The sequence below is a fragment of the Aethalodelphis obliquidens genome, unplaced genomic scaffold (assembly GCF_003676395.1).
Source record: "Aethalodelphis obliquidens isolate GAN/ISIS:26980383/991018 unplaced genomic scaffold, ASM367639v1 scaffold31, whole genome shotgun sequence".
NCBI lineage: Eukaryota > Metazoa > Chordata > Mammalia > Artiodactyla > Delphinidae > Aethalodelphis > Aethalodelphis obliquidens.
The window spans coordinates 7,904,516-8,026,411 of record NW_020837975.1 but is presented as its reverse complement, the minus strand read 5'-3'; the positions used below and the strand labels follow the sequence as shown (position 1 = coordinate 8,026,411).

General features: G+C 38.8%; 1 protein-coding gene, 1 long non-coding RNA gene, 1 other non-coding gene and 1 pseudogene across 14 annotated transcripts; 2 read left to right on the top strand and 2 right to left on the bottom strand.

Annotated features, from left to right (window-relative positions):
* The first annotated feature begins 2,724 nt into the window (after window positions 1-2,724).
* FKBP5 (FKBP prolyl isomerase 5) lies at window positions 2,725-101,546 on the top strand. Of its 12 annotated transcripts, XM_027126748.1 has the most exons (15): window positions 2,734-2,852; window positions 3,224-3,642; window positions 8,234-8,338; window positions 19,404-19,540; window positions 25,331-25,361; window positions 43,970-44,095; window positions 51,398-51,542; window positions 65,500-65,642; window positions 66,603-66,717; window positions 81,927-82,083; window positions 86,862-86,952; window positions 89,683-89,766; window positions 95,553-95,738; window positions 98,254-98,493; window positions 99,227-101,546. In XM_027126748.1, exons 6-15 carry the CDS (start codon window positions 43,991-43,993, stop codon window positions 99,332-99,334), a joined length of 1,374 nt encoding a protein of 457 aa, XP_026982549.1. In that variant the 5' UTR covers window positions 2,734-2,852; window positions 3,224-3,642; window positions 8,234-8,338; window positions 19,404-19,540; window positions 25,331-25,361; window positions 43,970-43,990; the 3' UTR covers window positions 99,335-101,546. The 12 variants fall into 12 exon arrangements, with proteins under 12 accessions (XP_026982545.1, XP_026982549.1, XP_026982550.1 ...); XM_027126749.1 differs by lacking the exon at window positions 19,404-19,540; XM_027126752.1 differs by lacking the exon at window positions 19,404-19,540 and having other exon boundaries at window positions 43,967-44,095.
* On the bottom strand, window positions 78,884-95,557 carry LOC113630864 (uncharacterized). The gene is made up of 3 exons (XR_003437118.1): window positions 95,426-95,557; window positions 88,878-89,019; window positions 78,884-82,033 (listed from the first exon to the last, which is right to left on the bottom strand). It is a non-coding gene; the product is annotated as an uncharacterized LOC113630864 (long non-coding RNA).
* A 9,987-nt stretch (window positions 101,547-111,533) lies between the features above and the next one.
* LOC113630857 (sigma intracellular receptor 2 pseudogene) lies at window positions 111,534-112,286 on the top strand (annotated as a pseudogene).
* A 6,823-nt stretch (window positions 112,287-119,109) lies between these two features.
* Window positions 119,110-119,182, bottom strand: TRNAA-UGC (transfer RNA alanine (anticodon UGC)). The gene has a single exon. It is a non-coding gene; the product is annotated as a tRNA-Ala (tRNA).
* Window positions 119,183-121,896: the final 2,714 nt, after the last annotated feature.

Below are 121,896 nucleotides of genomic sequence, written 5' to 3'. Positions count from 1 at the left end.
GAACATACAATGGCTGAGAGTTTTTCAAAATTGATGAACAACTATTTAAAAGGTGATAGCCATGAAATGACAGATATCCATTCCATCAGGTGTTCTGACTCTTAAAATCTTTCATGTACAAATCTACGTTTGAAAGGATTCTGAAACTGACATGGAGGTAGCTCTGAAGTGGATGGAATAGTGCTTGGGTGGGCTGAGTTCAAATATGAACTCTGCCACCTCCTAGCTGTGCCACCTGGAGAAGGTTGCCAAACTTCAGTTTTCTCAACTGATAGATGGGACCGGTAATATAGGCCCACTCCACGTTGTCACTGTGAGAATCAGGTGATACAATGCATATGAACAAACCAAGTTATTTTATTTTTAATTTTTTTGGTTGTGCCATGCAGCTTCTGGGATCTTAGTTCCCTGACCAGGGATTGAGCCCGTGCCCTGGGCAGTGAAAAGTGCAGAGTCCTAACCACTGGACCACCAGGGAATTCCCCACGCTAAGTATTTTAAATGAGATATGGTTTGAGCAGTATCACAAGCATTCCTAGGGGTATTAACAGTGACAGGTAGGATGGGCAAATAATTTGCTGGTCCCATCACAAAATAAAAATGTGGGCCCCTTGTTAAAACATTAAGAATTTCAGGACAGTAACAGCAGAGCATTAATCTGAGCACAGGTTACACTCCCATGAAGCCATCTGTGGTGACAGGCCTTGCAGAGGACTCCTGTGCGCACGAGGAAAGGGTTGCTCATCTCACACCCAGGTGTCTGCAGCCATAGCCCACGTTATCTTTGCGTTCTGAAGGGCAGCAGTGCTTAGGGAAATTGCAAGCACGCGTGTTTCCAAATGCTGAGGCAGGCAAGTGCAGTGACCGGAGTGGTTTTCTGAGAGAGTGGGTGTGGCCAGCCAGGCTGCCATTGGAACTGTGGAACTGACTGTTCCCCACAGACTCTGGCCTAGAAAAAAAAAAAAAAGTCTGCAGCTGTATCTACAGGGCCTGTTGTTGTTTGCTGCGGTGTGTTACAACACAGCCTGGCAGCCTCCTGGGTCTTTCTGTCTTCCTCCTGGAAGAGCCTGGTCCCAGACCATGTGACATGGCCACACAGCCCTGCAGATTTGCCCACACTGTTCCTTGCTGTTCCCTCAGTTACTAGGCTTTTCCAGGTCTGCATTCTTTTTGCTCCTGCTATTCCCTCCTCTGCACCCCCACCCCCCGCCCCGGCCCAGGGGAGTTCCTTTCCTTCCTCTTCCACATCTGTCAGTCTGGCAAAAACACCATCTTTTAATACTTATCTTTCAAGACTCAGCTCTAGAGTCACCTCTTCCAGGCCTTTCCTGACTCTCCCAGGAAGAGCAAATTCCCCTCTCCTTGGAGTCATCCACTGGCCTATGCATAGCCACTCCCTATGCAGACATCTGTCACAGTCTCTGAAACATAAGGAACACTGATATGCAATGTGGATGTCACTGTCTTTTAGGCTGAAGCCCTTAAGGACTGGGACAGTGTCCTCTCACCTCTGTATACCCTGCACACAGCACAGTGCTTAATACTTGCTGTTAAAAAGCATAGTAGATGCTTAATCAACTGGTGTTAATATGCAGAGTAGTTTTAATCACCATTGTCTTACTGAATTAATGCACAAATAAATTGTTTCAGTGACTCTCCCTGGCATCTGGTAAAAAGGAAAGCTTCTAGGCACTGAGACAGGGCCTTTGCCCTTGACGAGGTTTCAGTGTCAGCTCTAGTGGTTATTTCTGCAGGCAGCACCTCTTGAAGGCAGGGATGGTGAATTGTAGAAGCTCGTCGTCAATACCTAAATGACCCAGGTGATATAGCTTAGACAGCAGTTGTGGAGCTAGGAGATGTTAGGTTTCCATAGGTAATTAATAAGCTCCATAGCTATGGGACTTCAGGTTTCTGTTTTCTCAAAAATGAGATTGAGCTAGCTACTCCCTAAGGCCCAGGTGGCTAGCTCAGTCCCCTCATCTGAATCTCTGGGTGGCCATTTCATTGGAGGGGACTGAGCACCTCCTGAAGCTGAGTTGCTCAGCAGGTCTACCCTTTCGCAGGTGGCAGAGAACACAGACATCTTTTAAGGCCCTTTGCTCTCTCAGTCACCTGGGATCTCATGTTTGAAAGGTAGAAAGCCACAGGAAAGCGTAGTCTTCACAGTCCCTGAGTGTCCAGAGGGAAGTGCTATGTGCTATGTGCTATGGTTCTCCAGGTGGGATTTTCCCCAGTTCCAAATGGACAACTTTGAGTTCCTGGTATTGTTTCCTGGGGCTAACCTCACACAAACAAGCCTGGTCTGTCACTCTCCATCCTCAGGGCAGGTCTAGTGGGCAGACAGGAGGGCAGAGCTTTCAGAGAGAGAGATCCGTATGCTTAATCAAATAGCTTCTTTAGGCATTAGTTTTCCCGGAGATAAGGGATGGTGGGAGAGGATGTCGGTCAGTTTCCTCCATCCCTTCCCTCCAGCCCCCACAAAGGGCAAGGGCCAGACACGTGGGCTGGCGGGGAGAGGCGGAGGTTACACCAAGGCGGAGGTGCAAATGGTCGGGGGCGGGGCCTTATTTGCATGGACGGCGCGCGGCCGCCAATCCGGACAGGCGGAGCGACAGCCCGCGCGCCTTTTGGGGGCGGACTGACAGCCCCGGGGCCCTATGGGAGGCGGGTCCTGCGGCCGGCGGGGGTGGGACGGCGCCGGGCGCTGCCCGGGGGATTCGGGCCGGTTCGCGGGCGCTGCCAGTCTCGGGCGGCGGCGTCCGGCGCGCGGTTGGCCTGCAGGGCGGGCTGAGGGGCAGCGGCTCGCGGGCTAGGCGGAGAGAGACAGAGCAGACGAACAACCGCGGCGACAGGTACTGGCTCCATGGCCGCAGGGATGGGGAGTGTGGTCGCTAAGCCCAGGGAGCCGAATTCCCTGCTTCGCGGTCCGGCCGCCGCTGCGCCGCCTCCCCGCCCCCTCACGCGGCTCCCCAGCCCGGGAGCGGCGCGTCGGGGCCAGGGGGGCCTGGGGAGCCCCCAGACGGGCGCGCTGGAGGTCCCTAGCTCCGCTGCGGGGCTCCTCTACGTCCCGCCGGGCCGCGGGGCAGGGGCTCCCTCCTGGAGGCGCGGAGCCGGCGGCTCCTGGAGCGGCTCCCCGCCCCCCGCCGCGCTTTCTCTCTCGGAGGCGAGGCCGGTCGCGCCCGCTGGTCCTCACCCGGCTTTTGTTTCCCTCCCGGGGTGACAGGTCACGGCTCCCGTCCGCGGCCCCCGACTCGCCCGAGGCCCGGCGCCCGTGACCGCGGCAGCCCGGAGCAGACGGCGGGACCGGCGGAGAGCCGGGAGGCGCGTGAACAGCAGCTGCCGCGGGCGGGAGAGAAACTTCGCTTTCCGGGGCCCGGGCGGCGGGAGAAGTGGAGCCGGGGTGAGCCGTGCACCGGGACGCCGCGGGCGCGATGGAGCCGCGCTCACCTGGCGGGCCAGCCGAGAGTGAGGATAACGGAGCGTCCCGTCGCCGCCGTCCTGGCTTTCGGTTTGCGCTCCCCGGGCGGTGGGTGTGGATGCGCGTTCACCGTCTTCACCTGCCGCCCAGGGACCAGTGACTGGGAACAGCATCCCCGCTCTCGGCCGCTCGTAGAGGGTGCGGGTGCGGCGGCGTTCTAACAGGTGATAATCCTAGTGCCAGGTGAAAGCCAGTGAAAAGTTGTTTCAGAGCTCAGTATTCAGTTCACTCTGGGACGTTATAACGCCTTCTCCCTTAATGATTTCTAAAAAGGTGTGCTGGCCGCAGTATAGTAGTCAAAACTAGTATTGATTGGGGAAAAAAAAAGGTGGGGGGCGGGTGTTGTCAGCGTGTAGATTGCCTTCTTTCCATTGACTTGCCGGGAGGAACATCTTTATAAAAATCGGTTTCTGCAGTGGTGGCGAAAGCATGCATAGTAAGGTACAGGTTGTAAATGGAGAATGCAGAACTCTAGATATCCTTCACTGTGGTTCAGGGTAGCGTGTACAACGTTTGGCCGCCATTCAGTAAATTCTTCATGAAGCAGTTTGAGCTCGTGGTTTTGGATTTACTTTACAGGAGTGGAATAAGGCTTAGCGTTGAATGGGAGCTTTCTTTGCCTCTCTGAGGGCTCACAGGAGTGTTTCTTTTCATTGTCTTACCGTTTTGTTAGATTTTAGACAAGGGAAAAGTTAAGGCATATTTTGGTTCAGTATTTTGAGTAGTCTGTGGGAATTCTCCCGCACCACACCCCCCGCCCCGCATAAGAGTTTTTTTTTTTTCCCCAAGGATAGAGTTGAAAAACTTCTTATTCTTGTGGGAAATTTTTATTTGTTATACGTTTCACTTATTTTCTGTTTCTCTCCCATCTGACCTCACTTAACAATCTACAGTTATGGCCCTGACCAATTTAGGGCATCTATAGAAAAAAAAGTTTTAAAATAATGTATAATTACTTTAAAATATATTATGAAGGTTATTAATAACATTCATTTGTGAGGAGCAGTTGATTTAGATTACTCAGTTATTTTCTTCTAATGTGTCTTTTTTATATCTATGCTGGTATGATTTGTACTTAAGAGATGTTAAGTTTAACTTCTTAAGGACCGTTATTTTAATTATGGTACTTTATTAGTGTTTCATTGAATAGTAATTTTAGTTACTTACGTAGTTAATTAGTAACACCTTTTAAAGGTGAACTCTTTAACCAATAGTCTAGTTGTGACTACTTGGGATTTAAAAAAAATCAAAGATGGACTTTATAAAATGTTTTATTTCTCTAAAACAACAGGCTTATATGCTGTGAGGTCTTTGTCTTAACAATATTTAACAAAACAAGTGTGTTTCTGAATCTTCAATTTTTTAGTGATGGGAATTTTGGGTGAATTTCTTTTTTAAAACATGATTTTAACCAGTTCAACATGAACATTTTAAAATATTGGATTAGGCAACTAGTGAAATCTTCAATTTTCCGTTTATCCTTGGATTGGAAAAGGATACATATTTTAGGTTGTTTTGTTTCCTAAAGGCTTCTTACCTTAGAACCAGTCTAGAGAAGGAAGAGCATCCTCTTTCTCTAGCTGTAGAAGAAGTTATTACTGTTGAAAGCTGAGTTGGCTTTTTGATGTTTAGTGAAGGTAGATTGTTTGAACAGTGACTCGTGCAGAGTGGGTTTTATTATGTATAAGTAGTTCTAAGGAATCTTATGAGACTGGGGTTATGGGTGATGTCCTTTAAAGTGTATAGGAATATATTAGTTTAACTACTATGTGTAATTAGAAATTTTATAGTCATTATCCTATAATGATGCTTAAATATACCACATATCATAAATTAAAGCTATATTCCTTAGTTTTATTTACGTAAAGCATATTTGGGGAACTTTAACTATGGAAGTGCCCGTTAATTAAAAGACCATTTTCAAATTCAGTTTTTACATATTTTAATTACTGATTGTTGTCCACTTTAACTTGCGGTAGACCATATCATAAAATTATCAACCACATTACAGCTTCAAAATTAAGCATAAGTTGAATTCTTGCATCTACACAATAAATGTTGGGAGTGTTTTTAAGTCACTGACCCTCAGGTGTGGCTCCTTTTTAGTTTGGGGGTGGGCAAATATTTTTGAATGAATAAAGCTACAAAAGAACAGGGACACATATTAAACAAGCTAAATTTGAGGGTAGATCACATGATACTGTTAGACATTAATACTGCTTTATTTAACAGTAGTATGCATGCTGTATCTGTCATTAAGAATATTTTCTGTAGGCCTTTAATATAATTTTCAACAATTCCTAACAAAGAATCTATATTGTATATATTTTGGCACACTAAATTCTGTAATTATTTTATGCTGAACAATTAAATATTTTATACATTTTATAATTCTGAGACTGTGTGAACTTTCTAACCTAGCTGATTAGTAATTAGATTTTGTTTTTTCATTGCTTCACATTCTGAATTTTTTTACAGCGCATTTTTAACTTCTGACATTATGTCCCCAAAAGTGTAAGGAAAATTACATCTACACTCACCAGAGATTAGGTGGACGTTGGTACGTAAATCACGTAACTATTGATTTAAAAACAGTAGCCACGGAACTTACCTTGGTGGTGCAGTGGTTAAGAATCTGCCTAAAAAAAAAAAAGAATCTGCCGGCCAATGCAGGGCACACGGGTTCGAGCCCTGGTCCGGGAATATCCCACATGCTGGGGAGCAACTAAGCCTGTGCGCCACAACTACTGAGCTGCACTCTACAGCCCACGAGCCACAACTACTGAAACCCGCACACCTAGAGCCCATGCTTCGCAACAAGAGAAGCCACCGCAGTGAGAAGCCCGCACACCGCAGCTGGAGAGAGCCCACGCCCAGCAACGAAGACCCAACGCAGCCAAAAATAAATAAATAAATTTATTTTTTAAAAAAAAATATATATGGTACATTTGAATTGTATGGTCTTGAAATTGTTCATTGTTTGGAAGGAAGAATAAAAGATGAGAAAAATCAAAGGCTAGAAGAGGTTTTTTTTTTCCCTTTTGTAGTTGCAAACCCTTCCTGAAGCAGATGATGGTAAATTTCTGGAACCGTTTGTAGTGTTCAGCCTCAGTCTTGGCAATTTATGTATGATGTTAAATAAGGAGCCATTCCTAGTTCCCTGAAAATGATCATCTGATTATCAAAAACAGGGCTGGGAATTTCAAATTGATCTCATCAAAAATCAGATTTGTGTGTATGTTTCTCAGTGTTCTATCTCTGGAAATTAAAGATCCTCCTCTACTGTCTGCCGAAAATTACACACAGAATTAGAAGGTTAGAATGTCTCTATCACAGACTTAATGCTGTAGTAAGATACTTTTTGGAACAGAAAACCTCCTAGCCTTTTTCAGAATACAGTGTTCTGAATGAGGATGAAATGGTCTTTACCCATGTTAAACATTAGCCAATGGAATTATTTCCATGTTTCTAACTTTTTAAAAAAGCAAGACAGTAGAATAGAATATTGACAGATTTTGGATTTGGCCCCTAGCATAAAAAATTATTACATGGTGGATGGTAATATTTAATGTTTTGAAATTCTAGTTTGAGAAGGGGATTTGTTATGAGAAGAAGGGTATTTCATTGAAGCAAAACAGGGTAATTTACATGGAAAGAAATTTGTTTCTCTTTTGAATTAGTCTTAGGTTAAAACATAATACTTATTAAGAAAAATTGAAATGTCATCTTTCCTATCTTAAATTTACTTGCACTATGAACTTTATAAGGTCTTTTTTTAAAAAATGAATTTATTTGTTTATTTTTGTCTGAGCTGGGTCTTTGTTGCTGTGCGCGGGCTTTCTTTAGTTGCGGCGAGCCGGGGCTACTCTTCGTTGCGGCACGCCAAGGGCTTCTCATTGCTGTGGCTTCTCTTGTTGCAGAGCACAGGCTCTAGGCACCGCGGGCTTCAGTAGTTGTGGCTCGCAGGCTTTAAAGCGTAGGCTCAGTAGTTGTGGCGCACGGGCTTAGTTGCTCCGTGGCATGTGGGATCTTCCCGGACCAGGGCTCGAACCCATGTCCCTGGCATTGGCAGGCGGATTCTTAACCACTGTGCCACCAGGGAAGCCCTATAAGGTCTTTTAAAATATCTTTGTTGGTCCTAGGTGGACCTCTCAGAATCCATTTGTAGAGACACACACACATATATATATACACACACACATAAATATATACACACAGGTAGATAAAGTATCTATGCTATATATATTTGCATTATATATGTAACTGTATGTTTGTTATATGTATATATATAAATCAATCCATCTATCTATACTGTGTGACTTCACAGGCTTATTTATATGTGAAACCTTTTTTTTTAAATGAAATCTTGCTACACCAAGAGGAATAAAGTACATGTACACAGAAAGACTGATAAAAATGTTCATAGCAGCTTTTTCACAATAGTAATGAACTAATGATTCATACAGTGACATAGATGAATCTCAGAAATATTATTCAGAGCAAGAGAAGCCAAACACAAGTATGTACTATAAGATGCCATTTATAAAAAATATGGGAACAGGCCAGATTTAGGTATGGTGATAGAAATCAGAACAATGGTTTCTGGGTAAGGGCTGTGGATGACTGGAAAGGGGCAAAAAGGAACTTTTTAGGGTAATGGAAATATTCTATAACTTGATTTGGGAATCAAGCTATGGAATTCAAGTGTACACCTTTGGGGTAAGTTTTCATTTTCATGTAATTTTTAACTTACAGAACAGTTGCAAGACCAGTACGAGGAACTTCCAGATTCACCAACTGTTGGTGTATACATTTGTTCACATTTACCCAGCTGAATACTTAAGATCCGTGCATTTTATGGTATGTAACTTTTACTTTCATAAGGAAAAAAAACTATAAAAATTTGTTGAAGATGAGAATGACCCTGTTATCTGAAAAAAGTGAAATACCTCAATTTGAAATTAAGCAGTGCTTTAATAATGTAGGAGAAGAGAATTACTGACAGTCTTTTGTCTCTACATATATGTATCTATGCTGCTTCTCTTTGAAGTTTCATGGCAGCATATTTCTGTTAGAAGAGACAAGATCCTGAAAATAATTCAAGGCCAACTGCGCCAGGAAACTGTGCTTTATTTTGTTATCCTGTGTCAGTCACCTAGGGAATGAGACTGATACCTAGCGATAGCTTCCTGGGAATTGATAATTCCTGTTAAGAGAGTTGCACACCTTCAGTGTGCTAGGTTTTGCACAAACGTGCAGTCCTTACTGTCCTGGAACTCACCAGACAAAGAAGAGGCAAACAAAGCTGGTTGTCATTTGTGGGTGGTATTTATAGTAGGGGGAAGGATTGGTGCTTGTAAACCATATAAACTAATCTTGATCGTAGGTTAAGTGGTAAATCTAAGGTGGTGAATTTGGTGCTCACTGTTAGTTTAAACTGTAATTTAAATAGGTTTAATTTAAAGCAAATCACTCTACAGCAGCCCTAAAACTATGTCAGTTGTTTAAAACGTTCAGCTTTTTTTCTCGACTTACTATTTTATATAATCTTAAATATGTGTTCTTCACAATTTAGGATTGGGCATTATTTATGGATATTCATTTTTTAATCAGTTTTTTGCATCCACATAAGAAATTTGTTTGTTTGGTTATTTACTAGAGTGGAATATGATTTGAAGTAACAGAATGACTAGCCAGCAGTTTCAGCAAATTAATCATTGATAACTGGGGATGAACATTTATGTTGCCTTTACTAACAAAAACCATACATTTATATGGTCTATATATTTTTCTTTAACAAATATAAGTTCTTTGAAGAGAAAAATGACAAATGTCCAACTCAACCAACATGGATAAAAGGAGGACTTTCTCCATTTAATGAACATATTCATGTTCCTCTGAAATGACAGGGCCTTATCTCCCTTTCATACACAGTAAATTTCATTGGTCTATTGAGCATGAATAAAACATTATTTGAAAAGTTTTTAGAATTTTGTTTTGAGTTGTCAAACCCTAACTGCAGATAGAACTTTAAAAATATCTGTAGGTAGCCTTTTTTTTAGACTTTTTTATTATAAAAGTTTTAAACATATCCAGAACTGGAGAGAATAATAATGAACCTCCATATACCCATTCTTCAGATTTATTAATTATCAGCATTTTGGTTAGTGTGCTTTTAAAAACTGATACATTCTCACAAATATTGTAAAATAGTAGTGGTATTAGTGTACCAGATTTTTTCTCTCAATTTTTTTCAAAAGTTTCGTTGTAAATAGAGAAATCTGAAAAGCAGTGTGTTTTAACTCAGAGACTTAACTTTGGACAATCAGTAATTATGAAACTATTTTTATTCTAAATTCCTTTCTGTCAATTCATAGCCTGGAAAAGAAAGATAAATTTTTTAGCCTTTTATTTATAATAAATTAGTCCAAATATTCTAATCTATAGAATAAGGTAGTACTGTTCATCTGGTAAGTTAGATTATCTTCAAAGTGTAGTGTCTGAGGAATGCTGTTGTCTAAATGTTTTGCTGTTACTTTCTCTTTCTCTAAAAACTCAGTCATTGCTGTGCTTTTTTAGGCTCCAAATGTATATCTTATGTCTAAACTCCAGGCCTTGCAAAACTGAGGCCCAAATTTTCACTTATGTCTTGAAACTAAATATGTTTAAATACCATCTCTGTAGCAACTGCACACCAACACCCCCTCTCTCCACCCCCAGTCAAAACGCTTCTCTTCCTGACTTTCCTCTTTAGCTGTTTGTGACACCATTATTCTTACTGGTCATTTTTTACTCTTCCTTTGCTTCTTAAACTCAGTGAGCCACTAAATCACTTTGTTTTTAAATGTCTTTTTATCTTTTCGTCCTTTTTCATTTCCACTCCAGTTGTCCTAATTTGGGTAACATGTTAGCAGGAAGTTATCCCTAATCTATAATGAACTTCATACATATCAAAATTAAGATATGTTCCTAAAGTAAAATAGGGCATTTTCTTCCCTTTCAGAGAAGGCTTCAGTCAGTCTTATAAGCAAACACATAATTTTTAAGGGCTAGGAAATCATTATATTTAAACCAAGGTGATAGAGACGATTTCCAAATCACTCAGCTCTAATAACCTCGTGAACGATGGCCAGCAGGGCCCACAGTTTATCAAGGGATATAGGCAGCAGACTTTCTTGGACCACAGAAATAGCCCAGAATGAGTTCCTTCCAGCAGAATATCTGCAGGTGCTTTGCAGTGGGGGAAATACTGAATGTATATAACACACTTTCAGGACTTCTTGTGTTTTTATGGTAAAAATAAAGATCTGTGGGTTTACCCCAAAACCCTTCTATTCCTTGTGGCATATTTCCTGACCAAGATAGTTCTTATCAAAAAGCCATTGTGCCGAAAGTGACATGATACTCTTACCTCATTACTTTCCCTTCTTTTTACAGGCTCCTAGAATTGATGGTTGTCAGAAAGATAGGAACCTGAGGTTAGTTGGGAAGATATTAAATAGAAATGGGAAAATAAGTGATATCCATTCTACTTCCCACTAGCAGTCGTCCACCCTCCAGTGGTCTTGGGCCTGAGTCCTTTACAGATGGATTGTAGCTTATCAACTTGGCTTGCTTTTGGTCAGCTTATGGAGCTCTTTCTTCTTTCCGCTCTTCTGGGAAATGTTTGAATTTCTTCCTTGTAGAAATCAAGACCCAATTTAAGATTACTGACTTTGGGGATAAGAGAATAAAATTTGATATTGTTTTAGATAATCCAGAATACCTGATTATTTTCTTCTATGAGAAGTAGGAATAATATGGGGATTCTGAGATACTTATGCAGAAATTAATAGTTATTACAAGTGGAAAATGGAAGAGAAAATTACACCGTTTCTAGGAAGCCTAGTATAGTAGGCATAGACAGGGATGAGATTCAGGAGTGTTGCTACATGATCTTGGGAAAGTTAAAGTTACTTAACCTTACTGAGCCTTATATTAATTGTAAAATGAATGGGTTGGATTAGATAGTGATCTAAGGTCTTTTTGCAGCTCTGAAATTCTAAAATGAGTGGTTTTTCAGGGGAAAAACTCCTGATTTATATACTGTTCCTGGTTAATGATTTTTTCAGTAATTGTTTCACCTACATATTTTTCTGTTTCCATTAGAAGTTAGGAAAAAATTAAAGGAGTCAGCATTCGCAAAATGAATTAGATTTTAGTGTTTTCATTTATCTACATCTCTCTACTGGATTTATTCTGGACTCACTTTCACCTTCTATTTGTGTCCACTTTCCTGCTTTTCTTGCTTTTTCTTTGCTATACAGTGTGACTTTCATCTCCCTCTTTTTGCTGCTTCTCCTTACTACTGGTTTTTTCTAGCTGTCCATTGCCCATATTTCATTATGGACATGGAATTCGCCAAATAGACCCTTGAGTCTGAGCTACTGATAAATTAAATTTAGACATCCTAGTAGTTGTCAGGATTAGTGGGATCCTTCTACTCGATAATACAGAAACTAGAGAGATTAGTCCTAGATATTTTGATTTAAAATATAAGTTAAAATCTTCCTTAAGTTTTGATGATGGTGGCTCTGCCTGTGATATCAAAGTTTGATCCTGAAGTCTTAGTGCACTGTGAGTTTCATCAGGGCAGCAGCTGTGCCTCTAATTCTGAATCCTTGGTGTTCAGCATAGTGCTGCAGAGTAGTGAAAGTTGAACTGAGTTGTTGTTAGGACTGCTTCTTTCTTCAGGGTGTTTTGTGGTTGGCTGGAGATTAAGATTCTGGTTAGACCCTTAAGTAAGACTGTCACCACCACTTTGTGATATGGGACAAGATATGTAGCTTCTCTCTAAGTTCAGTTTCCTCATCTATAATAATAGGAGGTGCAGGCAGTATTAATACCTACCGAAGGGTTGTGAGGAATAAATGAGACAATACATATAAAGTACTTAGCCCAGAACCTGGCATATGTCTTCAATAAATATTAAATGCTATTATAGTTTCATTAATAAGCACTTTTGTGTTCCAGATAATAAGTTGTGTTAGGTTCTAAGTAGTGTTGTTACAGAATAAATAAGACAAGATCCTGTCCTTAGAAAAGATAGAACATGTGCACAAAAGATAAATAACAACCTAGGTCTTGTGGTAAGTGACAAAGGAGTGGTTTACTTAAGGTCTCAAGAGGCAGGAATAATTGCTAAGCAGGTGAGAACTTCAGGAAGGTGACAGAACTCCACCTAAGCCTTGTAGGACTAGTTAGCAAGTTAGGAGGACAGGCTCCTTGCAACCAGTTTGCCTGTGTTGGAATCCTGACTCTGCTACTGTGTAATCTTTAGCAAGTTACTTGACCTTCTTCCTAGGATTGTTGCGAGAATTAAATGAGTTTATACATGTCAAGTGCTTAGAATGGTGCCTCAAACATGGTTAGAGCATGATAAATTGTTATTATAAATTGGAAGAAGGGAGAAAGCATTTGACAGAACACTGAGTGACAGTGAAGGGGAGATTTCATAGGTTTGTCTGAAATGATGAAGCCAAATGGACTGGAGGGAATAACCTGTTGGAAAATAGTGAGTGATTATGTTAGGGCAGAATTATGAATGATTAAGCCAGGGAGTATGGCATCTTTTCCATATGTACTGGGGGAACTTGGGAAGATTTCTTGGGTTATTTGTAAAGCATTGTTGTGTGTTACAAATAACATTTCTAAGTCTGTATCTCTAGCACTTCTCACTATCTTTCCTGATGTCATATAACTGAAACTACTATCATACTAATTTTGACAATGAAGCTCATGATCCTCTATTCTGAACCATTATGCCTCTTTAATTTGTCCATTTGTTTTTGTAAACATGTATTTTGGGCTTTCTCTTTTTCTCTCCATATTCTAGTTGTTTACATAATTCTTATTCCTTTTCTCCAGAGTTAAGTGGGTTTCTGCTGTTTACCTCTCTGTCCTCAAAAATCCCAGTCTAGATCCTAAATCACCGAAGTCATAAAGTAGAAAGGGCCAGGGAGAGGGAAAAAGGGGGAGGAAGGTAGGGAAGTATGCTCTAGTCCAGCAGTCTTATTGTACAGATGAGGACGTTGAGGTCCAGAGGAAGTAACGTCAGGATCCACAGCTAATTAATTAGTGGCCTGTACCTTTCAGAGCTAAACTAGGGCTGCTTTTTTACTGTCGTCCTAGTATGACTCTTAACCATCTGGGTGGGAATTACAGTAGTATTACCAATAATCTTTCTACTAGCGGCTGTCAAACACCAAGGTAAGAAATAATTTTACTGCCAGGAATAATGTGGTAATAATTCACTCTATTCTTAATGAGAAGCCCATGATCACACTTCTTGGACAGGCATTACTATTCTTAAAGTAATATTTAAAACCAAGGCTCCAGGGCTTCCCTGGTGGTGCAGTAGTTAAGAATCTGCCTGCCAATGCAGGGGACACGGGTTTGATCCCTGGTTTGGGAAGATCCCGCATGCCACGGAGCAGCTAAGCCTGTGCGCCACAACTAATGAACCTGCGCTCTAGAGCCTGTGAGCCACAATTACTGAAGCCTGTGCACCTACAGCCGTGTTCTGCAACAAGAGAAGCCACCGCAATGAGAAGCCTGCGCACTGCAAGGAAGAGTAGCCCCTGCTCACCGCAACTAAAGGAAACCTGCGCGCAGCAACGAAGACCCAAGGCAGCCAAAAATAAATAAAATAAATTTATTAAAAAAAATAAAATTAAAAAATAAAACCAAGGCTCCAAAATCTTCTTTAGGAACAAAAGGGTTCCTTTCTTTTATTTTTAGAGTTGGAAATTATAAATATAATAGTGTTGTAAACATAAATATCATTCTCAAAAAAAAGTGGACTTCTGTTTCTGTCATGGTGGAACACAGGTTCTTTTACAGAGTGATTGATAATCCAGTAAGATTAGCATGAAAAGTTGGGAACTATTGTACTTTCACCTCACAGTCCCCAGCCGTGTACTTCTACTAGTACAGTAGTCTCTAAGTTTACATCTTCTTTCGTCTCTTACATTTTACCATATGCCACACATAATGGTGAGAAACTTATTTAAGCATTGTTTTCTTCTATATTGTTTTCCTACCTAAATGCAATGTGATCGAATGTCTTTTATAAAGCCCTAAGCTTAGTGTCTGGATACTCTAGTTGCTCAATAAATACTCCCTTCCCTTTTTACAGAGCACGTAATTTTTTCTCATTAATGTCAGTTCCTCATCTCCAAATCACTGTCACACTACTTTTCTTCCCTTGAAATGTCTTGTTTTAAATTTGACAAGATGCTGTCCTTGCATTTTGAAAATTTGTGTGACGTACAAATACGTTTTAGTCACTTTAAGCATAATTTTGTCATAAAATTATTTCACAGCTAGTTATCTTTTCAGGTTCTGTATTCTTTCCCATGATTAAAGAAAGAAAAAGTGGCATGGGTTACATAAAAATACCCTAGACCTCTCTGCTCATCCTGCCATATTCCTTAAAAAAAAAAAAAGAAAAACTTCTAACTGGATTCATTTTTACTGAAATACTAATTTTTCTTTATCATTTTCAAACACCGTGAAGTTGAATTGTATAATACACAAATATATATACAAAAGAATTTTTTCCATGTCCTCAGTGCTTTGTATCAGATCACTTAGTTGTATTTCCCATGGTTTGGTTTCTTTTTCCTGTCTTCATTTTTCTGAAGGGAGAAGGGATTTTTTTTCTCTCTTATGATCTGTGACTTGTTTTGTATTTAGATGATTACTCTTTTTTTTTTTTTTTTTTTTTTTTGCGGTACGTGGGCCTCTCACTTTTGTGGCCTCTCCCGTTGCAGAGCACAGGCTCCGGATGCGCAGGCCCAGCGGCCATGGCTCACAGGCCCAGCCGCTCTGCGGCATGTGGGATCTTCCTGGACCGGGGCACGAACCCGTGTCCCCTGCATCGGCAGGCGGACTCTCAACCACTGCGCCACCAGGGAAGCCCAGATGATTACTCTTTATAACAAATTTTAACTTCTATTTGTGCTATTAGGGGGGAAGAGAAATGCTTCAAAATTAAATTTTAGATTTCTTTTTTGAGGGCTGTGTGTGTGTGTGTTTCTCTCAGCCCCTTCAGATAATATATAGGAATTTGTTTCTGTTTTTAAATCTTTTTTATGTTGAACTGTTTTATTGTTGTTTGAAAGAAGTCTGTTAAGCTATATTTTATGAGTGGTTACTAGCCTTTCCTTGTAAATTTATATAGTAATAGTACTATAAATTCTACGCTATATAACTATATGTTATATATACTATATATAATACTGCATTATATATGTTATATATATAGCATAAATATAGTATATATTAATACTATGCTGTATATAGTATATAATAATACTATATAAATTATATAGTAATTTATATAGTAATACATTTTGCTGTTAACTTCATCCTTAGAATATTAATTTTTTTGTAATTTGACTTATTTGGGTATGTCTTGCAATTCTCATATGTTGAGAGAGAAAGGAACAATTGGTTTTTGTAACTCTTATATAAATTATTTGGCTGTCTTCTTCCATTTATTATCATTTTCTTTTTTTAAATTTATGGCTTCTAAAAGTGAAGAGCTTTAATATTATGCATTCTTGTAGACCGTAGTCTTTGTTACAAAATGTGTTCATTTCTCTTTTCCATGTTTAATATGACTATGCTTAGGTTTTCTGTTTAATTCATGGTATATTTTTGTTTAGTTTTCGGCTGGATTTGTCAGTTTGGGTTGTAGTTTCTTTTCATCTTCGTGTTGTTTTTGTTCATTTTCTTAATATCTCATTTTATCTCCACTTAAACTTTTTGGTATTACCATATACTGAATATTTTAATATGTGTGTGTGTCTGTAGTTTCTAAACAAGTGTGACCGAGTTTCCCTCTTTTCTTAAGATTCCTAGGCTATTTAAATATTTTTATACCTGTTGTCTATTTTGCATCTAAAATGCTGATAACAGTAAGTAAGATTTCAGTACACTTTATGTGAGTTAATTTTTTATGACAATCTAGCTTTGCCAGACCAATTTTGTTAGTAAATTAAAAACATTTAAAAATTACTAATCCTCCTAATCTAGTGTCCCTCATTTAGTAATTTGTTTTGATCCTTGTGTCATTTTATGAGTCTTTTATTTGGAAGACTTGCCAGTGACTTCTAAAAGTGAATCATGAATTATGTGAAACAATTAACTTTGAAAGGGGAAAATAAATATACATTTTAGGACCTACATTTTATATAAATTGTGTTTTTTTTTTTTTTTTTCCTGCGGTATGTGGGCCTCTCACTGTTGCGGCCTCTCCCGTTGCGGAGCACAGGCTCCGGACGCGCAGGCTCAGCGGCCATGGCTCACGGGCCCAGCCGCTCCACCGCATGTGGGATCCTCGCGGACCGGGGCACGAACCCATGTCCCCTGCATTGGTAGGCGGACTCTCAACCACTGCGCCACCAGGGAAGCCCCATTTTATATAAATTGGATTAACAGATTATTCAGTGATGTAAAGATATCTTTTAAATTGTTTCTTTATACTCTCTATTCATTGAAAAGATTTGATAGATTGTAATTAAAACTAAAAAGGCAAGAAACATTAAAAACAAAGTCAGAAATTAAGCATAAATCACTTGAGAAATAATGAGCAGGATGAGGGAGTGGAAAGAAATCTTTACAGTAATAATCTGAGGCAAAATATTTTCTGTATTTGAACATTAAATTTAGCTCTGAGCTTCCTGGCAAGCAGGAGAAAAAAGGAAACAGGATGGGTTTCACAGTTATTGTCTGATAAAGAAAGCTTATCAGTTTTTCATGGGAGAGAAACTTTTTCTGAGTTCTAAGTTATAAAAGGAGATTATGTGAATTCTTAATAAGGAATATAATTTATATTTCCATTTTATAGCTTAATTCCTGCTATTGCTGTGTTAGCTGTGATATACCATTTATATGCACTGTAGTTATATTTGGTCATATTAAGTTCACATCCACTGTTGTCAGGAGTGGAAATACCATGGCTAGGGTGTGTTTATGTATTGCCTCTAGAATTGTAACCATTGACGAACAGGAAACTGAAAGCTAAAAGTTCAGGAAATGTATTGTATTTAGACTTTGTGGAAAAAATATATATGATACTTAACTACTGAAATCCATGGCTGTTTGAAGACTGAAAAATTTATGTGTGCATTTGGTTAGAGAATAATATTATGGATTCTTATAACAATGCTGTCAGATGCTTAAATATGATAATAAATACAGTATGCACATTGTGTGCCAGGAAAATTGTGCAATGCTAGAAAAAATGCAATGGATTATAATATGTGTTCAGCTATACTCTCAAGAAATAAAACAGCTGGCACAGCAGTTGAATTCTTCAAGGATATCTTATTTTCAGAGAATTACAGAGCTTTGGTTTTAGTTTTAGTTCCAGGGAAGGAGAGGTCCCTGTTTTACAAGACAGTCCATTTCACTCTTAGGAAATTCTAATGGTTAAGTTTTATTTTCTCATATTGCATTGAAGTTTGTTCCCCTGTAATTTATTAATATACTCTATAGTTTTCTTAGTGTTGAAAGGAAAATGGTTAACTGATAAAAATTATTATTTTTTTTAATAAAGGCGATTTAAAAAATTTATTTATTTATTTATTTATTTTGGCTGCTCCGGGTCTTAGTCGTGGCACGTGGGATCTAGTTCTCCGACCAGGGATCGAACCTGGGCCCCCCTGCATTGCGAGCATGGAGTCCTACCCACTGGGCCACCAGGGAAGTCCCGATAAAAATTATTTTAAAAGTTAAATATATTTCAAATGCTTGGGTTTGGGGTTTTGTTTGTTTGTTTTAGGATTGTGGCATTTTAGGTGCCTCATGAAATACTACCTGTAGGAGCTTTATTTTTGAAGTTGTTTAAAAGATTTCTGTCAGAGGATAAGTGATTAACATATATGCTGCGTAACCTGTATTTTCTTACTGTTTCTGTACTTAGCTATTTTAACAGGATGTGATTTATACGGTTTCAACATTCTTTGAGACAGCATCAAGTTTTAATAGCCTTTTAGAAATGGGAATTTTCTAATATTGTATTTTTGTTGCTGTTCTGTTTCAACAAAAGCGATCAGTTATGACTGTTTTCACTGCCAGTTTTGTGATTTGAAGTTATAGTCACACAAAATATTCAGGGACCACATTAAATGAGAATTCTATTTATTACAAAGTTCTTTTAGGAAATTTAGCTGTATTATATGTCAGCACTTAATAATCATTTGAATAGCCTCATTAAAATTAGCCTCTTTTCAGGATTGATTTGGATTTGGATCTGTTAGGGTCATGTGTTCACCTCTGAACTGTTGGGGTGGCCAAGGGGATAAGAAGCTCTGACTGGCAAAGACTGGGGATTGGGCCCACCCCAGGAGGTGAGGAGCAGTGATTCCCCAGTGGAAAGTCCCAGAATGCTGTTTGCAGCAGAGGGTGGAATGGGCTCTGGGCTGACAAAACAAGGAGTCTCGACAAGGCCAGACCATAAACGGCCTGGTATAATGGGTTAGGGGCTTGGACTTCAGGCAGTAGCTGATCGGTTGTTGCAACAGAGGGTTCTTTTCAAGAACAACTTTTACTTCCTTCTTATTGTATAGTACATGGTTATTGTAAAAGAATTTAGTAAATAAATATAAATCAATGAAGAAAATAAAAATTTCCTATAATGTTTTTTCTTTTGAATTTTCTTAGCTAATTTCCCTTAAATTTTATTTAACATCTAAATTACTTTCTAAATTTTGTTTATTTGAAATGGTGCTTGTTCAATTGTTCTTTCACAAATTGTGTTTTTGTTAACTTTTTAAATTAATTATGAAGGAAATAGGAGTTAATAACATTTAAAGCCTTTGTTTTTATTTGATGTAATTATTCTATTAATTTGTTTCTATTTTATGGGAAACCGTAGGCATAATAGGCATAATGAGAACACAGACCTGGAAGTCAGAGTGGTTCTTACAGGAGAAACAGGAAAAATGGAGCAAAGACTAGGTCTGTCTTGTTCACGGTTATGGCAGTATCATCAGGCACAATGCCTGGCATATAGTAAGTGTTCCATAAATAGTTGCTGAATGAATGGATGAGTTTCTCATTAAGCACTTTGAGTAGCTCATATTTCCTGCACTGTGGATAATCAAGATCAATTATATTCATCCAAAGTTAAGAGTCTTTGCTGTGCTCTGCTCTTTTTTAAAAATGAAAATTGAATAAATCGATTGTTTTAAAAGATACATATGTGTGTATGTACATGCACACACACACAGTACAAAAAGTAAAAATCCCTTGTTTCTTCCCCTGAATCCCATTCTCCAGAATTTGCTACTATTAATGGTTGGTATATTTTTTCTAGATATTTTCTTGCATTTACAAATGTATATGCATTTTTTCATACAAATAGAATAGTAATTTACACTGTCGTATAACTTGCTTTTTCCCCTCTTCATGCCATTCTTAAACATCTTTCCCTATCAATTCATATATAACTGCTTCTTTATTTTTTTATTTTTAAAATTTTTATTTATTATTTTTGGCTGCATTGGGTCTTTGTTGCTGCGTGCGTGCTTTCTCTAGTTGCGGTGAGTGGGGGTTACTCTTTGTTGCGGTGCGTGGGCTTCTCATTGCAGTGGCTTCTCGTGTTACGGAGCATGAGCTCTAGGTGCGCAGGCTTCAGTAGTTGTGGCTCACAGGCTCCAGAGCGCAGGCTCAGTAGTTGTGGCACATGGGCTTAGTTGCTCCGCGGCACGTGGGATCTTCCCGGACCAGGGCTGAAACCCGTGTCCCCTGCATTGGTAGGTGTATTCTTAACCACTGTGCCACCAGGGAAGTCCTGCTTCTTTATTTTTAATTGCTGCATAGTATTCCATTGTGGAGATATATAATAATAGTCAATTAAGGAAATTTCAGTTGTTCCCCCCCTTTTTTTTTTAACCATTACAACAGTGTTTAATATTCCTTCCACATATAATTTGTTTTCTTCTGTGAGAATATCTATAGGTAATTTCCCGGAAGTGCTATTGCTGGGCTAAAGGATATTTGCACTTACACTTTTTATAGATGTTGGAAAATTCACCCTTAAAGATAGTATACTACTTTGCACTCTCATTTAAGGATATGAGGTGTTATTTTTTGATAACTACATACTTCCATTTTGTGGATTAGAAGGGTTCAGCTTTTGAAGATGAATCCTCATGGTAATTTGAGTTGTCAGAAGATGATGGATTAAGTCATATATTCCCACTGCCTGACATAAGTAGTTGAAGTCAAGTGAAAGATGGTGGACTGTACTCTACAGACCTGTAGTGTGCATTGCACTGATCCAGATGTGGAAGATCAAGTTGTTGGTTTTCTAGGGTTTTGTCTCCTTAGTATGTTTAAGCTAAACGTTCATGAGTGACAGTCTGGAGGGGTGGAAGGACCTGAGTGCTGATTTGAGAAGTTTAGTTTTATTATGCTGGGGAACTCTTTTAAGTCCTTGAACTGGGGTGTGTACCGTGTGAGAGAGGTTTACTGGCAGTATGTACAGAATGAATAGAAGGGAGTAGGCTGGAGGTAGGCAGGTCAGCTGGAGGGCTGTGGTGACTCAGGAAGGAAAGGAAGAAACCCAGAATGTGGTGATAGCTATGGAATTGGAAAGTAAGATAGTAGGAAACACAATGAACAGTTGGCAGGTCCTGTTGATTAAATGGAGAAAAATTAAAGTTGTAGGAGAACAGCCAGACAATACAGATGATAAAGTAAATGGAGAAGGAGCCAATTTTGAAAAAGTGGATTTTCTTTAAAAAATAGGGATATAAAAGGGTCCTGAAGTATTGAGTATCTATACCCAGGCAATTTGGGAGAGATTAAAAACAGGAGAAGGGAAGAGGGAGAAATTATAACTAGATCTGGAGGTTATCTTAATAGAGGCCATATTTGAAATTAAGAGTGGATGAGTTCTGGTATGAAGTGGTTGACAGGGGAAAAGCTGTTGATTGAAAACTGCATTTTGAAAAGAGATACTTGCAATAATAGGAGATGGGATGAAAGAATAATCAAGGAAAGAAGAAGTAGGTAATCTGAGGAGTAGGAAAAGAATCAGGAGCAATGTTACTGGGATCTCACCTTCATTCTTTTTCTCTACATATGATACTGTATTTACTGGATGTTTTCGAGGTAGCCACCATGTTCTTTCTTTTGTGTAATACCTCAGAAAATTTTGGTGTGAATATTTTAAAGATGGAGTTAGTTTTATTCCTGAAGTTGACTATTATACTTGAAAAAAGCTCTTGGAAAAGTAGTTTTGGTGTCATGTGCTATGTTCCTTCTGGTTTCATAAAATCTTTTCATCTTGTTTTAATATCTGTGGGCCTAAAGCAAGAAAAAGTACAGCTTATAGTTGAATAGATAAAAGTCCAGATACCTCGTGCATTTTAACTGCTCATTTTAAAAATGTTTCCTGGCGGGCTTCCCTGGTGACGCAGTGGTTGAGAGTCCGCCTGCCGATGTAGGGGACACGGGTTCGTGCCCTGGTCCGGGAAGGTCCCACATGCTCTGGAGTGGCTGGGCCCGTGAGCCATGGCCGCTGAGCCTGCGCGTCCAGAGCCTGTGCTCCGCAGCGGGAGAGGCCACAACAGTGAGAGGCCCGCGCACCGCAAAAAAAAAAAAAAAAAAAAAAAAAGTTTCCTGGCGATTGAAACTTGGCTTAATAACAAATGATAAGAATGCATATCTTTTTAGAAGAACATAGCGTGAATTTAGAGTACACTATCTTGGTGCTTGTCTGGATGGAGCCTAGTCACTGGAAATAATCTAGAATCAAAGCCAGGAACCTGCAACTTCACTTGAGTCAGTGTGTGAAATGGTTCGAGTGCAGTCTCAGGAGTCATTCTGTCTTGTTCCACTGTGCAGTAGCAATATTATGCACCTGAATTTCACCATCTGGAAATGCTAATAACAGTTCCTGTATCAGGGTAATTGAGAGGGTCCATCCTGGAACTTATATTCTAGTAAAGAGAGATGGGAAACTTACAGATAAATACATGTGCCAGGTGGTAAGTGGAGGGGAAAAAATGGTAGGATTGATTGCCATTGTTTCTTGCTCTTTTATATTGGGTAATAGGGAGGGCCTTTCTGATAAGAAAGTGTTTGAACAGAGACCTGACGGAAGTGAGGGAGCAAACTGTGCAGCTGTTTGGGGCAAGAGTTCCAGGCAGAGGGGACAGCAAGTGCAGAAGCCCTGAGTAGGGGTATATTGAAGGGTGCGGCAAGAAGGCCAGTGTCACAAAAGCAGAGTGAGTGAGAGGAGTAGCAATAGGAAATAATTTCAGAGATAGCCACTGACCGGCATGTAGGGTTTTAAGCATAAGAAGGACTGGATTTTATTCTGTGTGAGATGGGAAGCTCTTGGAGGATTGCCAGAGAAAAATTTTTTTGAAGTCAGTTTGATTGTCACTTCTTTTCTTTAAAATGCTTCAGTTCTCTACTTCCTTTGGAATAAAGTTCAAATGCCTTATTCTGGCACACAGGGTCCTTCACAGTCAGGCCTCTGCCTATTTATTTAGCATCATCGGCCTCCTTCCCACATGTACACTTCACTTCAGCTAAATTGGATTACGTGCAGTTCCCTGCATGGGTCACGATGATTTGTGTCTTTGTGTTTTTCTGCATGCTGTTTGCCCTGGGAGAAACTGTCCTCCTCAGCTCCCATGGTCATTGGCTCTGTTTTAGAGGGTCCTCTTTGTGTTCCCAGAGCACCCTGTACCTTGTTCTGTCACCATTCCCTCCCCTAGCCACTTTGTACTCAAGCTGCATAGTCTTGGAATGTGCTGTGTTCTTTTACCAGCCTTGATTTTACTCTTGCCACACCCTTCAAGAACGAGCTCAAACACTGCCGTCTTTTCTCTACTTTATAAACCTTTATAAACTGCTGTCTTTTCCCTACCCTCATAAATACGTCATAGCTCGGTTATACTTAATCATAGTTACTTTGAATAAAAATGTTTCTTTCCCTTACCTCACACAAAATCCTTGGCCTTACTCATTTTCAGTTTCCATTGTAGCCCCCAGTATAGGGTCTTGTACAGATTTCACATTCAGTAGATGCTCCAGGTATGCAGGATTCATATGATAATTAGAAAACTTGGGTTTCAAGCTGCTAAGGACTAAAAGCAGCAAAAATGAACAGTTAAAGTGAGATGCCTGTTAAATTAACAAAACAAATTTATTATAACATAATGTTGATGATGGCATGATTACTCTGGTTCTCTCATATATTCACTACTAGTGCCAAAAACTAGTGCACCCCTTTTGAAATGTAGTTTGGCAGAATGTATTCAGGCATATAAATGTCCATGGTTTTTGAGGTGGTGATATCACTTCTGGAAGTCATCTTCAGAAAATAGCACAAACTAGAATAACAATTATTAGCTACCTCTACCACTAATGTTGATAGTTTACTATGTGACAGGCACCATGCAGAGCCCTTTACATGCGTTACTTAATTTAATTCTCAGAATTCCAAGAGGTGTGAATACTGTTAACCTCATGTCATATATGGGGAAATTGAGGCACAAAGAAATTAACTGACTTGCCCGAGATCATACAGCTGCTATGTTGTCAAGTCAAGATTCCTACTAACAGAATTCATATCCTTAATTATATGATATGGTAAAAGCCTAGGCACAAAACTGTTCACAGCAGTGTTATGTAGAATAGATAAGTTGGAAGCAATGTATATCATTAATTATGGTCCATCCATTCAATAGAATAATAGATATGGATACTAGAATATATTTATTGAAATAAATCTATCTATCCATAAATAAATATGGATAATAGAATAGATTTATTGAAATAAAATTCACATAGCATAATATCACCCCTTTTAAAGTGTACAAGTCAGTGGTTTCCAGTATATTCACAGAGTTATACAACTATTACCATTATTGTACTTCAGAACACTTTATCACCCCCAAAGAAATCTCATACCCATTATCAGTCACTCCCTATTTCCCCGTTACCCTAGAAGATTACCAGTCTATTTTCTGTCTCTATAGATTTGCCTATTCTGGACATTTCATATAAATGGAATTGTACAAAATATGGCATTTTGTGTCTGGCTTTCATTTAGCTTTCATTCAATATTTCTTGGTTCATCCATGTTGTAGCATGTTATCAGTACTTCATTGCTTTTCATTGCTGAATAATATTCCACTGTATGGATATACCACATTTTGTTTATCCATCATTAACTAATGAACATTTGGGTTGTTTCTACTCCTTAGCTATTATGAATAATGCTGTTACAAACATTCATGTACAAGTTTTTGTGTGGACATGTTTCCATTTTTCTTGGAATTGTTGATCAAATGATAACTTTAACTTTTAGAGGAACTGCCAGACTGTTTTCCAAAGCAGCTGCATCATTTTACCTTTCCACTAGCAATGCATGAGGGTTTCACCTTCTCCACATCTTTGTCAATACTTGTTATTATCTCTTTGCTAATAGGCATCCTAGTGGATATGGAGTAGTACTGCATTGTGGTTTTGATTTGTATTTCCCTGATGACTAATGATGTTGAGCATCTTTTCATGTGCTTATTGGCCATTTGTAAATCTTATTTGGAGAAATGTCTGTTTGAATCCTTTGCCCCTTTTTTAACTGAGTTATTTTCTGTTATTGAGTTAAGAGTTCTTAGTATATTCTAGATACAGTCTCATTATCAGATACATGATTTGCAAAATTTTTCTCCCATCCTATTGTGTTGTATTTTCACTTTCTTGATGGTGTCCTTTGTAGCACAAAAGTTTTTAATTTTCATGAAGTCTAATTTATCAAATTTTTTTTATTGCTTTCAGTTTCACATAAGAAGACATTGCCTAATCCAAGGTCAGTGAAGATTTACCCCTGTGTTTTCTTCTAAGAGTTTGATAGTTTTCGCTCTTACACTGAGGTCTTTGGTCCATTTTGAGTTCCTTTTTGTATATTGTGTGAGGTAGGGTGTCCAACTTTGTAATCCTTTGCATATGGAGATCCAGCACCATTTGTTGAAAAGTCTGTTCTTTCTCCCATTGAATTGTCTTGGCACCTTTTTCAAATATCAATTGTCCATAAGTGTAAGAGTTTATTTATGAGGTCTCAATTCTATTCCATTGATCTATGTGTCTGTCCTCATCCTAGTACCACACTGCCTTGATTACTGTCACTTTGTGGTAAGTTTTAGAACCATGACGTGAGTCCTCCCAACTTTGTTCTTTTCAAGGTTGTTTTGGCTATTTTATTCTGTTTGCTGTGAACCTATAACTGCTCTTAAAAATAAAGTCTGTTTTTAAAAAAGGCCTCCTGAATTGTAATGTTGGGATTATGGTGAATTCTTTTCTCCTTTCTTTATTTCTCAAACTTTCTATAATATATAACTATATTATATTTATAATTTTAAAAGTTTAAGTTTTGGCCAATAGAATACTTTTTTTTTAACTCAAGAGACAACTCTTAGCTCTGTAGCTAAAAACCAGAGTTACCTAACTTTCCAGGAAGAATGTATGAAAGTGAAGAGCTGGGGCATAACGTTATGGTTAGAATGAGCCAGTCTCAGATTTAACACTCAGCTCCACGAATGCTCCTTTCTGTCGCCAGTTTCCTTCAGTTTCTTTTTCGCCTTCTCACTCTCCATTAAAAGCCCTCCCTCACACGCTAACTAAGACTCCTCAGAACATTTAGGTGAAATTTTTGGAATCTGGCTAGTCTGTGTAATTGCCATTGAGAAATGGAAAGAATTGTGATTGAGTAGCATGGGGGCAAGGAGCCAGATAATGCAGTCTGAGCCACAGAAGTCACTTTGATGGAAGGCGAATTGGGGGGGGGGGGGAGTCATCCAAGTAGAGCTCTTTATGGCCTTCTCTGCCCTTGTTGTGTTCTGTCAATTTCTTTGCATCTGTATATGTTGTTTTCTTATGAAATCATATGCTGAGGGCAGAGATCTGCAGGTAGTGCTAGGCTAGTTAAAAGTTTAAATAGACACACAGAGAAACAAGCCCTGTAACTTGGTGGCAGCCTGCTCTTCCTATGTTGTTTGTAAGTACCGCTACAGAGTTTGCATGTTCTAAAGTTTGGGGGCTTTCTTTCCAGTTGAACCAGTATTAAAATCTCAGTTTATTATTTTTTTTTTTGCATATAATAGGTGTCCATTTGAGGTTTGTTCCAAAACAAAAGCAAGTTTTATAGACCTGCTAAAGACTGTTAATACCAGCGTCAACCACAAGCCAACTTTTTTGTAGCATTGTGACTTTGAAGTATTAAGATGATTAACAATGTATTTTTTTAGTTGAATTAATCAAAGGAAGGGGAAAACAGTTTTTAACTCAGATTTTTTAAAATTGTGGTATATTTATTAATGGCATTTAGAAATGTAAAATCATAATGTTTTTATTCTTATAAGGCTTAAACTTATCATTTTCTTACATAGATTAAAGAAAAAATGAGATACCACAATTATCCAAATTTCCAGAAATATGCACAAAATCATAGTTTTGATTGCTGTCTTAAGATCAAGTACCTGCCATTTTAGGAGAGAGATGTTTACTGTCAGTTACAGGCTTTGACTTTTGTATTGTTGTGGAAAAACTATATCCTTCAAATTTCAGACTGTCAAAATTAGTTCTAAATAATGTTTATTTTATAAGATATTTTCTTGCCGCTTGAAATTCCATTCATAGTACTTGTGTCTTTTTACTGTGTCTCCCTTTTTCTGGCTTAAAAATATACTTGTGGGCTTGTGCTTCTGGCCAAGGTGGAATAACAGAGATTGGATTTACTCTCTTGGCTGTAATCACATAACTAACAAACAAACAAACAAAAACCCCAGAAATACTATATGAAGTTTCAAATACTGACCAACTGGCAGCACAGGACAATGATTCCCAAGAAAGCAGAAACAAACAGATGAACCCTACAATTATCCTAGCTTACTGCCTGGAGAGAGTTTCTAGGCTGCAGCATAAGGAGGGGAATCCCAGATGGAGCCCATCAGTCTCCCTAGTTGAGGAGACAGAGCTGGAGGCCAAGGAGACTGTAGTTTGGAGAAGAGAGAGCTGCACAAGGAGGAAACTCCAAAGGTCTGCAGAGAGTCTCCCTTAAGTCTTCATATGAGTAACGATTAGTACTTATGTTGTATGGAAGCTACCTGAAGCCAGGAACCACCCAAAAGGAGTAGAGGGGATAATCCCTGATTCTTTTTCAGGGTTAAAAATAGTTTGTGTTCCCACCGGCCATAGGAAAAAACCTCGTAAGTCACAGAACATTGGATAGAGTACTCTGAGGGTATTGCCCCAGCAGTGGTGCAAATGTAGACCTAAACTATAGACTGCTGTGATCCTTTCTAACAAAGCTTAAAAATAGGCCTCAAAAGGATCAAACTGTTTCCAAGTAATTTAACTGCATCCCAGAACAAAGCTCAATGTGTATAGTTATGCAAAAATATCTAGCACTGTATTGTCAAATAACAAGTGTTGGTGAGGATGTGGAGAAAAGGGAACCCTTGTGCACTGTTGGTGGGAATATAGATTGGTACAGCCACTATGGAAAACAGTATGGAGATTCTTCAGAAAATTAAAAATAGAACTACTATATGATCCAACAATTCCACTCCTGTGTATTTTTCCAAAGAAAACAAAATACTAATTAGAAAAGTTACGTGTACCCATATGTTCATTGCAGCATTATTTACAATAGCCAAGATATGGAAGCAACCTAGTTACCCATCAGTAGATGAAAGGTTAAAGAAGATGTGATCTTTATACCATTTGGACAACATGGATGTAGAGGGTATTCTATGGGAAATAAATCAGAGAGAGATAAATACTACATGATTTCACTTACATGTGGAATCTGAAAACAAAACAAATGAACAAACATAACAAAACAGAGACAGTGTTATAGATACAGAGAACAAATGGGGAGTTGCCAGAGAGGAGGGGAATAGGGGGAAGAAAGAAATAGGTGAGAGAAATTAAGAGGTACAGACTTCTGGTTGCAGAAAAAAATGAGTCAAGGGTATGAAATGTACAGTGTGGGGAATATAGTCAATAACTGTAATATCTTTGTATGGTGACCTATTGTAACTAGACTTATTGTGGTGATCATTAGACTTATTGTGATGATCATTTTGAAACATATAGAAATACCGAATCACTGTGTTGTGTAACAGGAACTAACATAGTGTTTTAGGTCAATTGTACTTCAAAAACAAACTCGTAGAAAAAGAGACCAGCTTTGTGGTTACCAGAGGCAGGGGCAGGAGGAGGGGAATTGGATGCAGGCAGTCAAAAGGTATAAACTCCCAGTTATAGGATAAATGAGTACTAGGGATGTAATGTACAATATGATGAATATATTTAACACTACTGTATTTCATATAGGAAACTTGTTAAGAGAGTAAATCCTGAGAGTTCTCATCACAAGGAATTTTCTATTTCTTTAATTTTGTATCTATATGAGATGATGGGTGTTCACTAAACTTATTGTGATAATTATTTCATGATATATGTAAGTCAAACCATTATGCTGTATACCTTCAACTTATACAGTGCTATATGTCAATTATATCTCAATAAAACTGGAGGAAAAAAATATCTAGCTCTCACCAAGGTAAAATTTACATTTGGCCTCCAGTCAAAAGCATCAGACTTGTAATGAAGCAATCCATGAGGAGGAAAATTAAAAAATAGAAACCGACCCAGAAATGACACAAGTGATAGAATTAGTGGACAAAAACATTAAAACAGTTTTGGCTATATGCCATATATTCAAGAAAGTAGAGGGAAGATTGAGAATGTTAAATGCAGATATAAAATACATTTGAGACGTAAATTGAACATCTAGAGATGAAAACTACAATGTGCAAGATGAAAAATAAACTACATGGGCTTTACAACAAATTAGTGCAAGAGAAAAGATTAGTAAACTTGAAGCCATAGCAATACAAACTATCCAGAATAACACTCAGAAAGGAAATAAGACTAGGAAAAAATGAATAGAGCATCAGTGAGCTGTGAGACAACTTTAGGTAGCCTAATATATGCATAATTGTAGTCTCAAGGAGAGGAGGGGGTGCAGAAAATTTTTTTGAAGAAATAATGGTCAAAAATTTCCAAATTTGATAAAAACTATAAATCTAGAAATCTTAAAAAAAAAAAGGAAAAATGGAACAAAGAACAGATGACAAATAGAAAACAAATAGCAAAACATTAGGTTTACACCAAACTATATCAATACTTATATTAGCTATAAACCATCTAAACAATCCAGTTAAACGGCAGAGCTTAATAGATTTGGTAAAAAAGCAAGACTCAACTGCATGTTGCCTACAAGAAACCTCTGATACGTAGTAAGATACAAATAGATTAAAAATAAAAGGTTGGGGGCTTCCCTGGTGGCGCAGTAGTTGAGAGCCCGCCTGCCGATGCAGGGGACATGGGTTCATGCCCCGTTCTGGGAAGATCCCACGTGCCGTGGAGCGGCTGGGCCCGTGAGCCATGGCTGCTGAGCCTGCGTGTCCGGAGCCTGTGCTCCACAACGGGAGAGGCCACAACAGTGAGAGGTCCGTGTACCGCAAAAAAATAAATTAAAAAAAAGATAAGCAAATAGACCCATAGAATGGAAAATATCAATTAATTTTTGAGTATGGTGCCAAGTCAATTAAATGGAAAAAATTTTAGTCTTTTCAACAAATGGTGAGGAACAATTTGAGATTCATATACAAAAAACTAAATCCACACCGTATATCATATATAAAAGTTAATTCAAAATTGATCATAGACCTAAATGTAAAGCCCAAATCAATAAAATTTTTAGAAGAAAATATGTTTACCTTTGGGTTTGGTAAAGATTTTTAAGGTACAACACCAAAAGCATGATTTATAAAGGAAAAAAGATAAATTGGACTATCAATTAAGAACATCTCTTTGAAAGCCACCTTTAAGAGAATAAAAGGACAAGTCACAGACTGGGAGAAAATATTCGCAAATCACATTATCTGATTAAAAGCTTGTATTCACATTATATAAGGAGCTCTCAAAACTTAATAATAAGAAAACTCAGTCAAAAATAGACAAAAGATTGGAACAGCTCACCAAAGATACATGGGTGGCAAATCAGCCCATGAAAAGATGATGAACACCACTAGTCATTAGGAAAATGCCGATTAAAATCACAGATACCACTACATACATGTTAGAATGTCTTCAGTTAAAAAGGCTTATAGTACCAAGTGTTAGTGAGGATGTGGAACAACTGAAACTCTTACACACTTCTGGTGGGAACACAATATGGTACATCCACTTTGGAAAACAGTTTGCTACTTTCTTAAAGACCTAAAATGTACACCTACTCTGTGATTTAGCCATTCCACTCCTAGGCATTTATCTAAGAGAAATGAATGCATATGACTACATGAAGATTTGTACCCAAATATTCATAGCAGCTTTATTTGTAATAGACAAAAACGGAAAACAATCCAAATGTGCATTAACAGGCAAATCACCCAAATGTGCATCAACAGGCAAACATTTAGCACTGTCTCTGTACAATGGAATACTACTCAGCAATAAAAAGGAATGGACTATTGATACATGCAACAATGTATTTTATTCTCTATTACAGTAGGAGAAAGAAGTCAGGGAAAAAAGACATTATTCCATTTATATGAAATTCTATAAAATACAGACTCTTCAGAAAGCAAATCAGAGATTGCTCTGACGTGAGCCAGAGAGGAATGAATTTTAAAGAGACACAAGGAAACTTTTGTGGGTGACAAATATATTCATTATCTTGATTGTAGTGATGGCTTTATGGATAATATATACATATGTCAAAACATACAAACTTAAAACTTGTATACTTTAAATATAGGAAGTTTATTGTCACCAAATCTGTTTAAAAAATGTACTTGTGTGTTCTTCAACATTTATAGCAAGCTGTTTAAATTTCAGAAGCACATAAGGGACTCAGGATAATTTTAAAAATAATTTGTCAGTGATTAAGTTTGATGAGATGGGAAAACCTGCATTGTATATATCAAGTTTACTTATAATTCTAACTTATTACAAAATCGAGAAACTGAATAAATGTTCCAATTTGGGCTTTCTGAAATTCTGAAGAATTTTTTAGAATAATAATGATCAAATGTTAGATTTAATTGTATTGTCATATTAGAACACTGTAATCCAACTGGATGATAAATAAAGGGAGAGAGGGGAAAGAATGTTGAAAGAGCCCTAAGTATAAAATGGAGGAAGTCAACAGAATTCTAGGCTTGGGAGAAATTCTTATGATATTGTTTGGATGACTAGGTATCTATGGTAGATAGTATTGAATAATGGCCCCCTCAAAGACGCCCACATCCTAATCCCTGAAATTTGTTAACATGTTACCTTACAGAGTAGAAGGGACTTTGCAGATATGATCAAGGTTAAAGACTTTGAGGTGGGGAAATTATCCTGGATTATCCAGATGAGCCCAACATAATCACATGGATTCTTAAGAAATTTAAGAAAGCAGGGAAACTTTCCCAGCTGTGGCCAGAGGGAGATGTGACTAATAGGAGAATGATGAGAGAGATACAATATTGCTGGCTTTGAAAATGGAGGAAGGGGGGCCATGAGCCTAGGAACGTGGATAGCCTCTAGAGTCTGGAAAAAAGGAAATTCTCTCCTAGAGCCTCCAGAAGGAATGCAGCCCTGCTAACACCTTGATTTTAGCCCAGTGAGACCCATTTCTGACTTCTGCCCTCCAGAGCTGTAACATAATAAGTGCGTATTGTTTAAGCCATTATGTTGGTGACAGTTGTTGTGGCAGCTGTAGAAAATATCTAAGGGAATAAACCTCAGAATAATGTTTTGCCACAGGGTTGCAGTAGAAAGTGAACTCTGTGATACCAGAATAACTTTTTCCATTCCTTGGGAATTGTTTTCCCTTCCACATATCAAACTTCATTGTCCTATAAGGTAAAATATGTACTTATTCATTAAAAAGTAATTCTAAATATTAGAGTTGGAATAAACCTTAACCCCCCTGAAATTTACAGATGGAGAAACTGAGTGAGGGCCAAAGATTCCAGAGCTAGTTACCAGTGGATTTGAGTTTAAATTTAGGCATGGTTCAATCCTCTCTCATATATACCCTTTAATTAGAAATTTGTTCTGGAAATATGGAATATATGAGTCATTCCAAAAAGGGTGTTTACTTAGGCAGGTAGACAAATCTTTATCTAGTTGACAGGATTAATTTATGAGATTAATTTGTCACTTTGGAAGGTCCTAACCCTAACCCTGACCCTGAGGAGAAGGAATAAGTCATTAACAAACTTCACTGTTCAATAACTAGATCTGCAGAGGAGGTACCAACTCAGAATGGAGGGGTTTGGGAGATGGCAGGGTCACATCAAAAATAAATTTTCCTTATTTCTTCCTGCCTAGGATGTGTTACAGCCTTATAGATTCAGTTTCCCCCCAGACTTCTCCCCAAACAGGAGTCTCTCCTGTTACGGAACATCCCCTTATTCTCAAAACCCAGTGCCCAGGCAGAGGCTCTGGTCGTCAAACTTGAGAGCAGCACTCTTTCCCTTCTCTCTCCTCAGTCCCTGTCCTCCTTCCATACTTTTGTGGAGGGATTTAAGGTGGCCAAGGGTTTTTTCCTTCTGTATTTAAGGATTTGATCACAGACACAAAATGCAGTTTATTCTTGTGCAGTTTTACTCTTGGACATATAATGGACCTTGGGAAACAGAGTGAAGCCATGTTTTAAACCTGCTTAATTTATGTTATAGTGCTTTAATGAAACTATAAGAGGAATGCAGTACTATACAAAAATTTTATCTTAGGTTTCTTCCTTCTGCAGTCCAGCTCTCTGAGCCATCTCTTCCTCCAGTTGCTATTTAGTGTATACTCAGAGATTGACAGCTAGGTGTGGTGCTCTGTTTTTGACTGCCCATGTTTAAGTCAAACTGATAAAATTAATAAGATAAACCTGTTATGTGTATGTATGCATAGACATACACTTACAGTGCACTTCAGGGATGTATTAATTATGCTAGGGTTTTCTTGATTACCACCCCTGATTAGAACAGAATATTATTTTTACTTTCATAGTTGAGCACTTAGGTACGGTGTAATTCTCCAGATTAGATTTTTCAGAGTAGATTAGAGAAGAAATACAGTCAACTGGTAATGATATTTCAGTGCTAATTCCTTGTAGTGTCTGCTATTTTACTGTCTTTATATCAGTTGCTTTTGAAAATCAATTCATTTGCGTTTATCAACTGCCTCTTATATGCCATCCATTTACACTAGGTGTTGGGGGTTCAAAAATGAATAGCGGGGCTTCCCTGGTGGCGCAGTGGTTGAGAGTCTGCCTGCCGATGCAGGGGACGCGGGTTCGTGCCCCAGTCCAGGTAGATCCCACGTGCCGCGGAGCAGCTAGGCCCGTGAGCCATGGCCACTGAGCCTGCGCGTCCGGAGCCTGTGCTCCGCAACGGGAGAGGGCACAACAGTGAGAGGCCCACGTACCGCAAAAAAAAAAAAAAAAAAATATGAATAGGACATGGGCTTCCCTGGTGGTGCAGTGGTTGAGAATCTGCCTGCCGATGCAGGGGACATGAGTTCGAGCCCTGGTCTGGGAGGATCCCGCATGCCGCGGAGCAACTGGGCCCGTGAGCCACAACTACTGAGCCTGCGCGTCTGGAGCCTGTGCTCCGCAACGAGAGGCCACGACAGTGAGAGGCCCGCGCACCGCGATGAAGAGTGGCCCATGCTTGCCACAACTAGAGAAAGCCCTCGCACAGAAATGAAGACCCAACACGGCAAAAATAAATAAATTAATTAGTAAACTCCTACCTGCAACATCTTCTTTAAAAAAAAAAAAGAATAGGACACATTCTCTGCCTATACCATGTTTACAGACCTTTGCCATATGTTACCTTGCTGGCCTGTTCTTAGAAATCACCAGCAGACTTGGAATCAAACTGTTTGACCCTAATGAATCAACTCAAGTTAATAATCTACCACTGTAGCACAGGTAGAAATTTAATTTTTCTATTAAAACATGAATGGAGGCTCACTCCTACTGTGTTTACCCTTCCCAGAATGTAAGTTCCAGGGAGATGGAAATTATTTCATCTGTACTGCCACAAGACCTAGTAATCAGAAGTGGGGCTGGGACATTAAAAGTTTGAGAACCACGGTTGTACGTTCTTAGCAGTAACTGGAAGTGTACTTTTTTTGTTGTTTGTTTCTTTGTTGTTTTTTTTTTGTTTTTTTGCGGTACGCGGGCCTCTCACTGTTGTGGCCTCTCCTCCGCAGGAGCACAGGCTCCGGACGCGCAGTCTCCGGACACGCAGGCTCAGCGGCCATGGCCCACGGGCCCAGCTGCTCCGTGGCATGTGGGACCTTCCCAGACCGGGGCACGAACCCGTGTCCCCTGCATCGGCAGGCGGACTCTCAACCACTGCGCCACCAGGGAAGCCCTGGAAGTGTACTTTTATCTTAATTCCGTGTAGAATCTGGTCACGCCCCAACGTGTACTGTCCCCCAGAGTTCTCTCCTGAGCGCAGGCCTTGTCTCTGACTGCCTTCTGGATGTCTCACAAGCATGAACTCTGCTCAACCAGATTTTGCTTCCTCTGCATAGGAGGCACTCCAAAATGTTTGAGTTAAATTGAACAGAAAGAATAAGTCCTGATGAGTGCAGCTGTGAAGTGTTTTCGTCTTTTTGTCCTAAGTTTTTAAAAAAAATCATGGAAGTAATATATACTTAGTGTTAAACTATTTAAATGATAAAAAATTTTATAAGTGAAAATCCCTTCTGAAACTCCTAAATCTCATTCTCCAGAGGTACATTGTTTTAACTGTGGTTAAATATATTTTTCTTGTATATGTAAGTAAATATACACCATTTTCTTCCTAAAAATAGGATCATACTACAAATTGTTCTGCAGCTTGCCATTCGCTTAATAGTCCATGTTGGATGTTGTTCCAACTTTCATGTCATTATTATAAGCTTGCTTATCTGGAATAGATAAGATCTTGTCTGTTCCGTATTAATATTTCCAAAGTTTAGTTGTCTTAACTCTAAGGAAGAACAGTGATGAAAAAGACATTTTGGCATGTAATACGTAATATTTGCATAATTGTAAGCCAGTGCTCTAAAAAATGATTCTACACACCAAAATCTATAAATAACTGGGAAACGTGGTTGGTTCCTGCAAGCAATTATGATATACCACATTGTCTGTACCACATGTATTATCCCTTTGGAACATCCTCAAGTGATGTTGGTTTTGTTTACAGCCGGGAGAACCAAATCATCACTGGGCACTATGCATTGTAACAATACATTTCATTTATTACAATGGTATTCTTTTTTAGTGGATGGGCATCTACAAAATCCTTTCTCAGTTTAGTTGTTTTGATGTTTTTGGTGTTTAGACTCTTAGCTCAGTGATTCTCTTTAGATATACCTCATCCTTTTCAAAGACAGCATAATATTTTTATAGTATGAATTTGATAATTTTTATTTAAACGTTCCTCTTGAGGAAGAGCTTTAGAATACTTTTATTTAGCCATATTAATTTAGCTGTAACTTAAGTGGCAGGGGGGGCGGTGGCGGTGGGATGAATTGGGAGATTGGGATTGACATGTATACACTAATATGTATAAAACGGATAACTAATAAGAACCTGCTGTATAAAAAAGTAAAATAAAATTCAAAAAAATAAGCAATCTATAAATGTTTAATTGATGAACAAATCTATGCCTTTGTTCTTCCTACTCTTGAATCATTACTTTTTTTGTTTCCCTGTGACTCTTTCCCTGTGTATTTAAGCTTGTCAAGTTCTTTCTTGTTCTTAAACCTTTGCTCTCCACTCCCCTTTCCACCAAAGCATTTTACTGTTTCCCTTTGTAAGCCTAGTAAAAGTCTCAAAATTCTCACATTTTGCATCTTATACATTCCCCTTATACTTTACATTCACAGTATGCTACCTTTCTCTCCTTTCCATTTCTTAACTTCTCAACCTTTACCACTGCCCAGTGCCTTTGGGAGATGCTAGGGGATACGTAAAATCAGCATTTTATTTTCCTTAAAAACTTTTTAGCCAAACACTTATTCATAGGAGATGTCCCATTTTATTGTAAGTAGAATCTTCAGAAATATTTGAAAGGTAATTGCATCCATAAAGTAAAGACATGCTAAGAAAAAATGAGCAATCAGATAATAAGAGAGTATATAGAAATAAATATTTTTAAAAATCCTTTGAACAAATTAAATGACACAGTGGGCATAGCTGACAACCAAATGGTGATCTAGAAATTCCATCAAAGGAGATCTCTTAGAATATAGAGCAAAAAGGCAAAGATGGAATTGAGGTGGTTTCTGGACCCTGTGTGTATATTAGAATCATCTGAGATGCTTTTTAAAAACACTGATGTCCTGACCACAGACCAGTTAAATCCAGACTCTCTGGGAGTGGGTCCAGGCATCAGTGGCTTTTTAAAGCTTCTCAGGTAATTCTTTTTTTTTTTTCCCTTGGTTCTTTGCTGTACTTTATTGTTTTGTTTTTTAAACATCTTTATTAGAGTATAATTGCTTTACAATGTTGTGTTAGTTTCTGCTGTATAACAAAGTGAATCAGCTATATGCATACGTATATCCCCATATCCCCTCCCTCTTGCGTCTCCCTCAGGTAATTCTAATATTTATCCCAGAAACATGTTTAGGAGACCTGAAGGATAGAACCAAGATGCCCAAAGTCTGTCTAATAAGACTTCTAGAAGCAGAGGGCAGACAGTGAAGGAAAAGAAATATTAGTAGGAACTTTCCTGAGATCCTCAAAGACTTGTCTTCAGCATTTAAGGACCAGGATGTTAATTAAGGCCCCTGCAGGAATGAGGGAAAGAAGATTAATGACACATATATTCTGGTGATACATCCGAACCCCAAGAGTAAAGAAAATTCTTACATGTTCATAGAAAAAAATGGGAGCCACCTTGTGCATTCGGGAGGGAGGGAAACCTACCTGGCCTAACTGATCTGAACACAGCGTCTGCTCTGTCCCCCAGGTGGGGCTCTACTTAATTTCTCTGCTCTTTGTGATGCTGACCAGGCTCCCTTTGGAAGAGCTGTTCTTACAGTCGGTGTTCAGAAGGTAATTTGCTCTTCTTTGTTCTCTCCTGGCTGATCTCATCTGTGTTCTAGTTCAGTGATACACCTTTTCTTGTTTTCAAGCTCAGAGCTTTGCAGATTTTTCTGTCACTCCATTGCCATCGTGGGGGAAGTTGATCCCTTAGTCTTTCGGCCCTTGGCATTTGGATGGTCTAATATTTTCTAGACCTTTTTTTGTTTTGTTTTAATGCTAATATAACTCTTTGCCTCCTACTTATTTAAGAACAGTAATTCATCCAAGTAAACAGGGTTAGTGGCAGGAGTAATGGTAAATTTGGTCTATTAACTTTGCTTTTCTTCACTAATTACTGAGAAGGAAAGTGAGTTTACCAAAGCATTGTATGTATCTGAGAGAGATAATAAAGGAGGAAATACTTTGTAGCAATCAAGGGGTAGCTCCATTTAGGATTCTCTTTCCTCTCCAGTCTTCATGATTGGACATCCCAGAGTCTTTGGTCCCTGAAGAACTGATACAATAATCACTTCTGGAGGATCGACTCAGCACTTTGGGATTGCATTGGAAATACAGAAGGTATCCTCAATTAAGGGGAAGGTAGGAGAGCTAAAGAGAGAACCATGGTTAAATGTACAGTGCAGTGGCATTAAGTACATTCACATTGTTGTGCAGTTATCACCACTCTTCTCCAGAACTTTTTCATCTTCCGCAAAAGACACTCTGTATCCATTAAACAACCACTCTATTCTCTGCTCCCCTCAGCCCCTGGTAATCTCTATTCTACTTTCTGTGTCTATAATTTTTTTTTAAATATTTATTTATTTATTTGGTTGGTTGACTGGTTGTGCAGGGTGTTAGTTGCGGCAGGTAGGCTCCTTAGTTGTGGCATGCAAACTCTTAGTGGTGGCATGCATGTGAGATCTAGTTCCCTGACCAGGGATCAAACCCGGGCCCCCTGCATTGGGAGTGTGGAGTCTTATCCACTGCACCACCAGGGAAGTCCCTGTCTCTATAAATTTGCCTATTCTAAGTACCTCATATAAGTAGAATCATACAATATTTGTCCTTTTGTGTCTTGCTTATTTCACTTAACATAATGTTTTCCAGTTCATCCATGTTTAGCATGTATCAGAATTTCATTCCTTTTTATGGAATAATATTCATTTTAATAATAACATAATACATATTGCACACATACCATATTTTGTTTATGGACACTTGGAGTTTTTCCACCTTTTGGCTTTTGTGACTACTGCTACTGTATCTGTTTGAGTCTCTGTTTTTGCTTCTTTGGGGTACATACCTAGGAGTGGAATAGCTGGATCATATGGTGATTCTGTGTTTAATACTTTGAGGAACCACCAAACCTTTTCACAGAGGCTGCACCATTTTACATTACTGCCAGCAGTGCATGAGGGTTCTGATTTCTCTACATCTTCACCAACACTTCTCATTTTTCCTTTTTTGATAATAGCCATCTTCATGAGTGTGAAGTGGTATCTCATTGTGATTTTGACTTGCATTTCCCTTTTGAATAAGGATGTTGAACATCTTTTCACATGCTTATTGGCTCTTTGTATATCTTCTTGCAGGTTTCTTTTTTAAAGGAGAAAACATAAATGTATGAGCATATATAAGAGCATTGTTCATCATCTCCCCATTCCGCACCCCGGTATGGAGGAAGCAAATTAACTGGGGGAAAGTAGGTGAATAAATACAGTGTGCAGTTTCATATAGACATATAGTCTGTCTTTATATTTGATCTCGTTTCCTCTGCATGCATGTATATCTCTCTTTTGTGTGTGTCTTGCCTACAAATAGATAACTACTCCTGACACTCCTGTGTTACTGGACTTGAATGTTTGATAGAGGCCTGGGGTTGAAAGTAAATGAGGGCTTCCCAGTTAGTCCTTACATGAATATTTTCAAAATTAGGATGCACTTATACTGCATTCAGTTACAAGCCTTTCCTTGTGTTTTCTCTCTTTCTTTTGTGTTTTAGTTTTAGGAGACTGAAAGCCTTTATGGCCCAGACATCTATGGTACTTAGAAAGAGTGCTGCTGTAATTTTGTAATTTTCTGTGTTTCTAACAAAGTAGCCAGTTCCTATATGCTTTCTTGTCTTCTTTCTGAAAACTCTTCTGTTAGACAGTAGGATAATCTGTGATACAAGATATCTATATTTTAACAAAGAGAACAACTACAACAGTAGGTAATATACATGGTTAATTAGTGGATAAACCTTTAAAATGATTTCTCATTTGGGGGAATATGACAATTTAGTTATGTTAACTGAAGTTTTCAGTACACTGTTGATGAAATTTTAAGCTTAGTCTCATTTTTCTGTGATGTCTCAGGTGTTTGCTGACCAGCACTTTGGAGAGTGCATGCTTATCTGGCATGTCCATAACAGAACGAACTGTGTGTTCCCTCTCTGAGGCTCTGGGCAGCAATTTTCCCCTTTGGACAGTTCAGGACAGTGAGCTTTATCATAGATTAATATCCATAGCTACAGAGTGATTTTAAATCCAGAATAAACCTAGGGTAGGGGAACGAAGAAAAGGCTCTCTTATGAAAAAAGTGAAATTTTCTTAGTGTGTCTTACAGGTTTTTAGGAATTATCTGTTCTTACAGCCTTTTTTTTCATGTAACATTAGATCAAGGAAGAAGTTTTTCTTTATTTGTTTTGTTTGCTTACAAAAATCTATACCCCAAATGGTATAACTGGAATTAAGGGGAAGTACTTGGAATGTTCAGTTTATTTCTTTCTTCTTCCAGATTTATCTGCCTTTGAAAGTTCAACAAAGTTTTAGTGTTGTTTTTATCTTTGTGTTTTAATTAATTTAATTCATGCTACCTCTTTTCACATGGACTCCATACTAGTCAGAATCCTTCTGAGATTACAAAGATTATTTGTATCCCTTCAAGTGTTAGAACCAAAAATGAAGAGCAAATTCCTTTATCAAATGAGATTTATAAAGCTTGCAAATCAACTTATACAAGTTCCCTATTTATTTAAATTTTAGCAAGCCATTGTTTCCAAAGGGGAAGGTTAGAACAAAAGAAAATGTTTTTTGATTGACAGTATTTTCATTTAAAAGTTTAGCTGATCTACAAATGACAAACATTCAGAAGAAAGGCATTGCCTTTGGATGTGTTGTAGTCATGCTCTCTGAATGCTCTGTTTTTAGCTTTTGGTGATATTTGTGCTCACACATGCTCTCTCTCAAGTGATTTGAAAGTAAGTGGCAGACATCATGGCACCTCACCCCTAAATACTTCAGCATGTGTCTCCTAAGAATGAGGATATTATTCTGTATAAAACCACAATGCTATATCACACTCCAGAAGGCTAACATTATACAGTAATAATAAGGTAATATATGGTCTGTTTTTCCAAATTTTCCTAATTCTCACAAAAATGTGCTTTTGTAAATTTTTATTCCCCCTAATCCAGGATCCAGCCAAGGATCACACACTGCATTTGATGGCTGTGTCTCTTTAGTCTTTTTTAAACCAGAACAGGCCCCTTTTCTTTTTTTTTAACTTTTTTTTTGTCTTTCATAACATTAACATTTTGAGGAGTCTAGGCCAGTTGTAGAATGTTCCGCAACCTAATTTTGTCTTTTCTTCTTGATTAGTTTCAGGTTAAATGTTTTTGGTAGGAATACCACATGTATGCTTCCCATTACATCACATCAGGAGGCACACTGATACTGGTTTGTGTTAATATAGAAGATGCAGAGTTTGGTCATAATGCAGATCACTTGTGTGAAGGGGGAGGTTTGTCAGACCACTCCACTGGAAAGCTCTTTTTCCTTTTTTAATAATAAGTAATCTGTAGGTTCATGTTTTGAGACTGTGTAACTGTCCTGTTCCCTAATAACCTTTCATTTGGTGGTTTTAATTTGTTTATTGATTTACTCCAGGGTTTCCCCAGGGGATTACTGATGGATGTCTATGTACCTGTAAAGCACCAGGAAATTTTTTCTGTGTGTATGTATTTTTCCAGGGATACGGTCCAACACCTCCAGAGTGTTTAAAAGATCTTTTCCCTCTGTTTTTGACGTGGCTCCTGCAAATTTCTATGCATCAGAGAGTGTTTTATAAGTGGTAGGTTACTGGAATTAGGGAACAAACCCTGTTCATCTGATTTCCCTAATTATCTTGCCCAGCATCACACAACAAGTAGGTAGTTAATTTTTGTTGTTGTTTGTTTGAGAACGCTTTGTTCTGGCCTTTCCCTTATCCTGAGCCAAGCATTTGGATCTTTTGTGTTTGGCATAAAGTGTACTAGAAAATAAAGCGAAGGGCTAAGCCCCTGGTTTTTGGTGTTCTCTTTGAAGATTTGGGGTCACAGCAAAATTTGATTTGTGTCTTTGTTGACACTGAAGTAAATTTAGGTCAATTGGAAATGATTTAAAACACTGTATCAACTATATTTAGTTGTCTAATTATCAGTTGTATCAGTAAGACATTTTTCACAAGTGTAAAATAGCACTTTTTAACTGTGTAGGCAAGAGGGTCCCACAGGTGACTTAGGGAGCCTTATGTCCATTATTAGCCTAATACTGAATAGCTGTAGAAGTGATTAATTCTTGTCTTCCCCTGCTCAACCAGGAGAGCAGTATGGAATTCATCATGGCAGCAGCCAGCAAGGTGTGTTTTGTTTTGTCTTGTTGATTAGCCTGTTGGTATTTGCCTTGCATGAAGTATCTGTCATTTAGGTGACTGATGATAATAATAAGAGTTAACATTGGAATAGTATACTTTTAACATATACATTATACCATTTAATCCAGAAGATCACTCTGTGAAAGTAGATATTATTTTTATTCTAATTACACAGGTAGGGAAAAAAGCTTAGAGAAGTTAAAGTAAGCACATTAAACAGCTTGTAAGGAGCTCCAGATTCCTTGACCTTTCTGTCATTCCAGTCTAAAAGGTAGAGGCATTCTAAGGAATCTAAATATGGACAAAGCATGGCCCTGCTCTCAAGGATCTTTTAAATACAACAAGTGTGTTGTCTTACCGAATGTATTATAGACAACAAATCAAGGGGAGAGCTAAGGAAGTACAGAAAAGGGCAGACAACTATAAAATAGAAGGTCAGGTTTGGTAAGATGGAGGTAGCATTTGAGTGGGAAAAATGGGGATTTTATTTTTCTTCAATTTTTTTAATTTTTATTTATTTTTGGCTGTGTTGGGTCTTCATTGCTGCATGAGGGTTTTCTCTAGTTGCGCCGACTGGGGCTACTCTTCATTGAGGTGCACGGGCTTCTCACTGCGGTGGCTTCTCTTGTTGCGGAGCACGGGCTCTAGGCGCGTGGGCTTCAGTAGTTGTGGCTCGCAGGCTCTAGAGCACAGACTCAGTAGTTGTGGCGCATGGGCATAGTTGCTCTGCGGCATGTGGGATCTTCCCGGACCAGGGCTGGAACATATGTCCCCTGCATTGGCAGGCGGATTCTTATCCACTGTGCCACCAGGGAAGCCCAAGAGTGGGGATTTTAAAAAAGAGTGAGCAAGAGCATGGAGATGGGAAAGCACGGGACTTGTTATGGGAGAAGAATTGGTCTGGTTTGGCTAGAGCATGAGCTGCATGAAAGAAAGTAGTGGAAGCTAGACCTGAAAGATAGGTAAGGATCATGTTGTGGAGGGCCTGGAATGCCATGGTAGCGAAGAACCTCATTCCAAAGGAACTTTTGAGCAGGAAATGAAAAATGTGGCTGTATAAAAGACTTTGTGCTAATCTCTTAACATTTGTTATCTCATTAATGCCTCACAGTAACCCTATGAACAAAAACTCCATCCATTTTACAGATGTGAAACTGAGGCTCAGTGACTTTAAGTTTGCAAATGTCAAACAGATATTGCTGGAGCTAGGACTCAGACTAGGGTCTGTCGTTTTGAAAGCCTATCCTGTTTTTCACTGTGATATATTGTCATTTCTTTTATCAGATCACCTGATAAGTTCTTAATTCTCTGTCAAGAATATGGCTGTAGGAAAAGGACGTTTTCAAAGTTCTGAAAGGACTACTTCTCAATGTGTAATCATGCTAAGGAATATAATCACTATCAAACCTGACTTGTTCTGCTCTCTAATTTGGGATCAGAGCTGGATGGGAAATTGAGGAGTTGGATGATGTTTCATTTACATGCCTCATGACATCAATACATGCTCATAGCAAATGTTTTTATTTTCCTTTTCAGTGTTTAACCTTATTGGCCCTTAGTAAATCTTGGGTCAGCTAAAGCTCAGTTCCTAGGGGCATTTAAGATGCATAAAGAAGTGATACTTTTCCTAGCTAAAATATGTTTCTTCTCAGCAGGTTGTCTACTTATAAAAGACAATGACTACTGATGAAGCTGCCAAGAACAATGGAGAAAGCCCCGCAGCAGCTGTTGCTGAACAGGGAGAGGATATTACCTCCAAAAAAGATAGAGGAGTATTAAAGGTGAGGCCACAAGGATGAATGACATTTAGGGAAATTTGCTATCTGGAAAGATTGTTAATAAAAATCTTTTTTTGTTTTTTTGGTTGGAGGTGGAGATAGATAATGTTTATTGAGGCTTACTAAGTACCAAACACTGCAGTTAAATTCCCATTTTGTCTTCATAACTGGAGGTTTATTTTTAATCCCAGATTATAGATGGTAAAACTGAGGGCCAGCTAGGTAAATTAACTTGCCCCAAATCATATATCTTAGTAAATGCAGATCTGGGGTTTAGGTCCAAGTTACGTCTGACTCCAAAAGGCTGTGTCTCTCTATTCTCAGAGTGTATAAATGGGTGATTATTTTAATATAATATTTAAGTATATTAAAGCTAGCTAATGACAATTCAAAAGACTTTTTTAAAAGAAAAAAGAAAAGCTAACTTGCAGAGTTCAAAAGGATTGGTTTTTTACATACAAATAGAATTCCTGTGTGCAGTGAAGGTATTTTTTTGAGGTTTCATCAGAGAATATATCTCACTTTTGAATTAGCTTTCCTCCTTAAAAACACTTTTTTCATTCTGTAATTAATCATTTTTACATTGTTTTTAATCTCACAGTGGTTTTGTGAGACAGAGTTCTTTTTGATTCTTCCGTTTATGTATGGAAGATATGTATGTGTTATTATTTCGTATAATAAAGAGAGGTTAAATGGTTTTAGTCATACTAAGTTCTTTTTTCTCCTACACTGTTGTTATGCGTTCAAGTTTTGTATAATTAATTTTTTTTTTGCTGAAAAGATTATCTTAAACATTCTAAATATTACCACTAAGCTGAGTTTTAATATCTCCTTGTGTTATCAGTAGCAAATGAGAATTTTTTTAGTTTGTTTTGGCTAATCTTGCTTATGTGAAAGCTTTTTTCTGCGCCTGAATTTCTTCCGAATATACATGTTTTACTATTAGCTTGCTGTATGCCAAGCCAAAATTTGAAGACTTGAACCTGTAGAATAAGGGCTTTATGCTATCTATAGCATAAGATGTATATTATGATATCTTCATTCAGAGGGCTTTTCAACCTTGTAGCTCTGTGAATTACTCATCCCATACTCCAGAATGCCTCTCAAGACAGTGGAAATTCTGTGGGCTATCTGCAGCATCTCCCTACCTCTGTTTAAGTTCTTCTCTTTCATCTTTTCAGAGCACTGGTACAGACAGCATGGCCCCCAACTTGCCTGAGGCCCTGCTTTGTTCTAGGGAGTAAATCTAATAAGATTTTTAGGCTTGTAGGAAACATTTAGAGATTATAAACCCTTTAAATCTTATGGTTTATCACTGTCTAAAGCCTCATGTTTCACCATGGCTTTTGGTTAAGATTAAATAGGTCTTTTAACTCTATGACCTAGAGCAATTTAGTAACCTATCTGTGATGAAGTTTCCTCATTTGTAAACTTAGAGTAATAATACTGCCTACCTCATAGAATTATTGAGATTACATAAAGCATTTAGCACAGTGCCATGATTGTAATAATCTCTCTTATTAACTGTTACTGTATATATTTTTTAAAAGACCAAGGCAGATCTGGGAAGTGAGAAACTAACCCAGGAAGATAAAATTTCTTTTTGGAGCTTACATTTTTAAACTGAATTGAGACTAGATTGTATCCTTAAGACAGCTCCAGATTTAGGCACTAAACTCATCTTGTTGGGGAAACCGGAAGTGATACCAGAGTATCACTTGCTGATGTGAACAGCTCTGACTCCGTGGTAGCCATTCATCCCATATGCCCAGTTACTTGGTTATAGTCCTAGAAATGCAGATTCCCTCCAGGGGAGGCTCAGGCTCCTAAATACTGCATGCAGTTCATGAACACGAGCACTTCTAGAATATCGTGTGATTTCTTTTAGATTAACTTTTTTTTTTTTTTTTTTTTTTGCGGTACGCGGGCCTCTCACTGTTGTGGCCTCTCCCATTGCGGAGCACAGGCTCCGGACGTGCAGGCTCAGCGGCCATGGCTCACGGGCCCAGCCGCTCCGCGGCATGTGGGATCTTCCTGGACCGGGGCACGAACCCATGTCCTCTGCATTGGCAGGCGGACTCCCAACCACTGCGCCACCAGGGAAGCCCTAGATTAACTTTTTTGAAACGTTTTTTACCCTTGAGTACTAGAAGGGCAGTAATGATTCTCCTTTTTTTTTTTTTTACTAGCACTTAATATAATTTTTTAAACTGTAATTATTTTTTCCCAGCTGTATTGAGATATATTTGAAATATAACACTATGTAAGTTTAAGGTATACAGTGTGATGATATGATACACATGATATGTGTATCATGATATGATTCCCTCCCTCTCCTGGAGGGAATCTGCCTTTCTAGGACTATAACCAAGTAACTGGGCATATGGGATGAATGTCTACCATGGAGTCAGAGCTGTTCACATCAGCAAGTGATACTGTGGTATCACTTCCGGTTTCCCCAACAAGACGAGTTTAGTGCCTAAATCTGGAGCTGTCTTAAGGATACAATCTAGTCTCAATTCATTTTAAAAATGTAAGCTCCAAAAAGAAATTTTATATATGATATGATACACTTAAATGTTTTGAAATGATTACTGCAGTAGGGTTAGTTAACCCCTTCATCACCTCAGATAATTATTTCTTTTTTGTGGTAAGAACATTTAAGATCTATTCTCTTAGCAGCTCTCAAGTATATGATACAGTGTTGTTAATTATAGTCACCATGCTGTACATTAGATCCCAAGAATTTATTCATCTTATAACTTGGAAGTTTGTACTCTGACCAACATCTCCCCATTTTCCCCTAGCCCCTGGCAACCATCATTTGACTGTCTGTTTCTGTGAGTTCAGCTTTTTCAGATTCCACATATAAGTGATATCACACAGTATTTATCTGTCTTTATTTATCTGAATAATATTCTATTATATATATATATAAAATATTATATAATATATATATACCACATCTTTATCCATTATTTCTTTGAGATAGTGATTTCATTTCCTTTGGATTTATACCCAGAAATGGAATTGCTGGATCATATGGTAGTTCTAGTTTTAATTTTTTGAGGAAACTTCATACTGTTTTCCATAGTGGCTGTCCCAGTTTATATCCCTACCAACAGTGTACAGGGTTTACTTTTTCTCCACATCCTCATCAACACTTGTTATTTCTTGATTTTTTGATTATAGCCATGAGTTCCTTGTATATTTTCAGTATCAAATAACATGGTTTGCAGATATTTTCTCCCATTCCATAGATTGCCTTTTCATTTTGGTGATTGTTTCTTTTGCTGTGCAGAAGCTTTTTTAAAATATATATATACATTTATTTTATTATTTTTTTGCGGTATGCGGGCCTCTCACTGTTGTGGCCTCTCCCGTTGCGGAGCACAGGCTCTGGACGCGCAGGCTCAGCGGCCATGGCTCACAGGCCCAGCTGCTCCGCGGCATGTGGGATCTTCCCGGACCGGGGCACAAACCCATGTCCCCTGCATTGGCAGGCGGACTCTCAACCACTGCGTCACCAGGGAAGCCCAATTTATTTTATTATTTATTTTTGGCTGCGTTGGGTCTTTGTTGCTACATGCAGGCTTTCTCTAGTTGCAGTGAGCAGGGGCAACTCTTCATTGCAGTGCACAGGCTTCTCATTGCAGTGGCTTCTCTTGTTGTGGAGCATGGGATCTAGGCGCGTGGACTTCAGTAGTTGTGGCTCACAGGCTCTAGAGCACAGGTTCAGTAGTTGTGGCGCACGGGCTTAGTTGCTCTGCAGCATGTGGGATCTTCCCGGACCAGGGCTTGAACCTGTGTCCCCTGCATTGGCAGGCGGATTCTTATCCACTGTGCCACCAGAGAAGCCCACAGAAGCTTTTTAGTTTGATGTTCCACTTATTTATTTTTGTTGCTTGTACTTTTGGTGTCATATCCAAAAAATTATTGCCAAGATTAATGTCAAGGAGATTTTCCCCTTGTTTTCCTCTAGATGTCTTATAGTTTCATATCTTATATTTAAGTCTTTCATTGATTTTGAGTTAATTTTTGTGAGTGGTGTAAGATAGGGGTCCAATTTTATTCTTCATAGGGTTATCCAGTTTTCCCTACATCTTTTACTGCAGAGATTATCTGTTCCTCATTGAGCCTTCTTGGCTTCCTTGTCAAATATTAGTTGACTGTATATGCTACGGTTTATTTCTGGGTTCTCGATTCTGTTCCATTGGTCTTTGTGCCTGTTTTTATGTCAGTACCATTCTGTTTTTATCACTATAGCTTTTAATATAGTTTGAAATCAGGAAATGTGATGCTTCCAGTTTTGTTCTTTCTCAGGATTGCTTTGACTATTTGGGGTCTTTTATGGGTCTGTACGAATTTCAGCTTTTTTTTTTTTTTTCTATTTCTGTGAAAAGTACTATGGGAAATTTTGATATGTCTTGGATTGAATCTATAGATGCTTTTCAGTAGTATGGACATTTTAACATTTTTAATTCTTCTGATCCATGATCATAGGACACCTTTCCATTTATATGTGTCTTCTTCAGTTTCTTTCATCAGAATCTTATAGTTTTCAGTGTATAGATCTTCCACCTCCTTGGTTAAATTTATTTCTAACTATTTTATAGTTTTTGATGATATTGTGAGTGGGATTTTTTATTGAGGTATAATTGACATATAACATTTTATTAGTTTCGGGTGTACAATATAATGATTTGACATTTGTATGTATTATGAAATAATCACCACAATAAGTCTATTTAATGTCTGTCACCGTACATAGTTTAAAAAATTTTTTTTGTGATGAGAACTTTTTAGATCTATTCTCTTATCAGCTTTCAAATATGCAATACAATATTATTAACTATCGCATCATGCTGTACATTACATCCATGACTTACTCTGTAACTGAAGGTTTGTACCTTTTGACTCCCTTTACCCATTTCTCCCACCCTCCGCTCAAACTCTGACCTCTGGCAACCACCAATCTGTTTCTGTTCTTTGTATCTATAAATTTAGTTGTTTTTTCTTTACTTTCTGTCTTTCTTTCTTTTTAAGATTCCATATATAAGTGAGATCATGCGGTATTTGTCTTTCTCTGTCTGACCTATTTTCACTTAGCATAATTCCCTCAAGGTCCATCCATGTTGTTACAAATGGCAAGATTTCATTCCTATTTTTAAAATAAGTTTATTTATTTATTTATTTGGCTGCACTGAGTCTTTGCTGCTGCTTTCTCTGGGGCTACTCTTCATTGTGGTGCGTGGGCTTCTCATTGTTGTGGCTTCTCTTGTTGCAGAGCATGGGCTCTAGGTGCACGGGCTCAGTAGTTGTGCCTCTCGGCCTCTAGAGCGCAGGCTCAGTAGTTGTGGTGCATGGGCTTTGTTGCTCCGCGGCATGTGGGATCTTCCTGGACCAGGGCTCGAACCCGTGTCCCCTGCATTGGCAGGCAGATTCTTAACCACTGCGCCACCAGGGAAGTCCCGGTTTCATTCTTTTTTATGGCTAAATAATCATTCATTTTGTGTGTGTGTGTGTATACATATATATATATATATAACATATACAAATATATATATTTTATTTATCCATTCACTTATTGATGAACACAGGTTGTTTCCATATCTTGGCTAATGTAAGTAATGCTGCAGTGAACATGGCGAGGGTGCATATATCTTTTTCAGTTAGTGTTTTCCTTTCTTTGTATAAATACCCACAAGTGGAATTGTTGGATCATATGGTAGTTCTACTTTTAATCTTTTGAGGAACCTCCATACTGTTCTCCGTAGTGGCTGCATCAATTTACATTCCCACCAACAGTGCAAGAGGGTTCCCTTTTCTCCACATCCTCACCAGCACTTTTTATTTCTTGTCTTTTTGATGACAGCCATTCTGACAGGTGTGAGGTGATATCTCATTGTGGTTTTGGTGTAAATTTCCGGGATTGTTTTCTCTATTTCTTTTTCAGATATTTTGTTAGTGTGTAGAAACACAACTGATTTCTGTATATTGATTTTGTAATCCTGCAACTTTACTGAATTCATTGATTAGTTCAAACACTTTTTTTTTTAATTTTATTTTTTATTATTATTATTTTTTGCGGTATGCGGGCCTCTCACTGTTGTGGCCTCTGCCGTTGCGGAGCACAGGCTCTGGACGCGCAGGCTCAGCGGCCAGGGCTCACGGGCCTAGCTGCTCTGCGGCATGTGGGATCTTCCCGGACAGGGGCACGAACCCGTGTCCCCTGCATCAGCAGGCGGACTCTCAACCACTGTGCCACCAGGGAAGCCCCCAAACACTTTTTTTGATGAAGTTGCAGTAATCATTTTTTTTCCTTTAGAATGTCTAGGCTTTTGAGCTAAGAAAGTTATAGAATCTAAGTTCACAGTGTTTATGTGGTGATATGAGGGTGGGGCAAGGAGGATGCATCTCAAAAAAGAATTTAGGAGCAAATAATTGAATTCTTCAGATAAAAATTCAGACCCTTCCCCAAAAATGATGTTTATTGGACATTAGCTACCATCCTCTGTTATCTAATAGAAATGATTAATTTGGCATAAGTGATTGACAGAATAAATTATACACCACATGCCTGGATTTGATTTTCTTTTCCCAGAACTGACCAACTGCATTAGTGGCTTGCTCTGCCAAGAACAAAATAAATATACTGGATTTTATGATAGTTAAATGTTTTTCAACTTGGAGCTTTTTGGCATTTCCTTTACTAGAACACAAGTTATTCAGTATCATATCAAACTGTGCAGTGGTACTGTTTTTTTTACACTTTGAATATTCTTCAAATAGTAGGAAGTATAACCTTTATATCAGGAAATTGGGCTTTTTGAAATTAAACCAGACTAGTGGAATCTAGTCAAAAGATAATGTTTTTAGCAAAGGAGAGAAATAAAAATCTCACCTTTGAAACTTTGCTTCAGACTTCTTTTTGAATGTTTTTGAAAGTCCACTAATCTTTTTGGTCTAATTCAGTTTGTACATGGACTAACTCTGTGTTTTGAAAGATTTCAGTGTCAAAAGATGGGGCATTAAACCAGTGAAATAAGATCTATTGATTAATTATTTTGAGAGAATAGTGTGATTAACAATACAATTAAATATAGCATTAAAGATTTAGAGTAGTACAGGATAATTTTGTAACAGTGAGGATCATTGAGAGAACTGGGAGGGAAGCCTTTAGAAAGGACAGACAGTTGTTTGCAAATGTGCCTGAGTGATGTGGAAGGGACTGTGTGACCTCTTTATTCTCTGATTAGAAATAAAATGTTTAACCTCATTTTTCTTGACATTTGTCTTTTCTAGATTGTCAAAAGAGTGGGGAATAGTGAGGAAACCCCGATGATTGGAGACAAAGTTTATGTCCATTACAAAGGAAAATTGTCAAATGGAAAGAAGTTTGATTCCAGTCATGATCGAAATGAACCATTTGTCTTTAGTCTTGGCAAAGGTAAGAGGGTATTTTTTTTTTGAGTTGTGTTTTGCTTAGATTTATTGCTATTTATATTATATGGGAGCTAGTGGATCCTATCCTTGCCAAAAGTAAAGATGTTTTGGAGCAGTAGTTCTCATGGATCCTATCCTTGCCAAAAATAAAGATATTTTGGAGGAGTAGTTCTCAAAGTGTGGTCCGTGGATCCCTGTGGGGTCCCTGAGATACTTTTAGGGGGTCCATAGTGTCAAAATTATTTTCATAATAATACTAAGATGTTTATTTATTTATTTATTTTACTGTGTTGACATTTGCACCGATGGTACCAAGCTGCAATGGTGAATATTTGCTGGAGCCTTAGCACAAATCTAGGCAATGGCACCAAACTATACCATTAGTATGCCCTCACTCACTGTTTAAATAAGAAAAATAAAAGAAGGCCAGTATCACTTAAGAATGTCCTTGATAAGGTGTAAAACATATTAATTTTATTAAATCCTAATCCTTGAGTTTCACATGTTTTGATATTTTGTGACAGATGGGAGAGCACACATAAAGCACTTCTGCATCCCCAACTACAGTGGCTATCTCAAGGGAAAGCACTTGTGTACTTGTTTTAGTCGAGAGCTGAACTAGCTGCATTTTTTCCATAAAGCAGCATTTTTTTTTTTTTTTTTTTTTGCGGTACGCAGGCCTCTCACTGTTGTGGCCTCTCCCGTTGTGGAGCACAGGCTCTGGACACGCAGGCTCAGCGGCCACGGCTCACGGGTCTAGCTGCTCCGCGGCATGTGGGATCTTCCCAGACGAGGACATGAACCCGTGTCCCCTGCATCGGCAGGCAGACTCTCAACCACTGCGCCACCAGGGAAGCCCGAAGCACCATTTTTATTTGAAAGGGCAAACTATGATTATTCAGACTTGATTTTTCCCTATTTGGCAGATATTTTCTTGCAAATGAATGAAGTGAGCCTGTCACTTCAAGGACAACAACTGACAGTATTTGTTGCCATTGAGTTTTCAAGTGAAAATTACAGTTTCGGAAAATTTGTATCTGCTACTCAGAGCTCGACAGCTTCCCAAAACTTAAAAGACTTCTGTTGAGATCAATGAGTATTAATGAATGTGATTTTTAAAATATCATGAAATGAAATGTGTTAACATTTGGAAGATTGTGTGACTCAGTGAACAATATTTTCCCAATGACCAATGCAAGACGTCATAAAATTATGCATGAGTAAAAGGTCCATTTGATGGGTAAGCTAGACCAATGGATTTTAACGTAACATAATATGAAAAGTTCATTGATAACGGTTTCAGATTCCACATTGCAACTAACCTTTATGAAACTACCACTTGTCCAGTTTTGATGTAGTATCAGATTATAGTCATCATTATCTGAAAAGGCTATTAAAAAACTCCTATCTTTTCTAATTATCTATATGTGCGGGTTTGGATTTTTTCCATATACTTCAGCCAAAAATTGCAACAGATGAATCCAAAAGTAGGTATGAGAATCTGGTTGTCTTTTATTAAGTCAGACACATTTTACATTTGTAAAGTGATAAAACAACGTCACTCTTCTCACTAATTTTTTTCTTTTGGGAAGTATAGTTATTTTCCATAAAAATAATTTATGTTAACATATGAAGTTATTGTTATTTTAAATGAACTGGTAAATAACTATTAAAAAAATTTTAAAATATGGTAAATATCAGTAGATACAGCATACAAACAAAAGGACTTAGGGTCTTCAATTTTTAAGATATAAAGGGGCCCTGAGGAAAAAAAGTTGAGAACCACTGTTTTAAAATCTTAAATGTGATTTTTTACTAATTTCTTTACAAATGCTTTTAAATGTCTTCAGTTAATTTAGTATTCTTATTTTTTTTAATCTTGGAAGAAGAATAGTAGCCCATACATCAAATTGAATAGCCACCATGTGGCTTGTTGGAAGTTAGTGGCTGAAATACAGAGTCTTTTTATTCTTATCTGCCACAGATATAGCAGACTTCTAGTTTGTTCCCAGATCAAGTGTAGGAGAAAAGGGGCGATCCCCCTCATTCACCACCATGGCTCAGTGTTGAATAATTCCTTTCTTTTTCTGACTCTACACCTTAGTTGAGTTGCTCGCTAAGCAAGGATGTGGGAAAGGAAACAGCAAGTAGCTAAGGAGTTAAACTCTTTCTGCCTCTCTGCCTTCCCTGGTACCCACAGGCATTTGTATGTCATGGTGGCTTCTGCTTCCTGTACAACTGTACTCCCTCCAAGCTCTAGTGCTGGCTGTGCCACTGCTCCCTTCTCCTTTGGGTCTTCAGGGCTCATGTGAGATTAATCTTGTGTTCAATAAGATAGCAATCAAAATCAAATACAGATTTTTTTTTCTTACCATAGCAGATAAGGATGACGGTTAACTTAAACTTTTTTTCATTTTTGTTGATGTAAGGATGTGAATTTCCAGGGCCACCAGCATGGCTGTGGCATCATTTAATTTAGATGACCTCAGAGTAAATGGCCTCATCAGACCTCTTTGTTCCCACTGCCCCCCGCCTTTGAATTTCTGTCTTGAAGAAGTTGGTAGGTTTAAGATAATAGGTCTCCTCTCAGCAGTTATCTTTTCAAGTAGACTTAAGAATTGCTTCTCTACCCAGATTTTCTCAGTAAAACATGCAATGGTGAATGTGTCTTTCATCTTTCCTAGAATTTTGAGCAGAGAGAAAAGAGGCGACTTCCAGTTGACTTGGTACCTATGGCACACCTATCTAGAGATAGTGTTGTCTCATGGGGAGAGCATCCAGCTGGGTGTTGGGAAGCCAGGGTTCCTGTCTTTGTTCTTTCCTGTGGTATGTTAACATGAGTAAGCCACCTAACCTTCCCTGCTCTTACAAAAAGGAAGCATCTGTAGAAGAGCTTTGAGATTAATCCTGAGTCTAAGATTCCATTCTTGTATATTCTGCAAAGAGTACAGGAACAAAAACTGTAAAGGACTAAACCCAACACAATTACAGAACCTTCAGAGGCCCCCTTAAGATGATAATTAGAAATATGAGACTAGAACAATATCCCTCTGGTAAAACTTCTATAACATAATGTGTTCAGTTGCCTATAAAACAAACATTCGTTAGGCAGTTTATAGTTTTATACCTATATGTTATGGCAGTAGCTACTTCATAACATAATAAAGAAAAATAATATAAATAACTGTAGCACAAATATTGTACATTGAACTCTCTTGATCCCTTATATTGTACCTCTCCCAAGGGAATAAATAGAAATATTTCAGTGGAAAGTCACACTGATTTTGGGGTTCTATTGTGACTTCAGTATTTAAAATAGAATCATAGGGCTTCCCTGGTGGCGCAGTGGTTGAGAGTCCGCCTGCCAATGCAGGGGACACGGGTTCATGCCCCGGTCCGGGAAGATCCCACATGCCGCGGAGCAGCTGGGCCCGTGAGCCATGGCCGCTGGGCCTGCGCGTCCGGAGCCTGTGCTCCACAACGGGAGAGGCCACAGCAGTGAGAGGCCTGCGTACCGCAAAAAAAAAAAAAAATAATAAAATAAAATAAAATAGAATCATAAGAACTTATCTATAAAAATTGCATTAAAAATACACATACCATAAGTATAAATTTGAGGTATACCTACACATTGTTTGTATGTGTCTGTTGTTCTTTTTGTACCATCTTTGAAACTCTGTGCTTCACTTCTCTCATATATAAAGTGATGATAATAATAGTATATACAATTATATGTTGAGGATTAAATAAGATAGTATACACTGTTGCTTAGCACTCAGCCTAATACATAGTAAGCACTCAAATCTTTTGTTACTGTTGTTACAGTACTGGGATTATTGGCTGGCTTTACAATAGAGTGGCAAGAGCTGTGTTACAGCAGTTTAGGTCCTCACTCCTATTTACTATGCCTGCATACAGACCTTTTGAATGCTTAACCATCTTTTTTAGCCCCGGGAAGTCTGGAAAAACAACAACTGGATCAATCTAAGACAATTGGTTATCACCACTACAGAATATGTTACAGATATTAGAATGATGATGGTTTCCCTCACTGGATTTTCTTAACTAAATCTTTGTTACATGTTCTGAATTCCTAGAACTGTGTCCATAACCCATCTTAAAAGAAGTTGAAATAAGAATGACTCAGGATTTTCAAGTATACTTCCACAACAGGGGTTCTGTTCTTTCCCTTTCCCTGCCTGCAGCAAATATGTTATCACTAAAATTGTGAAGGGATGGCTTTGGGGGCTGAAAGAATTGTATCTACCTCTGTTCTTATAAGTAAATCCAAGGACACTAAAGCTTCACCCCTTCCCCATCTACCCCTATAAAGGTCTGGTGATTTCTGATAAAAGGCTACTTCAGTGAAGTGGTTTTTCGTGCTCTTCGTATATGACTAACATGGTTGGGAATTATGAAGATAAAAATCCTCTCTCTTATATTCTTTCCCCAGATTTGAGAAGAGAAACAAACCAGTCATTTTGGATTTTTCACATACCTATACTTCTCTCTTACTATTGAGATTAAACCATAATGAAGTAAATATCAGTGATCTGCCTTTAACGTTAATCTTACCTTATTAGATGCATGATGACCCATGATTATTGGTAAAAACATCTTTTAATTTAGCAGTCATTAGCATATTGGAGTAAAAGGGAGAAAGTATATGTTGAAAGACTAATGGCTAATACTTTTTAAGTACTTATAGTGCCAGGCAAAGGGCTTAATGCATTATCTCATTTAATCCTCACACCAATCCTATTATTACTTTATAGATTTTTTTGTACAATTTATTTAGTATAGTTTAGGTGACAGTCATAGTAACATCTGTGTATAAGACTGAGTTTTTTATTGAGGTACTATTTACATATAATAAAACTTAACCCTTTTAAAGGGTATATAGCTTGATGAATTTGGGTAATAGTTGTGTAACCACCACCACAGTCAAAATATAGAACAGTTTCCTCACCCTAAAAAGTTTTCTTATGGACCCGGGGCCATGGAATCACTAATCTGACTTCTGTTACTATAGTTTTGCCTTTTCCAAAAGTTCATATAAATGGAATCATATGTCATCTTTGGCATTTGACTTCTTTCACTTAGCATAACGATTTTGAGATTCATGCATGTTGAATTGCCAAGTAGCATTTTACAAGTATGGAAACACCACAATTTGTTCATCCATTCAAAAAATCGGACATTGGGGTTGTTTCCATTTGGGGGCTATTATGAATAATGTAATGAACATTCATATACCTGTCTTTGCGTGGCTATGTTGGGTAAATTTATTTTGGGGTAAATACCTGGGAGTGGACTTGTTGATCATATGGTAAAACATATGTTTAACTTTATAAGTTAATACCATACTGTTTTTTCAAAGTGGCTGTACCATTTTGCATTCTCACCAGCAGTGTTTGAGAGTTTGTTTTTCACATGCTTGTCAACCATTAGTACTATCAGTCTTTTTAACTTTAGCCATTTTAATGGGTGTGAAATGGTATCTCATTTTGGTTTTCAGTTGCATTTCCCTGGTAACTAGTCACATTGAGGGTATCTTTTCTTGTGCTTAGTGGACATTTGTATATTTTCTTTTGTGAAGTATCTGTTCAAATCTTTTGCCCATTAAAAAAAAACCAACAATCTTTTTGAGCTGTACTCAACAAGACAAGCACTTAATCAGATGTGTATTTTGCAAGTATGTTCTCCCAGTCTCTAGCTTGCCTTTTCATTTTCTTAATTGATCTTTCAAAGAACAAAAGTTTTTAATTTTGATGAAGTCCACTTTACCAATTTTTTAAAAATGTTTTAGGTACCTACTATGACCATTTTAGTTTTGGTTTGCTTTGGTTTTTTTGTTTACCTATGAGGAAACTAAGGTACAGAAGGAGATTAAGTAATTAGCCCAAAGTTAATATGGTAAAGTGGCAGAGCCAGGATTCAAAGCCAGTGTCTTTCAAGTTATGTTAGATCTTAAGGTTTAAAACTAGCCTAAACACTAGGTATAGAAACAAAGTAGGTGCTGGTCCAGCAGAATTTACTGAGTGCCTGCTGTACACCAGACATTTTTCTTACAGGAATGATGTAGTTAATGAGGTTTATCAAAAGCAAAATTATTGCTATTACATGCTTGGTATTGTGGGCTAATTCCTATTTTTAAAGTTTAATTTTTATTTGAAGTGTATTTTTTTTCACATATTTTAGGTCTTGACAACGTTTTACAAGTAGTAAAATACACTTACTAGTAATGGGTAACCATGCAGCCAGCTGCTTGTGGGTTGTGGTTTAACCATGTGTTCCCTTTAAATTTCTATTGATACTCTTGCTCCACCATAAATATATTCTTAACATCTGTTAACTTTTTTTTTTAACCTGCAGTTTAGGAGCACTCAGGATTCAGAAAGAAGGCTTTTAGGCCAAAATATTTAATATTCCTAACCCTCCCCAAAAATGTGAGCCAGAAAGACAGCAAACTTTCAGAAAGTACTTTCTTTGGCTTTACCTGGTACTTTCTAATAGAGTAAGAATGATTCCAGTTTCATCGCCGAGTGGATATTAAGGAGAAGCTAATTTAGGCCGGGGTGAGAGCAGACTGGGAGAAGCTAACACATTTCTAACTCCATTTAAATTAGATACTGCAGCATGGACCGTGTTCCTTTATTGAGTATAGTATTGTGGTTTTAAGTTCTTTGGGAAATAAAAAATAATCAAGACATGACTCCTGCCTTCAGGTATCTAGCAGTTTAGCCTGGCAGAGTTGATCATTAAGGTTGTCCCAGCACAGATTATTTTCACCCCGTTTTTGAAATGATAAGCCATGACGGTGGGGAGAGCTCATCTGGTGATCAGTTTTCTTAGTAATTAAATAGAGAAATGGCAAAAATAGAATGTAACATAAGACATATGAACACTTTAAAAGAATCTTAACATATAAACGAGTTTGTTGAATTCATAATCAGATACTTTTGGTAGGGAATAGGGATGATTATCAGAGCCCTTTTATAAGACATTTAAAAATAAGACTAAATAAAATTTATAAGAGGAAAAAAATACACAGGAAAAACTTTGCTTTATCTAGCATAAAAAGAAAGACAATGTCAATATTATCAATGGTTTCAAATGCAAACATGCATTTAAAGGTTAGATAGTCAATAATTTTATCAAGGATGCCAAGACTGTTTATTGAGGAAAGGACAGTCTTTTCAACAAACGATGCTAGGAAAACTAGATATTCACATGCAAAAGAATGAAGTTAGACCCTTACTTTACATCACATACAAAAATTAACTCGAAATGGATCAAAGATATACATGACTTAAAACTGTATTTTCTTAGAAGAAAACTTGGAGGCAAAGCTTCTTGACATTAGATTTGGCAATGATTTCTCAGATATGACACCAACAGCAAGGCAGCAAAAGTAAAAACTACATAAATTGGACTACATCAGAATTAAAAACTGTGCATCAAAGAATACAATAATGGAGTGAAAAGGCAGCCTAAAGAATGGGAGGAAATATTTGCAAATCATGTATGTGACAAGGGGTTAATATCCAGAATATATAAAGAACTCCTATAATCCAACAACCAGAAAACCTCAAATAACCTGATTATAAAATGGACAATGGACTTAAATAGACATTTCCCTAAAGAAGATATACAAAAGGACTACAAGCATATGAAATGATGCTCTACATCACTAAATCATTAGGAAAATACAAATCAAAACCACAGTGAGAGGGACTTCCCTGGTGGTCCAGTGGTTAAGACTCTGCACTCCCAATGCAGGGGCCATGGGTTTGATCCCTGGTCAGGGAACTAAGATCCTGCATGCCGTGTGGCACAGCCAAAAAAAAAATTTAACAATATCGCCTCACACCATCAGGTACTATTTTAAAAAAAAGAAAAAGAAATTTGTAAGTGTTAGCAAGTTGTGGAGAAATTGAAACCCCCGTGCACTGTTGGTGGGAATGTAAAACAGTGTAGCCACTATGGAAAACAGTATGGTAGTTCCTCAAACAATTAAAAATAGAGTTAACCTATGATCCAGCAATTCCACTTCTCCGTATATACCAGGGTCCTAATGAGATATGTGTACACCCATATTTGTAGCATTATTCATTATAGCTGAAAGGTGGAAGCCACCCAAATGTTTGTCTATAGACAAATGGATAAACAAAATGTCTTATGTACATACAATGGTATATTTCTATAAAGGAGTATTATTCACATGGTACAAAACTGATGAACCTCGAGGACATTACACTAAGTGAAATAAACCAGTCACAAATAGACAAATACTGCATGATTCCACTTACATCTAGAGAAATCTAGAGTAACCAAATTCATAAAAACAAAGTAGAATAAAATTCTTGCCGGAGCTTGGGACAGGAGGAAAAGAGGAGTAGCTTAATGAGTAGACCTCTAGTGTTGCAAGATGAAAAGTTCTGGACATTGGTTGCACAACAGTGTGAACATACTTAACTGTGCACTTAACAGTTGAAATGGTCATTTTTATGTATTTTACCACAATTTAAAAAATTTTTAATCAATAAAAAAGAATGTTTTAAAATGGTCACTATAGTCTATTATAAGTGAAAGTATTCAGCGATTAATTTAAAATGTTATATTTTAAAACGTGTTGTATGATATTTTAATAGACTTTATTTTTTTAGAGCAGTTTTAGGTTCACAGCAAAAATTGAGCTGAAGGTACAGAGATTTCCCGTGTACCCCCTGCCCCGCCATGTGCATAGCCTCCCCCTCTTATCAGCACCCCCTCCAGGATGGTGCACTTGTTACAGTTGATGAACCTACAATGAGCCTATAAAATTTGATTTTGATTTTCTTAATCAGAAAAAATTATATAATATTCTTCAGAGAGAAGAAAAATACAGTGCATTGCTTTTATACTGGGCTTTGTACACTTCTAACGTTTCACTTCCCTATAGTTAGGTATATATAAAAAGCATTTACACTTAAAGATAGATACATTATATATTTGTGTAAATATATATTCTTTTTTTTTAAAATAAATATATATTCTTATTTCAGATTTTGTTACTAATGGAATGGGACTACTGAAGTTGATAAATTGTGTTTGAGCCAGTAAAATTGAAGTCCAGAACAAGTGGAAGAATAAATTGCGTTTATATATTCTTGGTGTATTATACCTACAGTTAAGACCCTAAAGATCAAAAGATCCCAAAGATCAAGAATCTTAAAAATGTTTATGCTTTGACCCAGTAATTCTACTTCTAGGAATTGAATCTAAGGAAATATGGTAGAAGCTTGCTTAACCAACTCCAGACTAACTGCTGCTCTCCATTCTACTTGTAAATACACTGAGTGACACCGCTAGTTTCATATTCTTCACTGTGGCCCTGCACTATACTTCAGCCAGTTGAGTGAGCCTTGTCAATGCCCTCCACCCACAGACCACTAGGAACACAACTATAGTGAACAAGTTGGGTTTATTACTCGTAGGGAGGTAGACTGCACACCATGGGAAACTGGAGGTGTCTCAGAGTGTTCAGAAGGTCTTTTATAGGATTTGGACTTGTATTAGGTGATTTGGGGAAGAGTTTAAGGAAGAAGGGATTTGCTCTGGATTGGGTATTGTTGGGATGCAGGTGATTCTTTGGGTATCTTAGTAAATCTTATCTAGGAGGAGGGCTGACTGGAGTGAGACTAAAGCTACACCTGTAGAGAAGCAGAAGTCACTCATGTCACCAGGAGAGGGGGATGTTTGGTATTTTGTAGGTTGCACAGGGACCTTGTTTTTTGTCCATGCTCAGACAAAATTTTGAAGTGTTCTTGTTTTGTCTCACTTTTTCATGGTCTCAGAGTGACCTTGTCTGATGTTGATGTTTTGTGAGATTGTTATGTCCAACAGGAGAATAACATGGCTTGGCTGTGTGCCCCAGTCCAGCTTCAGAATCACCAAGGCCTAGCTGTAAGTGTCGGGCAGTTTCCAGACATTAGGGTGTGCTTTTTTCTTCCTCAGACTCTTATTAAGAATCAGTCTAAACTTGTTTATATCCATTGTCCTTTTTGTAATTATATAAGTTCATTAGATAGTATATAAAACTCTGAAATTAGTGTAATAAGAAATGGGACTTATTTCTTTGAAAACTAAGTTGAACATCTTTGGAAAGACTTATTAAAGTGAATTGCTAAAAGCCTTTTTTAAATAGCTATTGAGGGACTTCCCTGGTGGTCCAGTGGCTAAGACTCCAAGCTTCCGATACAGGTGGTCTGGGTTTGATCCCTGGTCAGGGAACTAGATCTCACATGCTGCAAGTAAGAGTTCACATGCCGCAACTAAAAGATCCTGCGTGCCACAACTAAGACCCAGGGCAGTCAAATAAATAAATAAATATCTTTTAAAAAATGGCAGTTGCGGGCTTCCCTGGTAGCGCAGTGGTTGAGAGTTCGCCTGCCGATGCAGGGGACGCGGCTTCGTGCCCTGGTCCGGGAGGATCCCACATGCCGCGGAGCGGCTGGGCCCGTGAGCCATGGCCACTGAGCCTGCGCGTCCGGAGCCTGTGCTCTGCAGCGGGAGGGGCCCCAGCAGTGAGAGGCCCGCGTACTGCCAAAAAAAAAAAAAAAAAGGTAAAAAATGGCAGTTGCATTAGGGGTGGGTAAACGCTAGGTGAAATAAGTAGGCCATTCAGAACACATTTTTACCAGAAGGATTCCACATACTGATTGCTTTTTACAAGTGTTTTCTACTTCTTACTTCACTTTAAAGAAATCCATGTTGTAAGTTGCAAATGATACGCCATAAGTGTGATTTATATAAAGATGATATAGAACTCTTATCACTTGTCACACGCAGACAAGGCCTTGGACTTCTATCACAGGATTAGTGAATTAATATACTTTGATAGGTTTTAAGTTTAAAAAAAGTTTGAGGTTGTATATGTTCATTTTTATGATTCCTCACTTAAAGCAACATTTTAAATTAACCTACAACCATAGTCCTAATGTGTCAGGTAAGAGGCTTTCATTATGCAAAAAAAAAAAATCATGTGAAGATTTAGGTGCAGAGTTGTTTATTGCAACTTAATAAGAGTAAAAAAAAAAAGCAATTTAAATATTTATTAGTGGGAGTAATGAAATTATGGCATATTTAAAAGATGAAATAGTAAATAGCATATAGTTATTAAAAGTCATGTTTTCAGGTATTATCTTTTAACAAGAAAAATGCTCATATAATGTGAAATGCAGAGTAGGCTACAAAACCAAATAAACTATGATCAGAATTTTAAGAATGTATATATAAAAAATTTAATATGTAAACAAAGTATACATACACAATTGGAAGAAAACCAAGAAATTGACAGTTTACCCCAGATGCTGAAATTTCAGAGGTTTTTTTATTCTCTGTGCTTTTATATACTTTCCAACTGTTCTATAATGAGTATGTATTATTATTTTTTAAATCAGGGGGAAAAGAGGCCCAAGATTGGCAATTTAAGAAAAGAGGCCCAAGATTGGCAATTTTAGAAATATACCTGTGTTCATATCAGTCTGGCTCTTTGCTCAGCGTGTTTCCTTCAGTGTCTAAAGCTGAGTGTTTAAAAGAAGCTTTAATGTTCCTGAATGAGAAGAAGAGCCAAAGGCATAGGCATGATTTATTCAGCTTGAGGCTCCTGTGGATTTAATAGCCAGGCTGACGTTTCCAACTTCTAAGGCCTAGCATAGGCATCATCTGTGAAGTAAGCTTTTGCTGACTGTTCCAACCCCACCCCAAGGCAAAAGCCCCTGTTTGTACTCTTATGTTAGTGTTCACTATGCTTAAAAAAATCAGGGCAGGTATCTTTCTGCTCCACTAGCGATACTACATTGCATGTTTCTTGGAAGGAAGAAGAGAACAGCCACCTTTGTATTTTTAGTACCTAGACAGACCTTTGCTCCTCAGTAATTGGCTGAATGCCTTGAACAAATGTACAGTAGTAACCCCATAGTATAAAGATTTCTTGAAAGAGGGTGTAAGGTATTTGTCTTAAAATATCGGAGTTGAGAGTAGAAAAAAAAAATTGTTCTAAATGGCCCACGCTAAAGCCATTGCAGTCTTTGAAGAGCATCAGTGACAGTAGAGCAGCCTGTCAACAGCAGACTTTACATTTCTTCTGATGATTCTAGACTGTTTTCACATTGGAACCGTGTGTGGGCATATAAATTGGTGTAGCCCTTTTGAAAGGGCAGTTGGGCAATATCTATCAAATGGAAAGTGCACATCACCTTTGCACTTCCAGGAATTTACCTTCCAAATATACTTGCACAAAATAGGCAAACATAAGGGACAAAAATTCTTATTAGAGTACTGTTGGCAATGTATCTCAATAGTAGAGTGACTGCAATATTACGAAGCCACTGAGAATGAAGTAGGTCAGTATGTATTTACGATGATTATAACTGTCCTTTATTAAATACATATTATATGCCAGGCACTTGACATATTTTATCTAATAATTCTTGTAATAACTATATGGCAGGTACTATTATTATCTACATTTTGCAGATGAGGAAACTTGCACAAGGTCACACAACTAATATGGGGCCGACCTGGTATTCTAATTTAGTCAGTCTGAAGTTAAAGCAGGCTGCACGTCTAACCCCTAAAACGCATATCCTATCTGCTGATGGATAAAGATATGTATATACACATAAATGAATAAATTTTAAACATTATATATTTATTTATAACATATTTCTATATAATTAAAATATATATCTATGTAATGAGAAAACAGTTCAGAACTGAATGTATAGTATGCTGTCATTTGTGTTTTAAATTTTTTTAAAAGCGACAGCACACAGTGGATGGGTACAAAAAAAACATAACAGTGGCTTCTTTTAAGGAGGGAATGGATGACCTTTTACCTTTCACTTATGTCTTTCTCTCATGTGTGTTTTAATAATTGGCATGTATACCTTATATACACTTTTAACTAAAATAAGTGTATCTGATATTTTGAAAAGTTGTAATGCCTAAGACTAAGCTGAAGTCATGAGTCACAAATGCTTTGTCCATATCTACTTACATACCTTAGTATAGGGTTCCCCTTATTCTAATCATCCTTACTCTAATCCTAACATCAGTTCTCAGTTCAAGATAATAGCTCTCTTCAAAATTCACCTTCTCTGGAGTTCATTGCTTATTACCTGATCTCACTTTGAATACTTAAGTCTTTGACATAGCACCTCAAATGTATATATTATCCCTTGAAATTTTGTACATTTTCTATTGTTTCCCAAAGGATTTGGGACTGCTTATTGTGAGATACAATTACAATTATGTGGGTTAATATAGTTTTACAGCTGAGCAGTAAGCTTTGTTCCCTGGAAGTAGGAAAAAAAAAAAATTCTGAGTTCTGCACTTCTTGTGATTTGGCAAAAAAGGATACATATCATTCTGTTTTTTTTAGAAAAACAAAACCCACTTTTTTTCTTACTCTAAATTTTGAGAAGAAATCTGTTTCATGGGCCTTTTTATACAATTTATACTTTTCCGGTTTCTTGTTTGTTGTTTTTGTCTGCCCAACTAAATTATAAGCTTTCTTAGGACAAATTCCATTTTCTATACTATTTTTGTTCCATTTCTGCCTAGAAAACACGCACTTATTCTTATGGTTGAAATTATAAATTAAGCAACAACTGCAGCCCAGCCACATTTCAAAGATGATGTTACTGCCACTTTTCAAAGACTTAGTCTTTGAGTAGTTTAGAAACTGATACTACTTTCATCCTTCTCAGCAGAGAATCTTCTCTGATAGCCCTCAAAAAAAAAATCACAATTTATTTCTTAGTGTATAGGTCTCACTGAGGGTTTTTTTAGCCCCTACTTCCTAGCTGAATAGTATGTAAGGAATTGGAAATTCGTTTGAACTTTTGTTTCGTGACAATTAAGTCTTTTAAAATACGCCTTATAGCTTTCAACCACTTTTTCCTTTCTCCTAGGCCAAGTTATCAAGGCATGGGACATTGGGGTGGCTACCATGAAGAAAGGAGAGATCTGTCATTTACTGTGCAAACCAGAATATGCATATGGCTCGGCTGGCAGTCTCCCCAAAATTCCCTCGAATGCAACTCTCTTTTTTGAGGCAAGTATGTGTGTGATGTTGCCTTGTTAGCATCTGCTCTACTATAGTGCTGGCTCCAAAGCAACAGGCAGTGGAACAAGGAGCTGAGCTTGCTATTGAGAATCAGATCCAACTTATTTATTTTGGAGCTTGGCTTCTTGAATTGTTTCCCACAAACCCAAGGGATGTGTGCCAGTGCTTTCTTAGAAACGTGTCTCTGGCAGAAAACGGTCATATCCAAATAAACAAAAGACAACAGGCTTAGAAATAAAGGTTCTGGTCAGTGGTGTGAGTTATGACATACTCAAACCTGATCAGAAGACAGGATGGAAATGTGGGAGATAGGGAGATACATGCTGAAATATACCGAAAGCTATAAAGCAAGTTGTAAAGCTATTTTCATATTACAGAGGTTTATAAATGTCACAGATCTCACTTCCTCATTAGAAGCTGTAGATGGTGATAAAATGGTATTCATTGTGTTGAATTATACATATTTGGCCATGCCTAATTAAAAAATTAAAGAGGGGAAATGCCTAAAACATTGTAACTAGGTAAAATACACCTTTAGTTGGTTGTAGGCCTGATTCATAAGCTTTAGTCTTAATTTTAAGAAGGGCATCCCATGAATCTGGGGAGAAAAAGTGGTGGCCTCTAGAGTCAGACAAAATAGTCTGGGCCAGCACTGTGTCACTCTGGCGTTCTGCCCACAAGGCAGTTTTCCTAGTATTTCCTGTCTGTCTTTGCACTGCAGCCCCACAGGATGTAGTCCTAGACATTATCATTACATGAAGTTTCTTTCCAGGTATTGAAAAGTGCAGTGTTCTTTTTTCCCTACTTTTCCAATAATTAAGAAGCACAGGTAAATATAAAACAGAGTTTTATTTTGTAAAATGAAAGGAGAGTGGTTGCCCTTGCCTTTAAGTATGTTAAATTGGCTTTTTTGGTCCGTTCTCAGTCAGATCCCTTTTTCCTTTCTAGATTGAGCTTCTTGATTTCAAAGGAGAGGATTTATTTGAAGATGGAGGTATTATCCGAAGGATCAAACGGAAAGGAGAAGGGTATTCAAACCCAAACGAAGGAGCGACAGTAGAAAGTAAGTACTGCTGTGAGAGGGAACTGGTCCTTAAAAGTTGGGTTCCAATTATGTGGATGAAATGGAGATTTTGTTTTAAAAAATTTGTTTATGAAAATAAATATATTGAATATATATTTCTTAATAGTTTTAAATTCAACATTTATTTAAAAGTGACTTCATTTAGTAAATATTCATTCAACCTGTGTGTGCCAAGAACTACCAGCCTCTTCAAACTCAAAACAATGAGTAAAAGGTAAGCCCATCCATCAATGAATTCTTGGTCTGTGGACTCCTTGGTGTGCCAACAGTTACATTAGTTGCCTTATATATTATTTATTTATTTCTCACAATAACCTTTTGAGCTATGATTAATTATCCCTAGGTGAGAAAAGTGAGTTCAGAGAAGTTATGTAAATTACCCAAGGTTACAGAGTTACCAAATAGAGTAGTAGATTGTAATGCCCGTCAGGGCATCAAACCCATTTCACTGGCTGTCATTAAGATAAAAAACAGTTCATCATTTTAGTTAGATCAAAACAGGAGAATAGTTTATTCTGTTCTGTGTCAGGAGACCTGGGCTCAAGCTCTGCTTTGTCATTTATTGAGTGACCTGAAGCTATTCCATTTTCTTCATTTGCTAATAAGTTGGATATAAGGACAGGGCTGAGGACTGGGTTAACTGAGCACCCGTCCACCCTCCCAGAGGGAGGTGTACACACATTGTGTGTACACACATTGTGTGTACACTACTTGTTACTTTATATTCTAATCAGCATCTGCCCATTTCCCTAGTACACAGTGAGTGCTGGAGGACCAGAATCTTTCTTCATCTTTTTGTTTCCAGCATCACCTACAGAGCCTTACACACATTTGTTGTTCAGTAAATGCTTTCTGCATGGATAAATGTTTTCAAGATGGCATTTACTGAGTTGAAGTACTTCAAAAAAGACAGTAGTGAGAAAACAAATACTTCCATTTAAAAAAATCAAGGGAGGGCTTCCCTGGTGGCGCAGTGGTTGGGGTCCACCTGCCAATGCAGGGGACGTGCGTTCAATCCCTGGTCCGGGAGAGCAACTGGGCCCGTGTGCCACGGCGAGGAGTGGCCCCCGCTTGCCACAGCTGGAGGGGACCCGTGTGCAGCAGCGGGAATCCAATGCAGCCAAAGATGAATAAATAGAACAAATAAATTAAAAAAAAAATTTTTTTTAAGTTATAAAAAAAAAGGCAAGGGAATTCCCTGGTGGTCCAACGGTTAGGACTCGGCACTTTTACTGCTATGGCCCGGGTTCAGTCCCTGGTTGGGGAACTAAGATTTTGTAAGCCGCGTGGCGCAGCCAAAAAAACTTTTTAAATTTTAAAAAGAAAGAAAGAAATACCTCCCTTAAAAAATAAAATCACTGGGTTTCCCTGGTGGCGCAGTGGTTAAGAATCTGCCTGCCAGTGCAGAGGACACGGGTTCCAACCCTGGTTCAGGAAGTTCCCACATGCTGCAGAGCAACTAAGCCAGTGTGCCACAACTACTGAGCCTGTGCTCTAGAACCCGCGAGCCACAACTACTGAAGCCCACGCACATAGAGCTGGTGCTCCGCAACAAGAGAAGCCACTACAATGAGAAGCCTGCGTACCGCAATGGAGAGTAGCCCCCGCTCACCACAACTAGAGAAAGCCTGCATGCAGCAACGAAGACCCAACACAGCCAAAAATAAATAAAATAAAAAGAATTTTTTAAAAAATCAAATTACTAAATAAGGATGGCAGCGTGAACTACTGATATTATCAATATAAAAGGCCTAAAGAGTTCATTTTTAAAATGTAAACTAGAATAGTTGATTTTCTCATCTTTAATGTTGCGTGTTGAACCACAACATTATTTTACATTCTACTTTGAATGCATGTTTCATTTCCACGAGTCTGGCAAATTAGTTCAAATTTAGTTTTTTTTTTTAATTGGAAAGTTATAAATAGTATTACTGTTCTGTTGTAGTTAAAGTGTTTAGATAGTTATCACTCTTGATAAGTTTTAGAATAAATGAAGAAAAGCTCAGGTGTATAGTGTTGGAGAAATACCTGGACCAGGAGCCGGAAGATAGGGTTCAGGCTTTGGCCCACTCTAACTAGACGTTGCCTTTCTGGCATCAGCTTCTTTCCTGTCCAGTGACACAGGGGTAGACTCCTTAATTTCTAAGGTCCTACTAGCCCGAAAAATTCCTGATAGAATTCTAAATGTTTATGAAAGTTATAGGAATGATAGAAAATTCTCCTCAATATATTAACAAGAACTTAAAAATCTTGTCTATAACATGTATTTTAAATTTTTATTATGAAAAATTTCAAACATATACAGAAGTAGAGGGTTTTTTCCCCCTGTGATACAGTGACTCCCCAGATTTAACAAGTTATATATTTTAAAATTGGAGGTTTTTGTCAACTAAATTAAAAGGAAAAACTTCCCAGTTATAGGCAATACCACAAAACTACCACTGTAGAGTTAACTTTGGAGCAGGCTAAATTAAATCAAATCTTGCTTTTGGTAATATTTTCAATTGGAGTCATTTTTTTAACTTTTCATTTTGAAATAATTTTTGACTTCTGGAAAAGTTGCAGAACTAGTACAGAGAATTTCCTTATATGCTTCACCCAGCTTCCCCTAATGTTGACATCTTACTTAACCACAGTACTTTTATCAAAATCAGGAAATTAACATTGATTCAGTGCTATTAACTATTCTACAAATCTTACTTGAATTTCACCTGTTGCCACGCTGATGTCCTTTTTCAAGTCCACCATCAAATTCAGGATACAACATTGTAATTTAGTTGTCATGTTTCTTTGTCTCCTCCAATCTGTGACAGCTGATCAGTCTTTGTGTTTTTCATGACTTTTAACACTTTTGAAGTTAAAATTAAATAATTGAAGGCCAATTATTGTAGAATATCCCTTAATTTGGGTTGGTTTGATGTTTTCCCCTGATTAGATTGAGGCTATGCATATTTGGAAAAATACATAAGTGATGTGCCCATCTCAGTTCATCATTATCAGGAAGTACATGACATTGATGTCTCATTACTGTTGATGTTAACTTGGGCCACTTGGTTAAGGTGGGGTCTGCCATGTTTCTCCACTGTAAAGGTACTATTTTTCTCTCTCTAGTTACTAAGTATCTCATTGGGAAGGAAATACTTGGAAACTATTCAGATAACCTCTTTTACATCACACCTTCACACACTAATTTTAGCATCCATGAATGACTTTTGTATGCAACAGTTATTACTGTGGTATTTGCCTAATGGTGATTTTTCTATGTCCACTGTTTCTTCTACATTTAATTAGAATTCTGCTGTAAGGAAGAGCTGCCTCTTCTCCCCTGTTTATTCAGTTGTTTATTTATATCAGTATTGACCCATGGATGTCATTTTATTCTGTAGGTTATTATTCATTACTATTCTTATTTATTTTGTTGCTCAGATTGTCCTAGATTTGGCCATTGGAAGCTCCTTCAACTTGGCTCTTTGGTCCTTTCAACATTGTTTCTTGAGCACTTTCTTACTTATGACACCACTAGATGCTTAGGGCTTATTTGGTAATTTTCCTGCCCCCGGTCTGGAATCAGCCATTCCTCCAAGGAGCTGATTCCTTTTACTGGAGAATGGTATTTAGAAATGAAGATCTGGGTGCTAGGTATACTCATGCTATGGAATGTTATTGCTTCTAGAACCTCTTAACAGAGCTAGAAAATACATATATCTTGACATGCATATATACACATTCTATGTGTACTTCTGTATTAGTCTGTATATGTATATTAAAAACTATGAGTACATACTGACACTTTCAATTTCAGCCCACCACAGTTTTGTTTTAGCCTCCTCTCTTTGCTTCTTTGAAATTGCTTTCTCCAACAGTGAGAAACCTGGCTCTCATTATTCACAGTGTATTTATTTATTTGCTCAATCATGGTATATACAGAAAGTAGTTTCAGAATTGCTAACCCATACCCCTGTGAAAAACAAATTTCCTGGGACTTCCCTGGTGGTCCAGTGGGTAAGACTCCATGCTCCCAGTGCAGGGGGCCTGGGTTCGACCCCTGGTCAGGGAACTAGATCCTGCACGCATGCTGCAACTAAGAGTCTGCATGCTGCAACACAGATCCTGCATGCCGCAACTAAGACCCAGCGCAGCCTAAATAAATAAATAAATATTTTAAAAAATATTTTTTCCTAAGTAGGAAATATTTGAGTGTACTTCCTTTTGTCATTAGCCTATAGCATACATTGAAAACACTGTTTTCCAACTTAGGTTAGTTCTTTCATCCTCATTCCCTTCAGTATGGTTATGTTATTCATTTGTAATATGGTTAAGTTCATTTGTTATGTTTACCTTCCATTGGGATTCCCCCCACACTCTGGTAGGTTTTAATTATTTGTTTTTTTTTTGGTGTATGAAACATTACCATGATTTTAGATGATACAAAAAGATATACTCAGAAGTGTTATTCCCCCCCTCATCCCTACTAACCTGTTCCCATTTCCTCATTATTTCCACTCTGTTCCTTCCTACCTCCTATAGGTAACCAATCTCATTAGTTCCTGGTTTATTATTGTATTTTTTTGCAGAAGTGAGCAGATACATGTATTTTTATGTCCCCTTTTTGCGTGAAGGATAATATACTATGAATAGAATTTTTAATATATGTGAATAATCCTTTATATATATATTTTTTCTGTTTCTAAATGTATTAAGAAAGGGCAGTGACTAACTTTTTTGTCTCTCATCTTGTTAGATTGTACTTTCCTGGGAAATTTGAGAGTAAATGGTTTATTCTTACTTTTTCTCCCAAAAGCCCTTTTTGGTTTTCTGGAACAAATCAATTTTATAAAACTTTATTGTATTGTCACTTATCAAGGTTAAGGTGTCCTGCTTTCCCTCTTTGAAACCAGTTAGCTCTGTGTGGGAGGAGGACAGAAGGTTGACTCAAAAGTGGTCTCTGTCAGAAGCCAAGATCACCTTGTTCCTTTTGAAGTCTACTCAGTCTTCACTTTACTGGTTTGCCTTTTTTTGGTACCATCACCCATATACTATTAGATTCAAAACCAAGTAGAAATCCTAGAACTAAAGCCAGTTCCACAGTGAAAGAAAAACTATAGACAGTGATCATCCATTATGATATGTCATTATAGATACGCAAGAGTGACCAAGTTTCTGTCATTTCTGTGTAAAGGTACAGTGAATAGCCGGGGGAGGGGGCACACAGGCTTTGGAAGTGATAGATGTGAATTTCGAATCTTGGAATCACTACTTGATATTTTTATGACTTTAGACAAGTTACTTAATCACCTTGAGCATACAGTTTTCTCATCTGTAAAATGGGAATAATAATCTTTTACCCCCACAGATTGTTGTGACAGTTAAGGGAAGAAAGGTGCCTAATACATGGTAGACACTTAGTTTCTTTTTTCGACAAATAAATAAATTTATTTTTCTAAATAAATTTATTTCTCTAAATAAATGTTTATATCATTTATTTTGCGTCCTTTAAATAGATATAAGGAAATAAACTTCTCTTTCTCTTATATTCTACAGCCAGTCCATCAGCAAATTATTTTGTCTCTACCAGGGTTGACCTAGAACCCATGATCAGTTTGTCTTCAGTAACAGTCTTAAAAATAATTATATATCTTCTTAGTAATGTTACCTAAATCATATTTCTCCAGGATTTTTGCTGGTTTGTTTTCTGAAGAACAAAGTTGTGGACTGAATCAAAAGGCTTTTATTGAATTGTGATCTTTTGCTTCCTTTTAATAATTTCTTTGGGGAAGAGAGAATTTACATTAGTTTGACAGAATTTATTCTTTCTCAAAGAAATTGTGATTTTTACTCCGTCAGGATCCTAATGCTTGCAAATCAATTTTTAGATTCTGTTCCAGTGTGCTTTATGTCAATTAAGATGACCATCTTGTAATTTTTATTCAGTGTTGTCCTTTTTCCATTAAAAAAAAGTCACTGTGTTCTAAGGTACTCTAATTGACATTATCATGATGACTGATACTTTAGTCATCATACTTTAGCTTCATTGCCTGTAGTGGCTACATTGTTACTTTTAAGCTTTGCTTTCTTAGAAAAGCCAATCTGACCTAAGGCTCTGAATAGCTACCAGCTCCTCTTCCCCCAACTCCCATCTCTCACATCTTCTGAGTTAACTTCCGTGCTTGGAGTAGGCACATCAAAATGCTAGCTGTGTGTGACTCTCTTGCCTCACAGTGCTTTCAGCCACATCAATGCAAAGAATGCAGACAATCGGGAGTATTTTCAAATGTGAAAATTTCAACAGAGTGATCTGCAGGGATTCAAGTTGTTGGAGTACCCTTCCCTCTGCAAATCCCACTGAAATGAGAGATGGGGAGGGGAGGGGTGGAGAATGATTTCAAAAAAAGAGGAAGAAATCCGTATTAGTGGTGGAAAATAGGAAGACTACAAGAAGTGGATCAGAAATTATGGAGAATTTCTGGAATACGTAAAGTAGATAAAATTGGACTGATGGAAACTAGACTCAGGAAACCCAACCCACAACAGGTGTAGAGAAGACCTCTGCAGAGGTACATACTGTTCGTCTCAACAAGCTTGGGAAGAACTCCAAGCTTAGTCAGCTGGTGCAAGGGAGCCAAGGCAGGCTATGGGGTAATCATCAGGGTTGTTATAAAACAATATGGAACAGCTGGGCTAGTAAGCCTGTAGTGTAGTGGTTCTCAACTTTGGCTGAATTTAGAATTACTTGGGGAGCTTTTAAAATTCTGATGCCCAGGTCTCAGCCCAGACCAGTTAAATAAGAATAGCAAATCTCAAAGGATGGAACTCCAGGCACAAGTATTTAAAAAACAAAAAACACCCCTGGTGATTCTAGTTTGCAGCCAAGGATTGAGAATTACTACTCGAGAATTACTACTCTAGGGCCTGGCTGTGACTTTTGCTCCCAAGCTAAAGCCAGTAAGGCCCAATTTCTAAAGTAAAGTAGGGATCTGCCTCAGAAGGCTCCATGTGTTAGGACTTGGACTACAGAATGAGAACATAAGTATCTTTGAGCTTTTAAAACAGATTTGAAGGGGAAAAAAGTGAAAGCAGCTCTGCACAACAGTAAATAAGCGGAAGTGTTTTGCTCCTGAAGTAAAACTTTTTCCTACATCACCAGTGGAAAAAGGTGTCCCCAGCCCTCCTGTGCACATGATGCTCAGCATGTAGTAAATGCTCAATAAATATCTTTGGGATCTTCACCCAGAGATCTGCATGATCAGCCCACTCCTCTTGCGAAAAGGCCTACCATGGAAGTATATCCAGTGGCTTAGAAAAACTGTGTCAGGTAACTAAAATCACTTGATCTTTCTGAATCCTTCCTTTTAAAGCATGACCAAACAATATAGAATCATCAGCAAATACCACGGAATGGAAGCACTGAGGTGGCCTAAGAAGAAATAGAAGAGAACTTTCAAAATCCTAATTAGTGTCTTCAGAGATATTTAACAGGATATTAAATTCATGAGTCAGAAAAATCAGCTTCTCTGAAAAAGGAAAAGATAAGAAAGTATCTGGGGGGCTTCCCTGGTGGCGCAGTGGTTGAGAGTCCGCCTGCCGATGCAGGGGACACGGGTTCGTGCCCCGGTCTGGGAAGATCCCACGTGCCGCGGAGCGGCTAGGCCCGTGAGCCATGGCCGCTGAGCCTGCGTGTCTGGAGCCTGTGCTCCACAACGGGAGAGGCCACAACAGTGAGAGGCCCGCGTACCGCAAAAAAAAAAGAAAAAAAGAAAGTATCTGGAAATTAAGAATATGATTATCAAAATTGGAACTCTGAGGAAGGTTTGAAAAGCAAAATGGACAGTCCCAGAATCTTGAATTAGTGATACAAAAGATAGTGAAGAATATCTCAGAACACAGAGGGGGGAAAAAAAAAATCACCAAAGAGATGAAAAGTGAAAGAAAAATTAGAAGACTGGGATAATCAAGGATAGATGATATGTATCTAACCAAACGTGTAATGGAAGAAGGTTTCCTAGAGAAAGAAGAATTTTTTCTTAAGAATTTACCTCACACACAGTTTTTTTTGTTTTCATTTTTTTTGGCTGCATCGGGTCTTCGTTGCTGTGCCTGGGCTTTCTCTAGTTGTGGCAAGCACGGACTACTCTTCGTTTTGGTTCGTGGGCTTCTGATTGGGGTGGCCTCTCTTGTTGCGGAGCACGGCTCTAGGCACACGGGCTTCAGTAGTTGTGGCATGCAGGCTCAGTAGTTGTGGCTGGCGGGCTGTAGAGCACAGGTTCAGTAGCTGTGGTGCATGGGCTTAGTTGCTCTGTGGCACGTGGGATCTTCCCAGACCAGTGTCCTGCATGTTGGCAGGCAGATTCCTAACCACTACACCACCAGGGAAGCCCCAAGACAGAAGAATCTTAAGATTGAAAGGGCCAGTTGATGGTGGCACACAGGAGTAAGGAGTGCTTTTTCACCTAGATACATCCTGGTGAGATTTCCCTTTCCTTCCTCCCTCCCTTCCTTCCTATTGAAGTATAATAGACTTAAAATATCATTAGTTTCAGGTATACAACATAATGATTCAGTATTTTTATACATTAACAAAATGATCACCATGATAAGTCTAGTTACCATCTGTCACCTTACAAAGTTATTACAGTATTACTGACAATATTCCCTATGCTGTACATTACATCCCCTGACATTTATTTTCTAACAAAATTTGTACCTCTTTATCTCCCTCACCTATTTCACTCATCCCTCTACTCCTCTCTCATCCTCCTGTTTGTTTCTGTATCTAACTCTGTTTCTGTTTTATTTGTTCATTTGTTTTTTTAGATTTACATGTAAGTGAAATCATGGGGTATTTGTCTTTGTCTGACTTATTTCACTTAGCATAAATACCCTCTAAGTCCATCTGTGTTTTTGCAAGTGGCAAGATTTCATTCTTTTTTTATGGCTGAGTAATATTCCATTGTATATATATCTGATGAAATTTCTTAATTCCATAACTTAAAAGAAAATTTTGAACTCTTCCAGGGAGAAATAAGCTATGTGCAAAGGAATGAGAATCAGAATGACATCAGACTTCTTATTTGTGACACTAAATACTAAAAGACAGTGCTTTGAGCATTGTCTGTAACTGAATATTTTAAACCTAAATTTCTATCCTCAGCCAAGTTATCACTTAACTATGAGAACAAAATTAACTTTGGAGTATGCAGACTTGTGCCCTTTTTGAAAAAAATACTATAGGATATTCTAAAACATCACAAAAAATAAAGCCAAGAAGTGAAGACTCAAGGCATAAGAAACATTAGTGAGCATAAAAGTAATTACCATAACATGACAGCTGAATTTGGATCTCTGAAATGGTAGAACTATACTGTTAAAATAACAATTGTTTAACAGTATGGAGCTATGGTAATTAACAAAATGAGGTGCAAACGGGAAATGAAGAGGGGAAGCAAATGGTCTAATAAGGTTTTCTTATTCAAGGAGATATTATGCTGATTAGTCCACATTGATAAATATGTATATGTGTGTATGTATGTGTGTGTGTATATATACACATATATGTGTGTATGTGTGTATATATATACACACATACACACATACTGTTGAATGATTTGTTTAAAATTTAACGTTAGGTACTAGTAAGAATAGGATGTAGAACTTCCGAGCAACCGTGCATGGAGTGGGGAAGTAAAGGAACGAGCAAAGGTTGATCAATTTAGTAAAAGTAATAAAGGAAGAATAACAAGAAAACATTATGTAGGAAATCAAAAATAAGATTGTAGGAGTAAAATCAATCATGTCAGTGATTACAAAAAATATGAATGAGATAAAGTCACCTATTAAAGGCAGAAATTCTTATAAGGTTAACACAGTGATGACAACAAAATCTAGCTATGTGTTCTTTATAAATAAAACACCAAAAACCAAAATGGTCCAAAATTGAAAATAGAGGAAAGATTTCATGTATGACCATGTTGAAATCTGATAGAGCTATGAGGGTTTTTTGGGTTTTGTTTGTTTTTCACATGCTTTTGAAGTATTTATGAATGTCCTGGCAAATTTTGTCCAGTAAGAGCAGATTCTTGAAACCATTTTATTATATATTTTCACAAAATAATGTAGTATGGTACTTGGGTCTAAAATGGATAGTGTTTATTCTTTCATATATTTTGGATTTATATAGCTCCTTCTAAAAAGGTATCTTCAAGTCTTCGTAGATCTTAGTAGAAAATAATCTTTTTGTTATTAAGAAATTAAGCCAGTGGACCATTGATTTTGGAATAGTATTAAAAAACAAAACTCCATATCAGTAAAGAATTTAAGTAGCTCTTGGCATTTATTAAAAATAGGAGTACTAACATATTCAAAAGGGAAAATTCCTATAAATGAGTAAAAATGACTACCATTTTCCTTAATGCCCTGTTTTCAGATTAATCATTAAATAAATATTTACTTTCTGGCCCTGAACTGTGTGTTGTACACACGGTTGTACACACTGTGAGGTACAAAATAAGATATTGCCTTTGCCTACTTTGAATTTTATTCATACTTTGACAGCTCTCTCTGTGGAGCGATCAAGTGGTTTCTTATACCAAGTTCTAAAACATGTTTAATCTGGTATAATTTACCACTAATTGCAGGAAAATAATCATAGCTAACATTCATTGAGTTCATCTCTGTCTATCCACACATAACACAGTATTTTCACATAGTAGCCACCCTGACATTAAATGAATGCATGCCAGATATTGGGATAAAAGCTTTAATTCAATACCTAATTTAATACTCTCAACAATTAGGAGTTAGCTGACATTATTTCCCCTGTTCTATAGATGAAGAAACTGAGCTTCAGATAATTGAAATGACCTTGCCCAAAGCCACAGTTGTTATGTGACAGTCTGGTGTAAAGAGGAGAGTGGTGAGGATTTGTATTGGTATAGAATTTATTGCTGTGTGCATGCTTCCTGTTTAGACTAAGGCATATAACCATTTGCATAAATGTTATTCTGTTCAAGTAGCCAGGTTCCACACCTGCCCTCAGCATCTGTCCCCTCAGTGCCATGAGCAATCTTCCAGTGGTATTTGTTCATCATAGTACAAAATGGTACAGAGGACAGGAGGCAGTTTGGGGGAAATTTGACCACCATGACTGAGGGGAAGAGTTTCTCTTCTAATCAGTGATTAATATGCCTCTCCTGATTTTAGAAATCCATCTCTGGATTTGCCTTTTTCAGGGGGTCATTAAGATCCCACTGTCTCTTGGATGCTTTGCTCTGTTAGGCAGGAGATGCAGGCAGAGAGAAACTCCCTTGGCATGAATTAGGCAGCAGAGAAAACCCTTGCCGAGTGGGAGTAACCTGTCACAACCTGGTTTTCTCTGGCTAAATGACCAGTCTTGTCTAGTCGTAATGCCATTACAACATTCCCATTCAGATCCCCATGACCCAGTAATTGTTTTGGGAATGAGTGCAAAGCTATCAGACACCAACTACTATAATTAGAAAAGGGAAAAACAGACACTTACCAGAGCTAACGTCTTTAGGCTGGAGCGTTTACAGCACTTTTTTTGGGGGGTTATGGAGCCTCTTTCTCAGTTTTGCTTCCTAAAATACAAACTATACAGTTTTCGGGTTCTTGCATTCCAGTTTTTTTCCTTACTGCAGTGCACTCTTTCCTTTTCCCCCCTATTTTAATCGGAGTACAAATTGCTGTCAGCACATCGAGTTCATGTGCCAGCCACTTTCAGAACAGGGTGTTCTGTGCTCTTCAAAACAAAATTGCTCTAGGGCAGTAAGAGAACAATAAGTCAGAGCTCCAGTTTAAGTGATGTTTTGCAGCAGACTGGGCTCACTTGATGTGGTTACACTCGGATTGCGCAGCAAGGCTCGGTAATTTGGTTCGGTTTGACTTCGTGGGGTTTGGAGGACCTCCCCCCTTTAAGTTACGTAGACTTTAAGTCAAGAGAAAATGTTGTCCCTTTTTAACTTGTGTATTTCTTTCTCTTCCCAAAAAAACCCTAAGTAGAAGCATCCTGTATGTACTTTTATTCTCTTTGGGCACGTCATAGATCATTTACTTCCCGTAAATCATGCTGGTTGGAATTAGCAACAGACCTCCTGAGCCCTAGAGGCCAAGCTCCCAGTGAGTCATGATGGTTATTATTAAATATTTATTAAATGAGTTTTTGCACTAAGCGATACAAGGTCAAAAGCAACCACAGGTCTTCCACAGCCAGAGCTGCCATGGTTTTCTTTGGTAACAATTATCGAGACAATTAAAAAAAAAATTGGATCTATAGGAGCCAGGCTTGTCTGCATCTGTCACCATGATGGAGGTCCCTGCTGCGGCAGTCGGCTCCAAGGTGGGGAGGAGTTCTTGTCAGCTGTCATAGAACTTGTCACACCAGTGTTCCAATTTTAGAAACCAGTTAATCTAGCGAGAGTGTTTGCTACTTGTAGATGTAAAGAATCAATACTATACTCCCTGAGGCTGTGATACCTCCTCTTGCTCTGACATTCCAGATAATGTCAGTATTAAAAGGTTTTATATATACACGTAAAGACTGCTGCGTGTGTGCACGCACGCATGCGTATCAGTTTATCAATTTAAGATTCTATGGTACTGTAGGTAGTGCTTATTCAGGTTCAACTTCGAAGAGATTTAATAGAAAAAAAAGATTGGTCCCTATATAAGGTAGTAAGTATTTATAAGAGTTATTGCGAATGTTTCCCTATTAGGTGGCCAAAAACATTGGTTCTACCATATATTGTTTCTCTTAGAGAGACCAGCTGCAGTGAACATTTTTTTTTTGCTTTCTTAATTATGCCTTCATTATACTTTGACTTGAACTTTTTTTTTTGCTTGCTTGCTTATCTTTCCCAACATGTTTATTAGTAGCCAGTCTTTTCTTTCCCTAATATGAAGGGTTATCACATGTAAAGAGAACTTCTGAAATTATTTATATAATTTTAATATCAAGTATATGCATCAAGCTGAAAAACCAGCCTAGGAAACTGACACACAGGCAGGAATCCTTCACAGAGTCTCTGGATTTCCTGTTTTGAAAACACATTCAAACTTGATCAACCAAAAACCACAACGAATGTACTGATAGTTTCCTCCCCCACTAAATGTACTCTCCATCAGGGAGGAAACACTTCTAACAATAAACCTCACTCAAAAAGATCTGTCAACTAAGTTGTGAGCTACTAGGATAATAAATCTCAATGCTTGAGATGTTCTATAATATGTGGGCCGAAACTCACTTTGCTCAGCAAATCTTTTCTCATGAAAAGTGTCATCACATTAGTCTAAATTAAATTTCTTGGGCAGATTTAAAGATATTTAAGAACACAAATTTTCAAACTCTCAAATTCTTTAGAGACACCAGCTTTTACTCCAGTAAAAAATATCTTAAGCCTAGGATTCCTTGCAGAACCTCTCTAGTGTGTATGTATTTGAAAATAATAAAGTTGAATTTATTTTGAAACTATTTCCAATTCAAAAGAACTTTCACTGTGCTGCAAGCTAAGCTGTATTTTATCTAGAACATTCCAAAAGTGAGTTAATAGAAAGTCATGTGCATTTATGAGTATGGGACATAGAACAAAATTTCTGTATGCCAGCTCCACCCTGAGAGCCAGTCTAGCTCTTGCCCCTGTTTAGAAGGTCTGACTCGAGAGTCAGGCCTTCTCTAGTTTGGCCCAAGCGTCTTCGACTCCACCCTATGTCTGCAACGGGAACAAATCGGGATGGTATTAATCCTAGTGACTTAGAAAACGGTAGAGAACTTCAAAGCATAAATGTCCATGTGACATTTCTGCCCCTAGTGTCTATGCCACTGCTGTTTACTCTTCACGGTTTCTCTCATTTCCTAGGCCTGGGCTAAAGGTAACCTGATGAAATGATTAACTACAGGAATTAGCTTTGAAGCTGGTTTCTGGTCTACATTGAGAGTTATATTACTGGGCCATAGAATCGTAGAATTTTAGAGCTTCAAAGGACCTTTGAGATCAAGTAGTTCAAAAGTAGAGTAAGTTGGAATTGAATTTGGAAAATAATTGTCTCCTGGAACGAATGTAACAGAACAAGTGATTTTTATCTCTAAAGCAAGTTATTGATCTAAAATAGATCAACCAGTCTCAGAAAAGAAGCATTTTAGGAATTCCTTACATTTGAATCAAGGCCATTATATTACAGAAGTAGGAATAAAAAATTTTCTTATGAAAGACAAATTATTACATTGCTTGTCGACTGTTGTGCTGTCATACAAGCCATCCATTTTTCTGACTGAATGAAAGACCTAAGTGGAAAGGAATGAATATCCGTAATATTAAACATAGTTGGAAAGTTTCAAAGAATTTATCCCAGAAGAAAAAGTCTAACTAACCAAGAGAAAAATATATATCTGTATGTGTTTTCCTATTTTATATGAACATAAAAGCCCCTTATCTAATGTAAAATTACCCTGGGAATGAGCTGAGTTTGAGTGCAATGAGGAAGTAGACCCTGAGAAATTGACCTCTTCACTTAACATTTCAGAGGAGGGGGTTGAGTAATTTGATTTGTCGAGTTATAGGAGACTATTGATTCCTTCACATTTTACATTTTTTACTGCACTAAGGGATTACAGATATGTTAGTTATTGATGATGTTGCCTTTGGCCTTTTCATTTTTATTCAGACATATTTGTGAATGAGATTAAAACCCTTAAAGAAAAAAAAAAAAGAGCTTCTATATTCAGTTAACCCTTTAATATCACTGGGGAAATAGCCATTCGGTTGTTTTTCAACCCAAGCATCCGAAGCCAAGATGCAGTTATAAATGTTTAAGCCTTTGTATACTTGATATTAAGTTTGTGGCATTTTGATAATTACCTATTAAATAATCTAGTATTTCTTGTTTTGTGTTATAGGTGAGGAAACCTCTGTCATATAGTAGGTTTAAGTTAAACCTGTGTTTCCACTTTATTATCCTCTAAGCTATCTTACTGATGTAGTTATCAGTAATTATAAGTTTAAACTTAAAACAGAAAGAAATATGATTGCTCTTAAATTTCCAGACTGGGTAGACTAAGCTTCAACAAGACATACCACGTATGTCCTAGATGAAATGAGGAAGGGGAGCTACTCATTTATCAGGTCCCTGAATTAGTCACGAAGAGCAGCTCTGTTGACTGTCCTTCTCCTCTCCCTCAGTCCACCTGGAAGGCCGCTGTGGTGGAAGGATGTTTGATTGCAGAGATGTGGGGTTCATAGTTGGCGAAGGAGAAGACCACGACATTCCAATCGGAATTGACAAAGCCCTGGAGAAAATGCAGCGTGAGGAACAATGTATTTTGTATCTTGGACCACGGTAAGCAGCATACCAGTTCAGTACACAGTGAAGTTATCGAAAGAACAGGGATACACTTGCTTTTTCAATCAACCTTTTGCTATTTTCAGTGAAGTTAAGGCCAACAGTGGAAACAATTAATTAAATCAGGCTACAGTTAGTCACAGAGTGAGTTAATGGGCCTTATAATATTACAGACATTTGTAAGCCTATTCACTTGATTCATGTGTGTTCAGGGTAGGACTGACAGGCAAGTTTTGCTTTTCTGTTTGTTTTGCCTGCCATATTGCCAAGACAGGAAGCTGTTGGTCCTTCTCACGTGATTCTCTTGCCCCTTCTCTCCTTTTCTCTAAATTAGGCAGGAGGCAGTAAAACGTGGGGGTTAGAAGTTGAAGAAGCATTTGGATGATTTATTACCACTTGAATTTGTGCCACCTGTTCTTATACAGACTCCCTGAAAAAAGAGTGTTCTTCCTGGATCTAAAGGCAGCGGAGATGACTCATTTTTGCCTAAATTTTTCCCATCATAAGGATATCCATTAGCACTACCAAGCTTAGAACTATTAGACACTAACTGTCTCTCTGGTGAAAACATGTTTGGTATTATTTTTAGATCTAAAATTATACCATGAATCCAACCCTTCTATCTTGAGAAATGGACCCTTGAGAGAAACCAGGGTGTTTTGATTCTGTTTGTGTGAAAGTGCATCTGCTTATCTCATGTCTCATCCCTCTCTGGATCCTTGGATTTCAGTCAGTAGGATTTTGAGTTATTGAGAATCTTGATGACCTGCACTTACCAATAGGTAATATTGTGCCTTTTGTACAGTTGGTTGCCTTTGTGTAGCCTCGGTCGTAATCCAGTGGCATATTTACCTTTGCCCTAACACTTGAGCCATAATCGTATTTCTTAAGTGATATTTTAGTCATGCCACTACCCACTTGAAAATCCTTGCAAAATGCTCTACACCTCGAACCCTTTAGAGCTTTCACTGAGGCACCTTTTATTTAATACCTTCTTTTTCTCGGTCTTATTCCTTTTTCAACTAGTATATTCCCACCTTAGTGTTTTATTTACATTTACTATGTATTTGTAGTTCACTTAGGTGAATCTGTTTCTATAAGGAACTTTTTAATTCAGGTGGTGCATAGAGAGGCTATCTCTTCCATATCCAAGTAATATCTAACTATTTTTAATCCAGCATTCCAAAGTTACAGTAGTTCTAAACTCATATAAACAGAGTGGTATTTATGTCCATGTGTTTTCAGATCTAAGTTCCTTGAAGATGAGTTCTCTATACATTGTGAGCATATAATATGAATTGGTTCATTACATTTTAACCTAGCTGACAAGCCAGTTGTGGGAACAGATGTCTCAAGTTTAATGGCAAAGGGAAACAGGAATTATCCTTATATTTATTAATGCAAATAGTTCCTTGCAAGTTTAAATTGTTGTATGATTAGTGATTAAAAAAAAAAAAACATGCAGCTTACCAGCTGTGTACTCGACTCTCCTAAGCCTTAGTTTCCCTTTATGTAAAATGGGGATAATGGTATCTACCATACAAAGTTGTGGAGGAGTGAATGAGATAATGCATGTAAAGAGTGTAGCAAAGTGCCTGACACAGCCAAACCCTTAGTATGTTAGCTATTATTGCTGTTGTGATGATTATCTCTCTCTCTTCCATTTTACTCTCAGACCATAAGGAAAGGGAAACCCCGTTTTAACATATGGTAGATTTTTCAGGCATAAAAGTTGTCAACAAGTTTTCATAAATTACTAGATATAAAAGTTTTTTCATATGTTTTATGGAAATAATTTAGCATAGTTAGAAAGGAACATGTTCTTTTCTCTTCAAGATGTTGCTTAGTATGTTGAGGAGTCATTTAAAGTGCAGAGTCTACACCAGGAGACTGTCCACGCGGGTGCTGCGTAAGATTATCCGTGTATCTAGAGAATCCCTGCCCACCGGGCATGCAGTGAGCGTGTGCAGTGAATTTGCTTGTCTTACCAGAGTCCCACTTATAGATACATTGCATCTGAGTGTGGCTATAAATATGGCTGTTGCAAATATGTGTTCTGTGTTACGCTTAGTGTCATCTGTATTTCATGCTCCAAAAACCCCAGGGCATATACCTTCCCTTTCATTCTGATAGACTCCTTGGCAGGATGTTTTCATAGTAAGGAATTCATAAAACACTTCCAGAGAAGCCATTTTCTCTCTTCTCATCAGGACAGTGTCTTTCATATTGTTTTAAATACGGTGACTGATTAAGCTCTTTTGTTTCAGGTAAAGTATGGCTAGTTTTAGCTTTTTTCCTTTTTCTTCCCTATCTTCTGTCCTGCACCAACCCCAAACAAAAACATAGGCTGCCGAGAGCCGGAGTATCTCAGTTATGCGGCAGTGTGGGTCAGAAACTAAACAACTTTCTGGGACACACAGAGTCTGAATTTAAATCCTGGCTCTACCACTGCCGCTTTGTGTGATTCTCAGGAAGCACTTCTCTCTGAGCCTCAGTTTCTTCATCTGTAAAAAGGAAGCAGTTGGTAAGAGCAGTTGCATACAAGGTGCAAGTGCTTCTTGTACGCTCATAAAGGCTGAATGGTCATTAGCAGTCATTATTTGTATCTCTGCTCTCTGCAGGCACCTGTCAGTTTAAGAACATTGATACTGGATTCCTTCTGTTACTGTAATCCAGCTTGTCTTTTGGTTAAGCCTAGAATTCCTCTTGTGGTGTTCTGTCTTTCAGTCAGATGAATTTGTGTGCCCTGGGTCCTTCCTCGCCCAGCCTAATCCAGCATAAATCAGACAACTTTCTGTAAAATAGGAAGTCAGGTTAAATGCTCCCAAAACAGTTCGGTATGAGCTTACGCCTCCCCAGGATTATGTTTTCCACATGTGTCTTCACAGAGTTTCTTCATTTGAACCCAGGAAAGACTGTAGAAATCATATCCTTCCTTAGTCTTCTTTAATCCCGTTGATGATAACCAGAACAATTTGGTGCCTGCCCTCGACCCAAACCCTCACCCTCCTCGCCCCCCAGCCACGGAACTCCTATTTTTAAGTGTTGTAAGGCAGCTGTTCGCATCCTCGGCACTATTGACATTTGGGGCCGGATATTTCTTGGCTGGGAGAGTTGTCCTGTGCATTGTAAGATGTTTGGTAGTGTCCCTGACCTCTACCCACTAGAAGTCAGAAGCCTCCTAGTTGTGACAAAGCCCAAATCTCTAGACATTGCTAGATGTCCCTGATAGGGATGGGGGATTAACCCCTTTTGAGAGCCACTGGTCTAAGGCAAGAGCATCTGTTGGGTTTGTACCTGTTTAGCACAGGGCTCCAAATAGAACATGCTGTCAGTAAACACATGCTCAGTGAGGACTCACCTGCCTACCTGATTCCCATCAGTTAAGGAATGTTCTTTTATTTACCACATGGCAGAAACAAAATAGGAGATATATCGGTCTAAGAGCTCAAAGTAGAAAACTAGTCACAACTTCCTACAGTTGGCCACTGGTAATTATGTCCTCTTTTATTTCTTTGCTGAAGATACCCTTTGCCCTGATATTAAAACTACCACACCCCATTCCTACCAGCTCTCACTCCATCTCTATGCCTCTCTCTGCCTCCAGCTTCCATTTTCTTGTGTAACAGGGGAGGTAAATGAGTAAGCATTTTCTTCCTGAAAAATTCAGGCAGGGAGTAAAGAAGTGGTACAAATAGCAAGAGGTGAGTGTTCCCACTCTAGTCCTCTAGTTGCCCCAGAGAAAACTGAAGGTATTAATACATCAACTTGGTTTTGGCCTGGTTTCAAACCATAGCCTGAGAGTTTGAGTTTACTAAGATTTTTGCAGTGCCATTCCATATACTAAAGAGTAGTTTGCTTGAAACAGATGGAGCAGAGTATATTCCAGTGAACGTTTTCCTAATACACTGGGCATTGTTCTACATGCTGGGAAACCACTGAACCAGACAGACAAAGCTCCATCAGAATTTCCATTCTAGTAGATGTGTGCTCCTTCAAATGCCTTGGATGTGTTAAAATTTTAAATGATCCCAAAAAACAAATTTATATATCCCCGTAATTTTATTCAGTAAGTTTTGGCTAAAAAGTGTAGTGTTTTACAGTGTTATAGCCAGAGAGCTATGAGAATACAGTACAGAGTATTTCTCTTGATGAGGTATTAGACTTTGCTGGGGCTGTTCTTTTTGATTATACATTTGTTTTCTAGTATGCTTTCTGCAAGTCTTGAAGAAATACTATGAGGACGTATATCCTTCCTGATGTGTGCACCTTCCCCCCACTTACCTGAATGGAAGTGGTACTTTTGGAAGGGGACAGCACTTTAAAGTTAAAAGCTTATTAAAACATACCTCTCCCAAATCAGCACTGTAATGATTATAGTGCCTGTCTTCTCTGGGTCCTGATAGAGCTTCAGGGAAAGCCCTTATAGTCAAATAATGGCTGTTTTATAGAAAGAACTAGATATAAAATCAAGCAGAAAAAGAGACAGTGACATTTAAAATCACACTAAGCAAGCTGTCCCAAGGAGTACAGGTGTTGCATTACATATGAATATGAAGAAGAAAACTAAATGCAGCCTGGTTTCTTAAAAAAACCACAGCAGTGATACTTGGCACTATATCTTCTGATCAACATCTGGTTTGTCTTCAGGGCCTTTGATGTGCGTAGTTTGCAAATGATAGCTCTATGCTGATGTGATGCCTCAAAATACTGAAGGGGGTGCCTGGAAATACACCAATTCTTTAAAGTTTTATTTTTTTTACTCTCCATTTCAGATATGGTTTTGGAGAGGCAGGGAAGCCTGAATTTGGCATTGAACCTAATGCTGAGCTTATATATGAAGTTACACTTAAGAGCTTCGAAAAGGTGAGAAAATACCAACTTCTCTGAAATCATGACAGATTTCTTCTCCATCCACTTCTTGTAAATTAGTGTCTTATATTACCAGGTGGTATAGATAGATGGTATTTGTTTGTATATTGTGCTTTTCATGACCAAGTTTTGTCTCCTGTCTCTGACGCTGCTACTAGAGCACAGGACAACTGATACAGCACAGCTGATACACAACCAAGGAGCTCAGTGTTCTTATTTTGTTCCTATGTGTCAGCCTTTTTTTTTTTTTTTATTAACTTTTTTGGGTAGAAGCCAAGACTTGTTCCCTTATTTGTTCCTAGACTTGTTCTTTTTGTACTTTTTTTCCTGGGTTGAAGACAAAAAGGTTCATGTTCTTGCCAAGCATCTCCTTGGGGGAGTGGGGTGCAGTTTTCCAGGGCTGGACGGATCATACCCTTCACAGGACTCGTGAAGAGGCCTTCACTGTGGCTCCAAGTTATCCAAAATGCAAGGGCTTCATGGGCCACCAGGCTCGGTGGCAAGGGACACAAGGAACAAACCTGCTAACCCTAGACTTTTTCTTTTTGTACCTGTCCAAGTAGAAAAAAAGAGAGCGTTTGCCTCAGGTTCCAGAAATGGCACGCCTCCTTGAGTGTATTTCCATCTCAAACCCGCCTCTGGAGGCTCCCAGCAGCAGCTTCCTTGGACAAACGCAGAGCATGTGCCTGAGCTAGGTACGCTGTCCCATCCAGCTACGTCCTCTGCACCACCAGAGCCCAGCCCTTCCCCGAGAGCCTCAGGAACTGCATCTTGTAGACCTTTTTCATCCCCACAGTGCTACCTCCATGTTCCATACTTCAAGCTTTGGACTGGAAATGTGACTGTTTTTATGTTATTAGACTCAGAAAGGAAATCATTGTCCTGTAGGCCTCTAACTTTGGGATCCTCCCCAAACAGTGATGTTCCTCATCATAACACATTCCCCAAAACAAACATATGCTCTTGTCACAACCATTGCTTGTTGTCAGGTAACGTCTTCTGAAGTCCTGCTAGCTCAGTACTGATCCTCCAAAGCTGTCTTCATAGCACAAAGTGGTTTTTATTTTTAAAGAAGGAGAAAATAATTTTTAGCAATAAAGTAACCCCCACCCCTTCCCATCACAGCCCAGTGGACCTTGTACACTCAGGAGCCTCCTCACTGTAGTACGCCACAGCGAGCCTGTGCTCAGTCACGGCTGCAAGGGCATAGGCCAGGCTGCACTGCTAGGTGTATTTGAAACCACGTGATCAATCCAAGAAGAAGATACAAGAATTGCAAATATATATGCATCCAGCATAGGAGCACCTCAATATATAAGGCAGATGTTAACAGACATAAAAGGAGAAATTGACAGTAACACAATAATAGTGGGGGATTTTAACACCCCACTTAGATCAATGGACTGATCGTCCAGACAGAAAATCAGTAAGGCAACACATGCCTTAAATGACACTGTAGACCAGATGGACTTAATTGATACTTATAGAGCAATCCATCCAAAAGCAGCAGAATACACATTCTTTTCAAAAGTGCACATGGAACATTCTCCAGGATAGATCACATGCTGGGTCACAAAGCAAGCCTCAGTAAATTTAAGAAAATTGAAATCATATCGAGCATCTTTTCTGACCACAGTGCTATGAGATTATATTTGAAACCATGTGACAGTGTGTGGCAGTGATGGAGGCAACATGAATTCATTTTCTGTTTTGTAATACTAAGAATAGATTTATAATCAATAAAGACTGAACCTAATATAAAAAATGTAGAATGCTTTTTATTAGATTTTTAAATAATAAAGTTAAATTATTAAGAATCAACATAGGGTTGCCAGGAAGACTAGTAACTCTCATTATTCACTTTAAAAAGGAGGGGATATATATACCACTGTCTTTTGAATAGAGAATTTCATATTTACCCACTTAAGCTTCATAATTCTTATGCAGTAAATAGCACTGACACAGCCATTGTCATCTTCCCTAAAGGACTGCAGATTGTTCTGTTGACTCTTTATGATCCAGCTGTTCATAATGAAAGTGCAGTTGTCCCTGGATTCGTATCTATAATGGGGGAGGAGTAATGATACACACAGTATAAATTAGCAGGTGATCATGAAAGCATTTGTTTACATCTTGGCATCACCTCTATCCTCCCACTTATGTTTTCCTTGAAATTCCTCAAGTACGCATCTGCAAGTTGCTACAGTTTGGAGGCTTTAGTATGTCTGGTTGTTTCAGAGTGGAGAGACAACTACATGACCTGGAATTTTTAAAGTGTGTATGAATGTACAACTGTGACTTGACTACAATAGTGTTACCATTTTAGAGTTGAAAAACTGAGGCTTGAGAGAAACTTGCCTAAATTATAATAGCAGTTTAGCGGCAGAGTTTGCAGGAGGGAGATAGGGGCCCCAGCTTCCATCGTGTGGCCTTACCTCGTAATTCTAAAGGCACATTCTTTAACGATGCTCAACAGTTCATCTTCCTTACGGTATTATTGCCTGCACCTCCCTCTTGAGCAGCATGGATCAAGCTACAGCTTTGTCCTCATGGAAAGTGAGTTCTAGCCTAGCAGTGCATTGGCAAGGGCACACAGTTTTAAAAGCCAGTGTGTTTTGGGGTGTGGGTATCCTCTAGGAGTAGCTATTGTTTCTTCTTAAGGACATCAGCTGATGCTTTTTCCTTCTCTGTTCATCTAACCATTGTCACACATTTACACAACAGGCCAAAGAATCCTGGGAGATGGATACCAAAGAAAAATTGGAGCAGGCTGCCATTGTCAAAGAGAAGGGAACTGTGTACTTCAAGGTATGTGGGTCTTTGTACAATCCTTCCCATCTCAAAGAATTTATTCAAGTATCAATTAATTGTGCTGATATTCCCTATTCTGAATTCTATACCCTTCTGGATAAGAATAAGCCTGAATTTTTACAAGTCATTTTCAGTATAAGAAATGGTGAGACAGAATGAATTATGTGACAAAAAGAATACAAAAGCCTCTTGTACACATTCTACTCTAGATTGTAAGCCTCCGCAAAGTCAGACCAGGTCCGGCTTGCCCACCCACTGTGTATCACTCAAGACCTAAAGTATCTTGCTTGGTACATAGTGGTCACTCAACAAGTGTTTATGGGACGAAACAAAGAATGAATAGAATAATTGTTAGCAAGTAGTAGAATTCAAAGGGCTAAGTTTCATATCATTTTCCTTTCCACTGTCTTGGGGAAGTCACTTAGGTACATGATAAAAGGAAAGATTATGCACAGATTTCAAAAGGAACTGGCAGGAGGAGAGTATAAATTTCTTCTAATGGCCAAGATGATCCCTGCCACACTTGCTTTTGTGAGAAAAAAGCAGAAATTCCTGAATGATATTTGTCATTTATTGATTCTTGAAAACACTTTCTTATAATCTAGGAATGTGTTGTTTCCTCACTTAGATTTTAAACCCGATACAGTAAAAAAAGAAACAGCACTTTGTTCAGTTCTAATCAGAATGTACTATCCATTGCTTCCCCATTGCCAAATATTATACCTTCTCCACATCGAGCAGAAAGGGCTTAGCGCAGAAGAGAATGAGAGAAAGAATGGGAGTTTTGTCAAGGTTTCTTTTTTTCCTTGCTGCTGTGATCCAGGAGCAAAAAAAAAAAAAAACAATTAGATGATGTTTTCAACAGTCTATCAAGCAATGATACATCAGTGTACTTCAACAAGTCTTCATGGAGAACCTGCTGTAAGACATGTCCTTGTGTTGACAGCCTTGTCTGAAGGGAGGGGAGGCAATATTAACCCACATGAAACAACTAGAGAATTATGTAAGACTGTATAACCAAAATAGAATCATGCAGCCAGAGGGCAACAGGTATGGTTATTATTTTCTAAACTTTGAGAGGAGCCCCATTATTGAGTCATGAAATCAGTTTAGTGGAAGTGTATTGCCTTATGTAGTAAGGATACACTTTGTTTCACAAAACTTTGTTCAGTTGTGTGTGAGTGGGTACTAGGTCATAATTTAAAACATTTCTTACTGTGGGTGTAGATAATATATAATTATTTCTATTTATTTATAACTATTACATATATTAAAATAATGTATGGATCACCAGAAAGCATTAGGATATGGCAGAATGACCTCTGAATTGGGAAAACTGGGCTTTATGGCTCCAAATGATTTAAAGTCATTTAAGGTCCAAAGAGATTAATTTTTCATGTGAAAAGTGAGGGAGTTAAATTAGAAGACTCCTAAGTTTCCTTCCAGCCCTAAAATTCGGTGCGTTTCTGAACTCTCAAGAACAACTTTGATTTTTTTAAATTCTAATTGAGGTATTGGATACCTCTGTAACTATGAATAGGTAGATTCCAGATGAGTTATTTGTAGACCCAAATACCTAATACACTAGAACAAAAAGAAAATTTTCTGTAAAATTACTTAAGACCAAAGGTCCTGAACTATGTTTTCCTATCTACTTGGAGTCCATAAAAGTCTAAGTGTATTTTTTATATTTCCCAAAACCTCTGAAAAGAATATTAACATTTGGTAGAGGGGTTGCAACTTTTGGCATTTGACTAGAATTAACTCGATGTAATAAAACAGCTTGGCTATTCAGAAGCTCTAATTGGTTGCTGATGACTTAAATAATGTTGTGAAGCCACGTGTCATATAGCTGTGTCCTGAATATATACACAGAGATGGCCAGAATTTACGATCAGCAACAGAAAGCAGTGTTAAATTGTCTGTACAGTTACTAAATTTTGTTGCTTCTTAGCATCATAACTGCAACAGTGATTTGTGTATTTCATAATACTATGAACCCTCTTAAAATTACTGATCTTTGGATAAAATCTGGATCAGCAGTCACACATATGGAACATATTATTTTTAACATGCAATTTGATAGACAAAATCTTTCAAAACATTAGTTTATTGGGGGAAAATTAATGAAAGGTTCAAAACCACTGACCTAAGACCTTTCCCCCAGAATGTCTCTGAACATTTTGTACTACTCAGAACTTCCCTGGAGGCACCTTCATAATTATAGGTAAAAGATCCCAGCAGTGATCCTAGTTTTACCTGTAAGACTTCAGAAATGGTTGGTAGGTGGGTTCCTGCACACATTCCCTTTTCAAATGTCAGGGCAGGTATCAATCTGCCGTGCTGCCTTCCCGGCCCATAGAGTTTCCAGGGTGTTTGACTTGGCGCCTTGTGCACAGCGCAGAGCCCGGGTGTGTGGGCCAGAGCAGAGGTGGGGTACATTGCATGCCACCCGCACATTGGAGCTCCATTTTCATTGACCTCTCAGTTTGGTTTACACGTAAGTGGGTAAGTCTCTCCCCGTAGTTGGGTAGAATTGTAATAAGCCTTTAAATGGGAGTGATTTTGGCGTTTAGAGTGTAAACTCCTATCAACCTCTGCGCTAAAGAGAAGAAAGGTAGGAGAGGACTCTCTTCATTTGGCTCTGAAAATAATTATTAAGCACGTTTAACAATGTGATGTTACGCCAGGCATTGTGCAAGTCAGTTAAACAGACATGATTTTTGCCCTCATAGCTGACAGCATCCTGCGGGACAAGAGCATTAACTATCACACGTGTTTCTCTTTTCTGACTTGGAGGCAGAGTGGTAAGGCTGAGGACACTTTCTAACCAAGAGGTTCTTGCGCCCCCTTGTGCTCCTTGGGGAAAAAAGCATTTCTAAAGCAAGCTAGTTAAGGATCGTCCTTCAACCGTGGAACCCTTTGCAGACAAACCAGGCTTTGCTATGTTTTGACCACCATTACTGAACCAGGAAACCAGTGCTATGATTTAGAAAAAAGTCGTCTATGACTCTAGGATTTTAAAAGGTTAAAAAAGGTTAAAAGGTTAAAAAAGGTTAAAAAAATAAAAACCTGCCCCTCTTTCTTGTTCCTTCACTCTTTTAGAGCAGGATTTCTCAACCTCAGCACAATCGACGTTTGGGGCTGTATAAATTCTGTTTGGCAGGAGGCTGTTCTGTGCATTCAGCAGCATCCCTGGCCCCTACCCACTAGATGCCGGTGGTACACACATATTCTCCAGCTGTGACAACAAAAAACGTCTCTAAATGTTGCCAGATGTCCCCTGGGGGCAGAATCACCCTAGTTGAGAACTCCTGTTTTAGTACATCAGAAGCAGAAATAACACAGAGGTCTTTGTTCATTAGAAGTTGAGATATAAGTAAAATTATATATACTATATAAGAAAAGGCTATCAAAAAATTAGAGTGCTCTATAAGGGTAAGGAAGATTTATGTATTATGAAGTCTAATACTTTGGGTTTTTTTTTTTTTAGAAACCATAGCCTCTACCATTCTGATAGTCAGAACCTACTGAAGTGATAGGGTCTGGATCTTTGTCCTCCCTGACTCTTCTTTTCTTTCTCTATGACAATGTATTAGTCAGAAAGGTAATTGGAACACTAAAGATGGAGGAGGAGAGAGAGGAAGAAGAAACTAGGCGTAACAGGGAAAATGCCTTACCTAATCTAAATGAAGTGACACCTTTTATTTTCACCTACGCCTCCATTTTGCTCCCAATGATTGAAAAACTTTTGATTCCATAGTTATATTCCTTTGACCTTAATGTTTACTTAGCACACCTTCATTAAGGGTCTCCTTATGTTAAACCCTGGATATTCCAAAAGGGATAGGACATGCTTCCTGTCCCAAAGAGCTCACAGTCCAGCAAGAGAAAAGACAATGACAGAAGAGGCCCAACCCTGAAACTGGTGAGGACTTTAATCTTGAGTAGTGGGCCTAAGGCTAAGACAAACTGTAAGTACAGACAACCCCCGACTTACAGTGGTGTGAAAGCAATACACATTCAGTAGAAGCCACACTTTGAATTTGGGGTTTGACTTTTCCTGGGCTGGCGATATAATCAGCAGCAGTGAGCACAGCTCCCGGCCCTGCAACCACGGAGGCAAATAACCAATACAGCCATTCTGGACCCACACAACCATTCTGTTTCTCACTTTCAGGACAGTATTCAGTAAATTACATGAGATATTCAACACTTTATTATAAAGCAGGCTTTGTGTTAGATGATTTTGCCTAACTGTAGGCTAATGCCAGCATTCTGATCACACTTAAGGTAGGCCAGGCTAAGTTATACTGTTTAGTAGGTGAGGGGTAGTAAATGCATTTCAGCTCCCCCGGGGTGTGTTGGGAGGTAACCCCGTTGTAAGCTGAGGAAGATCTGTACTTTCAGACCCAGCCCCTCTCCTTGGAACTGGTCTACCCCATCCTTATCACCAAAAATCAACGTCGGGGCTTCCTTTCTACAGATGCAGCTCATTTTTATGCCAACCACCTGAATTCCTTTATAACGGGAACATTCTTGTAGACTTGGTCTGTGATTTTTCTCTTCTTAGTCATTGGGTGACGTTTGGAGTGCATGGGGAGACATAACTCTACACTGATGTGTATGCCCTGCTTTGACTGTGGTAAATTCTAGTGACATGATCTCAACACTGTTCACTGGTCAGACATTGAATTGAATGTCCTAAGAGATGTGGCTGCAATTCTGCCATCTGGCGGGATGTGTCATGTTTTCGAGCTTATGGTCACCTCCTGCAGAGGAGACCCCTCACCTGTACCCCCATCTTATTTGTGTACTTACCAGCTATCACTCCTCTCATTCATCCTAAAATGGCAGTAAACACATTGTTTCAGCCCATTATTTCTTGTATAGAGCAGATATAATTCATGTGAATTAATTACACAATTTTTGTTCACAATTTTTAGAATTCTAATCAGGTAAGAGAGCAAAAATATGGTTAAGAGAAAGAGCTTTCTCATGTAGTTAGGTGACTAACACCTGTGTGATTTATGTTTTATAGTTATTTATGTTGGATGGCTGCTCTTCAACTATGTATATTCCCATTGTCTATAGATCAGAGGTTAGCAGACCACAGCCTGTTTTTGTAGGTAAGGGTCTACTGGGACGCAGCCACGCCCCTTTATTTATATATTGTCTGTAGCTGCTTTTGTACTACCAAGGACAGAGTTGCAACAGAGACTGTTTGGTCTGCAAAGCCTAAAATATTATCTGCCCCTTTACAGGAAATGTTTGCCAGCCCCTGGTTTAGATAAGATTCGCTGGGTTTGGGACTAGCACTTGCCAAAATATAGTGTGTGCTGTGCAGTGCTGATCGTCAGGAGGAGAAAAGGGAAAAGTAACTTCCCTTCAAGTAAACTAGTGAGATAGTCTACAGCTACTCACCAGCCCTTTGAAAGTCTGGTAAATTTTAGCACCAAAGAATGTAACCCAAAAGCCTTGATGCCCACCTGCTGAAAGAACTGCCCCCTCTGAAAAGGGTGAGATGGTAAATGCTGGACAAGAGCATTACGGTGCCGGGCCCTGCACCAGCTCAGAGGTCACTGGAACTTGAGAAGGAAGGGGGAAAGCTGCCTTGAGAGCCACCTCCTGAGAACAGAAGGAAATGATCAGATACCTTGGTTGGTACGAGGTGGTTGTCTCCTTTTGCGGATTTGCTTTTCTCAGGGAGGGCTGAGCTTACACATCCTTTGTACCCGCTCCAGAGCCTGTACAGCAAGTAATTACTGGCTTTTCTGTGTTAGGGAGGCAAGTACATGCAGGCGGTGATTCAGTATGGGAAGATAGTGTCCTGGTTAGAGATGGAATATGGCTTATCAGAAAAGGAATCGAAAGCTTCTGAATCATTTCTGCTCGCTGCCTTCCTGAACCTGGCCATGTGCTACCTGAAGCTTAGAGAATACACCAAAGCCGTGGAATGCTGTGACAAGGTAAAGTGTCTTCATGTGGGATGAATGTTAGATAGTCCGGATCTTTTTTCTCCATCCTCGTACTCAGTCGTCGTCTGCTTCCTCTCAGCCAAGCTTTGGATTTTTCATTTTGCTTTGTTTTGTTTGGGATTATTTGTTTCTCAGTAAGAATTGGGAAGTTCAGAAAGATTTTTTTTTTTTACTACAGTCATACTTTCCTAATGCCTAGAATATTTATAATAATACATTATGAGTAAAAGTTTTGATAAAATGAAGCAATTTTTATCCATGACCTTAAGTCGATGGTATTTGGTACCAGATTACACAATTTAATAAGAACATTTAACTGAAGCCTTTTAGGATTTTAAGAACAGACTGTGGCTGCTCATGCAGGGATATATACAAGTCACTTTTTATTATAATCATATTTATTCACTGACTAGGAATATACATAAATAATTTGCAAGACCCACAAAGCATCAGCATCCCTTATTACATCTCTATCGTTAACATGTTAATAAGCAGCACCTAAGTACCAAAAGACCAGTAACAGTGTCATGTGTACGATTCTGTTCTTTTCTGCACTAGCTGATGCTGTTGTGTTGGGTATTTGGTCTCAGAGTGAGCAGTGTATATTATACTATGGGAAAAAGCTAGTAACTGGATATATCTTAAAGATAGACAAAGGAAAGAGGAATAACACGCAGCTATTTCATACCTTCTTTGTAAGATTATTTTTGAGATTTAAGATTTTGAGTTTTGTGGATGTGTTCCCTATCATGTTATACTAAATTTTTGCCTGAGAAAAGAATGTTATTATTAATTACATTTTTAAACTTTGTGCCTCTTTATTATAGAAGTAGTATAAAGTCATTCAAAATTCAGACACTACAGAAACATACAAGAAACTGAGTCCATTCATAAAATTCCCATTGACCCTGTCCCAAGACCACAATCATTCATTTCCCACACACCTTCCTTTTGTTTTTCCATACATAGTAACATGTATATTTTTTAATGAGAATGTATAGATGTATAAAACAAGGACATCTTTCTGCATCTATCAGTTCATCATATAACTCTTCTTCATTCTTTTTAAAGTCTATATAGTATCAATTGTATGCATCTATCATAATTTATTTAACCAATCCGTTTTGGTAGATTTCCAGGTTTTTGATATTATAAATTATGTAGTGTTTCTCTGCATATGTGTGGAATTATTTCTCTATGATAAAATTCCTAGGAGTGGAAATACTGGGTCAAAAGATGTTATTTTAATATATTTAAATTTTAATACTTCATATATTATTGAATATTATAAGTGGTTTCCTTTCTCAGTAGTATTGGTAACAAAAAATTCTTATTTTTATTTCTTGGATACCAATGAAGTTGCACATCTTTTCATGACTTGTTAGCCATTTGTGTTTCTTCTGTGAATTACTTGTTCACATCTTTCCACCAGATTATTTGTTTTTTTATTGATTGAGGTAGCCTCACATTATCACTGTTAACCCCTTGTCTGACAGTAGGGACCTTGTTCTCACTTGCTTGTCTTTGATGATGGTATCTTTTTCTGAAAAGAGTTTTAATATTTCATAGTAAAATCTCTCTTTTTAGAAAAGTCTTCCCCATCCTACAATAATAAAAATAACCTTGTTCAGTACTTTAAAAACGTACTCCAGGGCTTCCCTGGTGGTGCAGTGCCTGCCGATGCAGGGGACACGGGTTCGTGCCCCGGTCCAGGAAGATCCCACATGCCGCGGAGCGGCTGGGCCCGTGAGCCATGGCTGCTGAGCCTGCGCGTCTGGAGCCTGTGCTCCGCAACGGGAGAGGCCACAACAGTGAGAGGCCCACGTATCACCAAAAAAAACCTACTCCAACTAGGTTTACTTTAAAAAAAATAAATAAATAACCCTATTATATTTTATGGGGGGGTCTTTTGCATCTAGTTGGTCTAGAATTTGTGTGTTTATGATACGAGGTAAGAATCTAACTTATTTTCTACATGGATAGTCACTGCCTTGGCCCCATTTATTGGAAAGTTAATCCTTTCCCTACACGATTTACATTACCATCTTCGTGATTATTAAATCTTTTTGTATACATACACATGAGTCTGTTTCTGAATGCCTTGTTCTCTTCCACTGACCTCTTTGTCTGTGGAGTACTTACCACTGTTTTAATAGTAGTTTTAATAGTTTCAATAGTTGAATAGTATATCTTTTTCTCTGGTGGGTCAAGTCCCCTCATTATTTTTGTGTTTCCAGAATTTTCTCTGCCATTCTTAGTCATTTACTTCTTCCACTGGACTTTATATGAACTTTTCAAAAGTCCTCCTCCCAAGTCCCCTGGGAACCTTTATAGAAATTGCATTAAATATAGAAATTAATTTGGGTATTTTGATCAGTAGTATATAACTACCTTGAGCCTGATCTTTTCAATATGCCTTTTCCAGTTCCCTTGGCCAGAGACCTTTCTCTCCAAATTCCCACAAGGTACATGCATCCTTTCTAAAACATAGACCATCTGTCCCTAGGCCCTTGGACTGGACAGTGCCAATGAGAAGGGCTTGTACAGGAGGGGTGAAGCCCAGCTGCTCATGAATGAGTTTGAGTCAGCCAAGGGCGACTTTGAGAAAGTGCTGGAAGTAAACCCCCAGAATAAGGCCGCGAGACTGCAGATCTCCATGTGCCAGAAAAAGGCTAAGGAGCACAATGAGCGGGACCGCAGGATATATGCCAACATGTTCAAGAAGTTTGCAGAGCAGGATGCAAAGGTATGTGCAGAACCCACTTGCCTTCAGGTAGATCATGAACTGACTGACCTTGCCCCTTTGACTTTTGTTCTAAGAAGGTTCAGCATAGGACACGGGCACAGGAAGACAACCTAAGAGGCACAAGAATAGGGAAAATGATTTCAGATCTGATTGAGGCTGGTTTGCATCCAGAAATAGAGTAGAGCTGTTCCACTATTCTGTTCCCCAAAGGCACATAGTTGTGAGGCCCTGGCATGTGCATGCAAGAGAAGAGGGAAATTAATTCCCTAGAAATGTACTAAGGCTTTTATTATTTTTTAAAAAAAAACAAACAACACTTGCTTGTTGAGACTTCGATTTTCCTGGGAAATGGGCTCTGATGGGGAAGCCCCGCCATCATGCCCTTTACTTTGAGGCTCGGGAGCCAACCTAGCGAATGGGATAGGAGCAGTCAGCCTCGCCTGCAGCAGAGTTGTATTCTGGTCCTGCGCTGACCGTCCGGCTCAAACCCCCTTGTCACGTGGACTTGACTGTTAAACAGCTGTCCCTGTGGCAAGCTGGTCACTTTAAAGAAAGAAAAGTGAAAGCCCTCACTCTAACTATGGCAGCAGAGCCATGACACACAGCTGCACAATCTAAATAAAGTCACGGTAATGCCCTCTTGTGTTCGACCTGACAGTCTGGAGGAGCCAGGAAGTAATTGGACATTTCATTTCTTTTTTCCTCTAATCCTCTTGATTTACTTCTTCCACAGGAAGAGGCCAGTAAAGCAATGGGCAAGAAGACTTTAGAAGGGGTCACCAATGAAAAAGAAACAGCAAGTCAGTCGATGGAAGAGGAGAAAGCCGAAGGCCATGTATGACACCACGCCAAGGAGGGAAGAGTCCTAAGGAACTCGGCCCCTCCTCCATGGGCTTTCACCCAACTCAGGACTAAACAGTGTTTAATGTAAAGTTTGTTATAGTCTATGTGATTCTGGAAGCAAATGGCAAAACCAGTAGCTTCCCAAAAAACCACCACCCTGCTGCTGCCCAGAGCTCTCATCGAGGGGGTGGCATGGGACCACTCCAGGTGGAACAAAGCAGTGACTGTTGGTGTGGAGAGATTGAGCCAACAGCTTAAGTCCAGCTCATTTCAGTTTATGTCAACTTGCAATATCCAGTTCAGGGTCTCTTGAGATCATCCTAACAATTGGGGGCTGGCTGTTAGGTTTTCCATTTGACTGAACTTTAATAGCACTGCAGAAACCTAGAAATAAATGCTTAATGAGTTTCTTCTTTCCTACAGTTGGGCAGGGGAGAGTTGGGGGAGGTTTTGTTTTTCAAATGACTGAAGTGCTGTGAATGCATGCTGTTGCATTTTTAACCAACAGAACCCAAAGGAGAGGGGCCGGGTCCCCCCTCAGATCCCCAGCAGCATCACCGACCTGGAAGCCAGAATCTCAGAGGCCTCTCGCTTGCTGACTTGGCTGCCTCCCAGACCCCCTCCTTAGTAAAGCAGCCTCCTTGTGAGAGCAGGCTTCTGCCCCGCCAGCCTGTCCCCCCGGAGGAGGAGCCCTGTCATTCCTGAAATACTCAATGCTAATGAGCAGAGGGAATTTCTGGATTAGCTTTCCCTGTTTTGGATGAAGTTCTGAGATGCTGAAATGTGAATAGAACTATCAGAATTGTGCTTTTTCTTCCCTCCTCTATCCTTTTAGGAAAGAATGTTGAATCCAGTACTGCCTGCTCGCGTTGCTACCATTCAGTTTCTTACTTCCATTCTAACCCTTGCTATCAAGAATTTCAGGCTGCTTCTTATAATATCTGGAGTGAGTGAGTTTATTTACGTATCTGTCTAGGATCCATGCAGCCTTTTTGTTGTCTTTTTAAAATTGCTGTCTCATAAACACATGTATACTGATTTATGGAAGTTTATTTACTCTCTCCTCTATCATGTTAAAAAAATTTTTTTGACTTTTTACTATTAAGTAGCTTAATTTTTAAAAACAAAATCTGTGGGGTTGAAAAAAGTCATCGCTCTTCTATGTTAAGCATTTTCCTTTCAGGTTTGACATATAGTAGCTTTCTTTTCCTGCGCTGATAGCTGCTTTGTTCTGGTGTGAGTTGTGAAAAAGAGTTGAAAACAGCTTCCCATGCAGGTACATCTAGCCTAAAATCTCCAGTACTTGGGCATTGAATTAGGGCAAGTCTTAAATATGTACATGTAGTTGAATTTTAGTCCTTACGGGTAAGCGAGATTAAGCATGGCTTTCTGGTCCCACAGCCTAAGAAATAAGAAACACTCATGGGAATGCATTTGGCAACCCAAGAAAATATTTGCTTCAACCTGGAACATCTCACTTTTTTAAATCCTAAAGAACACTGGCAATTGTATTTTAGATTAATTTTTATTTTTATAGTGGTTTTAACAAAACACTTATTGTTAGGTTAGGTCCCATGTTAAAACCTAAAGTCATTTCCTTTTATATCAGTTTTTGTCTCCATGGAACAAATGGAATTGTTTCTCCCTTAATGATAACTAAAATCCTTTTAATTTCTCATTTACACGTTAGTCTTTTTTCATGAGTTATTTCTTTTTTTAAAGAAATCTCACCTAGGGAATATAAAAGCAAAAGTTGATTTTGCTTATCCACTTAACTGTTTAGTATTTGTAGCTCTGTTGACTAGAGCATGACTCCAGTGAGGCTAAGGTTAAAATTAGATCCTAAAAAGTCCAGTTAGAAAAAACTGTTCCAAAAATCAGATTATTATCTTAGCCCACTGTCTCGTCTGTTATGAGTCATGTGAACAGGCGAGGAGAGAGAGGAGAAGGCTGGGCAAGTGGTTTGGAGCAAATGATTATGAGGTGCCCATCACCACTCAAGAGAAAGAAACTTCACATATTCTTGTATCAAATTCAATAATTTTAAACAATTTGTCTAGAAGTCAGCAGATGTCTTTGAACCATCTCTTAGACTGCATTTGGAGTGGTGAGGCAGCATACGGTGAATTAAAAACAAATTGGTTTTTTAAAAAAAAGTATTCAGATGCACTTTTATGGTGTTCCTTAAATAAATTAAGAAAAACAGATGATGTGATTTCTCATTATTCTTGGTTTTGCTCAAATAGTCTTCAAGAAAGGTTGTTTTGGTTGAAAAACTGTGGTGGGGGACAAGTTGAGGAAATGAGACCTCAGAAACTTGGCAAGAGACAATATTCTCCTGCCCCTTGCTCTAACGCACAACTTGAGATCAACATTGGGCTAAAGGCAGTGGAATTATGCATCTTTGTAAAAACAAGAAGATTTTGTTTTTTCATTAACCAGTGGATAGTCTGCCATTTTAACTGAGTGTAAGGTAGGTTCATTTGGGGAAATGAAAAGGTTTAATTGTGCCCTTTAATAAATATGTAAAATATAAGTAAGCATTTGTCAGGCAATGTTCTGCGTTAAGCATGTATTTCCTCAAGTAGCTTGTTAATTCTGATTCACAGTGCAAAAGACGGGGGCTGTGGGGCTGGGGGCACTACGACCCCAATAGCACCACCAAGGCCTACAGGCAGGTTAACACAGGCTCTGGCCACCTTTTATTCCCTTTGAATTCCTTGCTTCATCTTGGGATTTGAATTATACTCTTCCCCCTTTGCTGCTAAATTATGTGGTAATGGAATAACTCCCTTTATTTGCATGTTTTTTCCTAAACAAATAATGATTAGCTAGGGATCTTGAAGATAAGAAGAGAGTTTCCTAACTATAAATTTGTGATCTGGGTAATTCGAGGCAGCCTGCACCTGCTCCAAAGCATGAGGAATATCAGTGAAGAGTTTTCTCCATAGTTATTTGGCCTTTAAGGCATCACTTCGACTCCTCTTTTAGCATGGTGCATCAGAATGTATTCCAAGGGACTGTCACCAACATTAGTGACAAAGAGCATTAATTTGAGCTGATTCATCAAAATCCAAAAGCAGTTCCCCAAACTAGCTGTATATTTCCATCAACTGGCTACTTACGTGTTTGAATAGCAACGACTGACAAAAGTGTACGTGAAAGGAACTCTCAGTGCTTCCTTTCAGATTTTTCTCTCCCACTTGTCTGACATTTCTTTGGGAGATAGGGAAACTATACAGACAAGGCACAATAATTTTGACCCTGCTATTTATATAATTCATCTCAACATAATCTACATGTGCGACCTTCATGATACATTGCAAGAAAGGGGACATCACTGAATGTAGCTCCCAAGAAGACCTCTGACAGCACCTGTTGGAGCTAACTGCTACCTACAGATGGGATGACTGGAACATAGTCCATATAGCAGGGATTCCCTGAGGAGCCTGAAGAATCAAGGATATGAGGAGGACCCAGAAGGGTGAAGTGGTCATCCAGGTCACCTGATGCCCTTCTGTAATTTCAAAATAAGTCTTTTTCTAGTCTAAAGCATGATTCTTTTGGCATATGGCATAAGATGTTGATAGCTCCTTAAAATCCCCAAGCATTTGGTGGAACTGAAATGGCAACAGAGCCATAGGCCTCATAGTCTACTTTGGAGTAAATGCAGGGAATTAACCAGTATGTAAAGGGTAGGGATGTTTTGCTTTTTAAAGCATGCTCTGGGTTGAGTTAAGGAATTTCAATGTTTAGAGGAAAGAAAAAACAAACCAGATATTAGATCCTCACCACCCACCACCGTGGAATCTGGTTGGAGCCAGAAAAGAAAAGGCAAGAGGTTTTCCTCTGCAGCCTGCTCATTTTCAGCAAACACTTCAGTACCCATGTTTGGAGGGACCAGACCTTTTCAACATAACCAAGGGCAAGTAGTGAAATCTTCAGTAATCTGCCAGGCATTGACAAGGGTAGGGTAGGTACCAGTTGCTAAGAACAGTGCATAGAAAAAGCTGTCCTGCAGCCACAGGCTTACTGGTCATTACTATTTGAATTCTTACTATGTGCCAGACACTTAAACCCTCTTTACACTGAATTTCCAGATATAAGAAGAATGTGGCTGCTACACTGTTTCTACCTTTGGGATCTCACAAAAGATCATGTGGTCCTTACCAACCTAAAACTATACAAGGAAGGAATTCTGGGAGATGTATTTCAAACCTGGCTTAGTTGACACATCATAAATACCCCCAAGTGTCTAAGCCTCTCTTGAGGCATTAAATATATTCCTGGCCTGTGTCTACTTTGGATAATATGCTTTCATAAAATAACTTTAAAGCCAAATCATACTGCCTACAGCAAGAAATTATCTCCTTAAAAGCTTCTGACTGAGGAGATAAGGTGGGCAGAATAAGTAGCTAATGACTAGTATTGGGGGAGGCAATGGCTAATTCTAGTTACTCTAACTGATTTGATGTCTGCTTACAACCACATTTCCACACAGAACTTCTGATCTTTTCAGTGTAAAAACGTGAACCCACACACATACCCTTGCCCTTTACAGATACCAAAGTCTTCCTAAAGGTGACACCAGCCAAAACAATAAACTCATATGACCCCCCACTGAGGGATCAAGGAACTCATGCATTCCTTTACTCATCACCATCTCAGCATTTAGTACACTATGCCCAAACTAGTACTTAGTAGATGCTCAATAAATTTGCTTCCTCCCTTTCTCATAAGGCAGCCTCACATCTCTATTTCAGTGGCCCTTCATTCCTGTTACTTGCCTTGAGATGTGGAGGCCAGAACCACATGGTTTTTCTAGCAATGCCGGCAACCTGATTTTGGTCCTTGATGTATTGGGAACCAGCAACAACTTGACTTGGGGCAGGGGATATAACTGCAAAATGGATCTGTGGTCTTCAGGCCACACTGATCTTAAATCTATTTCCACTATTAACTCAGAGTTCATCAGCCCAACAGATCATATGTGAAGTGGAGGAGGATTCTGGGGAGATGGAAGAATAGGAAGCACCAGGAATCTCTCTCCCACCTAGACAACAACTACACTGGCAGAATCTGTCTGATCTAACTATTTTGGAATTCTGGAGTCTGTTGAAACCTTGCAACTTCCAGGCATGGATGGTATATTGTAGGCAATTTTAGTCAATTTCGGCTAGTACAATAGCAGCTACCCATCTACCACCACCAGCCACATGGCAGGCAGCTCTGCAGGTTTTCTGGCACAGCTTGTGGGAGCTAGGGTGGGCAGAAAGGATTCTGTCCCCTGAATATTAAGCATCTGTCCTCTCAGTAGGATTGCTGCTTGATTACTGAAGTGCAAAGAGGCAGGAAGCCACTGTCTCATCTCCCCCGCTCCCCCATCATGTTAAGCCCCTCCATCTCTGGCTCAAGTGACTTCCAGGGGAATTTAAAGGACCAGTGGCCTTTTGCCCTCCCCCCCGCCTTCACTTTTTGCATTTTCCTCTTTCAGGAACCAAACATTAAAGACTAGGACATTCAAAAACAACTGCCTATATGGGGAAAATTAGAAAGTGACAATATATGTTCAGGGAAAGCCTCAGAAAAAACCTGAGAAGATGTTAACTTTACACCTCAGACCAATATTCAGCACAGAGACAGCCTACAACAAAAAACAAAAATAACAAATTAAAAAAACTCAGAAAACCCTTGGGATGAGGGAGAATCTGATTTCCAGAGTTGATACCACATTATTAGATTCACATGCCAGTGTTCAACAAAAAAATCACAAGACATACAAAGAAACAGGAAAGTATGGCCCACTCAAAGGAAAAAATAATTCAATAGAATCTTTCCCTGAAAAAGACCTCATGACAGATGTACTACCAAAATTTTTAAACAACTGTCTTAAAGATACTCAAAGAACTAAAGGTAGATATGAAGAAAGTCAAGTAAACAATGTGTAAACAAAATGGAACTATCAGAGATTTAAAAAACCTAAAGAGAAACCAAAACTATTCTGGAGCTGAAAAGCACAATAACTGCAATGAAAAATTCACTAGGCATATTCAAAGGCAGATATGAGCAGGCAAAAGAAAAAACTAATGAACATTAGGATATGACAGTGAAATTATTGAGACTGAAGAACAAAAAGGAAAAAGATTAAAAAAAGTGAACAGAGCCTAACAGACCTGTGGGACACCATCAAGTGGACATCATGAGACTCCAGAAGAAGGAGAGAAAGGGGCAGAGAAAATATTAGAAGACATAATGGCTGAAAAGTTCCTAAGTTTAGTGAAACACACAAATGTAAACATCCAAGAAGCTCAACAAATTTCAAGTAAGATTAATTCAAAGAGACCCAAACCAAGACACATTATAATCATACTTTCAAAAAGACAAAGATGGGGTTTCCCTGGTGGTTCAGTGGTTAAGAATCTGCCTGCCAATGCAGGGGACACGAGTTCAAGCCCTGGTCCAGGAAGATCCCACATGCTGTGGAGCAACTAAGCCCATGTGCCACAACTACTAAGCCTGTGTTCTAGGGCCCGTGTGCCACAACTACTGAGCCCACGTGCCACAGCTACTGAAGCCCATGTGCCTAGAGCCTGTGCTCTGCAACAAGAGAAGCCACTGCAATGAGAAGCCCGCACACTGCAATGAACAGTAGCTCCCGCTCACCACAACTAGAGAAAGCCCACGCGCAGCAACGAAGACCCAACGCAGCCAAAATAAATAAATAAATAAATTAAATAAATTTATAAAAATACATATATATTAGCAAGCCAAATTCAACAATTCATTTAAAGGATCATACACCATGATCAAATGGGATTTATCCCAGGGATGCAAGGATTTTCCAATATCCACAAATCAATCAGTGTGATACACCACATCAACAAATTGAAGAATAAAAACCATATGATCATCTCAATAGATGCAGAAAAAGCTTTTGACAAAATTCAATACTCATTTATGATAAAAACTCTCCAGAAAGTGGAGAGGGAACCTACCTCAACATCATAAAGGCCATATACGACAAACCGACAGCTAACATCATACTCAATGGTGAAAAGCTGAAAGCATTTCTCCTAAGATCAGGAAAAAGACAAGGATGTCCGCTCTCGCCACTTTTATTCAACATAGTTTTGGAAGTCCTAGCTATGGCAACCAGAGAAGAAAAAGAAATAAAAGGAATTCAAATTGGAAAAGAAGAAGTTAAACTGACTGTTTGCAGATGACATGATACTACACATAGGAAATCCTGAAGACACTACCAGAAAACTACTAGAGCTCATCAATGAATTTGGTAAAGTTGCAGGTTACAAAATTAATATGCAGAAATCTGTTGCATTTCTATACACTAACAACGAAAGATCAGAAAGAGAAATTCAAGAAAGAATCCCATTTACCATAGCATTAAAAATAATAAAATACCAAGGAATAAACCTTCCTAAGGAGACAAAAGACCTATACTCTGAAAAGTATAAGATGCTGATGAAAGAAATTGAAGACAACACAAACAGATGGAAAGATATACCATGATCTTGGATTGGAAGAATCAATATTGTGAAAATGACTATACTACCCCATGGCAATCTACAGATTCAATGCAAACCCTATCAAATTACCAATGGCATTTTTCACAGAATTAGGACAAAAACATCTTAAAATTTGTATGGAGACACAAAAGACCCTGAATAGCCAAAGCAATCTTGAGAACGAAAAACACAGCTGGAGGAATCAGGCTCCCTAGCTTCAGACTATACTACAAAGCTATAGTCATCAAAACAGTATGGTGCTGACACAAAAACAGAAATATAGATCAACAGAACAGGATAGAAAGCCCAGAAATAAACCCATGCACCTATGATCAATTAATCTACAACAAAGGAGTCAAGACTGTACAATGGTGGAAAGACAGTCTCTTCAATAGATGGTGCTGGGAAAACTGGACAGCTACATGTAAAAAAAAAATGAAATTAGAACATTCTTTAACACCATACACAAAAATAAGCTCAAAGTGGATTAAAAAACTAAATGTGAGACTGGATACTATAAAACTCTTAGAGAAAACCATAGGCAGAACACTCTCTGACATAAATTGCAGCAATATCTTTTTTGATCTGTCTCCCACAGTAATGGAAATAAAAACAAAAATAAACAAATAGGACCAAGTTAAACTTAAAAGTTTTTGCACAGCAAAGGAAACCACAAACAAAATGAAAAGACAACCAAGAGAATGGGAGAAAATATTTGCAAATGATGTGACCAACAAGGGATTAGTCTCCAAAATTTACAAACAGCACATGTGGCTTAATATCATCAAAACAAACAACCCAATCAAAAAATGGACAGAAGACCTATATAGACATTTCTTCAAAGAAGACATACAGATGGCCAAGAGACACGTGAAAAGATGTTTAATATCACTAATTATTAGAGAAATGCAAATCAAAACTACAATGAGATATCACCTCACACCAGTCAAAATGGCTATCATCAGGACTTCCCTGGTGGTACAGTGGTTAAGAATCTGCCTGCCAATGCAGGGGACACAGGTAAGAGCCCTGGTAAGGGAAGATCCCACATGCCATGGAGAAACTAGGCCCATGCACCACAACTACTGAGCCTGCACTCTAGAGCCCATGAGCAACAACTACTGAGCCTGCGTGCTGCAACTACTGAAGCCCACACACCTAGAGCCCGTGCTCTGCAACAAGAGAAGCCACCGCAATGAGAAGCCTGCGCACCACAACGAAGAGTAGCCCCCACTCGCCACAACTAGAGAAAAGCCCGCATGCAGCAACAAAGACCCAACGCAGACAAAAATACATATATAAATAAATACATATATAATTTTTTTAAAAGGCTATCATCAAAAAATACATAAACCATAAATGCTGGAGAGGGTGTGGAGAGAAGGGAGCCCTCCTACACTGTTGGTGGAAATGTAAATTGGTACAGCCACTATGGAGAACAGTATGGAGGTTCCTTAAAAAACTAAAAACAGAGCTACAATATGATCCTGAAATCCCACTCCTAGGCATATATCTGGAGAAAAACATGGTACAAAAGGATATATGCACCCCAATGTTCACTGCAGCACTGTTTACAATAGCCAAGAAATGGAAGCAACCTAAATGTCCATTGACAGAGGAACGGATAAAGAAGATGTGGTACATATATACAATAGAATGTTACTCAGCCATTAAAAGAATGAAATAATGCCATTTGCAGCAACATGATGGACCTAGAGACTGTCATACTGAGTGAAGTAAGTCAGACAGAGAAAGACAAATACCACATGATATCACTTATATGCAGAATCTAAAAAGAAATGATACAAAACAGAAACAGACTCACAAACTTAGAGAAGGAACTTATGGTTACTGGGGGGAAGAGTGGGGGAAAGGGAGAGTTAGGGAGTTTGGGATTGACATTTATTGCTTTATTTAAAATGGATAACCAACAAGTACCTACTGTATTACACAGGCAACTCTGCTCAATATTATGTAACAACTTAAATGGGAAAAGAATTTGAAAAAGAATAGATACATGTATAACTGAAACACTTTGCTGTACACCTGAAACTACCACAACACTGTTAATCAACTATACTCCAATATAAAATAAAAAGTTTAAAAGGGCTTCCCTGGTGGCGCAGTGGTTGAGAGTCTGCCTGCCGATGCAGGGGACACAGGTTCGTGCCCTGATCCGGGAGGATCCCACATGCCGTGGAGCGGCTGGGCCCGTGAGCCATGGTCGCTGATCCTACGCGTCCGGAGCCTGTGCTCCGCAACGGGAGAGGCCCGCGCACCGCAAAAAAAAAAAAAAGTTTAAAAAAATTTTTAAAGGAAAAGATATATTGTGCTCATGGACTGGAAGGATTAATATTGTTAAAGTGACGATACTCCTTAAGGCAATCTACAAATTCAATGCAATCCCTATCAAAATATCAATGGCATTTTCATAGAACTATAATAAATAATTCTAAAATTTGTATGGAAACACAAAAGATCCTGAGTGGCCAAAACAATCTTGAGAAAGAATAACAGAGCTGGAGGTATTATGCTCCCTGATTTTAAACTATACTACAAAGAGCTACTACAGTAATCAAAACAGTATGGTAATGGCACAAAAACGTAGATCAGTGGAACAGAATAGAGAGCCCAGATGAACCCACACTTACAAGGGCAATTAATCTATGACAAAGGAATCAAGAATATACAATGGGGAAAAGAGAGCTTCTTCAATAAATACTGTTGGGAAACTGGACAGCTACATGCAAAACAATCACAATCAAACTGGAGGATGTGGAGACAAGGGAACCCTTGTGCACTGTTGGCGGGAATGTAAATTAGTGCAGCCACTATGGAAAACAGTATGGAGGTTCCTCAAAAAATTAAAAGTAGAACTAACATACAATCCAGCAATTACACTTCTGGGTATTTTTCCAAAGAAAATAAAAACAATAATTCAAAAAGACACATGTGCACCCCTATGTTCATTGCAACATTATTTACAACTGCCAAGATATGGAGCAACCTAAGTGTCTATCAATGGATAACTGGATAAAGAAGATGTGGGGTCTGTGTGTATGGAATATTTTATCAGCCATAAAAAAGACTGAAATCTTGCCATCTACAACAATATGGATGGGCCTAGAGATATTATGCCAAGTGAAATAAGTCAGACAGAGAAAGGCAAATATTGTACGGTTTCATTTACATGTGGAATCTAGAAAACAAAACAGATGAACAAATATAATACAACAGAAACAGAATCATAGATACAGAAATAAAAAGGTGCTTGCCAGAGGGGAGAGGGTGGGGGATGAGTGAAGATGAAGTTAGAAATCAAGTACAAAGAAAACTGGAAAGTACACAAAATTGTGGAAATTAATACACTTTAAAAAAACAGGAGTCAAAAAATAAATCACAAGCGATATTAGAAATACCTAAAGATAAATGAAAATAAAACACAGCATACCAAAACTTATGAGACACAGCAAAAGTGGTACTAAGGGGAATTATTTTTTTTTTTGGTCATGCCACACAGCTTGTGGTATCTTAGTTCCCCGACCAGGGATTGAACCAGGCCCTCAGCAGTGAAAGCGCTGAGTCCTAACCACTGGACCACAAGGGAATTCCCTAAGGGGAAATTTTTTAGCTATAAACACTTACAGTAAAAACCAAGAAAGATCTCAAATCAACAACCTAACTTTATAATTTAAGTAACTAGAAAAAAAACCAAACTAAACGCAAAAGTAGCAGAAGAAAGGAAATAATAAAGATATGAGTAGATATGGATGAAATGGAGAATAGAAAAGTAATATAGAAAATCAATGTTTTGATAAGTTAGTTCTTTGAAAATATCAAGAAATTTGCAAAACTTTAGCTAGATAGACTAAAAAAGAGAGAAGACTCAAGTTAGAAAAATCAGAAATTAAAGTGGGGAGATTACTACCAATTCTATAGAAATAAGAGACCACAATGAACTATTATATGCCAGCAGATTGGACAACCTAGAATAAATGGATAAATTTCTAGAAACATACAAGCTACCAAGACTGAATCAGTAAGAAATTGGAGCAGATCAATTACTAGCAAGGAGATTGAATCAGTGAGCAAAAATCTCCCAATGAAGAAAGGCCCAGGACCAGATGGCTTCACTGGTGAATTCTATCAAACATTTAAAGAAAAATTAACATCAATTCTTCTCAAACTCTTCTAAAAAATCAAAGAAGTGGGAATATTCCCAAACTCATTGTCAAACAAGACAATGGTGCCCACCCTCAGCACTCCTACTCAACACAATATTGAAAGTCCCATCCAGAGCAATTAGGCAAGAAAAATAAGTAAAAGGCATCAGAATCAAAAAGGGGGACTTCCCTGGTGGCCCAGTGGCTAAAACTCCACACTCTCAATGCCGAGGGCCTGGGTTCGATCCCTGGTCAGGGAACTAGATCCCACATGCCGCAACTAAGAGTTTGCATGCCACAACTAAAAGATCCCACATGCCGCAACTAAAAGATCCTGCATATGCAACTAAAGATCCTGTGTGCGGCAATAAAGATCCCGCATGCTGCAACTAAGGCCCAGCACAGCAGAATGAATGAATAGGAAGGAAGGGAGGAAGGGAGGAAGGGAGGAAGGGAGGAAGAGAGGAAGAGAGGAAGAGAGGAAGAGAGAAAGAGAGAAAGAGAGAAAGAAAGAAAGAAAGAAAGAAAGAAGTTGGAAACTATAAAAAAAAAAAAGAGTCTCTGCTCCCGCTCTGCCCAACTGATGGATGATGCGGCCTCTGGGTGCCTGGCGTGGCCTGGAGTGGCTGCTGGGTCTCTAATTCCTCTCCTACATCCCCTTCACCCTGCTCGTGGACCTGCAGGGGGTGCTGCCGCCTGATCTCTGAGATCCCTGTGGAACTGAGAAACCTGCAGCAGTGGTAGACTGAGGAGTTCAAAGACGCCCTGCTACAGAACCCGTCGGTGTGGTTTAAGTCCTTCCTGTTTTGGGAGCTTGTGTTTCAGCTGCTCTTCTTTCCCACTGCAACATATGCCTTCTTCAAAGACGGCTGCAGGTGGATCCACACCCCTGCAATCATCTACTCGGTTCACACCATGACAACTCTGATTCTAATCCTCTCCACATTTCTACTCGAGGATTTCTCCAAAGCCAGTTGTTTCAGAGGACAAGGTCCTAAGACTTTCCACGAGCGACTATTCCTTATATCTGTCTACACCCCCTACTTTCTCATCCCTCTCATACTTCTGCTTTTCGTGTTGTGGAACCCCTACCACAAGTCTGAGGAGAAAAGAAAGAAAAAATGAGGAAAAATAACCCCGGGTCCAGTGGAGAGGTGACCACGGGGCAGTTTCCTGTTGGACCCATTACCAGGAAAATGCTCAGAACCCATATTTTCAGTAGTATTTGAAACACACCAGCAGCAACACACACGACCAAGACACTGGCAGGAGGCCCACCAAACCCTCACCTTCCAAGGGTACTGGCACAGACCAATCACCTGAGGATGAGCAGAGGGGTGTGGGCTAGGTTATAGGGAAATGGTGCCAAAGGCCTTACTGTGTGCCCTAGTGCCACTGCAGGATTACTAAAGGCAGGACCAGACCAGAAACTAGATAAACTTCCAAGCAACACGGCCTACTTGGCATGTTCGTGAGTCATGTGGCCCACAGTATACATGTGACTAACCCTTTGACTCATGATTCTCTACAGCATATCACTGGGATGTCTCAGGCCATTTTTGAGTTTGAAGTTATGCCTCTGTAATATTCATTAAAAATTGTTTTCTTGTCCCCACCCCTAGGTGGGGGTGAGCTATTCTGTAAGAGGTTTAAACTTAGTTTTCCTTAAGGTTCAACCTTGGCATGACTTTCAGTCAGAAATGGGTCCAATTGGAAGGGGTATTGTTTCTGTCTTAAACAGGTCATCCAGGAGAAGAGATTTTTTAAAGCCTCCTTGTTTATCCTCTTTCCAAGCCTTAGTCTTCTATTACCTTTTACACACCACCTAACGTAAGTTCCTTTACTCTGAGATCTGGTGTCTCAAACCTGAGCTGGAGGTGTGCCTCCTACTGGATAACTTCATCCTACCTAATAGTTTAATAATTCCTTCCTGTCTTGTTCAGTCAAAGGTAGCGGGTGAGGGGAGCTGGGCATGACAGGTCCAGTGTGTGCATATAGGGTCTCTTCACGTTAGTATTTGATATTCTGCTAGCTTTCTCTAAATTCATACTCAAGGCCAACTCAAAAACAAAAAAAAAGACTTGTGAACACATGGAAAATGGTAGACGCTGGTCCTGGTTATTAGTTTCCCATTTTTGCCTGTTTTACTTACAAGCCCTAATGGTCTGATTGTTGGGAGGATCGTCTGACTCCTGTGTCTGTTCAAAATAAAGTAGGTGCTGACCAAAAAAAAAGGGGGTGGGGGGGGCTTCCCTGGTTGCACAGTGGTTAAGGAGCTGCCTGCCAACGCAGGGGACATGGGTTCAAGCCCTGCTCCGGGAAGATCCCACATGCCTCAGAGCAACTAAGCCTGTGTGCCACAACTACTGAACCTGCACTCTAGAGCCCGTGAGCTGCGCAACAAGAGAAACCACCGCAATAAGAAGCCTGTGCATCACAATGAAGAGTAGCCCCCGCTCACCACAACTAGAGAAAGCCCATGTACAGCAGCGAAGACCCAACACAGCCAAAAATAAATTAAATATAATTAAAAAATTTTAAAAAGCTTTAAAAAATATGCCCAATTTATTTAAAAAAGAAAAGGAAGAAATAAAATTGTCTCTATTTGTAGACGACATGATTTTATATGCAGAAAACACTGAAGACTCCACCAGAAAACTGTTAGAACTAAGAAATAATGTCAGTAAAGTTGCACGACACAAGATTAACATTAAGAAATCAGTCGTGGGGACTTCGCTGGTGGTGCAGGGGTTAAGAATCCACCTGCCAGTGCAGGGGACAGGGATTCGAGCTGGTCCGGGAAGATCCCACATGCCTCAAAGCAGCTAAGCCTATGTGCTACAACTACTGAGACTGTGCTCTAGAGCCTGCGAGCCACAACTACTGAGACTGTGCTCTAGAGCCTGCGAGCCACAACTACTGAACCCACGTGCCACAACTACTGAAGCCCGCACTCCTAGAGCCCATGTTCCACAATAAGAGAAGCCACCACAGTGCGAAGCCTGCACACCACAGCGAAGAGTAGCCCCTGCTCACTGCAACTAGAGAAAGCCCACTCACAGCAACAAAGACCCAACACAGCCAAAAATAAATAAATAAAAATCAGTGGTGTTTCAGTACCCTAACAACGAATTATCTGCAAAAGAAATCAAGAAAATAATCCCATTTACAATAGCATCAAAAACAATAAATACTTGGGAATAAATTTAAGCAAGGAAATGAAAAACCTCTATGCTGAAAACTATAAGACGTTGATAAAAGAAACTAAAGAAGACACAAATAAATGGAAAGGCATGCCATGCCTCTGGATTGGAAGAATTAATACTGTTAAAACATCCATACTGGGCTTCCCTGGTGGCGCAGGGGTTGAGAGTCCGCCTGCCGATGCAGGGGACACGGGTTCATGCCCCGGTCCGGGAAGATCCCACATGCCGCAGAGCGGCTGGGCCCGTGAGCCGTGGCCGCTGAGCCTGCGCGTCCGGAGCCTGTGCTCCGCAACGGGAGAGGCCACAACAGTGAGAGGCCCGCGTACAGAAAAACAAAACAAACAAAAAAAAAAACATCCATACTACCCAAGCCAACTATTCAGTGCAATCTCTATCAATATTCCAATGGCATTCTTTAACAGAAGTAGAAATAATAATTCTAAATTTTATATGGAACCACAAAAGACCCCAAAGAGCCAAAACCATCCTGACCAAGAAAAACAAAGCAGGAGGCATCATTCCTGATTTCAAGCTATATTATAAAGCTATAGTCATCAAAACAGTTTGGTGCTGGCATAAAAACAGCCACATATATCAATGGAATAGAATTGAGAGCCTATTTATTAGAAAATAAACCCATTCATACACAGTCAACTAGTATTTATTAAGGGAGCCAAAAATACTCAGTGGAGAAGACAGTCTCTTCAATACAATGATGGTGGGAAAATTGAACATTCACACGTAAAAGAATAAAAGTAGACCCCTATCTCATACCACTCACAAAAATTAACTCAAAATGGATTAGAGACTTAAAATTTTAAGACCAAATGACAAATGCTGGAAAGGGTGTGGAGAAAAGGGAACCCTCCTGCACTGTTGGTGGGAATGTAAGTTGGTGCAGCCATTATGGAGAACAGGATGGAGGTTCCTCAAAAAAAAATACAAATAGAGTTGCCATATGATCCAGAAATCCCACTCCTGGGCATATATCTGGACAAAACTCTAATTCAAAAAGATACATACACCCCTATGTTCACAGCAGCACTATTCACGATAGCCAAGACATGGAAATAACCTAAATGTCCATTGACAGAGGAATGGATAAAGAAGATGAGGTACCTATGAACAATGGAATACTACTCAGCCATAAAAGAAGAATGAAATAATGCCATTTGCAGCAACATGAATGTAACTAGAGATTATCATACTAAGTGAAGTAAGTCAGAAAGAGAAAGACAAATACCATATAATATCACTCATTTGTGGAATCTAAAATATGACACAAATGAACTTACCTAGGAAACAGAAACAGACTCACAGACATAGAGAACAGACCTGTACTTGCCAAGGGGAAAGGGGGTAAGGGAGGGATGGAGTGGGAGTTTGGGGTTAGCAGATGCAAACTATTATACATAGAATGGATAAACAACAAGGTCCTACTGTATAGCACAGGGGACTATATTTAATATCCTGTGATAAATCATAATGGAAAAGAATATTAAAAAGAATGTAGGGACTTCCCCTGTGGTCCAGTGGTAGAGAATTCACCTTCCAATGCAGGGGACACGGGTTCGATCCCTGGTTGGGGAACTAAGATCCCACATGCTGGGGCAACTAAGCCCACACATCACAACTAGAGAGAAAACCCACATGCTAAAACTAGAAAGAAGCCCGAGCAGTGCAATGAAGAGCCCACGCACCACAATGAAAAAGATCTCAAATGTCTCAACAGAGATCCCGCATGCCTCAACTAAGACTTGATACAGCCAAAAAAATTAATTAAATAAATTAAATATTTTTAAAAATCAATTTTAAAAAATAAAAAGAATGTATATATATATGTGTAACTGAATCACTTTGCTGTACAGCAGAAATTAACAGGATATTGTAAATCAACTGTACTTCAATTAAAAAAAAGAAAAGGAATTTAAAACTTAAAAAAAAAGACTTAAATTGTAAGACTGAAAACCATAAAACTCTTAGAAGAAAATAGGAAAAAAGCTCCTTGACATAGGTCTTGGCAATGATTGTTTGGATGTGACACCTAAAACAAATGAAATACATCAAAACAAACAAGTGAAACTACAAACTGAAAAGCTTCTGCACAACAAAAGAAATGATCAACAAAATAAAATGACACTACAGAATCGGAAAAAAATATCTGTAATTCATATATCTGATAAGGGACTAAATCTGAAATATACAAATAACTCACACAACTCAATAGCAAAACCAAAATAAAACAAATACAGTTGACCCTTGAGCAACATGGGCATTAGGGGCCTCAACTCTCCGAGCCGTCAAAAATCCGAGTTTAACTTTATAGTTGTCCCTCCTTCTCCTCAGTTCCACATTCAAGGATTCAACCAACCACAGATTATGCAGCACTGTATTTACCATTGACAAAAACCCACGCATAAGTGGACATTTATAGTTCAAACCCGTGTTGTTCAAGGGTCATTACAATCCAATTAAAAAATGGACAAAGGACATGAATTAACATTTTTCCAAAGAAGATATAAAAATTGCCAACAGGTATAGGAAATGGTACTCAACATCACTAACCATCAGGGAAATGCAAATCAAAACAACAAGATATCACTTTATACCTGGTAGAATGGCTATCATCAAAAAGACAAAGACAGGGCTTCCCTGGTGGCGCAGTGGTTGGGAGTCCGCCTGCCAATGCAGGGGATGTGGGTTCGTGCCCCGGTTTGGGAGGATCCCACATGCCGCGGAGCGGCTGGGCCCGTGAGCCATGGCCGCTGGGCCTGCGCGTCCGGAGCCTGTGCTCCGCGGCGGGAGAGGCCACAACAGTGAGAGGCCCGCATACCGCAAAAAAAAAAAAAAGACAAAGACAACAAATGCTGGCAAGGATGTGGAGAAAAGGGAACCCTTGTGCACTGCCGGTGGCATGGTAAATTGGTACAGCTATTATGGAAAAAAATATGGAGGTTGCCCAAAAAATTAAAAATAGAAATACTATATGATTCAGCTATACTATTTCTGGGAATATATCCAAAGGAAATGAAATACTATGTCCCAGAGATATCTGCACCCCCATGTTCACTGCAGCATTATTTACAATAGCCAAGACATGTATACAACCTAAGTGTCCATCAACAGATGAATGGATAAAGAAGTAGTGGTATATACACAGTGGAATATTATTCAGCCATAAAAAGGAAGGAAATCTTGGGCTTCCCTGGTGGCGCAGTGGTTGGGAGTCCGCCTGCCGATGCAGGGGATACAGGTTCGTGCCCCGGTCCGGGAAGATCCCACATGCCGCGGAGTGGCTGGGCCCGTGAGCCACGGCCGCTGAGCCTGCGCGTCCGGAGCCTGTGCTCCGCAACGGGAGAGGCCGCAACAGTGAGAGGCCCGCGTACTGCAAAAAAAAAAAAAAGGAAGCAAATCTTGAGATCTGCAACAACATGGATGGACCTTGAGGGCATTATGCTAAGTGAAATAAGTCAGTCAGAGAAAGACAAATACTGTATAATCTCACTTATATGCGGAATCTTTAAAAAAAAAAAAAAAAAAAACCCATAGAGAAAAGATCAGATTTGTGGTTACCAGAGGTTGGGTGTGGGGGAATTGGATGAAAGTGGTCAAAAGGTACAAACTCCCAGTTATAAGATAAATCAGTACTGGGGATGTAATGTACAACTTGATGACTACAGTTAACACTGCTTTATAGTATGTGTGGAAATTTTTAAAAGAGTAGATCATCACAAGGAAAAACCACTTTTTCCTTTTCTTTAAATCTGTATGGATGATAGACATTAACCTTATTATGGTAATCATTTCACAAGATGTGACAGTCAGTGCTGTACACTTTAAACTTACATAGTGCTGTATGTCGATTATATTTCAATAAAACTATATGTTGATTACATTTCAATAAAACTGTCAATTATATTTTCAATAAAAAGTATTTATTTCAATAAAAGAAATAAATAATTTTATTTATTTCTTGAAATAAAATTTCAAGAAAAATTGAGAAAAAGACACTATCCACAGAGTAAAAAGGCAACCCACAGAATGGGAGAATGTATTTGTAAATCATGTATCTGATAAGGAATTAATATACAGAATATATGGAGAACTCCTAAACTCAACAACAAGAAAATAACTGATTCAAAAATGGGCAAAGGGGGCTTCCCTGGTGGCGCAGTGGTTGAGAGTCCACCTGCCGATGCAGGAGACACGGGTTCGTGCCCCGGTCCGGGAAGATCCCACATGCCGCGGAGCGGCTGGGCCCGTGAGCCATGGCCGCTGGGCCTGTGTGTCTGGAGCCTGTGCTCTGCAATGAGAGAGGCCACAACAATGAGAGGCCCGAGTACCGGAAAAAAAAAAAAAAAAAAAAAAGAACAAAGGACTTGAATAAACATTTCTACATAGATGATACACAAATGGCCAAGAAACACATGAAAATATGCTCAACATCGCTAATCAGAATTAAATGTAAATCAAAACTACAATGAGATATCACCTTACATCCACTGTGATGGCTACTATCAAATAAACAGAGAACAAGTGCCGGAAAGGACATGGAGAAATTGGAAACGTTGTGCACTACTGGTGGGAATGTAAAAGCTACAGCCACTGTGGAAAACCGTGTGGCAGTTGCTCAAAAAATTAAAAGTAGGATTACCATATGATCTAGCAATCCCACTACTGCGTATATACCCAAAAGAACTGAAAGCAGGTTTTTAAGAGATATTTTTACACCCATGTTCACAGCGGCATTACTCACAAAAGCTAAAACATGGAAGTAACCCAAGTGTTCATCACTAAATGAATGGATAGGCAAAACGCAGTATATGCATATAAAGGAATTTTTTTTTTTTTGACTGTGCTTCGCAGCTGGCGGGATCTTAGTTCCCCAACCAGGGATTGAACCCGGGCCCCCAGCAGTGCAAGTGCAGAGTCCTAACCACTGGACCACCAGAGAATTCCCCATATAATAGAATATTATTCAGCCTTAAAAAGGAAAGAAATTCTGACACATTCGACTACGTGGTTGAACCTTGAGGACATTATGCTAAATGAACTAAGCCAGTCACAAAAAGACAAATGCTGTTTGATTCCACTTATGTGACATATCTAGAGTAGTCAAAATCATAAGGATACAAATTGTATGGTGGTTACCAGGGGTTGGGACGAGCAGAGAATGGGCAGATGTTGGTTAATGGGCATAAAGTTTCAGATTTGCAAGATGAAAAGATTTATGGGGATGGATGGTAGTGATGGCTGCACAACAATGTGAATGTATTTAAGACCATTAAACTTTACATGTTAAAATGGGTAAGATGGCAAATTTTACGAGTATTCTAACACAATAAAAGAAATGTGGGACTTCCCTGGTGGCACAGTGGTTAAGAATCCTCCTGCCAATGCAGGGGACACGGGTTTCATTCCTGGTCCGGGAAGATCCCATGTGCCGTGAAGCAACTAAGCCCATGCGCCATAACTACTGAGCCCGTGCACCACAACTACTGAAGCCCGCATACCCTAGAGCCCGCATGCCACAACTACTGAACCCACATGCCACAACTACTGAAGCCCGTGCACTCTAGGGCCTGCATGCCGCAGCTACTGAGCCCATGTGCTGCTACTATTGAAGCCCGCATGCCTAGAGCCTGTGCTCCTAAACAAGAGAAGCCACTATAATGAGAACCCCATGCACCACAACGAAGAGTAGCCCCTGCTCGCCGCAACTAGAGAAAGTCCGCACACAGCAACGACGACCCAACACAGCCAAAAAAAAAAAAAAATTTAAAAAAAAAATCTGAAGTGGAATGTTTTCCTTAGAAGTACTTCTAGGACCACCCTCCTAGTCAGCAACCAGCAAGCCCCCAAACGTTTATGGCCCATCTGGGTACCACTGTTCTATATGCAGGGGATCCTGAGAGAAGGACAGGGCCCTTGTGCTCAAGCAGCTCACAGACAAGTAGGAAAGGAAGCAAGGAGATGGTTGGACCACTGCAGAGCATCTGTCGCCTGCTATTCAGACCTACAAAACCTGGAGAACAGAGCAGGAAACCTAATTCTGCCTCCTCAGTGTCCTGCTCGTACAGTGTCCCAGACAGGGCCCACCCCACAGCCAACGTCCAGACCCACTACATGCACATGGCCCTTCTGCAACAGCATCTGATGTAGGTTCCTGCCCTGATGCAGACCCTGCCCTGGGCCCAGTCTGGGTAAGTTTCTCCTGGTGGCAGAATCTTAACTTCCTCCTTGGAGTAGTACGTCCCTCTTTAAAGGAGCTCCAGGCAGAAGTCTGGGGAGTCGGGGGGGGGGGGCTGTTTTTCAGTGATTCACCCACTAGACTGCAGCTACAAAATCCCCGGAAGTTCCCTTTAGTTAACAAAGCAACTGGACGGATACACCATGCCTAACCTCGTTTACTGCATAGCTACTAGAAAGTATTGAGTTTCAAAGAAACAAGTTTGATGCTTAATTAGAACTACCCCCTGCCCTTATGAATGTAAATTGGTACAGCCACTATGGAGAACAGTATGGAGGTTCCTTAAGAAACTAAAAATAGAGCTACCATATGATCCAGCAATCCCACTCCTGAGCATATATCCAGAGAAAAACATGGTTCGAAAGGATACATGCACTCCAATGTTCATTGCAATGCTGTGTACAATAGTCAAGACATAGAAGCAACCTAAATGTCCATTGACAGAGAAATGGATAAAGAAGATGTGGTACACATATACAATGGAATACTACTCAGCCATTAAAAAGAATGAAATAATGCCATTTGCAGCAACATGGGTGGACCTGGAGATTATCATACTAAGTGAAGTAAGTCAGACAGAAAAAGACAAATATCATATGATACCACTTATATGCAGAATATAAAAAGGTGATATGAATGAACTTATTTACAAAGCAGAAACAGAGTCACAGACTTAGAGAATGAACTTACGGTTACCGGGGGGAAGGGTCGGGGAGAAGGATAGACTGGGAGTTTGGGATTGAGATGTACACACTGCTATATTTAAAATACATAACTAATAAGGACCTACTGTATAGCACAAGGAACTCTGCTCAATATTCTGTAATAACCTAAATGGGAAAAGAATTTGGAAAAGAATAGACACATGTACATGTATAACTGAATCACTTTGCTGTACACCTGAAACTAATACAACACTGTTAATCAACTACATTCCAATATAAAATAAAAATTTTTTAAAAACAACATAAAAGGGGGAACAAAGAACTACCCCTCTTAGAGGGGCATCAGTTCCCAATATTGAGGGGAGACCCACCCCCTTGCTGCTGACTGGCCTCGCTGCAGACAGCACTGCTCTGTTGGAGGGGGCTGTTGAATCCCTCTCCCCTCTCTCCTCAGCACAGTTTCTGGAAGGGTGTCTAAGCTTCCTCTGAGCCCAGCTGTGGCTTATTAACAGGGGCAGATGGTAATAAGACTTTAACGTGAAGCATGCACTCTTCAGTTGTTATCAAACATGACAGCAAATAAACCAAGTGCCACCTTCAGGCTGTGAATCTGGGCCTCAAGAACCAAGTTTTGTGGGACGACCCAAGTTGGCTGTATGATGGCCGGGACCAGATTTCCTGTGGACAGTGCTACACACCTCTGTGCTGCGATTTCACCATCCCGACTCCAAAATGATGCTCCCCCAGAAGGTC

Coding starts and splice junctions, on each gene's coding strand:
- FKBP5 (XM_027126744.1), top strand. CDS start 43,991: ATGACTACTGATGAAGCTGCCAAGAACAATGGAGAAAGCCCCGCAGCA. Junction 65,643..66,602: donor ATGCAACTCTCTTTTTTGAG/GCAAGTATGTGT, acceptor TTTCCTTTCTAG/ATTGAGCTTCTTGATTTCAA. Junction 98,494..99,226: donor TTGCAGAGCAGGATGCAAAG/GTATGTGCAGAA, acceptor CTTCTTCCACAG/GAAGAGGCCAGTAAAGCAAT.